This window comes from Camelina sativa, chromosome 3 (assembly GCF_030686135.1).
Source record: "Camelina sativa cultivar CO46 ecotype springtype chromosome 3, ASM3068613v1".
Taxonomy (NCBI): Eukaryota; Viridiplantae; Streptophyta; class Magnoliopsida; order Brassicales; family Brassicaceae; genus Camelina; species Camelina sativa.
This window is the reverse complement of record NC_141882.1, coordinates 12,103,902-12,225,797: the sequence shown is the minus strand read 5'-3', so window position 1 is coordinate 12,225,797 and position 121,896 is coordinate 12,103,902. Positions and strand designations below refer to the sequence as shown.

The window sequence follows — 121,896 nt, the reverse complement described above, 5'->3', positions numbered from 1 at the left end:
AACAAAAAAAAGATGAAAGTCAGGATTGGAACTCCTCACCAAAAAAGATGCATGGGGCACCTAGGTAACAATTAAACTGTGTAACTAAACTAACCAAATGTATTAGATAATTTTTAACAAGTAGCATGGGGCACGTGCCCCACCCCATCACTACATAGATCCGCCCCTGGCTCTATAGAATAACATTGTCATAAAGTAAAATGTAACACACTATTTTGTTAAGCTAAAATTAAGTCTTCGAGCTTGTGATCTCCTGTGCATGTTTGTGAATTTTATTTTGGACAGTCCACTTTGTTAACATTATTTTAGAATGCAAACACTAATTATATTTTCCGTCAGATATCATCGCTTTAATTAATTTTACGTCCTTTTGCCGCCATCGAAGAGCAATCATACATATCTCTGTTTCTATAGATGGTTCTTTACTAATACTGTAATACAACATCACTGCAATACATCGTCATACTGGTTCATACTGTATAATTCATATGAACAACATTACAAACATGTACAACTCTGTAGCTAGACAATGCAACAAGCATTAGGGTTTTCATCACTGAACAACTGTGGAGCGTAGACGTAGTGGACGAAGTAAGGTATGTTTCCATCTTTATCTTTTTGACCCTCAACTTTTACTGTCTCTTTCCACTCCACAACTTGTGTAGTCGTTTTGGTCACTTCTACTTTTACTTCTTCTTTCTTCTTCTCTCCTTCCTTTTTCTTATTCTCCTCTTCTTTCTTCTTCTCTTCTTCCTTCTTCTTCTTCTCCTCTTCTTCTTTCTTCTTCTCTTCCTCGGTCTTTGAGCTTATGATCTCTGCATGTTTGTGAACTTTCTTCTTTATATAAGTTAAAAGTTTTGCGGAGTCTATTGTCCCTTGTACCGTTAGGGTTTGCGCCTTTGTATCCGTTTTTACGGTGTGAATAGCTACCAAATTAAAATAACCAAGTTAGATCCAAGCAAGTAGACTAAACGAATCAATATAGATTTAGGAATTTATGTATATATAATTATATATAAGTTTTTCCTTCATTTGATACTATTTCAAACAATCAAAATAATTTTCTATGGGATCGATGTCTCGATCATACCTTTGTGTTTCAAGAGTTTGTTCTGAAGATCTTTGTCACACTGTGCGCAATGAATGTGTACCTTAACTACTGTTGTATGGATAACTTCCTGTTGATATTTCAAAGTCATAGACATATAAATTGTATGCGATTATGGAAGCAAAATATATACCTTTTTGACTTCGGTGGTCTTCTTCTCTACCACAGAAGTGGTTGTTGTTGTAGTGGTGGTTTTCTTAACCTCGGCCGGTTTGGGAGAGATAAGCTCTACTTTTTTCTTGCTCCATTTCTCGATTTGCTTCTGAATCTTCACGACTTCAATTTTCCCTTTTACTTTGATCTCATTCTTTTCCAGATCAAACTCCACACCATGAACCCCTACAATAATATATTATTGTCAAAATGTAACCACATCATTATCAATCCTCCAAATGATAGTTGCTAAACCCAAATGTAACAATTTCATGGTGTTCCACCTATTTAAAAAAAAAACATTCATTTATGACGCTTGAGATCGACGGCCTGGTTTGCCTCTGGATAATGTTGTATCGACTACTTTAACTTATAACAAAACAAAGAATTACAAAAAAAAAAACATGCAAAAACTCTATAGTTTGGACTGACCAAACTTAAAAAAACCGATTGAAAACATCAGTACAAGATCCATCTCATCTATGAAACAGTGGAAGTACTTTCTATTAAATAGGACAACTTTGTAAACAATTGGGATCATCATTAAGAAAATGAAGCCTAACCTTGGAATCGAAGGAGAGGCTTTTTGATGTCGCACGCACATTTCCGGCAGTGAAGGTGAACCTTGTAAACGGCCGTGATTATTTCCTCGCCTTTTTCTTTCTTCTCTTCTTTTTCTCCCATTTTGTTGTTCTATACTTCTGAATTTGCAGATTCGATTATTATTATTATGTTGTTGCGTTTTGTTTTTTTCCTTTGGTCTGAACAACTGCATGTAGAAAACGCCAAGGCGAATAGAAATTAGAAATTCAACCACGACAAGAAACAGTCTGATAGAAGTTACATATAAACTAACATAATGTCATTTGATCAATGACAAATTGTTTGAGACTATATATATATATATATATATATATATGTTTGGTTTGACTCTAACTCTAAATATTCAAAGACTGTTGAAGTCCATTTACATGGCTACTATTACAAAAACATAGGTGTGGCACATACGGAAAAACATAAAATAGTAATATATATGAATATTGTTTAATTATGAGCCACGAACAGGAGGATTCCAACAAGAGCACAGCAGGGATTCCAACAAGAGCACAGCAGGGAATAGGGATCACTATGATGATCTGTACTCTCTGAAAAAGATGATCACTATAAGTCTATAATGCTTAATATACAATATAGAGAACACAAGAATACTCTCAACTGTCTAGTTTAATTTAATATATGAAAAAAGTCCCTTTGATCGTGCCAACCCTTCGATTACTTGGTTGAATTTCGTAAAAGGTGGTTTACCAGTTCCACTTGTATTTTAGTTCAAAATAGCTAGCTAACAGATACTGTAATAATTATTTGTAAATGATATGTCAATATATATATATATATAGATTTAACAAAAGAGTGACTGACTTATCTTTTGTTTTCGACTTTTCGTCAATTGACTTTGTCTTTTTATATTTTAGAAATAATCAATAACTGTAAAATTCTTGTGTTGGAGAGCCCATGCATCTTTTTTTATTGGAGCTAAGCCCTCACAAAACAAAAGTAACAACAATTGATCGATTCTGCAAAACAAGTGATTATCAAAATTGAAGTTTCAACAAGATTTAAAGAGTCTTCTAATATTAATCAGTAAAATAATTTTTCTTTCCACATCCGTCTTGACAGTTAAAAAAAAAAAGTTATTTAATAGTTAGTAAAATCTTTTTATTTTTATTTTTTATGTTAAAAAATAATCTATATAAAAAAACATTTTATTTAGATTTGATGCTTTTATAAAGTTGTTCTCGGAAGAAAAAAAGTATTAAAAAAAAAATCTCAGAAGTCGCAATACAATAAAGCTTCAACCTTTATGGGAGCTTCACCACGAGTGAACGAAAAGCCAAAAAAGGAACAAGACGAGAAGAAGAAACACGTGTTACTCAGTACTCACGAGGAGAGAGAGGTGGTGGGTGTGTGTGTCCTTAAAGATTGTCAAATAATGATTAGATTAGATTAGATTTTTGCCAACACAGAGTAATCCCATTTCCTCAAATCGGTGGATTTTGATGTTTTTGCTTTGCCGTAGGCTTCCCTCACTTGCACGCACAACAACCTTTCTCTGCAAATCTATGGAGCCTACGGTGACGGCGACTTCCTCTTTCGGTGTTGGGTCTTCTCGACTCGCCGCTTTGGCCCAGCAACTACGCGGCTACAAGCCGCCTCCTTCTTCATCGTTTGACGACGCTGAGGAGACGCAGACAGATCAGGAGACCGCCGGGAAAGTGGTTTCTCAGGTTGGGTTTCAGGAATCTATGATTGCTCCGGTTTCGAAAGACCCTGAGAGTTTTAGACCCAAGAGAGCCGCTGTGTTGATCTGTATCTTCGAAGGAGACGATGGTGATTTGCGTGTCATCCTCACTAAGAGATCTTCCCGGTTGTCTACTCACTCAGGTTTCGCTTTCGTTTTTTTTTTTTTTTTTTTGAGTAAGAATGAGATTTAGAGGGATTTTGATTTCTGTATCAGAGATTTAAAGGTTCAGTCTTTGTATTTTTGGTTATTCAGATTCTTCAAATTGTGTTTTTGGTTTGCAGGAGAAGTATCACTGCCAGGTGGTAAAGCGGATGAGGGTGATAAAGATGATGGGATGACTGCAACCAGAGAGGCTGAGGAAGAGATTGGATTGGACCCTTCCCTTGTTGATGTTGTCACTTCTCTCGAACCATTTCTCTCTAAGGTATTAGGAACATGGTTCCTGATTCTGTTTGTCTTACTTAGTGAGATCATAATTTGGAATTGCCAATGAAAATGGAGGTTATATAGTCTATCTTGCTGATCTGTGGTTGAATTTCAAGGTCATAGTATGAGTTACCTGTGGCTCTATTCAGCTTTGTTTCTTGAACTTTCATGTTAGCTGTGTTGCATCATAGTAGCAGAGATCTGGTTGCTAAAGTGGACGTTCTTGAATGCTTTCTAGTTTATGATCCGGTAGCTAAATAAGTAGGAGTTTTGGTAATACGGAAGAAAAATGCCTTTTTGTTGTCTTTTAGGCTCTAAGGCAAATGATCTCTGCAGTATGTCAAGCTTTCTTTTCCTTTTCTGAAGTGAGAGATGCATAATTCTCCTTTTCTGATTGATATCTTCCTAACATGCGTGTCACTTTCTTACAGCATCTCCTTAGAGTAATTCCTGTGATAGGAATTTTAAGGGACAAAACAAAATTCAAACCGATACCAAATCCTGAGGAAGTGGAAGCTGTTTTTGATGCACCCTTGGAAATGTTTCTCAAGGTTCCTCTTGTTTCTTATCAAGTTACTTAACCTATAGTTGTTTCTTTTCTTCTGAAGCATCATTGCTTGAACATTTTTTGGTCCAGGATGAGAACCGAAGATGTGAAGAGAGAGAGTGGATGGGCGAAAAGTATTTGATCCACTACTTTGACTACAGAACAGGAGATAAGGATTTTATGATATGGGGTTTAACTGCTGGGATTTTGATCAGAGCTGCATCTGTGACTTATCAGCGACCACCTGCTTTTATCGAACAGAGCCCAAAGTTTAAGTATCCTAAATTGGTAGAAAAGCATACTTGTATGCCTAAATGAATATATTTTTTGTTTGATGCTTTCCTAGATCAGTCTTCTTCCACTGGATGATCAACAAGAAGACAATAACATTCCATACAACTGATTCTCTATACCAGTTGTTAGGCATCTCTTGAATGGTTTCCAGAACATCAGAAGATAATTGGAGGGGTTTTAATCTCATCATGATCTAGGTCAGTCTGTAGTCTTGAATATGGCATAATATATTGTAACTTTTGTCTAGGGTTCATTTCTGAGTTCTAACGGGAAGGTCAATTGTGATGCAGAGAACAGCTGGCTGGTTATGATTCTAGGAAAGCATCATCCTCAATCGTCTTAGTTGGAGAACAACTCAGAATCATTTTCCAAGGCTCATTTCCCATTGTAGAATTTGTGCTAAATATATTTGTATCTTGAACAAATTTGAAAGCAAACTTCTCTTGTGAGCCTTATGATTTTTTATTAATCATGTTTATAGTCATCGTTTTAGATTCAAGCATTCCCGCAGCAGTTACGTTGTTATCTCTGGACTAGATTGTCGTGTTTTAGTGGTACATTCAGTTAGGTTTACTTATTGCCTTGTAGCTTAATCCCAGGGAGCATTCTCATATTAAATCCTCTTTTCCTGTGATTGCATGGTTTTGGTTTTTTCTGGTTCTACGGTGGCAGTTTATTCCTTTGCAAATGGCTTCGATTCTGCATGCTTGAAACAAGTCGCACTGTAGACTTGTTCTAAAGGTATGAATCTGCACTGGCTACTCATTCTAAAGGCAAGAACGATCCTTTCCTTATTCTTGCTGCTCATTCATGGAGGATTCGACAATGTACAGCTGTAAGTGTCCTCTATTTGATGGCTTGTGGATAAAAAGTAAAGTTGTTTGTTTATTAAGAAGGATTCTCGAATTACTGATCTATTGACTGTTTGCTTTTAATATAGAAAAATTGTCAGCTGGAATTTTGACCTTCTACTTAGAAAAAGTCAATGGGGCATTCCGAGAATCGAACTCGGGACCTCTCGCACCCAAAGCGAGAATCATACCACTAGACCAAATGCCCTGTTTTTGTTATGTTGTTCAGGTAATGCCTCCTGGTACCATTCTCTATTTTATTTCAGAGGTTTGTTGCTCCGTTTGCTTTTCTTGTAGATTCATAATCAAAATTTTTTCCCTGTTTCCGCAGCTCATTCTTTGTAAATCTGGCTGCTCACAAAACATGATGGTCCCCCTTAAGTGAAGGAGACTGGTCACAAAGATTTATTGATTCGACGTGAAAGAGCGGTAAGTTGTTTTTTTCCTTTGCATTTAGCACTTCTCTTACTGAAATGAAAGGGTAATAAGATCTGCGGTAGAACTAAGACTAAATAAAATAAGCTATTTTCTTCTTGAGTTTTGATCAATCTACTTTAAAAAAGTCAATGGGGGCATTCCGAGAATCGAACTCGGGACCTCTCGCACCCAAAGCGAGAATCATACCACTAGACCAAATGCCCTGTTTCTATAGATTGTTCGGTTAATACCTCCTGTTAGCATTCTCTCTTTTCTTTACATGCTTTTCCAGTAGAAACTGGATCGAAATTTTTTTCTGCTTATGCAGTTCATTCTTGGTAAATGTGGCTGCTTACAATAGTTGATAGTCCTTTCTATATGAAGGTTACTGATGAAACAGCTTTGTATGTGAAAAGCGGTATGTTCTTCTTTTCCTTTGCATTACACACCTTCTAAATTTTCTTACTGATATTAAAGGGTAATATATTGTTCTAACTTCTTACTTGGATCTGACTGCGATAGAACTAGGACTAAGTAAAGATTTGATTATCTGAGCAATTTTCTGCTTGAATTTAGATTATCTACTGTAAAAAAGAGTCAATGGGGGCATTCCTAAGATTAAGATTAAGCGAGAATCATACCACTAGACCAAATGCCCTCTTTTTTATGCAATATGATTCAAACATTTTCTCTGCTCTTCTGTTCTGAAGATTACCGATTGGCTTAGATCCAATCTTTTTAATATCTGATGCTTGAAAATGTTAATGACCATATGAAATTTTATCAGTTGACTTTCTGGTGGATTGTTTGTAAGTTAGTGTTGGTGGAGTTTTAGGTATAGACACATCGTTGACATGATGAATGTGATCTGTGAAATATCCGGGAGCAAATAACAGTTTATATGCAGTAAGTCTGAGCTGGCATTTAGAACATTGGTTTCACAAAAAGTCAATGGGGCATTCCGAGAATCGAACTCGGGACCTCTCGCACCCAAAGCGAGAATCATACCACTAGACCAAATGCCCTGTTGTTTATGCAATCTAGTTCAAATAATTTTTGTGGTCTTGTAGACTTTCTTTTTAGGAAACTGCAGTACAAATTGTAACAATTACGTTATGCTTTTTGATTGTTGCTGGGGAGTTGAGGTCTTTCCACTACCTGTTGAAAGTCATATATTTACTTCAGCACTATCTCTTTTACAATCCGAATATTCTCTAGGAAGACTTGTGCTAATGCCGTAAAAGCATGTTCTTTTGTTGTTGTTTTAGGTTCTAAGCCGATGGTTCTCTACTTTATGTGGAGCCTTGTTTTCTTTTTGTGAAGTGACAGATGCACATTTTTTTCTATTTCTAAGGGAACGTTGTTGTGTGCACTTTACAAGGCAGCATCTCCTGTGAGTAATTCCGTCAAGAGGAATGTAATGGTACGAAGGAGCTTTAAAATCAACACCAAGTGGTGCAGGAGTGGAAATGGGCTTGATGTACCCTTTTGAATGTTTTGTAAGCTTCCACACTTTCTGATATCGAACTTACTTCAGCTATATGTGTTTTATATCCTCTCAAGTATTACTGCTTGGGAAACATATGCAGGATGAGAATCAGAGAAGAGCCGTAAGTTGAAATACCCTTGTGAATGAGGTTTTCCTGAACACGGTTCTCTAGACGACTGACGAGTCTGTTTCTGCCTGAAGAGTAGCAAGAATACGATACACTTCTTACTATTCTCTTTATAATGCTCCACGAATCTCTCTGTTTGTTGGAAGATCATTTCTAGGCGTCTCCTTTTTCTTCATACCTAGATTCATCTTTTACTTGTGAGTATGAGCTTCCTGGTTATGGAACAGACTCTATTGCAAGAAACATCTTCAAGCTTGGCTTTGGATAACAGCTTAGCCCTCCCTTCCAGTGTAGACACTGTGCTGTTCATGTTTATGTACTCACATTAATTTTGAGAGCAAAACTTGTCCTTTTGAGCCTTGACATGTTGTAACAATCTAGTTGATATCACTGTTTTCAAATGTACAGAAATCAGATTATCTCATTTCTTTTAACAGTCGGTTTAGCTTCTACATGGTTTTGGTTGTCATTGGTTGCGTACTTGTGTGCACTCTGCAGCTGAGTCCAAGCAGAATTTTTGGGAATTTTTTTTGTTTATAAATTATAGCATTGAATGAAATGAAAGATTAATAGTACAACTTTGGTTCTCGATCTCGAAAAGAACAGTTTCACTTTCAACAATTATTGGAGAAACGAAAGGACCAAATTTCATCATTAAACAATTACATAATTAAATGTGAGCTGCGTCAAATTGGAAAACTGTGATTGTACAAAGATTGATTCTAAACCTAACTCGTACCTATTCCCTAAACTCACTGAATGCTATAAAACCCTTACAACGTTTTGATTCATGCCAAGTTAATAATAAGCAGTATGTGTCGTGCAAAGTAGTCAAGAGTTGCCTCTAAGATGTTTATTCTCTACCAGAAAAGACCTGTCCAGGATTGTTCACCGGTTGATTCTGATTCGCTATCCAATTCGTCATCATAGCTATCAGTTGGAAGCAGCTTGATTCTGTCAGCATGCTCAACTAACCAATCACTGAATCCTGGAGAAGCTGCAAGTCCCGCCATTGCTTCCCGTGTCGTCTCTTGTGTCAACTCGTCATACTCTCTCTTCGACATCTTCTTCCGGTTAGGCGTCCTGTGGTATGTAGAATAGTACTCCTGATCTTTGATCGGTGTTCTCCAATTAACTGAAGACGGTATGATCATACCATAAGAAGGAGAGCCAGAAGATGAAGGTACAGTCCTACCACTCTTCCACAATCCACCTCCAGGACGACTAAGAAATTCAGCTCTTCCATGAATAGGACGTCTCTCATCACCAGCATCAGCCGAAGCAAGCCAAAGACTTCGAACTACAGTGCTTTTAGCTTTGCTGACAACAACACCGATCAAGCAAGCAGAAACAAAAGCTCCCATCGCCAAAGGTATATCAAGACTGCTCTGTAAAATAAACGTAGCAGCAACAGAACGCATCGCCCATTTCACAAACTGAGCAACACTAGCATCCACACCTCCTCCGTTTTTCGAAACCACAAATCTCCTCACAGTCCAGAATCCAAAAGCAGCTCCAGTAATAACTATCCCAACAAGCACAAGTATAGCTACCGGGTTATACATATCTTCACTCAATCCAAAGTTAACAAGAATCACGTTCACCATCATTGAGAATTGATGTAGAATGAAAGATCCAGCACCAACCACAGATCCATAAAACGCAAGATACATAACATTCTTCCTCCCACTAGGCAACAGCCTCATAACCTGGAAGATAATGATCAAAACTACTAGAAACACACCAACCGCCATTGAACTCGTATAGTAAAAAGGTAGCCAGCTACTAACAACTGGTGCTAACAAGATCACAACGAGTCCAGCCACAAGACAAAAGATCCGCCATTTTTGAAAATCCTCTGTAACGTTGATGGTGACCATTGAACCACCAGACGATTCATATCCACTACCAGTGAATCTCACATCAATGTATTGTTTACCATACGGAGACATTACGGAGCTGCTCCAGATCCCTTTCTGGAGATTTTTCCAATTAGGTTTCTCACAGTGGCACATTCTAAGTGTAGCGTTCCGGTGAACACAAACTTGGATTTTGCTGTGTAGCTTCTCTGGTATTGGAAGCAAGTTTACCCTAATAGTGTTAGCATATTTGCCTAGTTTGGTTCTCGGATAGCCGGAGACTTGGATTCGCTCACACGGAGTAAGGCTAACATCCAAAGTTGGCTTCCCGGGACCAATAATTTTGATCTCCGCCGCGTCTGACGATAAGAGAGAGGCGGTAAGAAGAAGGAGAAAGCCGATTCGATGAAGAAAGGAAGAAGAAGCAGCCATTGTTACCACCACCGTGAAGCTAAGTCGACGAAGCTATTGAGAAGCGTTCTTCTTAGGGTTTATGTACTTTATTTATATTCTAATTTGGTTCCGTTGTTTTGACGCAGCTTCGGTTTAGTTTAACCGGATTGAATTAATTTATTTTGACGCAGTTTCGGTTTAGTTTAACCAGATATATAGCAAAGATTGAGCGTCGTATTCATTTACTCGTCATCCTGTCGATATGCTGAATCACGAGGTACGCTCACCACTTGTTCGACGAAATTACTAAACCAATTTTTTCCCTTCTTGAGTGTGTATCTGAGGTGTGGGATGAATTTGGTATTTGGCATCAGGTTTCGCGGAGTTTGGAGAATCGTTAGAGCGTAAAGCGAGAATCAGTGATGGGCGTGTGATGTGTTTCTTTTACTTAAGTGGGTTACCTATTGCTCTTTCACTGCTTTTGTAGGGTTTTGTTTGCTATGAATGTTATATTTATGTGTGCTGCTTAGTTTTTGCCTCTCCTAGGTTAAAGCTAACGAGGGATTGCTCTGTAGCCTATAATTTTGATCTGGATACTAGACCTTATGCTTAAGACTCAGTTAAAGGCAATTCATAGAATAGAACCTCTGACCTCTCGCATCCAAAACAAGAATTTATACCCTTGACTTGTCTAATTTGCTCTTTTGTTGATGTAATTCGGTTCAAGCGTGCTGTTTAATGTTAGAGAATGAATGAGTTTTTCACTGTCAATTTAAACCAAATACTTGTCTTACTGAAGGGTCTGTGCTGGATTCTGGAAACTCATTGTTGGCTTAAATTCAGTCTATTTGATTTCTGATTCTTGAGCTGTTACTGCAACCTATCAGTTGGTTTTTTCTGGTGGATTGTTTGTGAATCGATGTTTGGTAGAGTTTTTTTAAGGTAATCAACGTTGTTCAAATGATTTATGTGATCTTTGAAAAATCCAGTAGCAAATACGAGTTTATATGCCATAAGTCTGAGCTAGCATTTAGAACATATTTTTTTTATGAAAAGTCAAAGGGGAATTCCTAGAATCAACTTGGGAGTTTGGGACCTTTCTTACCCAAAGGGACAATCAGACACTTGACCGAATGTCCTGTTTCTTATATTGTTTAGTTAATGATTTCCATTTGCATTCTTTTTTTCGTTTCTTTCGTAAAGAGAATTGTTGTTTCCCTTTGCTTTTGTGTTTGATTCTGCTGTTTCTGCAGCTGGTTCTATGTGAATCCGGCAGCTTACAAGATGATGGTCCTCCCTGTATGAAGCTTACTAGGTAAAATTTCTATTGATTGCAAGTGATATCAGTATGCTCTTATATTCCGTTGCACTAAGCACTTAAAAATGAAACTTTATTGGCCTTTCGTTTTTTTTTCCCGCTAAAATGAAAGGGTAATATATGATCCTTAGCGGGAAGAAGATTTGCAAAAAACATCTAGGACTCAAACCCTCTGTTAGACCTCTATTAAAAGAGCCAATGGGGCATTCCGAGAATCGAACTCGGGACCTCTCGCACCCAAAGCGAGAATCATACCACTAGCCCAAATGCCCTGTTGTTTAATATGTTGTTCAGTTAGTACCTCCACGTAGCATTCTATCTTATTTTAGAGATATGTTGCACTTTGCTTTTCCGGTAGATACTTACATCAAAACTCTTTTCTGTTGTCACAGCTCATTCTTTATGATCTGGCAGCTGCAAAACATAATGGTCCTCCGTATGTGAAGATTACTTTTTAAGATTTATTGATTGGACGTGAAAGAGCGGTATTCTTCTTTTCCTTTACATTATGCACTTTATAATTTCATTGCTGAAATATAATACTAGGATCAAGATCTGTGACATAACTAGGACTATATAAAGATCTGATTTTCTAATCAATTCTCCGCTTGAATTTTGACCATCTACTTCAAAAAGTCAATGGGGGCATTCCGAGAATCCAACTCGGGACCTCTTGCACCCAAAGCAAGAATCATACCACTAGACCAAATGCCCTGTTGTTTAATATGTTGTTCAGTAACTGCCTCCTATTAGCATTCTCTCTTTTATCTCCGGTTGATAATTAATCGACATTCTTTTTCTGTTTAGTGCAGATCATTCTTGGTGAATCTAGTTGCTTAAAAAACGTGGTGGTCCTCCCTATATGATGGCTGGTTAAAAAGATTTACTGATTGGACGTGAAAGAGAGGTAAGTTGTCTTTTCCTTTACATTTATCACTTCTCTTGCTGAAATGACAGGGTAATAAGATCTGCGGTAGAACGAAGACTAGATAAACTATGTAATTTTCTTCTTGAATTTCGATCAATCTACTTAAAAAAAGGTCAATGGGGCATTCCGAGAATCGAACTCGGGACCTCTCGCACCCAAAGCGAGAATCATACCACTAGACCAAATGCCCTGTTGTTAATTTAGTACATCGATTCATTGTACTGTTGTTAAACCTGTGAAAAAGAGAACTCATGCTTCACTCTGTTCTTACAGGAATATTATTCTTGGGGCTGACCTTTTGAGTGTTCTATTCGTGATGAAGCTGGCAACATGCAGTAAGTTCACAGTGTTCTTTAATTTATATTTGAATCTGACGTTAGAAGTTTTCTTGTTCATCTGAATCCAAGAAAGAAATTACGTTTTAGATCTAATAGTTGACTTTCAGGGCTTAATAGTAAAGGTGTCTGTAATTCAATATTGATCAAATGTTAGCTGGCATTTAGAACATTTGTTTCACAAAAAGTCAATGGGGCATTCCGAGAATCGACCTCTCGCACCCAAAGCGAGAATCATACCACTAGACCAAATGCCCTCGTGTTTATGTATTTCTGTTTCAAGCATTATATATCTGTGGATCTGTGGTACGAGTGGACACCCTGATGTTAGGATCTGTTTAGATTTGCAGTACCAGATGGAAATATAGTTTCTTCTTATTAATTTCATCAGTTAGTACTTAATACTTAGTCCAGAGGCTTTGTGCTAGATGTTCTCTGCTGAAGTTAACTCTCTATCTAGATTACATTTCTAAATATTTCTCGATAGAAGTTTTTCTCTTATCAGAATCTATTGTAGGATATTCTATTGTAGTTCCTCTGGTTGTAATCTTATGGGAGAAATGGTGGTTCACTCCATCGTATATGCTGTGGCAAAGTACATTTAAGATAGTTTTCAACTAATTTACATTTGGTTCTTGTATCTTATTAAAATGTGTTCTTGTTGAGAAATCTACAAAAATAGCTACACTTTAGATCTAGTTCTCTATGTTCTCTTCAGTGCGTAATAGTAAAGTTCTAGTATCAGGCTACAAGTAGCTGTTTCAGCCAGATAAACGCCTGTGCTTTTGTAGAAATTTTAAAAGGTTTTGAATTCGTTGCTTGGCCAGTTCTTAATTTTCAAATTCCTGCAGAAGTTTTTGTTTTTCATTTGAGATTAGTGTCATACTTGTCTAATTGTTGTCGTTCAGTTTTGGAGAATCTAGTATAAGATTTTTTGTCTAATGTTTTCTGCTTGAATCTGCAGATGGGAGGTGTTTTCTATTTGAAGAGATCAAATTTATTAGATGTTGAAGCCAAACTTTGGTGTTACAGCAGTTCCCTTAGGTTTCAGCAGTTGATCTTGAAACTTGACGATGACGATGGCTCCATTATTAACTACATTTGTTGGCTACAGATGACCCCGGTTAAATATTAAAAACAAAATTTGTAAGCTTGTTTCAAATGGATTTTTCTGCACAATTGGTTAAAGTTCTCTTCATTGACCCCCTCAAATCCCTTCCCAACATAGGTTCAAGTCCTACTTACTCTACGTCTGTTTGATTTTTATTTTAAAAATAAAAACGTAAAACCCTTATCATTTATAGAATTTTTTTAATAACATAAATATTTTGGAACAAATTAAAATTTTATTTAACATTTTGACCCCCTATAAAAAATTTCTAGGTCCGCCATTGATTGGTCCTGAACCACATACTTAAATACCGAAAAGGTCTATTGTGCGGCATTCTTCAGGTCCTTAAATAGTTCGGTATAGAGAGGGAAGAAAGCAAGCATTATTGAGGAACCATACCCAATACTATTTTATAGGTGCCAACTCTAGAGAAGGACAGTTAAAACTTATTTGTTTAAGCTTCTGTAATAGCATAAGATATACACAAAGTAATTAAATGCTTATTACTAGCTAATAAGCCCATTCCTTGGGAAGAAAGACTTGTCTAGAATGAGAGGAGGTGACAGGGCATAGCTTCTTCGTGAGTCGATTCTCTTCTAAGCTACTCACTGGTCTCTCGGGAAGAAACACTCCAGTGCCTCGTGGCTTAACTTTCGCTGCACATGCATCCTTACTTGGCTTGTCCATGGAACCATAGTGGTTCAACGTGTACCACATTCTTGGCTTCCGATTTTGGTAGCTACCTCCTCTATTCCTCTATCAATTATGTAAGACAGGTTGATTCATTATACATCCTTGACATTAAGAATAATAATAATAAATGATGTTATAAGAATGAAGTTATTTAAAAAAAAAAAACCTGTGGCAATGGACCGATACGATCAAGAAAGAGTTCATTGAATATGTTTGAAGGTAAAAGAAACAATCCTTCCTCTATACCAACGACAATATCTCCTTTGCAAGACATATTGGGACGATTTCGAAGAATACTACAAAACTCCCTCCAATGCGTTAGCATATATTTATATATGTTACTTAGCCCAAGATCCCATGGTGCAAATTGGTCATAAAGGTCGGATCATGTTTGGTGAACCTCTCTTGTGGAGTGGTGGTGGTGGTTGCAGTTTATGTACGTATGTGGCTTCTCTCTATGGTTTAGCTCGGCTTAAACCATAAATACCAGATTTGTGTGTAGTTGAGGAGGTGGTTATGTACATTCTTCTAACCCACCACACCAACCCGTTTGTATTATTCCTTTTCATACGACACATTTACCCCATATATAGATTTTGTTAATGGTTGACCTAAAATATTCAAATCAAAATCTATGTATTTATCTTTGCTTTGAAACAGACATGAAGGAAACTGATTAATTATTGACAATCATATTGTTATACGCTTGGCAATATTCATTTCGTCAGCGTAGAGGTGTCCAAATTTTGAATTATTCGGTTTATGTGATATTATTGGTTTTTATTTTTGAATTTTCTTGGTTCGGTTTAGTTAAGGTTGTTTAGATAAGGGAAATTAAAACTAAATCGGTTTACTTGCACTTTAAACAAAACCAGAGTTTTTCGATACGGTTTTAGTTCGATTTAAACCAGTTTAACCGAGATTTTGACAATTCTAGTTCTTCGTACAAACCAAATAGTAGGAGATAAATTCGTGTGTCTTGTGTTTTGGTTACGTTACATGTTAACAAATTGGATTTGATAAAATCTTTTGCATGTCTCGATCCTCTTGTTCGTTATCGCTATGCCTTCACCTTGTCGTTGTTCCGAGAAGATATGAGCGTTTTCATCGGATCTAGTCGTTCGTTATTTTGTTAATATGCTCCTTCATGAGAGACGCCCACCACATGTTCGACGAAAGTCCTGAACCAGTTTTCTTGGCTCACAGCTATGTCATATGTTCCACCTGTTACGGGGGCTGATTGGAGAACCTTACAGCTACCGTAATTCAGCGGCAAAGGGGTAGTAAGTACTTGTCTTTTCATATCATTGTTGTGGCTCATTCTGCTTTATAGTTCCTCTTTTGTTTAGAATGTAAGCTGTTCAGTGGGTTAATACTGGGGTCGAACGTTTATATTTTCTGAATCTTATATACTAAGAGCTTACGTTTACTACTTAGTAGATCATACCACTAGACCAAATCCCCTGCTGTTGGTAAAATATCTGTTAATGCATAATTGTTCTTGAATCTTAAATACCCTTTTCGGATGTTTTCTTTTCATTTCCTGCAGTGACGTTCTATGGTCAATCCGCTATATAGAAAATGTTTTCTTGCTGCACTTATCAGCCAGTGGACGTGAAAGCCAAGGTGCATTACAATTCTCATTCTCTTTGTAGCATTTCAGCTGTTTATACCAAAAGTATTAATCTGTAAATTGTTAGATATTGAAGGGGAGACTCATGCATTAGAACCAGGTTTTGTTCTATGGTAGTTATCAATTGGCATATAAGATAGACATCCAAAAAAGTCAATGGGGGCATTCCGAGAATCGAACTCGGGACCTCTCGCACCCAAAGCGAGAATCATACCACTAGACCAAATGCCCTGTTGTTAATCAATCTAGTTTAAGCATTGAACTCGTCATATTTTGATTTCCTTCTCTTAGTTGACTTGCACTAAATAAATATTTTAGTAGGATGTTCCTAGATCTAATCTATGAAATTCAAATTCTTATGCAATGATGTCGTTTGGATTTTCGTCATAAGTTGATTTCTGGTTTGTGTTGTTCCCTGTATGGAGATACAAGTTGGCGCAATTATTCAAAACTCTTCTGTATGGATAGTCTTTTTGTCGTCCTATTCAATTGGCTTTATGATCTTGTTTGTCTTAACATTTGACTCATTGACTAATTTTGTTAAGAACCTAGAGAATACCACTGGAGTTGTACTCTAGCTTTTTTGGCTTTCTGCTATCTAAAATCCAATTCCTGAATCCCTGAATAATTTCTTTAGCTGAACTGCATTCAAAATGTATCATTCATATCTCAGTTTAATTTTTAATGGAGCCAAAAAATGTCAATGGGGGCATTCCGAGAATCGAACTCGGGACCTCTCGCACCCAAAGCGAGAATCATACCACTAGACCAAATGCCCTGTTGTTAAGCATTTTAGTTGAAACGTTGAGTATTTGGTCTGATTTTGATCCCATTCTCTTAGTTGACTTTTACAAATATATATTTTACTCTTAGTAGAATGTTCTAGATCTAATCTATTAACTTCTAATGAAGTGATCATTTGCAGTTTTGTTTGAATCACTGGTTTGTATTGAAACTCTGTATGGAAAAACTCCAGAAATATATTGGTCCAACTGTTTAAGTTTCTTCCACGAAAAATCATTAGAAGAGTTAGTCATGTGATCTTGTTTGCCTTAAAATATGACTGATCATGTTGCTATATCAAATGCTTAGGTTATTGACTTACTCTGTAGACATTACACCCGTAATATTGCTGAAGTTTTAGTTATATACTCATAGTTGAAAGGCTGAATGTGATCTGTGACTAACGAAAGACCAAATACAAATTTATATGCAAGAATTTAGACTAGAACTTAGAAGATATGGTTTAAAAAAAGGTCAATGGGGGGCATTCCGAGAATCGAACTCGGGACCTCTCGCACCCAAAGCGAGAATCATACCACTAGACCAAATGCCCTGTTGTTAAGAATTTTAGTTGAAACGTTGAAGATTTGGTCAGATTTTGATCCCATTCTCTTAGTTGACTTTTACAAATACAAATTTTAGTCTTAGTAGAATGTTCCTAGATCTTATCTATTAAATTCTATTGAAATGATCAAACGCATTTTTGTTTGTTTGCCTTAAAATTTGACTGATCATGTTGCTATGTCAAATGCTTAGCTATTGACTGACTTTGTAGAAGACATTACGCCAGTAATATTGCTGAAGTTTTAGTTAAAGATAGTTAAAAGGCTGAATGTGATCTGTGGGAAATGAGGGATAAAATAGAAATTTATATGTAAGAATTTAGACTGGAACTTCCAATATATGGTTCCAAAAAGGTCAATGGGGCATTTCGAGAATCGAACTCGGGACCTCTCGCACCCAAAGCGAGAATCATACCACTAGACCAAATGCCCTGTTTTTATAGATTGTTACATGAACACATTTTACTAGCATTCTGTTTTTTCGTTACGAAAATATTTGCTTCCCTTTGCTTTCATTGATTGCTTTTATGCTGTTTCTGCAGCTCAATCTTTGGCACCTTACAAAATGTGTCTGTCATGACTGTATGAATTTCACTGGTTAAAAAGACATAGATTGGACGTAAAACCGCGGTAAGTTCTTTTCCTTTGCATTGTGTAGTTAATTATGAAATCTTTAAGGTATTTTTGTTCTCTTCTTGCTAAACTGGAAGGGTAATATATAGTCTGCAGTTAGGTTAGCTGTGAAAAATTTAGGATTGAATCTTGATCTGCTAAGCAAGCTGGCATTCAGAACAGATGTTTTACAAAAAGTCATGGGTGCGTTTGGAGAATTAAACTCACGACCTCTCGTACCCTAAGCGAGAATCATACCACTAGAGCACTGTTCTTAATTTAATTACATTGAATCATGTTCTTGTTTGATCCTGTGGAAAAGAGATATCATGCTTCACTCTGTTTTTACAGGAAAGTTTGCTTTTGAGGGTCCTGTTCTTGAAGAAGATGCCAACATGCAGTAAGTTTAAACTTTTCTATATCTTTATATTTTAATCTGATACTAGAATTTTCTCTTGTTTAGATAATCGAAGAAAGACATTACGTTTTAGATCTAGTTCAATTAGTTGACTTTCGGGCTTAATAGTGAAGGTGGATTGTCTTTAATTTAATGTTGATGAAATGTTAGCTGGCATTTAGAAAACATTTTACAAAAAGTTAACGGGGCATTTCTATAATTGAACTCGGGGACTTCTCGCACCCTGAGCGAGAATCATACCACTAGACCAAATGCCCTGTTTCTTATGGTTTTCAGGGAAGACATTGTTTTTCCTTACCGTTTCTTAAATAATAGTCCTATTTTGTATCAGTTAACAAACTCTTAAATTTTTCATTTACATTTGTGTTTGACACTTGTCTTGTTGCTATTGTTTGGTTTCGGAGAATTTGGTGTTACAGAGCTAGTATAAGTATTGACACTATCTTGATATGATTTATCATATCTATTACATAAAGAAGAAGAAGAAACATATGATTTGTGGCTGCTGACGTGGAGCAAAACAAATAATGAAGCAAAGACTCCAAACAGAGAGGAGGCTTTGCAGTTGGATCAATAAAAGAGAGGTCTTCTCCATTCGATTCAGTTATGCTTAATCTGAGTTGTAAAACCTCTTGCGATGTGCTTGAGACCCTTGCGATGTGCTTGGGGATGATCAATGTTGATCATCACTTCTTAGATTGAGTATTTGTTCATCCGTTACGTTTCTCTTAGTTTTGTAATCGTTGGGGAAGAGTTAATTGAATATTGATTCAGTATTTGAGTTGGATCCTACGAGATTCTATCATATCTCATGTTTACTAGTTGAAGCTGCAGCAGGGATGTGTTTTCTAGTTGAAGACTAGTTCCTTTACTACTCTCGAAAATCATTACAAGAATACCAGTAGCTGAAGTCGTAGACCGAAAGGCCAGACTACGTGCCCAACTCGTTAATATCTTTCTGTTAAAAATGGTAACAATCTTGTCCTTCGTTTGATGAGATGTTAATTTCATTGTTTAAGAGCAAGTAGTGGCGTTTCTAATATGGTCCTGCTTAAATTTGGTATATCATAAATGCTCAATTGCTGAATGCTGAAAACTCATTGATTATTTGCAGCGACGTCATCGCTCCATTGGGCAACATGGAAGGAAAGGTATGTTACAGTTCTAAAACATTTGATTTGATCATACCAAATTCTTAGTTACTACCTATTTTTGTTAAACGTCCTACAGAATACTCAAATAGAAGTCTATATCTATTGGATATTTTGTTCTTCCTGTTGCCTAACTTTGATATCGAAATGGATTTACTCGAGGAGTTTGGCTTTACTAGTATTTATATCTAGTACTATTAGTTGACTTTGTGGGCTTATAGTGAATATGAATTGTCTGTAAACTAAGATTTTTGTTGAAACATAACACGAAACCACAATCTTGAATTGTTGAATGTTTATCTTATATAGATCAGGATAAAGGAAAATATTGTCAGCTGAAATTTAGCCAATAGGATATATAAGAAAATATTGAAATAACATTTCTAAGATTCTCGAAAGGAAATAGAATATTACGTGGGCGTGATGATGATAATGGCGCGACATTAAAACTAGAAATACGTAAACACCAAAAAAACCTAGAACAAAATAGAAGAATTGAAAAGTATTATAATGTTTGTTTGTATAATTTGATATGTTTTGGATTTTATATACCACACTACTCATCACAGTGGACTAAAGCTTGGGAGATAATAATGATGACAAATCTAATACAGGAAACGAAAAGTCAACCAAGTTGTGATTTGTGAAGTACTGTAGTAGTAGTGGTGGGCTTTATTAACCAAACTTACAATACATAAATAATATGCTAATGGACGTCTCTTTGTTGCTTAGTGGTGACTGGTGACACCATATATGACAATACCTCTCTTTTTCAGTTACATCATCATGGACCTGTGGGTCGATTATACAAGATATCAACTCCTCGTTTGTTTCTGTTTACTTGAGCACTTCATCTAGTTAATACATTCGTATCACAAATGTTCATTTGCTCACAGACTCACAGTGACAGCCATAACCATAAGCTTATGTTAGAAAGGAAACATATATATATATATATATATATATATATATATATATATATCCGTGTACAATTTCTCCAATAGTTGAGAAATGCGTTCGAAATAAATGATACATTCGTTATAGACGACTTTGTAATTTTGAAAGTTTGCTAGCTTTCCATTAGCAAATCAATTTGTGTTCATAATTTTTGAATGTTTCATTGTTGAACTATTGTTGGTGAAGTTTTTTCTTAACAATTGCTAAAAGTATGGGTACAATAATTCTGCTTTCAGGAAACAAATAAAGACACAACGCACGTAACGATGGAGGAACTGGCAGAAATCCCAAACACGCTTTCATAGCTTGGCTCAACTCTCGACATAGGCTTCTTACACGGGATCGGTTGTTACGATGGGGTTTTACGGTTCCATCTATGTGTCCTCTCAGTAACTCTATGGATGAATCTCGGCAACACTTGTTCTTTGATTGCTTTTATGCGAGGGAGGTTTGGCATCACTTCACTGGTAAAGTCCATATCTCTCCTCCTCCTACCTTTGAAGCTGGAGTCAGATGGTTGAAGTATCCATGTAGGGATAGAAACATTACTTGGATTCTTCGACTACTTTACCAAGCCTCAGTGTACTCTATTTGGAAGGAGCGTAATTCACGAATACATTCCTCTCTCTCTTGCCCAGCCTCGGTTTTGATCCAGGAGATCAAAAGCATCATTCGAGCTCACCTCGGTCCCCTAACTCTTAAACAAAGGATCTCCAATCCGGATGACTCTCTCTTGGTTACTTGGTTTCGTTACTTCCTCTAATCTTTCCTTTATTGTATTTTGTTAAGTTTGTAGGTGTTACTCTATGGGAGGCACTGTTTGTATTCTCCCCTATTGAGGTTAATGAAAGGTATGCTTTAAAAAAAAAAAAAATGATTCGTATGTGACGTACTCGAGAAGGAACCTTAAAAGCGTGTGAGTTAGTTTTTACACATTAAATTGAGGCTATTACATTTAATTGGGATGACTGTTACATCCAAATCCTTATATAAATATAGGTTAAATACTTAAATTTTAGAATGCTAATTTAAAGAGAAAAAAAAGGCACATAGGTGAGTCTCCTACCCTAGTAATCCGATAAAACCAAAAAATGTCTTCCGGCAATAACGCCTCCGCTAATCTCGCGGTGGCCATTGCTCTACTTTTCGCCGGCGCCCTATATATCTACTTCTCATCGCGTTCTGTTTCTGATCCTATCTCCGATTTCCAAAACTATGTCGACTCTCTCGTAAGTAAGTTAATTGATTCGTGAAATATAGGTATGTAAGAGTAATTATAGCTAGCAAGATTTGAAATATTAAAGTGATGACAGAGAAGGATAGCGTATCCCGTGGACGAGCTAGAGGCCGTGCTAGACATGGCTGCGACACGAAACAACAAGACGGTGATAATAGCAATGGTGAACAAAGCCTACGTGAAGGAGGTTGGAGGAGGGAGGACGATGCTGGATCTGTTTTTGGAGAGTTTTTGGGAAGGAGAGGGGACTCTGCCGCTACTAGACCATCTAGTGGTGGTGGCAGCGGATCAGACGGCCTACGATCGTTGCCGTTTCAAGAGGCTCCACTGCTATAAGATGGAGACCGAAGGGATAGACTTGGAGGGAGAGAAAGTATACATGTCAAAAGATTTCATTGAGATGATGTGGCGAAGGACTCGCTTGCTCCTAGACGTCCTCAGCCGCGGCTACCATCTTATTTTCACGGTAAAGTGGTCAGTCCCTCAATTTGGAACATATAACAAAACACTGAAGTTGTTACGTTAAAATAGTGTGTACATATGTCAGGATACGGACGTGATGTGGCTAAGGAGCCCTTTGTCCCGGTTAAGCAACAACGAAAGCTTGGATATGCAAATAAGCGTGGACAGTAATAATGGCATGGGAGGACACTTGATCAACACAGGATTCTACCACGTCCGGTCCAACAACAAGACCATCTCCCTCTTCCAGAAATGGTACGACATGAGGCTCGAGTGGACGGACATGAAGGAACAGGACGTCCTTAAGAAGCTCCTCGACTCCGGCTTCTTTGACCAGCTTGGCCTCAACGTTGGCTTCCTCAACACAACCGAATTCAGTGGCTTCTGCCAAGACAGCCCTGACATGGGGGCTGTCACCACAGTCCACGCCAACTGTTGCCGCCACATCTCTGCTAAGGTCTCTGATCTCACTCTTGTTCTTGGTGATTGGAAACGCTACAAAGCCTCCCGTGTCAACAGCAAGTGGAGCCCCCATGTTGAGTGCGGGCGTTCATGGAGTGACGCCCACTATATCCCCAGGCTCTGACCCTTCTTCGTTCATATAGTGAGATTACTATTTGTATACAGAAATCCAGTATCTATTAACTGCATATGTATTTAAGTTAATCATAGCTAGCTAGTGGAGCATTGCATGCTTCTCTTTTGACAAGTAATTACAAAACATCTTATATGTGTGTTACAACAAGATTGTTTTTTGCTCTGCCTTTTATTTATACCACCTAGCTAGCTACTTGATATATAATTCACAAAAGATGAGAGTTCCAATTACAATGCACAAGCACAAGTTGGTGGATAAACCAAATGAGTGAGCTCGAGACCTCGTGCACCCGAAGCGAGAATCATACCATTGCACCAAATGCCCTGTTCTGAAACTTAAATACATGATTTCCTTTGTGTTTTGGGGAAATCAATTGATGTAGGCGGTAAGCGGTTCATTTTCTTCAGCATACAAAACGTATTTATGTATAAGCCAATGTGCGTCGTAGGATATGAAAGAAAGGTACGTTGTGGATCCACTTATTGGTTGAAACTTCAGCACTTGATTTCTGAAAGTGTGGGGGAATTGTTATATGTTAAGATCTAAACTGTTAAATGATTACGAGAAATTAACTAATACTAAAATATTATTATTGTCATTTATTGTTTAATTCAAAGAAATTAAAAAAAACAGTAATTTCGTTATAGATTATATTAATAATTCAATATGTTTAGAAAAATATATTTTGGATAGATAAAAATCTTTGGCAAATCTAAAAAAAATAAAAGGAATTGAAAAGGAGATAAAATTGGAAAAAAAAAAAAATCTCAACTAATTTAATAAAATATGATTGTATATTTGTATGTATCATAATCTAAATATTTTTTTACTAAATTTTAATGGCATATCATGTGTTAGTTCATAGCAACTGAATCTATTAAAAAAAGAGAAATAAAGTGCGTCGTCTAGTCTTAAGGAGAAAACCAAAAAAACACAAAAGCCTAATTAATATAAGACGATTTGTGACGTATTCGTGAAGAAACCTTAAGAACGTTAATTAGGACATTCCGAGAAATACATAATTGTTAAGTTGATTGTAAAGTCACACAATAAATAGATAAATAGGTTTAATTGTTGTGTACAAAATCATCAAGAGAGAGATAGAGGACATAATGACACAACAAAGACGTGAGTCTCCTAATTCCTACTAATCAGATAAACCAAAAACATGCCTCTCTGCAATAACTTCTCCGGTAGTCTCGCCGTTGCCGTCGCTCTCCTCTTTTTCGGCGTTTTATACATCTTCAATCTTCAAAACCATGCCGACAATACTCTGGTAATTGGATTCATAAATATATATTGTAATGTAGACTAAATACATAGGAGGAAGACTTTTATTGAAATATTTTTTTAATTGGTGACAGAGAAGCACTGAGTATCCGGTAGATGAGCTAGAGGCGGCGCTGGTTAGGGCGGCGGCAGGAAACAACAAGACGGTTATCATAACGATGGTGAACAAAGCGTACGTGGAGGATGTCGGGAGAGGCCGGTCGATGCTGGATCTGTTTTTGGATAGCTTTTGGGAAGGAGAAGGGACTCTGCCGCTTTTGGACAACCTGATGGTGGTGGCAGCGGATCAGACTGCCTATGATCGGTACCGTTTCAGGAGGCTTCACTGCTACAAGATTGAGACCGATGGGGTTGACTTAGAGGAAGAGAAACTATTCATGTCAAAGGAATTTATTGAGATGATGTGGCGAAGGACTCGCTTGCTCTTAGACGTTCTTCGCCGTGGTTACCATGTTATTTTCACGGTAAGGTCGTCACCCGATTTTGCAACTTATAATATAAGTACAAACAAAACACTTCAATTTATTGCTCAATAATGTCAGGACACGACATAATGTGGCTGAGGAGTCCCTTGTCTCGGCTAAACGAGAGCTTGGATATGCAAATAAGCGTGGACCGTAATGGCGTGGGGGGACACTTGATCAACACGGGATTCTACCACGTTCGGTCCAAAAACAAGACCATCTCCCTCTTCGAGAAGTGGTACGACATGAGGCTCAACTCCACTGGCATGAAAGAACAAGACGTCCTCCAGAATCTCCTAGACTCCGGCTACTTCGACCAGCTCGGCCTCACCGTTGAATTCCTCAACACCAACGAATTCAGCGGTTTCTGCCAAGAAAGCTCTGACATGAGCGCTGTGACAACCGTCCATGCCAACTGCTGCCGCCACATCCCTGCCAAGGTCTTTGATCTCACTCGTGTGCTTCGTGATTGGAAACTCTACAAAACCTCACATGTCAATAACAAATGGAGCCCCCATGTTAAGTGCTGGCGTTCATGGAATGACTGAATCTGAATGACACCTAACTATATGTTACAATGCTCTGACCCTCTTCGTTTATAATACCTAAACATTTATGTATTATATATAATATGCTTCCAACCTTTGACTTGGACATCACTCTATATCAAATGTCTTAAAACGCTGTCGTTTCTTACCAAACTATCTCTCTCTTCTTTGTCATTATGGAAACAGAGTTTACTGTAATTGACTCGGAAAGTTTCAATCTTTATCACAAATTCAAAGCTTTTTTTATGTAAGCATGAGAATCTTCAGATTCACGTCAGTCTCACGGCGGATTTTTCCGTCGAATCACTACTCCACAATCCCGTCGAAACAAGACGTTACGTCTCTGTCACCGGCAAGATGCATTGCGGCTGCTCTTCAAGAACACATCAATTCTCCGACCTCAAAAGCTGGGAAGAAGATACACGCAGATATTATAAAAACTGGGTTTTTAACAGATTTGAACATATCCATCAAACTACTCATCCTCCACTTAAAATGCGGCTGCGTGACATATGCACGCCAAGTGTTCGACAAAATACCCAAGCCAACTTTATCGGCTTATAACTACTTGATTAGTGGGTACTTAAAGCATGGATTGGCGAAGGAGTTTATTCTACTAGTTAAACAGATGGCATACTCTGGCGAAAAGGCAGATGGGTACACGCTTTCAATGGTTCTAAAGGCATCTAGTAGCTTTGGCTCGAATGTGATGAGACGGATGAGACTGCCGCGTAGCTTATGCAAGTTGGTCCATTCCCGGATTATAAAGTTTGACGTTGAGTTAGATGATGTGTTGATTACTGCACTTGTGGATTCTTATGTGAAGAGTGGGAACCTGGAGTGTGCAAGGATTGTGTTCGAAACTATGAAAGATGAGAATGTTGTTTGCTCTACATCAATGATCTCAGGTTACATGAACCAAGGTTTTGTGGAGGATGCGGTAGAGGTTTTTAATACGACTAAAGTGAAGGATATTGTAGTTTATAATGCTATGGTGGAAGGTTTCAGCAGATAAGCTGAGACTGCTAAGAGTGCAGTTGGCATGTATATTTCTATGCAACGAGCTGGTTTCCATCCGAATATTTCAACTTTTGCTAGTGTGATTGGGGCATGTTCGGTTTTGACATCCCATGAAGTTGGTCAGCAAGTGCACGCTCAAATTATGAAGAGTGGAGTTTATACGCATATCAAAATGGGGAGCTCTTTGTTAGACATGTATGCCAAATGCGGAGGGATTGATGATGCAAGAAGAGCCTTTGACCAGATGCAAGAGAAGAACGTGTTTTCGTGGACTTCGATGATTGATGGATATGGAAAGAATGGAAACCCTGAGGAAGCACTCGAACTCTTCACTAGGATGAAGGAGTTTCGTATAGAACCCAATTATGTAACTTTTCTTGGAGCTCTCTCTGCTTGTTCACATTCTGGTTTAGTCAACAAAGGTTATGAGATATTTGAGAGCATGCAGAGAGATTATTACTTGAAACCGAAGATGGAACACTATGCTTGCATGGTTGATCTCATGGGACGAGCTGGAGAATTGACTAAAGCTTTTGAATTTGTTAGGACGATGCCGGAAAAGCATAATTCAGATGTTTGGGCAGCTCTTCTCAGTTCTTGTAATTTGCATGGTAATGTTGACCTTGCAAGCATAGCTGCGAGTGAGCTTTTCAAACTGAATGCTGACAAAAGACCTGGAGCTTATTTGGCATTATCCAATGTTTACGCTTCTAATGATAGATGGGACAATGTGAGCAAGATCCGAGAGGTGATGAAAGCAAGAAAGATATCTAAAAATATTGGTCGTAGTTGGACTAGAGACGATTGATTGTAGGTACTTGAATAAGAGTCTTGTATTTATCAGGCTTTTGGGTTTGGTCCATTCATAGAAGATTGATTGGAGATGAGACTTTTTGCCTCAAGAGTGTTTTACAAAAGTGATAATTATGAAACATACAGTAAGGCTTCTTTTATTCATGCTCTTCAAATCAAATACACTGGCTCAAAAACATTTGTTCAGTGATGAAACCGCAATTTACACATAGTTGATGATTTTGTGATTGTGTTTCTGCTTTACTGTGCGTACTTAGAGTTCGTTTTTTTGGTGATCAAGACAGAGCAATTTCACCTTTGTGGAACTTGTCCATGGCCTCCTTAAACTCAGGCATTGCAGATTCGCGCAGGTTCACCAAAACCTTAAATCCACTGTCCTTGCTTCCAGCAGCAGCATCAGCAGAATATGGCAAGAAGAAACATGGTTCCATGCTTCCAAGCAACTTGTTTGATAGTGGCAAAACCGTCACAGGTCCTCCCCATCCGAAATCAATCGTGGAATGCCCTAGGTATCTCCAGTCTGTGAATCCAGTCACTCCTGTTTTACATAATCCAAACATGAAAACACGAAAAAGCTTGAACTTTGTTTTGAGTTTTCCTTAGTTTCCAAAACCAAAAAAAGTTCTTGTATGTTCTTTACCTGAACCGGCATTGATTCCATCTTTGTGATGCAGCTCTTGGAAGTCAATAAAGGAGCGTACATATTCATCACTCGCATTGGATTTGCTCTGTTTTATGAGCTCTGCAGTTTTCCAAATTGGTTGCTCTATGAGCTCTCCAGCTTTGATCTGAGCATACATTGGCACACATCCGTTTCCCCAGTAGCCTTTAGGCAAAGGTGGGTTCATCAACCTTCTAATATTTATCGCATACACATACTTCACATTCTCGTCTCCCCTAGTCTTTGCAGCTCTTACCCTGAACAGTTCAAAATTTTCTTGTTTTCAGATCAAACATTTCAAGAACTTTGATTAAAACAAACATTAAAACAATAGTGTTACTTACTTGACACGCCAAATGTAAGCACCTAGAGCTTCAAATGTAGTGAAACTCAAACCCGATTTCTCGAGCAACTGCGCCTTGAACCGGTCCAAAGACTCGTCGGTCACAAAGAAACACTCTCGTTTAACGTCTCCAATGGCTTGTCCGTACGGATCAAAGTCCTTATCCAAGCTCAAGAAGTCACGAACCGGAGCTCCAACCCAAGGCTTCTCCCTTGGACCAAGTAAACGTGCTCTGTCCCAAACCGGTTCAATAGAGATCTTAGTAGCTCCACGAGCTATTTCCGCCATAGCATTGAAGAACAGACTCGCACCTAACCCGTCGCAGATGGCATGGTGAATCGCCGCTCCTAAAACCCAACCACCACACTGAAACATCGTGACCTGAAGTATACAAGGATTAACCATTCCCTCTTCCCGGGTCGGATCCGGTACCAATCTCTCGACGAAACCTGGATCAGGCCCATCCAAATACCCAACGGACTCGAGCGTACAGTTAACAGTAGCGTTGACTATAGGCACGCTTTGACCAGCGGTGCAGTATAGTTCAAAGCGATCATCGGAGGCAGAACGACGGAGAGATCCCGCGAGAGGGTAATAGTGAATGAGAGCTATGGCTAGAGAGGCGGAGACGACGGCGGAGGGGGATTCTCCGGCGACGGTGGAAGAGGAGGAGGAGTAGACGCGGAGGTAACGGAAGCTGACGTGGAGGTTGTTATCGTTATCGAGATGAGAGAGAGAGAGTGTTTGGTCGTTGGGGAGTGGTTGGTGGGAAGGTTGAACGAGGGTTGTTTCGGTAATTTCAAGTGTCGCCATACCTTTGATAATAAAAAAGATTGGTGTCGTGGTGTGTGTGTGGTATGGGTCTTTGCTGGTTCGTTTTGGGGTCCAAATTTATACTTAAGTATCGATTAGAAAAAGGCAAATTCAATGCCTTGAGGACAGCTCATGGTGGTAGGCTTCACCAACTACCAAACAGTCAAGTCCCATGTCCAAATTTTTGGTTACCTACAACAGTTTCAAACATAACAATTTTGAAGTTTCTTACTCATGCCATACTTGTCTTCACTGTTTTTTTGTATGTCTTTTCAGATCATACTTGTCTTGTTGTCTTCACTGTTTTTTTTTTCTCCTCCACAAGATTAGTATTTTTTGTATTTTTGCTTTCGTTAAGGAGATAAAGTTGTGGTTGAAAAAGAGAGTAACTGCATGCAAGAGATATAAAAAAAAGAACAAAAATGTGAACTAGAATGCAGCTTCAATAATTCAATGGGTGAAAAGAATAATTTTAGTCTGATTTTTGGGAATAAAACGATGGCAAGTGAACAAAAAATTCTTGGTAAGAAACAATAAAATAAATTAGAAGTCGAAAAGTAGATATAGTTGGTGGAACTAAAATGGTTATGGTTCATTAGTATAACACAAGATGTATGGTGCCACTAAATTTTTTTTTTATAGTCATTTGACTGGTGCTAATTCCAAAATGTTATACAATAGGAGAAGGTTTTTTTCAACTTTTGCTAAGAAGATAACACTTGGCTTGCTATTTTTATGACATCTGTATTTTCTTTTGTCTGGACCTAATTAACTATAGTTTAGACCCAATTAACTAGAAGTCCATCAAACAAAAAAAAAATCATCAACATTTTCTTCCTCCCTTCTTTAATCAAAAACATATGCGGCCCCCAAGAATCTAGAGTCACCTTGTATCAGCTGTCGTTGGTTTCATCTTGGAACGATACAACATTAAATTAAATTTATAGGTTTGAATTCTTGGGTTTAATTTATATGTTTGAATCTTATATAATTTTCACGGGAACAAGCGGAATCAAATTTAAGTAAGATGGTGGGATGGTATTATTTAAGTAAATTAGTTTCTATTTTTTTTTAAATTTGTTTATATAAAATTAAATTATGAACATAACTACTTAGGTTTGATTTGAAAGAATACCATCATTTTATGCATTGCTTTATATCTACCCACTATTTTCCTCATTTTTTATTTTTGTTTATATTACTTCTAATTTTTAACTTATTATTTTGAAACACTTGTGAATTTATGATCTTTAATATTTGATTTCAATCCGTTCTCTCTCTTAAAGGCTCAAACATTGTATAGAGTTTAATTTTCTAAAAACAACCTATTACCATACAAGCACATCTTCTTTCATACTATTGTGAAAACTAAAACATTTACTTTCTATTCTATCCTCGATTCAATCTCCAATAAACAACAAAACACCGGTAGCAATAGTATCATTGTTCAGATCATCAGTTTTTGGGAAATTCCTAACTTTATAAGAAATATTATCTTACTAAGTCTTAAATATTTTTTCCACAAATGTAAATTATTTTTACATTGTTCATCTTTTGATGATTTATGCAATCATTTTTAAATACTTATAAAAGAAAATAAATAATTTCATGTGTATTTGATTTTAAAATAATTTTAATATATAATTATGTTGGGCGTCAAATTCTTAGAGTAAGAGTTGAAATTAAAGAAACCTTACTATATTATATCATCAAATAATAAAGTAAATTTTTCTTTTGGAAAGCTCCAAAAGATTGTCATTTGATGCTCTCTTCTTTCACAAGTATCATTTTGTTTCTTTTAATTTTTATTGTAACAAATTTAGTCAATTAACAAATAATTTGATGGTTAAATAGTTTAAGGATATAAGATTATAATATTGGGGTTGTATAGGATAATGCCAAGTAATAATTGGCTGTTTAATTTCCACACTTTAATATAAATAATTCACATGACCTTGATATTACATTATTTTATTTCATTTTCAATACATTAAATTCATAAACTAAAGTATAATTTAATATATAATTTCTAAATAACTAAATGAAAATTGAATTGTTTTTTTTTTGATAAACAGATAACTGAATATATTTCTGTTTAAAGAGAGAAGCGAATATATCTTTGCCCGTTCATAGATTTATATTTATAATATATTTAAAAGAATAGACAATTTAGTTATTAATTCACAATAATGTATTTTTATAAACCTGACACGTTTTCTATTAACTTTTCTATTCCATCTCATCAATCCCATACAAGTTTGTACTTACTCCCATTTTTGTAACTTTCATAATATTTATAGTAATGCAATGAATGATTAAGAATAGTATTTTAGAAATATTATATATATAACGAAAATATTAATATGTAATAATTGCATATATATAACTTTCACATAGTTTATGTGACTCCTATAACAATGAAATACTCTTTTTGTTTTGATTTAGTTGTTGTTTTAGGTTTTCAATGAATATGTTTGGTGAATCTTCCTGTTTTATCCTTGCTGTTTAAAATTTTTGACCAATGAAATTTTTATAAAATATATTAATAAAGGGTAAAACAGACAATTTAATAGTTTTTTAGTTTGTGTGAAAAAACCTTAAACGACAAGTAAAAAACCAGAAGAATTATAAATTACATTTACCTATTTGATATAAAGATTAGTGTATTTATTATCTAATTAAATAATAAAATTTTTATATGCTCTTAACTACAATTTCTCTTATAGATAGAAAGATATACATTTTACTAACCCTCATATTTTAAATCTTACATAATGTTTTATTTAATTAATAATTATTCAACTAACAATTTCCAAAATTATAAAAAAAATATCTAAAAACAATGTAAACTAAATGCGTGCTACGCACGGAGTGACTCCTAGTAATTTAAATAAATTTTGGTTAGATTATTATACTCCTATTTTAGAATTATATCGAAATTTTAGTTGGAATGATAATCAAATGTGAGATCTCTTGAAAATTGTAGAGGCTTTGCTTCAAGGTCGCAGAGGGGTTTTATTCGAAAATAGATTATTAGATTTTCACATTCATAAAATACAAGATTTCCATACAACTTGGCAACTCTAAGCCTCAAAACATATTTCCTTATGTGACATATGTCACATACATAATCCACTCAATCATAATGACTTGACACCAAAGTATCTCCTGACTTCGTCACTAATAACAGTTTCTAGTTACAAAAGGTATTTAAAACAAACATCACTGTTAACAAAAAAAAAGAAGAAGCAAATATCACTTTTAACAGCGTACATATATGTTAATGTGTTCCAACAAGCAATTCGATTTGTCTAAAATCACCCGAAAATAAAATAAATGTGAACTTTTCAAGAGAACTGCACCTTTTTCATATATTTTTCGTCTAATTCTTGTAGCACAATTATTTTTTAATTTGGAGTGTTATGAATTTATGATTCTTATTCCTTATTGTTACGTATAACGATCATTAGAATATGCTTCGGTATATTAGTTCATGTTTTATGTTGAAATTAGTATCTGTTTAAGGTTTTATGTTGATATTTACGAATCATTTTTTTTTCTTTCACAAATAGGGGGTAATACTCGAACATATATAATTTCTATTTTGAATAATATCTAATATATTTGATTAATACTTAGTTCCAAATAAAAAATTGACTCCATTAAAAATTAGTGAGCAGATCGGGCCACTTGAGGGAAGAGATTACGGATACTATCGCGTGCGTCAAACATCTCCATGATCATTTCAAAATTGTTTTTTTTTCAGTCATTTTATAATTCGTTAGGTAAGGAATCCGTTTTTATGATTATAAAACTATACTAAAGTAAGGAAGGAATCTTTCGTTATATTATTTTCCACGATATCGAATAATCCAACTTTGTGATGGGAGCGTCCAACTTGTCTGACGTTTCTTTAGTTACTTCATTTTCAACCAATAACCAAATACTACTCTTTCTTGCTGGCATCATAAATGAATCTAATAATTGCCTCATCTCTTGCCATTACTCAATGATGATCTAAAAAAAAAAAGACTATAAAAAATTGAGTGATACAGACGACAAAGACCACGACTCTTCTTCCCCATGGCTTCTTCAGCGAAGAAGCTCATCTCAAGCTTTCTACTTGTCTTATACTCCACTACCATCATTGTCGTTTCATCAGAATCTCGGTGTCGGCAGTTTAAGTCAATCATCAGCTTTGGTGATTCCATTGCCGACACCGGAAATTATCTCCATCTCTCCGACGTCAATCATCTTCCTCAAACCGCCTTTCTTCCTTATGGTGAAAGCTTCTTCCATCCTCCCACCGGCCGTGCCTCTGATGGCCGTCTTATCATCGATTTCATTGGTACCTAATTTTTCCTCTCTTTTAGGCAAAAACCACTTGTGCTCTCATCTGCTTTAGGTCTTTCTTGCGTGAACATCAAGTAATAAACCCTACTTCCTCCAGAGTTTTTTGTAATTTATTCTTACTATTCAAACAGCCGAATTCTTGGGACTACCGTACGTACCGCCTTATTTTGGATCCCAAAACGTGAGCTTCGAACATGGGATCAATTTTGCGGTGTATGGAGCAACCGCATTGGATCGAGCGTTTCTTGTGGGAAAAGGTATTGAGACTGATTTCAGCAATGTGAGTCTAAGTGTTCAGCTTAACACCTTTAAGCAGATTTTGCCTAACCTCTGCGCCTCATCCTCTCGTGGTTAGTAAACTTAGCCTTGTTCACTTCTATATCATTGATGATGAATCGAGCTTGGTTTTAACGGGGTTGATTTCTTTCTCTGTGTTCAGATTGTAGAGAGATGCTTGAAGACTCACTGATACTCATGGGAGAGATTGGAGGAAACGACTATAATTACCCGTTTTTCGAAGGCAAAAGTATCAATGAAATCAAAGAGCTTGTTCCTTTAATCATCAAAGCTATTTCTTCTGCAATTGTGGTAACAAATCTTTACATTTCCCTCCGCCAACACAAAAAGGTGTTTTATGTTTTTTTTTTATAACAAATTAAGAAACAAAACTACAGGATTTGGTCGATTTAGGGGGCAAAACATTTTTGGTACCCGGAGGCTTCCCAGCAGGATGCTCTGCGGCGTATCTGACTCTATTTCAGACCGTGGCAGAACAAGACCATGATCCTTTGACAGGTTGTATCCCATGGCTCAACGAATTTGGAGAGCACCACAACGAACAGCTTAAGACAGAACTCAAACGACTCCAAAAACTCTATCCTCATGTCAACATCATTTACGCCGACTACCACAATTCCTTATACCGGTTTTTTCAAGAACCAGCTAAATACGGTCCGTTCCACTTAAAACTCTGCCACTGACCTTTCACGGTTTGATTCATTAACCGATATTTGTTTCTCTCTTATATTAGGATTTAAGAACCCTTTGGCTGCATGTTGTGGAGTCGGAGGTCAATACAACTTCACTATTGATAAAGAGTGTGGATATGAAGGAGTTGGCTATTGTCAAAATCCTTCTGAGCATGTGAATTGGGATGGTTATCATTTAACCGAAGCCACGTACCAGAAGATGGCTCAGAGTTTACTCAACGGCCCCTATGCAACTCCTGCTTTTGATTGGTCCTGCCTTGACTCTGATTCAGTGGCTAAGGAGTATTCCTTCAGCAGTTAAAATTCAAGAATTTGTTGTAAAAAGAATGTGATGATGATTATTAACAAGAACAGATTGCTTGTACGGCAAGATTTGACTAATGACAAATACTTAAGGTGAGGATCATAAGTGCTTAGTGCTAAATGCTATAAGTGCTAGCTACTACTTTATATATGATGTGGTAAATGTAGACATAATCTCTTTTTCAAAAGAAAAAAAAATGTAGACATAATCTCCATTAATTTAGATCTAACTTATAATATCTATATTTTGTTAATTAGGAAAAATAAAAAACCTAAAAAACTTACGATTTTGATACTCCAGTTTGGACTTTGCCTCCTAGGCTCCTCTGCTCCGATTTTCTCTTTTCCACGACGTCTCTTGTTGTTGTCTTCCCTGCAACCTTCCTTCGAAAGTTCGAAGTCTTTTTCTTTATGCTCTAGTTAACAAGTTGGAGGAAGCAAAGATTACATTATGCATATATGACAATAATCAATTTTATTTAATAGAGAATAAACTCTGGAAATAACAAACAGGGAATCCAATGGAGTCAGCAGTGAAAGCAGCATCATAAGTTTTGGTTTGCGGATCATGTACCACCAGTGTTCGACTATCTTGTCGAGAAAAATACAGCAACTTCTTCTTCTTCTTATTCTTCTTGTCCCCATCCAAAAGTGCTAGTGGCACGACCGGGCATTGAACTTGGAAATCAAACTTGATGAAAGTTTGATCAAGATCTAAGGAATAAATCTTGGCCCATGTCTTGCTCTCAGAGTTGAACGACCATATATCTTGGTTGGGCCAATTCATAGAGGAGACGCACAAGCGGTCGTCGAGGTTGCACATATTGAACTTGTCAGGTTTTGCATTGGCAAAAGGAGTTACAGGGATGACTTGAAAAGCTTCGGTGTGAAGATCCAAAGATATAACTTGGGTTTCTGGGCAGTCGACGGTGAACCAATAAAGCGACCCATCTACATAGGCAGGATCTCGGGAAAAAATCCGGTAAGGTGCAGAGGGAGTGACATACCTCCAGGCATTGGTGGTGAAGTCGAAAACTTCGCATGTAGTAGCAGTACCGTCCTCTAGGGACAACTCGGAGGAGTTGTATAACCAAACGGCCTTGTATCTGCCTGTGAATTTGTCCTTACCGAACCCAAGCTCAAAAAAAATGGTTTTTCCTGTGTCGATTATGAGTTGGTTAAAGCTGGAAAGAGGAAGAACTCGATGCCACCTAGTGGTGGGATTGACCACAAAACCCGAGCGGTCGGGAAAGTAGAGACAAACGAGACCGTCACAGCAACTCTCAGCAACAAAGTAATATGTGTTATCCCAAGGAGTAGGGATCTGGAGCGATGATGATGAACCCACCACCAATGTTCTTAGACATTCGATTTCCGAGATTTGTTCTACGTCCTTCGGTACAGTGAGACCATCCCCGTAAACAAGTACAGGCACCATAAGAACATCAGGATCTCCTGATTGCTGACGATGCTTGTATTGTCTTTCTTGGAATAAAGGGGATTCGATAGTTGATTTCCACTGCTTCGATACAGCCTTGAATCTCATCAGAGATGTCGCTGGAGCTCTCTCGAGGATGAGCTCTACGACATCGTGGTAAAGACATTCCGTTCTCGAACAAAGTTTTTTCGACATAACGTTGTTGCAAAATAATAATTCTCTTCATCGTGCAGAACCCTTATGTATACTAGTTATCTGACCAAAAAAAAAAGAGTTAACTTCACCAAACACTTTTCCCTTTTTTTATTTATTTATTTTTATTTTTTTGAAAAATAATTTTTCGTTTTTTCTTTAATCTAGAAAAATTTCATTCTACGGGTCTCATCAATTTATGAAGGAAAAAAAGGAAAGGATCGTCTTAATCCAATTGAACATATTGTTCCTCTATGAATATCTCCTAACTGAACTAAACTTATTTCTTTAGAAGGTATGTTCATTGGAGTTATTGTGTATCAAAATCGGATGTACAGAACGCAATATTACCGGACTTTTAACACACAAAAAAACGCAATTACCGGTTTAGTGTAACGAACTTTAGCATATAATTTGGGGGATTTATAAGTAAACAGAGGACTGATTATAGAACAAATGCATTCGAGTCAACATTATTTAGACCATTTTAATAAAATAAACAATGGGTTATACACTATCAAAGACAGACAAAGATGGTAATCTACCATGACTATGCGAAAGAAACTAAATGAATTACTGACAAAATAAAATAGAGATAAAATTGTAGCAAGCTATTACAGATCAATAAAAACAGAAAGAACAGGTTTGCACTATGAAGTTCTTGAATATACAGATATGCTCCAAGATTCATGTTGTCGTATTTTTTTATCCCTCTTCAAGTGCCACACATAACTATCATAATAAAAAGATGCATTTTATTGGCACCTAAATATATTTAAGCTACAGTAAAGGAACAACCTAACAGAGGAAATATGCCTTTGCAAGAAACCATCTGTTAACTATTCCAAATATAATAATTTTGTTTCTTCTTCCAATGTAGTATAAATGTATACTAACTAGATTTTAACCCGCGGTATACCACGAGATAATTTTTTATGACTAAAAATTTTAAACTTTAAGTTATATTGTATCTGTTTTTTCTGTTAATATTGTTTGTTTTGTTTAATGTTTAAGATTGTAAAATTTAATTTTGATTATTAATTCACCCATGATACAATTTGTTTTTATATAATCGTAATAAATAAACTTAATTAGATATGTCTAATATTCTAAAATTGATGGTGTTAACAAAAGAATATGATGAAGATTTAACCCGCGTTCAAGTGTGGGATTATTGCTATTTTAAAAATTTATATAAATGTTAAGGTAAACCGTCTAACCTTATAATTCGTTCTGTAATATAACTCCGTTTATGACATTTTTAACATTTATAACCTTTTATTAATTTTAATTATATCAATAATCATATTCTGAAATTTTTGAATTGATGTTAAAATATATTAAAAAATGATAAACCAAGTGAAATATAAAAAAATTATTTTAGATATACTATCACGATATTATATTGAGGTGGAGATAATTTAGGAACATTATATTGAAGTCAAAAAATTTGGATGGATAAGAGGATATTTACCCAATTTACGTACCTTATTTTTGCTTATTTCGTTTTTATTTTTCATTTTAAAAAAAAATATTTTAATGATAATGACATTCGTTGTAAATACCTTTAAATTCCAACCTTTCTTTAAAACAAATGCTGTAAAAATGTTAATATAGATGTACAATACATATATCATTAAACGTGATGACATATCACTTTACCTGAAATCTTTGGAAAATGTAGCAAAATTTAATAGTGGGAACGATACAGATTTTTTTTTTTTGAATTGAATGTAAAATTTTATTCAATCGAAAAACCTTTTGTACAATGAATGCTTCGGTATGTTTGAGTGTGGTTTGAGATAGGGATTAAAAGCTCAGAATTTGTTTTTAAAAAACTAATAGAAGTTATCTCCGAAGAGGTGGAGGAGTAGAGAACCAAAGCTGAAGTCCATCAGCATAGCGTTGGTCTCCCATTGATGCTATCAAACTGAGATGATTTCTGATATTTTTGTCAATGTGCTTGATGGGAAGAGCTTGCGGGTTGGAGGGGTCACCATGCCGACGAGCATTCCGTTCTCGCCACAGATGGTATAAGGTGGATTGAAACAGGCAGCGGAACAGGAAGAGGTGGAGGTGCGGAATTGCCGGACTTGTGAGCAGTGCGATCAATTGATTCCAATCAGCAGAGTAGTTCGTAGCTAGGAGCGGTTGAGCGAGGTTCTTCCACACTCCTGCTGCGAATGAACACGAGAAGAAAAGGTGATTCCTGGATTCTTCTGCATTGCTGCAGAAACTGCAGGTCACGATACAGAAAAATTAAACAATGAAGTTTCAACTTTTTATAAATAGACGAGAGACTAGCCCATTTGTATCCCATGCTGCATGCATGCATAAAACCTGAGTGCTTTTTTTTTTTTTTGGTACAAATCTTAACTGCATTTTAGCCATCTAGTCTTTTTTTTTTTTTTTTTTTTTTTTGTTCAAAAGCCAATCTAGTCTAAACTGGACGTTTCTGAAGTTACTGTTGAACACTCACTAGCCAATCATTAAAACTGACCGTTTTCCACAATTTATACTTTCGTGTTGGATAATACACAAAATCCAATAACTTATTCCTCAAACTCTGCATTAATTAGTGGTGGAAAAATATTATAAACAAATTCTGTAACAGAACGACGATACTTTCCCCATGGCTTCGCTCATCTCATGCTTTCTACTTATCTTTTACTCCACCTCCACCATTGTTGTCTCATCAAAGTCTCGGTGTGGGCGTTATAAATCGATAATCAGCTTCGGCGATTCCATTGCCGACACCGGAAATCATCTCCGTCTCTCCGACGTCAAAAATCTTCCTCCAGTCGCATTTCTTCCGTATGGCAAAAGCTTCTTCCATCCTCCCTCTGGGCGTGTCTCCGATGGCCGTCTCATCATCGACTTCATCGGTACCCTTATTTTCTTCTTTGTCTATCAATACTTTTACCATTTTTTATCATCTGCTTTAGTTCTTTCTTTCTTGAACAGCAAGTTAGATACCTTACGTACTTGTTTCTAAGTTTCTATAATATTGTCTTCGTATTTGGTCAGCTGAATTCTTGGGACTACCATACGTACTGCCTTACTTCAGATCCCAAAACGTGAGCTTCAATCAAGGGATCGATTTTACGGTGTATGGAGCAATTGCCTTGGATCGTGAATTTCTTGTGAAACAAGGAATTAAATCTGATTTCACCAATATTAGTCTAACTGTTCAGCTTAACACCTTCAAGCAGGTCGTACCTAAACTCTGCGCCTTTTCAACTCATGGCAAACTTAGCCTTGTTCTCTTCCAAATCTATGATCCATTGAGCTCGCTTCTATCATTTTTTTTCTTCCGGTGGCTTAGTTTTCAAAGTGATGCTTGGAGACTCGCTTATACTCATGGGAGAGATTGGAGGGAACGATTATAATTATCCATTCTTTGGAAGAAAAAAGTATCAATGAAATCAAAAAGCTTGTTCCTCTAGTTACCAAAGTTATTTCTTCTGCAATTGTGGTAACAAATATTTACATATGTCCAATGCCCTCCACCTTAAAAGCAGAGCCGGCGCTGAACTTTCTAGGGCTACAAGCCAAAAAAAACAAAACACACTAAATGCAGCTTCTAGGGTTTGAACCTGAGTAGTGGTGCCAATAACATGACAACTAAACCATTGGCCTAAGGAAAACATTCATAGAAAACGGCCGAAATTTTCGTTTTATTACGCATGGCCGCAAGCCATTGCTTGGCTTGCTTGGCCTCTTGGCCGGCTCTGCTTCAAAGTATAACAAATTTAACAAATTTAATACCAAAAACTACAGGATTTGATCGATCTAGGGGAAAAAACTTTTCTGTTGCCCGGAAACTTCCCAGTAGGATGTTCCACGGCGTATCTTACTCTATTTCAAACCGCTAAAATAGAACACGACCCTTTCACAGGTTGTATCCCGTGGCTCAATAAATTTGAAGAGCACCACAACGAACAGCTCAAGACAGAACTCAAACGACTCCAGAATTTATATTTACATGTCAACATAATTTACGCCGACTACTACAACTCCTTAAACCGTTTTTTCCAAGAACCAGCTAAATGCGGTTTGTTCACCTAAAAAATTATGTGATTGACTATCTCATTCCTCAAAAAAAAAAAAAAGTTTCATTCCTTAATTGACATCTTGTTTTGGTATTTTTTTTCATTAGGGTTTAGGAACCGACCTTTGGCTGCTTGTTGTGGAGTCGAAGGTCAATATAACTTCACTATCGATGAAGAATGTGGACATAGCTATTGTCAAAATCCTTCTGAATATATGAATTGGGACGGTTATCATTTAACCGAAGCCACGCACCAGACGATGGCTCAAGGTATACTCAATAGTCCCTATGCAAATCCTGCTTTCAACTGGTCCTGCTTTGGCACTAAATTAGTGAATAAAGAGGGTTCTTCAGCAGTAAAAATTCAAGTTCTGTGAAAAGGGTATAATCTATGTTGTAATAGTGATGAGAATAACAGGTACCTCATGGCAAGGTTTTGACATAATATATTATTGACTTATATATGATTCTACTTGATGATGATAGATGCAAACAAGAGATAATCTCTAATAAATGATAAGGTCTAAAATGGAGAAGAATTGACACAAGGAAAATTATGTGTGACTGAAATGTGTGATGCAAGATTGCTCAAGGTTTGGAGGGAGAAGTTTGAAGATAAGAATTAATTGCCTTCAAGAAGAGTACTTGTGTCAATTCTTCTCCAAGATCAAATTGTGAAAGATGCATCGTTTTTAACTTTTAAGACATTCATCGTTTAGAGAAAAAAAATCAAATCTACAAAATACTTATACCATCTTTTCCAATATAATTTTTCTGTTAGATATTAAATTAGTAATTGAGTATTTAGATGATTAGGTAAGATACATGATTGTCTCCAGCTCTTTTTTAAAGCAGACATTACAAGTCCAACATTATGAGACAAGTCGAAGATATAGGGTTGCCGAGAAAAATTATAAGAAAACATTTTGATTTTTTTTAGAGCATCATTACTCGACTAACGGCTGAAAGTTTCTCAAAAAAACAATTTTTTCTAATAATTTTTTAATTTCTGATCTATTGAATAAATGACACATATCTTGTTTGGTCTGACAATCTTTTCTCAAGTGACTCTGGAAAGAAACGTTTCCGAGAAAGCATCTCCCAATAATGATGGTCTTAGTGATTGTATATATTTTTAGGTTTTACTAATCTTTCTTCTAAATAAAACTCATTTGAATTACTCGTCTAGAAATGTCAAAATGGTACCATAGCGCCAACCTTACCGAAGCAAACATCATAAATCTAACATTATACTATATATTAAAAACTTGTTTCTGTATATGTTAAAAACATGTTTTTTTTATAAAATGACATTTTCTAATACCATGTGTACTAGAACTAATCAATCTAAAAAAAATCTGAAGTTAAGAAAAATTAATTGATGTCAAACTAACCTAACTACAAAGAAATATATTTACCGTTATCTTGTCTTCTTCATTCTCTTTTTGTTATATCAGTCTTTATTATTAGATCTCTTGTAGTTCTCAGTAAACAAAAGAGAACGAAGAAGAGGAAAGGGCGGCAAGGGTTTATAAAATTATTTATTAGTTCATAATGACTTAATGTCATTTGTAATCCATAAGAAATATTACAAAATTACTGCATAAAAGCTTCCAAGCATATATATGAATGGATTGAAAACATATTTTTAGTTTTACTAAAAGAGAGATTATAGTACATAGTATTGATACATCCTGTTCTTAATTATATCATATTCTAAATTATTAAATTTTACAAATAAATATAAAATAAGAATTTTATGTTAAAGTTTACTTCAAATTATTTCATTATGAATATGAAATAGAAATTCGATTAATTTGAAGAAATTTTTAAGAAATTTTCAATAACTTTATAAGACTTTAAAAAGAAATGTTCAGTAACTTTATACGACTTTTTAAAGCATTTCTAAGAATTTTGGGTTCTTATTCAGTTTTGATTCTCGGTTTGATTGAATTTTAATTACTGGATTTCTTTTATGTTCAGTTTATTTTCCAAGTTAAGCAAAAATGATTTTTAAAGTTGTATATTAAATCTTTTAATGGGCTGCTAACAGGTTGATTCTAATATGGACTGCATGTATATAGATGGTTTACATTATATTTTTTATAAAACGCCAAATTTGCGTATAGGCTAGTTTTTGTTTGTGTCTAAAGAATCTCTTACAATGTAGTAATAATAATAATTAAAAAAATCTATATAAATCAGTGCTCTACCTTTTTTCTGTAGGATACACCTTTCTAAAAAGAAAAGAAAAAAAGTTCATACATTTGTAGATTTCTTATCACATAAAAATAAAAGCAAGGGAAAGTAAATAGCTTCATGTGATGTCAAAACTCAAAATTATGAAAAAGGAAAAAAAAATCTGATTATCTTGTCTCTATACCTTTCCATGTTTGACAAAATCTCTAAAAAGTGTAACGGTTGCAAAAAAAAAAAACAGACAGTTAAAGCCTGTAAACAATATTAGTCGTGTCAGTTGAAGAGTCGTGTCAGTTCAAGATATATTACCTTGAATAACATTAGTTTTTGGAGGAAAATACAAAAGAGTCTTTTCTAATTTAAGTAAAAAGCATTGATTATAAAGTGACAACTCAGTGTCGATTCCCAGCTTTTTTTTTCCATCTTGGGATTGTCTTTAGTCTAAAAATGACATATCTACATAAATAAATAAATTATGTCATAGATTTTTTCTGGAAAATAAAACCAATTTGTTGAGATTTGCATTAATAATAATCAAAGTATTCAGTAATTTTTTTTCACGTTAAATTGGTACAAAATATTGTATAAACTTATTTAATAGTAAAATATTAGTAAAACGTAATAATTAACAGTTGATATATTGTTTTTTAATTAATAACTTTTATAAGTTACAGTGTTATCTTGAAATTCACATATAATTTCATAATTAACAACATCAGATAACGACAATATAGCTAAATTTAATTATGTATTATCATTACTTAAAAATGTTAACTAATTTTCATTAGTTCAGTAATTGGCGGCGTGAAAATATAGTTATATTTAGTATATTCATTATCATTATTTAAAAATGTAAATTAATTTTCACTAGTTTTGTAATTTGCGGCACCGCCACAAAAAATTTCATTAACTTTAAACAGTATGTTTACTTAAATTTTAGTGAACTAAATCGTGTTTAAGTTACTAAATTATAAATTTTGTAAAATAAGTAAAAAAAAAAGAAATTCTGAACTATATCTACTAATATTGAGGGTAAATTAGTGGAGTTCTGAATAATGAAAAAAAAAAAAAACTTTGTAACTTTTTAATTTATTCACTGCAAATACTTTTAAAAGTAAAAAATTATAAAAAAGCTGGCAAAACAAAAAGAAACAAACACAGTTCAACATGTGTCGTTATGATGATAAAGTAGCTAAGAGCTTCCTCACTGGACATTGGGTATATATATGCCTATATGGTAGGCTTCTCAATATCACCCATACAAACTCCCCCAGTTTCCATATCGCTTATTTTTTTTTTACTCAAGCTCTCTAGTAAGTATCTCTCACTTTTTTTTTTTGCAGTTTAGCTCTATTGCAATTCAGATCCTACATCTTGCAAACCCTATTTTAAAGAAATTTTTTGTTTCTTGAGTCATCAGCATATAGATTTATTTAGTTTGATATTTCGTTATTCATATATCAAGATGAAAGTGCTCAGGAAAGTTATCAGTATTGTCAATTTGATGGATGCACTAAAAGCTAGAAGCATTTTTCTTGTATACTGATATTTTAGAGGCCTCAAGCAGTTCTTTTTTTTTCAAAACTAAGACCAAATTTAAGAAAACAATATTTTTAAGGGAAGAAATATTTTTCAAAAGAAAAAATGGTTTTTTTCAAAGGCAAAAGATAGATTTCTCCAAGGGGAAAAGAAATACCATTTTCAAATAAAATAGTTATATGAGCCACAAGCTAGGCTCTTATTTAACCAGCTTCCGACCAAGGCTGATTCTGTTTGATCAAAGATGATTCTGCTTGTGTATATGTGATATTTATTTTCTATACACTTATTTAATTCTTCTGCACACACACGATTACTTTATTGTTTAATATCTAATAGTTTTTGATAATCCTTGATCTCACCTGTATCAAAAAGCTTCATAGCTTTTGGTTCAAAACTCTCAAGAAACCATTATCGACTAACCGTTTCTACCACTTTATCTCTTTTATGTTGGCATTGGGAAGTGCCCTTTATTGTTGTATTTTAAACTCTTTGTAGGGTAAATGTAAAAATTTGGTTTGGGTTGGATCGTGTATAGATTTTTTTCCAAAATCTCTAAAATCTTGATTAAATCGAAAATTCTGGGTTTGGATTCAGTCTAATTTTTTTGTTCTGTTCAGTTCAGATTTTTGATTAGATTTTTTTGCACAAGCCTAAACTAGAGGTTGACAAGTTAATTTTCTTATAATATCAATTAAAATTAAGATGGTCCAGTAATTTTTTTGTTCTGTTCAGTTCAGATTTTTGATTAGATTTTTTTGCACAAGCCTAAAGTAGAGGTTGACAAGTTTATTTTTATTTTTGTGTGTGTGGTTAAATACAATATGGTTCAGTTTGATTTTCTTCTCCTCAATTCATACTCGAATCTGATATTTGAATACATATAAGTAGGATGATATTGATCGGTATACAAAAAATGATTCCTCATGTTAAAATTTATATGGGACGAACTGTTGTACTTGTCTAGCTAGTTTAGTCAAAGGGAAGCCACTAATTCAATTCATGATTACCTTGTACGGATCGATCTTCCAGTTAAACAAGTCAGTATGCTCGATGATCAAAGTTTGCCATTTAGTCCTTCGTGGTTCCCCCCGTCGCCAGAACCATTTCCTCAATCAATGGTAAACCTTTTTATTATTATTGTCGTGCTTCAAGTTTTATATTAAACTCTATTGTGATATGTCTATATTGATGAATAAACTTAAGTGTTGCCTTTGTGAAATATAAAGGAGCTTAGGCAAGACCCTACAATGGTAGAAAGTGAGAACATGGACGAAATATTTGCTGGATTATTCTCTGTTCCAGCAATAAGCGAGGCTACTCCCACAACGGTTAGTTATACATTTCATGTACATATATTTTTTTCTTCCAGTTATCAGTTATTTTAATTAGTCTTTTTTCTCTTAATTAATATACAATTCATTATGAGGCATACATAAAACTTTATGCTATCACTAAACTATCAATATGGTTTAGTAACTGATTTCGTTTTTATTTCGCCTAAGCAGCAGCAACAACCACCATTATCCAATTCACATGGATATGTACAACAATCTGATGAACAAGGTTTATTAAATCCAAACACACTGAATTCTTTTCATGAACCTGTTGTTTCTACAATGGTAAATTACAAATTTCATTTTTTTGTTTAATACGAATGTATATTTAATTAGACTGTATGCTAAGAAACTAATCAATTATAATATATAATTATGTTCGTTTTCATTTTGCCTACGCAGCAACAACACCAACAACCATTATCCAATTCAAATGGATATTTACAACAATCAGATGAAGACGATTTATTACAGAACATGCTGAATTCTTTTCAGGAACCAGGTGGTTCTGCAATGGTACGTTAGATTTCCTTTTTTTGTTTGTCACTTTTAATTAGTTTTCGATGAATTAGGCAGATAAGATCATTACTGTATGCCATCAAACTAACCATCATTGGTTATATATTGATAATTTCTCGGAAGCAGCAACAACAACAATTGGTTTGCCATTCAAATGTGTATGTACAAGGAAACTTACCAAACATACAATCAGATCAGCAATACTTGTCCAACCAAAACATCATTATGAATTCATTTCAAGATCCAAATATTTCTACAATGGTAAACAAACCTTATTTTTATTTCAAATTTTATTGATCATTGCTACTTTAATGAAGTATCTGATTAATATATTTTTCATGAGCCAGATAAATATTGTTCAACAAACCGAAGAAGGAAACAATGGATATGCACATCAGCAGCCATTGATTGATTCTTTTGAGTTACCAAATCATCTTCAAGATCAGTTTCTATCACCACCTGTGTATGTAACAAATTAGTTACAAATACATTAATTTTGAATATACATATAACATTGATCTAATGTTTCTAATGTCTTTTTTTTTTAATGAAATACAGACCAGAAAATTACCCGTCGTATCCGGCGTACCAACATGGTCCGATTGGTTCGCATTTCAACATGTACGAGCAGCAACCAACTCCGAGAGCTTTAACAAACAGAGAAGACGAACCCTTTCCCCCAAGGATGGTTTCAGATTTGGCTACGTAAGATCATCTTTTTCGTAAATACTATTTACTACTTAATCAAATTGTGACTCCTCTTACAAAGTAAAATTAAGAACTGGTACTCCTTCCTATTATATATATGATTATATAAGATTACAATTATATGTTTAGTTATTAAATTGTTTTCGTTAACGCAGAACTCATCCCCTACAAAATCAAAATATTAACACCATTAGTCGACCACAAATGCCACCGAGCTCTACCAGGTATATATTATACTAAGTTTAATCTCTGTTATATTCTTTTAAATACAATCATTCTCCCGATATGAATTTCTCTTATATATTTGTTTCACCAAATAGTTACAGTTATATAGATAAGTTAATTTGGAGTTAATGCAGGACATATTCTCAACAAAATCAAATTTCTGTGATTCCTCCTCAACCTCGAATGTCATCGAGCTCGACTAGGTAAAGATATTGTTTTAAGTTTAATTTCTCTTAAATACAGTTATAATTTTTATATATATCTTTGTTAAATTACTTTGATTAATTTGAAAAAAAATTAAAGAAATTTTCAATAACTTTATAAGATTTTTAAAAGAAAATTTCAATAACTTTATAAGACTTTTAAAAGAAAATTTCAATAACTTTATAAGACTTTTTAAAGCATTTCTAGGAATTTTGGGTTCTTATTCAGTTTTTATTCTGGTTTGGTTGAATTTTAATTACTGGGTTTCTTTGATGTTCAGTCTATTTTCCAAGTTAAGCTAAATTTTTAAAGTTGTATATTAAATCTTTTAAAGGGCTGCTAACGGGTTAATGGTTTACATTATATAATTATAATTATATATTCAAAAAATATAATGATAATTTATATATATATATATATATATATATCTTTATTAAATTATTTTGGTTAATATGCAGGAATTATTTTCAACAAAATCAAATTTCTATGGTTCCTCCTCAACCTGGAATACCGTCCAACTCGACTAGGTATATATATTGTTTTATGTTTGATCTCTTTTAAATTTTATATTTCTGTGTCAAATAATTTGTCTTGCGTAGGACATGTCCTCTACAAAATCAAAATTCTATGTGGCCTCCTCCATCACAAGTGCCTTTGAGCTCTACTTGGTATTTTAAAAAAAATAGTTTATTCTAAGTTCACTCTCTTATAAGTTACAAATATATATATATATATATATATAATAGTTACAATTATATAGTCATGTATTTCTTTGTTTAAAATATTTGGATTAATGCAGGATTCCTCAACAATATCAAATTCCTATGGGTCCTCCTCAACAAAATCAAATTCCTATGCGTCCTCCTCAATCTCAAATGCGGTCAAGGTCTACTACTACTAGGTATATAAATATATATTATTCTAAGTTCAATCTTTTATATATATATCAACCTCAAATGTCGTCGAATTTTACCAAATATATATCTTTCTCCATTATTTTATTATAAGTTTAATATCTCTCTTTCCTATATAGAATTTTCTTTATCTATATATATCTGTTGAATTATTTGGGTTAATGCAGGACTCATCTTTTACAAAATCAAATTTCTGTGACCTCTCCTCAACTTCAAATACCATCGATTTCTACCAGGTATTAAGTCCAAACTTATTAGTCGGTCACAAAATTCAGTACAAGAGATATTTTCTTATGTGGCAAATTTATTTTTGAACTCATTTGTTTTTTTGGACAAAATAACTTTCATTCATTTAAATTCATTTAAATCCTCAAAAGAGGGTAATTTATACAAATTAGAGCTAAGATAATACAAGGAAAATAAAGATAAAGGCTCAAAAGAGGGAAGTTCATTCAAATTTTTAAACTCATTTAGTTTTCTCATTTCTTTAGGCATCATGGCAACGCGCAAGAGTTGGTAGATCAGCCTTTTCCGAGCTTTAGACCCCCTCAACAAGAGACTTCTACACAAATACGTCCATGCACAAACTCATAGACTACTCCTTTACAGGTACCATATATTTCATTCGATGATGAATGAACTACGTGATTATCTTTTTTCTTAAAAGTAATTTCAGTAAGAAAACTAACATTTCTTAAATATTAACTAAAAATGTTATATAAGGTCCCACATCAATGACAAAGTTTTTTTTTCAACGTCTTTGATTATTTACTTTCACTTGATTAGTTTATTGAAGGCCACATCAAAAGATCATTCTACAACAATATTTAGTTTAAAAAAAAAAATCAAAATTAGAAATATATTTTAAAGAACATTTATACACACACATATGTATATCTAGATATGTATACAAAATTAGAACTTTTATCAAAATAAAAAGTATTATTGATGATACAGACAAGTGCTATTGTGGGGCGTCGAAGAAGAAATGATCAAAATCAATTTGTGCAGGGAGAATCATCATCGCCTGCCCAAAGAAAGGTAGTTTATAAATATTTGTTACTCTCCAAAATAAACAGAATTGATGAGAAAAATACATTTCAATAATGCAGAGGATCGTCTTGCCAAGAAGCAATGTTGATTCAAATGCAGTCGATCATCCCAGTGAACATAGGTTTATACTTTCCCATCTATTTTTTCATTTCATCTTTTTCCATTTATTTTCGTAAAGTCGTTTATATTTTCATAGGACTCTCGATATGAAATTATCCCTCTACTCATCAATATTAATATCATTTTTATGAACATCATAATTATGTTTGTATTGTTTCGGATCCAACAAAAGTATGACAGATTTGTCCCAAAACACAAAACTACATCAAGCTTACTTTAATTACATGATTACTACTTACAAATTTTCCATATATAACTTTTTAATGGTACTTTGCATATATATAATTAAATTCATATTATTATATTTATTTCACAGTATTTTATCATTGACTACAAAAGAGACTTATGAACATTACTAATAAATATGTTTTACCTTTTTATTTCAGGATACAAAATTCATTATATGATCCAACATATGAAAGCCTTGGTTTAGCTATCGATCCTATTTTGAGAAAATTCCATTTTCAACGATGAGAAAACGCTAGAAAATTCATTTATTTAGCTTTTCTAATTTATTCATTAGATTACAATCTTTATGTTAATCTTTCTGTGTTTATGAATTCTATTGATGATTAAGAACTATTTACATTGATGATGAATCAAATTTTATTGTAATCATTAATCTTTTCTTGTTTTCTCTTATTAATCTATACACTAGTGACTTCGGAAGAAAACAATTGGCTCTTTATAAGATCCCAATCACTAGTGTATAGACTAATAAGAGAGAGAGCGAGAGAAAATAAAACAAGAACGGAAAAATGATTCCTATACACTAGTAATTTTGGAAGAAAACAATTGGTTTATAGTAAATGTTTCTTTTTGTGGGTGTCAAAATCCTTTTAAATGTTCTCAAAAATTACTCTGCTTTTTTTTTTTTTTTTTTTTTTTGTCAAAAAAAAAAAAGAAGATATTACTCACATCCAAATTTGTTTTTTAATGTAAAATTTACAAAGTGAGGATTCGAACCTTCAACCACAGCTACAATTATTATTTCCCCGAACCAACTCACCCAAACTTAACATCGTACCGATACTCCTTAAACAATTAAACTCATGGCCCCTAGACGGCTAGACTCTAGACCTCAAACCTGATCACGAATTGGAGGGAATGATTATAATTTCCCATTCTTCCAAGGCAAACCTGTTGAGGAGGTCGAAAGGCTGGTTCCGCTGGTAATCAGCACTATTTCTTCTGCAATCATGGTAAACAATTTTAACCGGATTCTTGATTTGCTAGTCTCGACAAAAGATCAAAACATATTTGTTTCTACTGATCAGTTTTTCATAATTTATAATGTTTGGTGCTCTTATTTTTCTTCTTTTTTCTATCAATACTTTTTAGGCAAAACCGACTGTTATCGCCTGCTTTCTTGCTTGAACAGCAAGTTAGATACCCTACGCTCCTAAGTTTTTATAATGTTGTCTTCGTACGGTCAGCTGAATTCTTGGGACTACCGTACGTACCGCCTTACTTCAGATCCCAAAACGTGAGCTAAAATCAAGGGATCAATTTCGCGGTGTATGGAGAAACCGTCTTGGATCGTGAATTTCTTGTGAAACAAGGAATTAAATATGATTTCACCAATATTAGACTAACTGTTCAGCTTTACACCTTCAAGCAGGTCTTACCTAAACTCTGCGCCTCCTTATACCGACTACTACAACTCCTTATACCGTTTTTTTCCAAGAACCAGCTAAATAGGGTTTGTTCCCCTAAAAAATTATGTCTTTGACTATCAAAGTTTCATTCCTTGATTCACATCTTGTTTTGGTCTTTTTGTATTATGGTTTAGAACCGACCTTTGGCTGCTTGCTGTAGAGTCGGGAGTCAATACAACTTCACTAATGGTAAAGAGTGTGGAGACAAAAGAGTTAGCTACTGTCAGATTCCTTCTGAGTATGTGAATAATTGGGATGGTTATCATTTAACCGAAGCCACATAGCGGAAGATGTCTCAAAGTTTACTCAACGGTCCCTATACAAGTCCTGCTTTCGACTGGTCCTGTCTAGGCTCTGTTTAAATGAATAAAGATGATGAGTTAGTTTACTTGCTCCAGCATTTGCAATAAAGAAGTAAGAAATCATCTGGAAGAGTTGCAGAGAACTGGAAGCGTTATTGACGAAGAAATGGGTAGTCCAATATTGTAGTGGAGACAGTTTCCTAATAATCAAACGTTTACAAAACTATATGATATTTAGCCTGTGCATAGAGATAGAGGCATATTCATTATGAAGTTTATATAATAAACAAAAGTTTCTGTATTAAATCCCGTGTCTTTGTCTAGAGTATTACAGTTATCTAAAGAACATAGGAGAAATAGAATAAATCTACAGACTACAGCCTAATTTTCTAAAAGGGATCTTGGAGGTTCGCCCATCTCGCCATGATGTGTGTATCCCATGCATGGCATTTAGGTGTCTTTTAAGTTTTAACTCTTTAGACTTGGCATTTAAGTGCCATTTAGTCCATATCTAATTGTGGACGTTTTTGAAGTTACTTCATTTGCAACAAATAACCTATTTGAGAAAGAAAAAAAAAAAGAAAGAGAGACACCATTTTCCCAAATTTACTATTTTCTTGTTGGAATTGCAAATGGGTCCACCGTCCACGGAATCCACCACTGAACATGCTGATCCCATGCTCTCTCTCCGTTATTTAGTACTCCACCACCGTTACTCTTACTTCATCAAAATCTCGATGTCGGCGTTACAAATCGATCATCAGCTTCGATGACTCCAGCGTCGACACCGGAAATTATCTCCATCTCTCTGACGTGGAGCATCTTCCTCAAGCCGCCTTTCTTCCTTATGGCAAAAGCTTCTTCCATCCTCCCTCCGGCCATCGGAGTCTCATCATCGACTTTATCGGTACCTAATTTTCTTTCTCTTCCTTACATTTAGGCGAAACCACTGCTTTCCTCTACTTTAGGTCGTTCTTGCTTGAGCAACAAGTTATAAACCCTACTTCTGCTTGAGGTTTTGTAATGTCGTTGTACTATTTGGACAGCCGAATTCTGGGACTACACTACGTACCGCCTCACTTCGGAACCCAAAATGTGAGCTTCGATCAAGGGATCAATTTTGCGGATGGTGGGTTTCTTGTGGAAAAAGGAATTAAATCTGATTTCACCAATGTAAATCTAATTAAGTGTTCAGCTTAACATCTTCAAGTAGATTTTATCTAACCTATGCACCTCGTCTTCTCATGGTTAGTAGAAAATTGGCCTTGTTCTCCTCAATATCTATGATGTTGCAATCGAGCTCCCTTGGAGCGGTCTTTTTCTTTTGGGGTTTAGATTGCAAAGAGATTCTTGGAGACTCGCTGATACTTATGGGAGAGATTGGAGTGAACGACTATAGTTACCCACTTTTCGTATCAATGAAATCAAAGAGCTTGTTCCTCTAGTCATCAAAGCTACTTCTTCTGCCATTGTGGTAACATATGTTTACCTGATCCCCTCACGATAAAGTCCTACGTGTGTGTTTAATATTAACAACTTCAGCAACCAAACTACAGGGGTTGATCGACATGAAGGGGAAAAACATTTTTGGTCCTCGGAAACTTCCCAATCGGATGTTATGCGGCGTATCTTACTCTATTTCAGACCGCATCAGAAGACCACGACCCTCTCACAGGTTTTCTATCATGGCTCAACGAATTTGGAGAGCACCACAACGAACAGCTTAAGAGAGAACTCAAAAGACTCCAAGAATATATTATACCCTCATCATGTCAACATCCTATACGCATATTACTACAACTCTTTGTACCGGTGATACCAAGAACCAGTCAAATATGGTCCGTGCCTTTCTATTGTTTTTTTTCTTTTGTCTTTGACCGTCAGTTTGATCTTCTAACCAATGTTTTATATGGTCCATTTTAGGGTTCAAGAACTTACCTTTGGCTGCTTGTTGTGGAGTCGGAGGTCAATATAACTTCACTATTGATGAAGAATGTGGACACAGAGGAGTTAGCTATTGTCAGAACCCTTCTGAATATGTGAATTGGGACGGTTATCATTTAACCGAAGCCACACACCTGACGATGGCTCAAGGTATACTCAATGGTCCCTATGCAAATCCTGCTTTCAACTGGTCCTGCTTTGGCACTAAATTAGTGGATAAAGAGTGTTCTTAAGCAGTTAAAATTCAAGTTTTGTGAAAAAGGGTATAACCTATGTTGTAATAGTGATGATAAGAACATGTCCTCATGGCAAGGTTTCGACATAATATGTTATTGACTTATGATTCTACTTGGTGATGATAGATGCAAACAAACGATAATCTCTAATAATGATAAGGTCTATAGAATGTCAGGAAAATTAGGTTTTAGATTGCTCAAGGTTAGGAGGGAGAAGTTTGACTTTTAAGACATTCATCGTTTAGAGAAAAAAAATCAAATCTAAAAAATATGTATACCATTTTTTCCAATATAAAATTTATGTTAGATATTAAATTATTAATTGAGTATTTAGATGATTTTCTCCAGCTCTTTTTTAAAGCATACATTACAAGTCCAACATATGAGACAAGTCGAAGATATAGGGTTGATGAAACTATCTAGGGTTGCCGAGAATGCAACCTCTATATCTCCTAAACTTCATATTATAAGAAAACATTTTGATTTTTCTTAGTGATTGTATATAGTTTTCGTTTTTACTTATCTTTCTTCTAAATAAAACTCATTTCAATTACTCGTCTAGAAATGTCAACATGGTACTAGAGTGCCAACCTTACTGAAGCAAACATCATAAATCTAACATTATATATATTAAAAACTTGTTTCTGTTTTTTTTTTTTTTTTTTTTTCTGTGTGTGTGTGCATGTCTGAACTTGTTTATCTCATAATGTGACTTGTGATGTTCGCTTCAATACTCTTCGGTTGCAATATATCCGGTTTCACTGGCTTGGTTAGAAACTCCGATCCATCATAGATTTTCTTTTAGTTTGTGTATCTACTCTTCCCCTAATGATCGGTCATACTGAATGCATTAATTATAGCGAGAAGCTGTTATTTTAATATTTTGGCCAAATCAATTTTGTGGTCTAGTCTAAAGACATTTAACGTTAAATAAAAATTTGCGATTACCATATACAGTTTGAGGTAGTTAAGTAGTTTCTTGTATAATTAACTTATCTGAGATTGTCAGGCATATATACCATTATAATTAACTTTAGACTATTCAGATTTTTTTTATAAAATGACATTTTCTAATATCATGTGTACTAGAACTAATCAATCTAAAAAAAATCTGAAGTTAAGAAAAATTAATTGATGTCAAACTAACCTAACTACAAATAAATATATTTACCGTTATCTTCTCTTTTTCATTCTCTTTTTGTTATATCAGTCTTTGTTATTAGATCTCTTGTAGTTCTCAGTAAACAAAAGAGAACGAAGAAGAGGAAAGGGCGGCAAGGGTTTATTTTAAATCAATGTGTACTAGTTGGAAACTAATTTATAAAATTATTAATTAGTTCATAATGACTTAATGTCATTTGTAATTCATACGAATTATTACAAAATTACTGCATAGAAGCTTCCAAGCATATATATGAATGGATTGAAAACATATGTTTTGTTTTACTAAATGATACATCCTGTTCTTATATCATATTCTAAATTTATACATGAACTAAATATAAAATATAATATATCAATATAGATTATAGTTCATAGTAAATATAAAATAAGTATTTTATATTAAATTTACTTCAAATTATTTCATTATGAATATGAAATAGAAAATTGATTAGTTTTAAGAATATCTTAAGAACTTTTCAATAACTTTATAAGAATTTTTCAAGAAAATTTCAATAACTTTATAAGTCTTTTTAAAGAATTTTTCAATAATTTTAAATTTTTTTTTTAAGGATTTTGTGTTCTTATTCAGTTTTGATTCTGGTTTGGTTGAATTTTACTGGGTTTCTTTTCCGTTCAGTTTCTTTTCCAAGTTAAGCTCAAAGGATTTCTAAAGTTGTATATTAAATCTTTTAATGGGCTGCTACCGGGATTTCTCTTAAAAGATTTTAGTAGTATGAACTGCATATAGAGACGATGGTTTACATTATTTTTCTATGAAACGCCAAATTTGCATATGGACTAGTTTTTGTTTGTGTCTAAAGAATTACTTACAACGTAACGTAGTAATAATAATAATAATAAAAATCTACATAAAAATAATAATAAAAATCTACATAAATAAGTGTTCTACCTTTTTTTCTAGGATAAATCTTTCTAAAAAGAAAAGAAAAAAAGTTCATACATTTGTAGATTTCTTATCCAAGTACAGCTCAACAAAATTATATCCCAGAAAAATAGAAGAAAGGGAAAGAAAATAGCTTTAAGAGATGTCCAAATTATGAAAAAGGAAAAAACAAATCTGAATATCTTGTCTCTATACCTTTCCATGTTTGACAAAATCTCTAAAAAGTGTAACGGTTGCAAAAAATATAAAAACAGACAGTTAAAAACCTGCAATATTAGTCGTGTCAGTTGAAAGGAATCATCATAAGCAACGAACAGTGATAGATTTGGGTAGAATCCATTGATCTATACACTCACGGTCAAGCAACCTGCAGAAGAAAGAGAGTGGAGATAAATCATGAATCATCATCTCCTGCCCAAAAAAGGTAGTGTATAAATATTTGTTACTCTCCAAAATAAACAGAATTGATGAGAAAAATACATTTCTATCATGCAGAGGATCGTCTTGCAAGTAAGCAATGTTGATTCAAATGCAGCCAATCCTCCCGGTGAACATAGGTTTATACTTTCCCATCTATTTTTTTTCATTTTATCTTTTTCCATCTATTTTTATAAAGTCGTTTATATTTTCACAGGACTCTCGATATAAAATTATATCTCTACTCATCAATATTAATATCATTCTTATGAACATCATAATTATGTTTATATTGTTTCTTATCCAACAAAAGTATGACAGATTTGTCCCTAAACACAAAACTAAATCAACCTTACTTTAATTACATGATTACTACTTACAAATTTTCCATATATAACTTTTAATGGTATTTTCCTTATATATAATTAACTTTATCATTGACTACAAAAGAGACTTATGAACATTACTAATAAATATGTTTTACCTTTTTATTTCAGGATACAAAATTCATTATATGATCCAACATATGAAAGCCTTGTTTTAGCTATCGATCCTATCTTGAGAAAATTCCATTTTCAAAGATGAGAAAACGCTAGAAAATTCTTATATTTAGCTTTTCTAATTTTTGAATGTAAACAGCTTAAATAATATGTTCTTGAGATAAATAAAATATGAAATAAAATAAAAACTCGCGTTCGTCCTAGCCACCATCTCTCTGGCACAACCACTGAGGCACCTTAATCCGGCGGCGCCGAGACAGATCGACGTCGTTGGGTCTTTGTCTTTTCATATCTGCTGCCCTCTTGCTCTCTCGTGTCTGTTTAGTTCTTGTTTCAGCTTCATTGGAGACCCTTTGAGATTCCAGATCTCACCTCCGACCATGCTCCAGCTTCAACCCCCTTCCTCTCCTCTGCATATGGTGTCTCTCATCGGTGAGCCTGCTCCATCGAGATGCTTGTCATATGTTACTGCCTCTGAGAGCCATGATTACCCCACTAGCTTTGGTTTCTGTCTCTCTTACCGTCTCAGGAATCTCGGGAAGCCATTATTCTCATCCCTCACTAAGGCAATTTACTGTGAAGCTAGGATTTTATCCAGTGAACTTAGCTTCTATCGTCTATTCAAACCGAGGCCACCGACTGTTTCCGCCGAAATTTCACTCACCAGAGATGCTCCCTGCTTGCAAACATCTTTGTTAACTTCGGACAGCCACCTCAGCCAGTTCTCATCTCGACAATCGGTTATGAAACTAGAATTTTCCCTAGTGGACCTAGTTACCAATGACGACTCCTGCCACGGCCAATGCATGTTCCCACTGATCTCTCACTCATCGGAGAATCCCTCTGCACCGCAGATTTCTCCTTCAGTCTCGGTCGGCCGACAATCTGACCACCCTTAGCGGCGTTCTCTTGGAAACCTAAGGTTTCCCCTAGTGGACCTAGGCCCCAAGACAGGCCCATTAGCACAAAAACGAGCTAACCCCATCTATCAAAATAGCAAGTCCAGGCCCTTTACTTCATCGTCCATGGATTATCGTTGTCAAATCCTATTTTGTTTTCCTTTGCTCATTGGCTGAAGACTCCATTGGAGAAAGGTAACGATAGTGCTGTTTTAATTATCCATATCTCTTACACGGAACCTGGCCTTAGCTTTTCTTAGGGATTTGAGATTTGGTTATCAAAGCATACAGATATATGGTTTTCGCTCCTTAAATTGCTCTAGCAAAAGTGGGACCTTTGATCTTGAACACCTTCTGTTCATTGACGGCTACCAACTAAGCTACCTACCTGATGATTCCAAGCATTGCCTCCCAACCATCTCCATCACATGGATCCCGTACCAAACAGTCCTTATTGTGACTTTGCGAAGTGATCCAACCTTTATGCTTTGGGTTTCAAAGCAACCCCTAACCTACTACATCAAAAGAGTCTCCAGTTTCTCTGTCATCCTATTACTGTGGGATCCTTGATGCATTGATGCATTGATAATCTTGTTAATGTCACAATGTCATATATATGATCTTGACCATTCAACTGTACCTTGAAGCTCTCGAGGATGGTCTCTCAATGTACCATGATCTCACATGTACGGTGTACCATTAGGCTCCCAAGCCAATGGCTCATAGCTCTCTTGGAATCTATAATTGATGTATTCTTTTTATCACTCCTTTTATCAGCTTTTGGCTTTGGGGAATGCCCTTTTTATAATGTTTCAGTCTTTGCCTCTTGCCTTTTCTCTTTACTTGTAATGGCTACCTGATTGAATGAAGGCACAAGGTTTTGACAAAAAAAAAAAAAAAGTGGAATAGGTGGTTTGTACAAACTAAATGTTGATAAGCCATGTGGATCAAAACAGCCCATGAGGAGTTAGAAATTGTCAAGTGCCTTCGATTATATATTTGATATGGGACGGTATTCATTTCACTGAGGCAGCAAATCGATGGATCGCCTAAGAACCTGCTTAATTGACCGCTTGCGGCTCTTGATATTGACTGGTCCTGCATTTCCTCTTACACGCTCGTTAGCTGTTTTACGGACAAAGGTCCATATCCCTCAAAAGAGATTTAAAAAGGTGCCTTGGATGTTATATCTCGAAAGAGATCTCGGATTAGAATTAAGGATAAAATATACAAATTTTCAAAAATGGAACACTTCGTGTGTGGTACAGATAACAAAGTAGAGATGTTGAAATGGGCTTGAAGTTTCATAGTTCCTTGCGACAACATTAATTGTTTCGATTTGGTTTGAATATCCATAAATATATAGATTCGAATAAAAATATTATAATAGAATAAATATTATAATGTTTTGAAAATTTATAGAATTATTACTTTGGAAATAACTTTATTTTATATATATATATATATCTTATTATATAAAGTTGGGTTTTATATATATCTTATTATATAAAGTTGGGTTTTGAAAGTTAGTCATTAACAGGATTATCACACGTATCAAGTATATTGATGAGATGTTGACATGTGTCAAACAAATTATTATTTTTAAAAAACAGCTAATTAAGATAAAAACATTAAATCTACATAAAATTTACATCATTATATCTAAAAAAAATTCCTAAATCAAAAAGGAAAATTGAGAAAATTAATATATTTTCTATTGTATGCTAATTATATTATATATGTTTTCTCAATTAGATTTTGACATGAAAAAACCAAAAAATAATTCATTCAACATATATATTATTATTAATCAAGAAATAGTGAACAACAAAATTGAAAAGAATAACATAAGTAATGTCAAAATAATTATTATTTTTGAAACGTAATAGGAACACCTAATTAAGAAAATAACATTATATCTACATTAAATTTACATGTTTACATCAAAAGCTTTAATCTTTGATTTTTTTTTCTGATACAATTTTGTTGATCTATTGTGAATCTTTTATTCGTGCATGTTCTTCAATGGAAGCTATTAGATGCAATGAAATGAAATCAAAGTATATAAAGCCCGCTAAACTAATCGAGGATGGAGACACTGATGGAGGTTCCAAAAGTGATTGTATAATTAGTAGCGTTATAAGTTTCAAAGATTAGTCGGTGGTTGATGTATTTGGTCAAAATCTAGAGTTTTCTCTTCTGGATAATGTCAATGATTCTGGTACTGAAACAAGAGCTGCTTGATCGAGTAATTGAGAAGCAATTTTGAAATTTGGAAGTTGGAACGGTAAACCGTTTTAAAATTGGTTTTAAACCTGATTTATGTGGCTTTCTATTGAATTTGGTTCATAAACCGTTTAAATTAAGGTATATAGAGAAATATATGAGAACTTTTGATTCAGGTAGAAATAATTGAGAACTTACTGTTTGAGAATATTTGAGATAAGGTCATAGTTATAAGTAGTTTTGGTACAATGCGATAAATAAGGCATCGATCCTTAACGTGATTATGACATATGTCATATTTTGGATTCTTTATAAAGTTTCTATTTTGTATATATGAATTATCTATGAATTTATATATACCATCATGATTATAATATTAAAGTTTTTATTTCTATTATGTTATATTAACTTTTTTTTATTTCTCAACTTTGATTGGGTTAGTCATAAAATCATCGTAATCAAGTAGATAATTTCACCAGTTGAACATCTAAAATATCTTTGGAGTAAAAAAAATTCATGGTTAAAGAAATTATGTCACAAAACAATTTTAGTAATTATAAGAACTATAATTATGCCAAGCAACATAAAATTTGTTTAATTTGGTTAAAAGACATTTTATAGGGGGTGATAAAGAGCATACTTTAACAATAAATAATTTAGAGTTTAAGAGCATATTTTTAATGGTGAAACATACAGTAAAATTGTAAGTGGTTACTAAATTATATGTTGCTTTGATGAATTCTTTGCATATAAAATATTTTGTATTAAGTTGTGAAACATTTTTGAAATTTGAAAATAATAATATTTGTAATGATGATTATTTGGCAAAAGTTTTGGTGGAGTATAATTTAGCTTTAGATTATTGTAATAAATGGTATAATATATTAAAAATATAAAAATAAAAATAAGTGAACGAAGATAAATACAAATATGATTTTTTCTAACTTAACTAAATTATTTATATATTTACTTCAAGAAATAAAATTTCTTTTTATATCTTTTAAAAATTATTTAGGGTTTAGAATTTATTTTCTTCGATAATTTTAATATCCACATATCGTATGGCCCTTATCTAGTGAATATATAAAATATATATAATAAATGTCAATGATTAATTTTAATATAAAAAATCTAGATCCAGATATCCGGGTATTGAACCACGTTATTCACGTCACATACCAAAGTATCAAGTTTTTGTGGTTAGAAAGTAGATTGCATTATTTATGAGACAACAAGAACGTGTGTAGTCATTATCAGTTATCACTTAATCGGTCCATACCCTCCATTGGCTCTTTCCAAAACATGATTTGTAAAATAAAATAAAAACCACTCCGGACCTCGTGACCTTCTTTTTATCTACTCTTTTTGTCACAGTCACTATCGTGAGCTCGGAGACGCTGTGCCGGGATTTCGAGTCGATCATCAGCTTCGGCGATTCGATTGCCGACACCGGAAACTTGGTCGCTCTCTCTGACCATAACCATCTTCCCGGGCCAGCGTTTCCGCCGTACGGAGAAACCTTCTTCCACCACCCAACCGGCCGTTTCTGCGACGGCCGCATCATCATAGACTTCATCGGTACTTCTCTTTCTACATAACTCGAGATGTAAGTGCGTGTCTAGGCATGTGATAGTCTCTGAAAAGAATCCAAAATAATTAAATCATGATAATTGTGTTTGAAGTTCTGTGAGAAGAAACCAAAAGAGTTATGAGTTAACTATTGTACATCCTCTGTTTTGTTTATTTTTTTCGATTCAATTTTTATAAAAATCTGAAAACTTCAAGTTATCAGTGTTCTGTTTCACAGCTGGATTTTTTTGGGTTCTTATGTAATGTTTTTTTTAGTCTTTATGTTTCTTGACCTTCAAGTTATCACTGTGAGACCTTAAGTGGTTTTCTAATTTGTTTTCTTAATATTGTACAGCTGAATTTTTGGGGCTTCCTTATGTGCCTCCTTACTTTGGATCTAAAAATGGAAACTTTGAGAAAGGAGTTAATTTTGCTATAGCCTCAGCAACGGCATTGGAAAGTTCTATTTTCGAGGAGAGAGGGTTTCATATTCCTTACAGCAACATCAGTTTAGGAGTTCAGCTAAAGAGTTTCAAGGAGAGTTTACCAAATCTATGTGGTTCGCCGTTAGGTAGTCGGAAAAGATAACTTTTGGAGTGATTATTTTGTATTATATTTTCGTTGACTGATGAGATCACTTGTATATGTTTTTGTTTTTTTAAGATTGTAAAGATATGATTGGAAAGCTTTGATTCTCATGGGAGAAATTGGAGGGAATGATTATAATTTCCCATTCTTCCAAGGCAAACCTGTTGAGGAAGTCGAAGAGCTGGTTCCGCTAGTAATCAACACTATTTCTTCTGCAATCACGGTAAACAATTTAAACCAGATTCTTTATTTGCTAGTCTGGATAGGGAGCAAAATATATATGTTTCTACCGATCAGTTTGTCAGAATCTATAATGTGTTTGGTGCTTTGGGGCGAAATATTGATTCCAGGAGTTGATTGGTATGGGGGGAAGAACCTTTCTAGTTCCGGGAGAGTTCCCTATCGGATGCTCAGTGATCTATTTGACATTATATCAGACATCAAACAAGGATGATCCATTAACAGGATGTTTAAAATGGTTGAATAAGTTTGGAGAATACCACGACGAGCAGCTTCAGGCAGAACTCAACAGACTCAAGAAGCTCAACCCTCATGTCAATATCATATACGCTGACTACTACAACGCTCTGTTGCGTCTTTTCCAAGAACCAACTAAATTCGGTTAGGCTTTTTTTTATTCTTCCACTGAATCTAAACAAAGTCACTGATTTTTTATTGACTGAGTTTTTAATCAATGATACTGTCAGGGTTCGGAAACAGACCTTTCCCCGCTTGTTGTGGTATAGGAGGAGCGTACAACTTCAGCCTCAATAGAAATTGTGGGAGTGTCGGAGTAGAATCGTGTGATGACCCTTCAAAGTATGTGGGCTGGGACGGTGTTCATATGACTGAGGCTGCATACAAATTGATAGCTGACGGAATACTCCAGGGACCGTATGCGATTCCTCCTTTCAATTGGTCTTGCCTCAGCTCTGAGACTAACAAGAAATCATTAGACACAGATTATTCTTTAATGAACGTTGATACAACCTTGTCTAAAACTTTGAGACAAGAGTGATAATGAGAATAAGATATATCTACTTAATTGCTTGTTCTGGATCTTGCATTGTAATTGTATATATAGATTGTGTTGTTGGTTGAGAGAGAGTGGTTCAAATGTTACTAGCTAAATCATGTGTATCTTTAGAGAGATGTTGGTCACTTATCCAGATTAGAAATTAGCCAGGCTTGCAATTAGCCAGTCTGGGATTACAGCAAAGTCTAATCATCCCACTGTAAAAAAGTGTCAATGAGTTTTAATTGTTTAAACACAAAACAAAAATCATAGGAACGGAACTATAAAAGTGGTCATCTAATGTATACAATAATGGACGTAACCAAAATCTCAAATCTCCATATATACACTATACCCCATAATTTCCATTGGCTTTAATTGATTGACACTAATTAAAAAAAAAAACATTATTGTGACTACTAGCTAGTGTTGATTTTGTTTAAGTCAAAGTTCAAAAAGAATTAGTAATGATATCAATTTTTAATCATTAGTGTTAAATCACATTATTTAGTTTTCACTTATTATTTAAGTAATTCGGATTTGTATTGTTTGTTTTCCAACATGTTAAAGGCGACACTATACATATCTCTTTACATGTGGACATGATCAAAAATTTGTAAAAAAACCCGTAGTTAAGCTGCAAATTACTCACAAATTAAATAATTTTTTTTACTCACTAATAACTTGCAAATTAAAAATAAAATAAAGAAAGATGACAAAGACTCTACAAATAGATATTCGTGGTCCAGTTGTGTAACACAACTTCTCCAAATAAACTGAGAAGTCGTGTTTCCCTGGTTCCAGTAAAGCTTAGGAGGGCGCCCATTCGGAAGACTTGCTCACTAGCTGGGTTATGGTCCATGGAAAATATATAAATCTTACCCCCTGCCTTACTTAGAAACTATTTACAAGAATCTGCAAATAGATGTTTCATGAGGATGGCTAAAAGTCAAAAGTACACGTTACACGTTTAAAACATAATATTTCTATGCCATATAAACGTAATTTTCCTAACCCCACCACTGTTTATAAGACAACAATAAAGTAAATTCCCTAGCCCCACCATGATTTATATAACGACACAAGAAACGCTTATTGAGTCATTGACCAAATGTGTCCATCCCAATTTGGTTTATACCCTGTTTAAAAAATCTCCACCTAACATCGATAATCACCCCCTAAAATCGTTAAATCTATTCTTTTCACTTCGATTAATGACTAATCTTCGCTTAACATAGATTATCTAGTTATATCTGTCTAATTTGATTATAAACCATGATTTTCCGCTTATTTTATGTATATCAGTTATTTTTTGAGCCAATGAATTATTTTTTTTGTTATTTAAAATTTTAAATTAAGAGTTTGTGATGTTTTACAATAACTAATGTACAAACTTATAAATAAAATTATTAAAATTTTATTTTAAAATAATGTTTTTATATATTTACTGTAATTTTAAAGATAATACTATAATTTTATATTTTATTTGATGTTTTCTTTTAACATAAATATAATTATACACATATTTAATATTATACATTTCTGTTTTAACTCTAAAACTAGTCCCAATTTCTCGTTAGGCGCTAGGCCCACTCTGACGCCCGACTAGCGATATTCTAAAACATGGGGTTTATACAAAACTTTCTGAAATTGTTTGATCTGGTGGTTAAGAATTTAAAAGTTTATATATCATTATTGGAGTTTAATTGTTAGAGAATGTACTTACTGAATACTGGTGTTAAACTAATTGGAAATCTCAGACTTTTGCAAACAATATATAGACTGTTAGTGTAAGCTAAGTATTACAAGGAAAGTTACACGTTTTAGAATTGCCTATATTAAATAAAATAAAATAAAAAATAAAAGAAGAGGAATTTTTTCTTTAAGGATATATTTTCGCCACAATATTCTAAACATGAATGGACATAAATGGAAAAGTTAAAACAGTAGTGGTCAGTTGAATACATGTGGTGGTTAAAACAGTAGTGGTCAGTTGAATACATGTGGTGGTGGGTCGAACTGAAAGAGAGGAAACGACAAGAGATGATGAGAGACAGTGATGACAATACGAAAATCTTGGATATATTGGAATTAAAAAAACAACCCATACTTTATATAGTTTTCTTTATATTGTAATTAACTATTTATGTATATATAAAACTAATCTGTAAATATTATATACATAATACATGTAGATGATAAGTATAAAGCACATAACGAATCATTGAGTGCAACAAGTACGAGATCAACAAGATACTATTACCTACTGAACCCAATAATTGACCTTTTTTTATCATTATTAACGTCTCCTCTGTTTCTTTTTTGACAAATTCAATCACAAACCTTAGCAATGGCGTCTCCTGATTCTCCTCTCTTGATGAAGCTCCTCATATTCATCTGTTTATCTGCTTTTACTGTCACTAACGTGAGCTCGGAAACACAGTGCCGTGAATTCAAATCGATCATCAGTTTCGGAGATTCGATCGCAGACACTGGAAACTTGCTCGGCCTCTCAGGTCCTAACGAACTTCCTCACGTGGCGTTTCCACCGTATGGAGAGACCTTCTTCCACCGTCCCACTGGTCGTTTCTCAAACGGTCGCCTCATTATAGACTTCATCGGTATGTTTTATTGTGTCCTTTTTGACATTACTTAAGGTGTGTGAGTAAGTGTGTAGGAAGGTGAAAACCAAAAGAGTTATTAATTTTCTACACACGTTTCTTGATGCTCTTGCTTGAGTAACAAGCCTAATTATTGTATGAAACCTAAAAATCATCTAGATACAGAACCACTAAGCTTGGCTATTGGTTCCTCAGTTTACAGCTCTCTTATGCTCTTTTCTTTTGTTCTGTTCACAGCTGAATTCTTGGGTTTACCGCTTGTGCCTCCTTTTTATGGATCTCAAAATGCAAACTTTGAGAAGGGTGTTAACTTCGCGGTTGCGGGAGCAACAGCACTGGAACGCTCTTTACTTGAAGAGAGAGGAATTCATTTTCCTTACACCAATATTAGTCTAGGCGTTCAGCTTAGTAGCTTCAAAGCGAGTTTGCCCAAACTATGTGGCTCTCCTTCAGGTTAGGAAGATCAACTCTTTTAAATTCCTGTATTTCGTGTTTCCTGTTTTACCAGCTTTGTTTTAGACCTTGAGAGTCACAATAGTAACACCAACAACAACAAAAAAAGAGAAAAAAAACATTCGTTCTGTTTTGGCTTATGCTTGGCACGTAATAACATTCGACTAATGCAATGAATCAAGCTCATTTGTAAAATAATTGCTTGCTTTGTAATTTTGTTTTAGACTGCAGAGATATGATAGAAAACGCTTTGATTCTCATGGGAGAAATTGGAGGGAATGATTATAATTACGCATTCTTCGTGAACAAAAGCATTGAAGAGATCAAGGAGTTGATACCCCTGGTTATCACTACTATCTCTTCTGCAATCACGGTAAACATTTCTCTTTTAGAATATCTCTTCAGATTCTTGGAACAACGACTGACTGAATATTTGATAGCATAGGAGTTGATCGGTATGGGGGGGAGAACATTTCTGGTGCCCGGAGATTTCCCACTCGGATGCTCAGCAACCTATTTAACATTATATCAAACATCAAACGTGGAAGCATATGATCCTTGGACAGGATGTTTGACATGGCTGAACAAGTTTGGAGAAAACCACGACGAGCAGCTTCAAGCAGAACTCAAGAAACTCCAGAAGTTGTACCCTCATGTCAACATCATATACGCTGACTACTACAAGGCATTGTTGCGCATTTACCAAGAACCAGAAAAATTTGGTTAGCTTTCTTGATCGTTTTACTGAACCTACTCAAACAAGTACGTTGGTCAATTTGCTAACCGAGTCAATTATGCAATCAGGATTCATGAACAGACCCTTGTCCGCTTGTTGCGGCGTAGGAGGACCTTACAACTTCACTTCATTTTGGCAATGTGGGACTGATGTAGTTGAAGGTTGTAATTATCCTTCAAAGTATGTGGCTTGGGACGGTGTTCATATGACTGAGGCTGCGTACAGCTTGATTGCTGAGGGTATACTTAAGGGAGCCTATGCAGTTCCTCCTTTCAATTGGTCTTGCCTCAGTTCGGAAATTAAGGACAATGGACCATCTGACACAAATAATTATTTGATAAACAATTGATATAGGTTGGTCATAAAAATTGAGAGAAGGATATTGATAAATGATAATACCATGTATGATTTTGCAACCAGAAAATTATAAACTTTTGTAGTCTCCCTTAGTCCAAAAGTAGCTTTTAATAAACCTCATTTAATAAATTTATAATTGTAAATCTCTTTCTCTTTCAACGAAGTCGGGAACGGTTTGTTTTCACTAGGACACCATCTACTTGTTTACTCTGATTAGTGATTACTAACTTTGAGCACCTATTTCAATTCATCTCACGTTCCATTCTTTTACTCCAAAGATTAGTCAGTCACACACTCTCTCTCTCTCTCTATTCAAATGATTACCATCCAAAAAATGAACTAAATATTGTAATCGTTACATTTATTATAACATTCAATATCAACAACTAATTGAAGTCATGATGGTGTAATGGTTGAAACATTAATTTATGGTACAGTTTCAATCATTAGTCATTATTATTGTTATTCTTAGTGGCAATGATATCTGGTTTGATAACGATTAGAGATTCTTTGGTTATATCAAAAAGAGTAAGAAAACATTTAATTGGTCTTGCTACCTCAGCTCCGAGACTAGCTAAGAACAAGAAATCATTAGACAGAGATTATTCATTGATGAAATTTTCTACAACCTGGTCTAAAACTTTGAGCCAAGAGTGATAATGAGAAAAAATATACATGTACTTAACTGCTTGTACTGGATCTTTGCATGGTATTGTGTTGTTTAAGGGAGAGTGGTTCAAATGTTACTACCTAAATCATGTAGTATCTTTAGAGAGATGACTAGGCTTGCAATTAGCCCGTCTACATAATGGTTCTATGCATGGTCAATTATGCAGATTAGAAATGACCAGACTTGCAATTAGCCAGTCTAGGTTTAAAGCAAAGCATGTCCAATCCTCCCACTGTTTGTAAAAAAAAAAAAAGTGTCAAAGTGTCAAAGAGTAAACCCAAAAAAACCATAGGTCCAGCTAATATGAGATCATTGGATTCAAATTAATTAGGTTCATCATAAGAAAAGAAAAATCTAAGCTAAAAAAGTTTGGTAGCTAATAGCTATAAAAGACATGTTGTTTAAATAGACATAACAATTTGTCAAAGACACAACTATTAATTAGAATGAAAAGTTTGATTAAAAAATAGTAAACAAAATATGGTGAAAAAAAAAACAAAAAAAAAATGAACAATTGGAGCTTTCTAAAAGAACACAAGTTACACAACCATAAGAGGTATTTTTTTAATTATTAAAAATATAATACAAAATTACAAGAAGTTACAAGAAAAAGATGGCAAGACTTTTTTCACATTGTTATTATTGTATACATTTAAAATGAAGATACATTCATTATTTTCATTCCAAAATTTAATTTACTCTACGAAACAAAATAAAAAATATTAATGAAACTATAATTGTTTATACAAAAAGGGGGAAGGGTATAACATTTCTTTCAAAGTGGCTTCAAAGTCGCAACCACTACATCAAATATGAACAAATAGACAAACACGGCAAGAGAAACCTTTTCTAGTCTCTCTATACCTAACAATTCCATTATTTTGTCTCCGAACGTATAGAAAAGAGAAGGAGAGGGCAACCTTCGAGCCTCTCACGTACATGACGCATGGCATGTTCAGGATCGCCTCTGTTGATGAAGCTCGTGAGCTTCGTTATATTAGCTTTCTTAGTCGCTAATTTGAACTCGCAAACGCAATGCAAAAACTTCAGATCGATCATTAGTTTCGGAGATTCGATTGCTGATACCGGAAACTTGCTCAGTCTCGCGGATCCTAGCGACCTTCCTGGTTCTGCGTTTCCGCCGTACGGAAAATCCTTTCTCAACCACCCAACGGGCCGTTTCTCCGACGGCCGCCTCATCATTGATTTCATCGGTACGTTTATTTACATTAAGGTGTGAGTGAGTGTTTACGAAGATGAAAACCAAAATATCTATTTATTACTCTGGATGATCTTGCTTGTACAGCAAGTCTGATATTGTATAAAACCTAAAATCATCTAAATACTGCCATCAAGTGTGGTTAAGCCTCCTTATTGGTTTCTCAACTTACAGCTCTCTCATGGTTCTTTTTTGTTCTATGGTTCTGTTTGCAGCTGAATTCTTGGGTTTACCGCTTGTCCCTCCTTTTTATAGATCTCAACATGCAAGTTTTGAGAAAGGAGTTAATTTCGCAGTGGCTGGAGCAACGGCACTGGAACCTTCCTTTCTTGAGAGGAGAGGAATTCATTCTTCTACCACCAACTTCAGTTTAGGTGTTCAGCTTAGGAGCTTCAAGGAGAGTTTGCCTTGCTTATGTGCATCTCCTTCAGGTGTGAAACTATCGACTCTTTGTTTTTTGTATTTGCTGTTTCATGTTTTATGTTACTAGAATATGAATCAAAACATGTTTTCCTTAAGGTCATACATTACAATAGAGTAATTATTATGTATTTGCAAAGACTAAAGCCGTAAGTTGTAATGCTTGATGTTTTCGTTTTATTTTGTTTTTAGATTGTCGAGATATGATTGAAAATGCTCTAATTCTCATGGGAGAGATTGGAGGAAATGATTATAATTTCGCACTCTTCCAACGCAAAGCCATTGAGGAAGTGAAAGAGCTTGTCCCGCTTGTGATCGCTACTATTTCTTCTGCAATAACGGTATAGACATTCTTGATCACCCTGTTCCGGAAACAGAGTAAAACATATTTGTATCTGCACTGAATTAGTTTGTTAATATAATTTTTTACATGTTACTTCTTAATGTTGAATCCAGGAGTTGGTCCGTATGGGAGGAAGAACATTCCTAGTTCCTGGAAATTTCCCGCTCGGATGCTCAGCAGCCTATTTGACATTATATCAAACATCAAACAAGGAAGAGTATGATCCTCTAACGGGATGTTTGACATGGCTGAACGATTTTGGAAAATACCATAGTGAGCAACTTCAGACAGAACTCAACAGACTCAAGAACTTGAACCCTAATGTAAACATCATATATGCTGATTATTACAACGCTTTGTTGCGCCTTTACCAAGAACCAACCAAATTCGGTTAGCCTTTTCAATTCTTCCACTGAATCAACACAACCAAGTCACTGATTAGATTCACTAACCGAGTTTATAATTCAATCAGGGTTTATAAAAAGACCCTTGCCCGCTTGTTGCGGTTTAGGAGGGTTGTACAACTTCAACTTTACCAGAAAATGTGGGAGTCTAGGAGTTGAATCATGTATTGATCCTTCAGAGTTTGTGAATTGGGATGGCATTCATATGACTGAGGCTGCATACAGGTGGATATCTGAGGGCTTACTCAATGGACCTTATGCGATTCCTCCATTCAATTGGTCTTGCCTTAACTCCAAGATTAAGAACAAGAAGTCATTAGATACTCTTGACTTATTGTGAATAGGTGATACACGCTTGTCTGAAAGTTTGAGAGACGAGAGAATGAGAAACATATATGTTCTTAATTAAGTGCTCTTCTTAGATCATGTATTAATGTATTATTTTATAGCTAAATCATGTTATATTTTTAGAGAGATGGAAAGTGAAATTATTGGGGTATTCTATGTTCACATTTCTCAACCATTGCCGAGTGTAACGTGGCTGCAGCAGTAAGGTGATGTGGCACTTGTGAAACTGACGTGCCGTGTTTATAGAAGTTTTTTGTTCTTGCTGTGGGCACTCTCACAAGCCCCAAAATATTTTATTTTATAAGCAGAACGATATGATATATACTGCATCCAATAATTGATCCTCTTTATCATTATTAAATTCTCCTCTTTAGCTATTTTGACAAATTAATTTACCAAAGGGACGGAGACCAACCTCCGGACCTCTACCAATGGCGTCTCCTGATTATCCTCCCTTGATGAAGCTCATCATCTTCTTCTTTTTATCTACTTTTATTGTCACTTACGTGAGCTCGGAGACACAGTGCCGGGAATTCAAATCGATCATCAGCTTCGGAGATTCCATTGCCGACACTGGAAACTTGCTTGGCCTCTCAGATCCTAACGAACTTCCTCACGTGGCGTTTCCACCGTATGGAGAGACCTTCTTTCACCATCCCACTGGTCGTTTCTCAAACGGTCGCCTCATTATAGACTTCCTCGGTATGTTTTATTGTGTCCTTTGACTTTACTTAAGATGTGTAAGCAAGTGTGTAGGAGTATGTTAAACCAAAAGAGCTATTAATTTTCTTCATACGTTTTCTTGATGTACTTGCTTGAGTAGCAAGTTTGATTATTGTATAAAACCTAAAACTCATCTAGATACAGAGTACAGACAGAACCAGTAAGTTTGGTTATTTGTTCCTCAACTTACAGCTCTATCAATGCTATTTTCTTTGGTTCTTCTCTCAGCTGAATTCTTGGGTTTACCGCTTGTGCCTCCTTTTTATGGATCTCAACATGCAAACTTTGAGAAGGGTGTTAACTTCGCCGTAGGAGGAGCAACAGCACTGGAACGTTCTTTTCTTGAAGAGAGAGGAATTCATTTTCCTTACACCAACGTTAGTCTAGGCGTTCAGCTTAGTAGCTTCAAAGAGAGTTTGCCAAAACTATGTGGCGCTCCTTCAGGTTGGGAATCAACTCCTTTTGATTTCTGTATTTGGTGTTTCCTGTTTTATATATATGATTAGAAAAAACAAATCTGATATCTTAGTCGTCCCAACGTAAATCAGAATTTGTACTCATCAACTTTGGTTTAGACAAAGAAAAAAACAAAATCAACGTAAATCAGAAATTTGTCGCAATAGTAAAAACAAAGAAGAGAAAAAAAAACATTCGCTCTGTTTTGGTTTATGCTTAGAGATCCTACCTGGTCTGTGGAGGTTCAACTCCATGATGTAATGAATCAAGCTGATGACTTGTAGAACAATGGCTTACAATTTAAACTTGTTTTAGACTGCAGAGATATGATAGAAAATGCTTTGATTCTCATGAGAGAAATTGGAGGGAATGACTATAATTACGCATTCTTTGTGAACAAAAGCACTGAAGAGACCAAAGAGCTGGTTCCACTAGTTATCAGAACTATTTCTTCCGCAATCACGGTAAATATTTCTCTTATTTCTGATTATCTCATTAAATTCTTGATCTGCTTCTTAGGAACAATGACTGACTGAATATTTGATAACATAGGAGTTGATTAGTATGGGGGGAAGAACATTTCTGGTGCCGGGAGGTTTTCCAACCGGATGCTCAGTGGTCTATTTGACATTATATCAAAAATCAAACCTGGAAGAATATGATCCTTTGACAGGATGTTTGACATGGCTGAACAAGTTTGGGAAAAACCATGGCGAGCAGCTTCGAGTGGAACTCAACAGACTCCAGAAGTTGTACCCTCATGTCAACATCATATATGCTGACTACTACAACGCTCTCTTGCGCATTTATCAAGATCCAGCCAAATTCGGTTAGCCTTCTTGATCCTTTTACTGAACCTTTGCAAACAAGTACATTGGTCAATTTGATAACCGAGTTATTTATGCAATCAGGATTCATGGACAGACCCTTGTCCGCTTGCTGCGGCGTGGGAGGACCTCACAACTTTACCGCAGGTAATAAATGTGGGACTGTTGTAGTTGAAAGTTGTGATGATCCTTCAAAATATGTGGCTTGGGATGGTGTTCATCTGACTGAGGCCGCGTACAGATTGATAGCTGAGGGTATACTAAAGGGACCCTATGCGGTTCCTCCTTTCGATTGGTTTTGCCTCAGCTCGGAAATTAAGGACAATCGAAAACTGACACAGCACAATTATTTGATGAACAACTTATATAAGTTGGTCACAAATTTGAGATAAGAATACTTATAATACCATGTATGTTCTTTGGTGCTTGTCTTGAATCGTGTCCATGAATTTGTATTTGACAACTTGTAATATTGCTGTGTTAGATAAACTAGCAGTCTGTTCGTTTGCTAAACGCTGCTGCAGCGGCAGATTGAAACGACGTGTCAAGCGGAGTAGCAGCAATGTTAAACGACACCGTGAGTTTGAATATTACAGATCCTAATGAGTCGCCGATGACATGTGTTGAGTCGCGACGGCATCGCATCGATCGCTGAAAAATATCAGCGGCATATCAATCTTATCAGCGTTTAGATCAAATGAGTACTTCATGCTCTTGCTTGAGTAGCAAGTTTGATTATATAAAACCTAAAATAATATAGATACAAAACCACTAAGTGTGGATCTCAAAATGCAAACACGTTTTCTTTGATTCTGTTCACAGCAGAATTCTTGAAGAGAGAGGAATTGACTTTCCTTACACCAGCGTGTAGCTTCAAAGAGATTTTGCCTAACTTATGTGGCTCTCCTTCAGGTTGGGAAGATCAACTCTTTTTCCTAGTTTATATGGTTAGAAAAAAACAGAATTGATACTCAGCTCAATGAGGAGTTTAGAATAGTAAAAAAAGAGACCTTACCTGGCTCGTAGACGTTCAACTCCAAGATGCAATGAATCAAGCTCACTTGTAGAACAATGGCTTAGATTGTAAACTTGTTTTAGACTGCTCCGATATGATGGAAAATGCTTTGATTCTAACGGGAGAAATTGGAGTGAATGACCATTTTTACCTATTCTTCGTTGGCAAAAGCATTGAAGAGATCAAGAGCTGTCAAAATTCGGTTTTCCTATAATTTCTTTGAGAATTTGTCTTAGTGTTAAGACAAGTTTGGTTATGTTTATTTTGGCTTTGTTTTGTCATCTCTGTATTGACTTTTTGATGTTAATAAAAAACTCGAGTTCACAAAAAAAGAAGTCGTTCTTTGTATTTTCTGATTTAAAATAAATCAAAAGTTAATTAGCTTTTAGAATTTGAGAATATTTTTTTGTGCTTTGACGAGTCCCGGAGAAGTTGATCCGGAGCTTTCGCAATGGCGTCTCCTCTCTTAATGAAGCTCCTCATACTTATCTGTTTAGCTGCTTTTATTGCTACTAACGTGAGCTCGGAAACACAGTGCCGGGAATTCAAATCGATCATCAGTTTCGGAGATTCCATTGCCGACACTGGAAACTTGCTTGGCCTCTCAGATCCTAACAATCTCCCTCACTTTGCGTTTCCACCGTATGGAGAGACCTTCTTCCACCATCCCACCGGTCGTTTCTCAAACGGCCGTGTCATTATCGATTTCATCGGTACAGTTTATTCTGCCCGTTGACTTTATTTAAGGGGTGATTAAGTGTGTATTGTGTATAGGAAGATGAAACCAGAAGAGTTATTAATTTTCTTCAACCCTTTCTTTTTGTTTTACGTTTTCTTGATGCTCTTGCTTGAGTAATAAGTTTGATTGTATAAAACCTAAAAATCATCTAGATACAGAACCATTAAGTTCATCTAAATGCGGAACCATTAGGTTCGTCTAGATACAGAACCATTAAGTTTAGGTTATTGGTTCCTCAACTTAAAGCTCCCTCATGCTCTTTTCTATGGTTCTATACGTTCACAGCTGAATTCTTGGATTTACCGCTTGTGCCTCCTTTTTATGGATCTCAAAATGCAAACTTTGAGAAAGGAGTTAACTTTGCGGTAGCGGGAGCAACAGCACTGGAACGCTCTTTTCTTGAAGCGAGAGGAATTCATTTTCCTTACACCAACATTAGTCTAGGCGTTCAGCTTAGTAGCTTCAAAGCGAGTTTGACTAAACTATGTGGCTCTCCTTCAGGTTAGGAAGCTCAACTCTTTTTAATTCCTGTATTTGGTGTTTCCTGTTTTATCAGCTTTGTTTTAGACCTTGAGACAAAACAAAAAAAGAAAAGAGAAAAAAACATTCGTTTTGTTTTGGCTTATGCTTAGTACGTAATAACATTTGACTGATGAAATGAATCAAGCTCATTTGTAAACTAATTGCTTGCTTTGTAATTTTGTTTTAGACTGCAAAGATATGATAGAAAACGCTTTGATTCTCATGGGAGAAATTGGAGGGAATGATTATAATTACGCATTCTTCGTGAAGAAAAGCATTGAAGAGATCAAGGCGTTGATACCCCTAGTTATCACTACTATCTCTTCTGCAATCACGGTAAACATTTCTCTTTTAGAATATCTCTTCGGATTCTTGGAACAACAATTGACTGAATATTTGATAGCACAGGAGTTGATCGATATGGGGGGCAGAACATTTCTGGTGCCCGGAGATTTCCCACTCGGATGCTCAGCAATCTATTTGACATCTTATCAAACATCAAACATGGAAGCATATGATCCTTTGACAGGATGTTTGACATGGCTGAACAAGTTTGGAGAAAACCACAACAAGCAGCTTCAAGCAGAACTCAACAGACTCCTGAAGTTGTACCCTCATGTCAACATCATATATGCTGACTACTACAACGCGTTGTTGCGTATTTACCAAGAACCATCCAAATTCGGTTAGCCTTCTTGATCTTTGTACTGAATCTCCACAACAAGTACATTGGTCAATTTGCTAACCGAGTTATCTATGCAATCAAGATTCATGAACAGACCCTTGTCCGCTTGCTGTGGCGTAGGAGGACCTTATAATTTTACCTCATTTTGGCAATGTGGGGCTGATGTAGTTGAAGGTTGCAGTGATCCTTCAAAGTATGTGACTTGGGACGGTGTTCATATGACTGAGGCTGCGTACAGCTTGATTTCTGAAGGTATACTAAAGGGACCCTATGCGGTTCCTCCTTTCGATTGGTCTTGCCTCAGCTCGGAAATTAAGGACAATGGACCGTCTGAAAAAAGAATCGTTTGATGAACAATGGACCGTCTGATATAAGTTGGTCAAAATTTTGAGAGAAGGATACTGACAATACCATCTATGTTCTTCAGTGCTTATCTTGGATCATGTTCATGCATTTGTATTCATTTGACAATTTGTATTGTTGTTATATTAGATAAACTAGGATATATACCGCGGAATGATACTTCTTCCGCTTTAGATGATCATTACCGTATCATAAAATAATGAAACTACGTGGCTTGCAATTAGCCAGACTGGCCTTACAGCAAAGGCTAATCCTTCCACTGTAAAAAAGTGTCGTTGAGTTTAAACACAAACAAGACCATAGAACCGGAACTATATAATGTGACCAAAAGTGAACATCGACATATACTTGCAAAAGCCAGTTAAGACTTGCTCACTTGTTGGTTATGATCCATGGACATACATATATGAATCTTATCCCGTACTTAGAAATTATTTAGAAGAATCTGCAAACATATATTTTGTGGAGGATGGCTAAAAGTCACAAGTAGGTTTTGAACGCAATACAAATGCAAAGATTTCTAATTCATAGAAAGTAAATTTCCTAGCCCCACCAGGATTTATAAGAAAACAAAAACGCTTATCGAGTCATGACCAATATGTCCTTTCCAACCAATTAGGTTCTGTACTTTCTCCTAAACAAAACATTTTTTAAAATTATCGATCATAATAAAATGTGGAAATTGTTTGATCTAGTGGTCATGAATTTAAAGACTTATAATTTACAGATGTGTTGCACATAGAGCCGTCATTTATGGCATCGACTGTTAAGAGTAAAATTGTCCATCGTTGGTCTATCATAAAGTGAAAATTGTTAACAGGAAATCCAAATATTACGAGGAAAGTGGCACGTTCTAGACTTGTTTATCAATAATTATTTTGTAAAAGAACCAAAAAACTGTTTATCAAAAAATATTTGTTTTTCTTTTAAACAAAAGAGAATATCAAAAAGGAAAGGAATAGGATTTATCACATTCACTTTTACCAGCGTGCTTTTTGTTTCTTTGCAAGGAATATTTTCGTCACGAGAATGCCATAAGTTTATGGTAAAAAAAATTTTAAAAAGGACCAACAAGGAATGGTAATTTTGGGAAGTTTCACTTATGTATGACTAACATAAACAATATGAAGCGAAAGTGATGAAAGAGAGGGAACGGTAAGAGATAAGACACTGATGAGCTGAGTGATGATGTCAAAACCAAAAAAAAACAACCATTACTGTAGTTGAATTTATTTACTACGTTAAGAAAAAGTAAATTAATATTAGTAACTATGTATAAGAAATACTGTAGTGTACTATTTTTATTTTTATTTTGTTTTTCTTATCAAGCTTATCGAAAAAAACATCCGCAATCGTTTTAGCACCAACCAAACGTCGGCCACGGATGCTTATGCTCACGGAAAATAGCTACAGAGGAGAATTTAAACTATTTGACAATAACATACCTCTCGCAAGTCGCAATGGCGTCTCTCGATTCTCCTCTCTTGATGAAACTCATCTTCTTCTTTTTATCTACTTTTGTTGTCACTTACGTGAGCTCTGAAACAAAGTGCCGGGAATTCAAATCGATCATCAGTTTCGGAGATTCAGTTGCCGACACTGGAAACTTTCTTGGCCTCTCAGATCGTAACAATCTCCCTCACTTTGCGTTTCCACCGTATGGAGAGACCTTTTTCCACCATGCCACAGGTCGTTTCTCAAACGGCCGTCTCATTATCGATTTCATCGGTACGTTTAATTATTGTGTCCTTTGACTTTACTAAAGGTGTGAGTAAGTGTGTAGGAAAGTAAAACAAAAGAGTTCTCGATGCTCTTGCTTGAGTAGCAAGTTTGATTATATAAAACCTAAAATAATCTAGATACAAAACCACTAAGTGTTGTTAAGCCCCCTTATTGGTGTTCATACTCTTACAGCTCTCTCATTATCTTTTCTATGGTTCTGTTCACAGCTGAATTCTTGAGTTTACCACTTGTGCCTCCATTTTATGGATCTCAAAATGCAAACTTTGAGAAGGGTGTTAATTTTGCGGTAGCGGGAGCAACAGCACTGGAACATTCTTTTCTTGAAGAGAGAGGAATTGACTTTTTTAACACCAACGTTAGTCTAGCCGTCCAGCTTAGTAGCTTCAAAGCGAGTTTGCCTAACTTTTGTGGCTCTCCTTCAGGTTGGGAAGATTAACTCTTTTTAATTTTTGTACTTCATGTTTTATATAGTTAGAAATCTTAAATCTGGATTTCTTACGCTTCCATTGCAAAGCAGAATTGATACTCAGCTCTGTGAGAGTTAATGATAGTAAGAAAAAAAAGAGAAAAAAAAAACAAAATCATTCGTTCTGTTTCGGGTTATGCTTAGAGATCCTACCTGCCCTGTAAAGGTTCAACTCCAAGATGCAATGAATCAAGCTCATTTGTAGAACAATGGCTTACATTGTAAACTTGTTTTAGACTGCACAGATATGATGGAAAATGCTTTAATTCTCATGGGAGAAATTGGACTGAATGACTATTTTTACCTATTCTTTGTGGGGAAAAGCCTTCAAGAGGTCAAGGAGTTGATACCCCTGGTTATTACGACTATCTCTTCTGCGATCACGGTAAACATTTCTCTTTTTGAATATTTAATCAAATTTTTGGAACAACGACTGACTGAATATTTGATAGCGCAGGAGTTAATCAGTATGGGTGGGAAAACATTTCTGGTGCCTGGACAGTTCCCTATGGGATGCTTAGTAGCCTATTTGACATTATATCAAACATCAAACATAGAAGAATATGATCCTCTCACAGGATGTTTGACATGGCTGAACAAGTTTGGAGAAAACCACGACGCGCAGCTTCGAGCAGAACTCAACAGAATCCAAAAATTGTACCCTCATGTGAACATCATATATGTTGACTACTACAACGCGTTGTTGCGCTTTTATCAAGAACCAGCCAAATTCGGTTAGCCTTCTGGATCCTTTTACTGAACCTACACAAACAAGTACATTGGTCAATTTGCTAACAGATTTAATTATGCAAATAGGATTCATGGACAGACCCTTGCCTGCTTGTTGCGGCGTAGGAGGACCTTACAACTATACTTCAGTTACGCAATGTGGGACTGATGTAGTTGAAGGTTGTAGTGATCCTTCAAAGTATGTTGCTTGGGACGGTGTTCATATGACTGAGGCTGCGTACAGATTGATGTCTGAGGGTATACTTAAGGGACCCTATGCAGTTCCTCTTTTTGATTGGTCTTGCCTCAGTTCGGAAATTAAGGACAAGGGATCATCTAACACAAAGAATTATTTGATGAACAATTGATAGAAGTTGGTCATAAAAATTGAGAGAAGGATATTGATAATACCATGTATGGTTGGTTTTTCAACCAGAAAAATTCTTAACTTATGTAGTCTCCCCAAGTCCAAAAGTAGCTTTTTAGTAAACCTTGTTTACTCTGATTACTCACTTTTACCTCCTAGTGTGTTTTAATTCATCTCACGTTCCTCTCTTTTACTCAAATGATTAACAGTCACACCCTTAATTCCCATACTTAATTAAACCCAATATATGTACTAAATTAATGTTGCAAGTGTAAATTAATCGGTACATTTATCATAACATTCAATATCAACAACTAACTAAAGTCATGTAGTTGAAAGATTCATGGTACAATTTAAATTTAATCATTGGTCATTATTATTGTCACTTTAGGCAAGGGTATCTGGTTTGATAACGATTCGAGATTCATTGGTAATATCAAGAAGAGTAAGAAAACTTTAAATATGAACAACAACTAGGCCACCCATACTCCCCATTCGTCGTGTCGTGCCCATCCCCCTTCTGTGTCTAATAATTGGTTTTGTATCTTTTCTTGAAAACTTCAAAAAAGAAAGATTTCGAATTCGTAGGGACGACGGAGATCTCTTCTCGCATGGCTCCTCTGTTGACGAAGCTCGTGACCAGCTTCCTTTTGTCTACTCTTTTTTTCACTATGGTAAACTCGGAACCAGAGTGCCGGAACTTGAGATCGATCATAAGTTTCGGTGATTCGATTGCCGATACTGGAAACTTGCTCAGCCTCTCCGATCCTAACGATCATCCTCAGGTCGCGCTTCCACCGTACGGAGAAACTTTTTTCCACCATCCCACCGGACGTTTCTCAAACGGCCGCCTCATCATCGATTTCATTGGTACGTGTCTTCTTGACTTTCTATGAAAAAACTAAGAGGGGCACGTGTGTCCTATACTAATTTTATAAACTTTGTCTAATAGTACCTTGCTAATTTTATAAACTTAGATGGTATGCTAATTTTTTTCTTTATCTATTTTCCTACATGTTTTTTTTTTCCCTAATATTGCATGGTTGCATTTTCTTTACTTGAAAAAAAATATTTATCAAATAATATGAAATAACTTTATCTCCCTTACTTGTAGACTAAATTTAAATCTTCATATATAGATTAAAAAAAATCTGAAGTATAGTAATTTATACAAGTTTCAGTTTTTTAAATAATCTCTTGACTTTAAATTTATGTGATATTTTTATATATGTAAATGTTAAACTTTCAGTTATTATTGAAAATGTAACTGTGTACAGTGTACTATTGTAATACATAAATTTTAAAAAATAAATAGTATTTAATTTTAGCATGAATATAGTATTATAATTTTTTTATAATTTAATATTACGAACCATATTTAAAATGTGGCCCAGTTAAATGATATCTCTGGATCCGCCATGCTTTGTTTGAGGAGGAATGAGTGAGTGAGTGAGTGTGTGCAAAGGTGAAATTGAAATCTTAGTTGAAAAGCTCAGATACTTTCTTGAAAAATTACATCCAAAAAAAAAAAGTTCCGAGCAATTTGGAGCATGTATTATTGTGGATTGCATGACACGATTGAGTCAAGGACTTGTAATTGTGTTTGGTTTCACCATCTTGAAAACACACTCATGGTTTGTAATGTACTAGCACTTACAAATTACGTAGTTTGTTGTTGTATATTTCTGATGTTTGGTTCTCCCCTGTTTTGTCTTGTGTGTCACTCTTACTTTAACTTCTTTTTCTGGATGCTCTTGCTTGAGCAGCAAGTTCCATTGTATAAATACAAAACCTGAGATCATCTATATACTAAAATTGGTTCCTCAACTTACAATCTATCTTTGGTTCTGTTCACAGCTGAATTCTTAGGTTTACCGCTCGTGCCTCCATTTTATGGATCTCAAAATGCAAACTTTGAGAAAGGAGTTAATTTCGCGGTAGGTGGAGCAGCAGCACTGGAACGTTCCTTTCTTGAGGAGAGGGGAATTCACTTTCCTTACACCAATGTCAGCTTAGGTGTTCAGCTTAGTAGCTTCAAGGAGAGTTTGCCTAAGTTATGTGGCTCTCCTTCAGGTTGGGAAGATCAACTCTTTTTAACCTCTAAGACACAGTGAATTAATCAAGCTATCACTTGCATGTAGAATAAATGACTTACATTGTAATCTTGTTTTGGACTGCAGAGATATGATAGAAAATGCTTTAATTCTCATGGGAGAAATTGGAGGGAATGACTATAATTACGCATACTTCGTGGAAAAAAGCATTCAAGAGGTCAAAGAGCTGGTTCCACTAGTTATCAGAACTATTCTTCCGCAATCACGGTAAACATTTCTCTTTCTAAATATATATACCTAATCAAATTCTTGATCTTCTTGAATATGTCTTCAAATTTTTGGAACAATGACTGACTGAATGTTCGATAGCGCAGGAGTTAATCGGTATGGGAGGGAAAACATTTCTAGTTCCCGGAGAATTCCCTATGGGATGCTCAGTGGTCTATTTGACAATATATCACAGACAACAAACATGGAAGAATACGATCCTTTAACAGGATGTTTGAAATGGCTGAATAAGTTTGGAGAATATCACAACGAGCAGCTTCAAGTAGAACTCAAAAGACTTCAGATGTTCTTCTACTGAACCTACACGTACATTTATTCAATTTTGTTAACAGAGTTAACTATCCAATCAGGGTTCATAAACAGACCCTTGTCCGCTTGCTGCGGTTTTGGAGGACCGTACAACTATACGGTGGGTAGGAAATGCGGGATTGATGTAGTTGAAGGTTGTAGTGATCCTTCAAAGTATGTGGCTTGGGATGGTGTTCATTTGACTGAGGCTGCGTACAGCTTGATTGCTGAGGGTATACTAAGCGGACCTTACACAATTCCTCCTTTCGATTGGTCTTGCCTCAGCTCTAGAAAAATTAAGAACAATGGAGGATCATCTGACACAAGAGAAATTCTTTGAGGAACAACTGATCTAAGTTGGTCAAATAATTGAGAGAAGGATACTGATAAAACCATGTACTTGTCTTGGATTATGTATTGTATTCAAACAAATATATGGTTAATTAAAGTATGCAACTATTTGTTAAAAAACTATTTAGAAAATATACCTTTAGTTAAATTGGTATTACTAAATAACAAAAGAAGTATAAGAAACCATGAAACATAAGTGTGAAAGTTTTATTTATCTTATTTGATTATAAAAACAGCTTTTTTTAATTACTTAATTGAGAAACAAAAAGCAGCTGTTTTTGGGATAGCTTCATATTATTTCATTACATTTAAAAAAAAGAAAAATATAATCCATTAAGATAAAACCAAAACAAAACAAAGTACCCATCAAAAACTAAAAAAATCTACACCACAAATCAAAAACGAAAATAATCCAAAATCCATAAACCATTTTAAAAACAAGCATTCATGGCCTCATGCTTTACCTACGAAACCATAAGTGATATGGTAAAAAAAAAAAATCAGCTTTATAATACCATCGTTTTTATTACCATCTAAAGCATATAATTTTAATTTGGATAGATTTTTTAAATTTCAAAAAAAAAAAAAAAAAGAGATATTTTATCGTTGAACGTTACTTTCTGAATTTACGAGTAGACAGCGAGACACAGTCCCTTTTAGCCTCAAAGTTAATATCCCAAGCAGTGCCTCATTGCTGAACTACACATTGCTCTGCTTTTGCCTGGCTTCTTCCTTCTCTAGTCTTCTTCTTCTTCTTCGATGGAGCCTCCATATTTTTATCTGTTCAAGAAACTCACTAGGACCTTCTTCCTAATCACTTTGCTAACCACATTTGTAAGCTCATTAGAAGTAAAGCAGTGTCGGAAGTTCAAATCGATCATCAGCTTCGGAGATTCCATTACCGACACTGGAAACTTGCTCGGTCTCTCCGACGCTGACAATCTTCCTCACTCCGCATTTCCACCGTACGGTGAAACCTTCTTCCACTTTCCCACCGGTCGTTACTCCAATGGTCGCCTCATCATCGACTTCATCAGTAATTTTTTCTCTCTACTTGAGTCTTGAAACAGTCTTTTTAGATTTAAGTATGAAACCTTTTTTAAGTGATTCTCCAATATTTACAGCTGAGTATTTGGGGCTTCCTTATCTGCCTCCTTTCTACGGATCTCAAAATGCAAGCTTTGAGAAAGGGGTTAATTTCGCTGTAGCGGGTGCAACCGCATTGGAACAATCAGTTCTTGAGAACAGAGGAATTTATTATGATTACACCAATGTTAGTTTAGGAGTTCAGTTTAAGAGCTTTAAGGAGAGTTTACCAAATATATGTGGTTCACCTGCAGGTAATAGAATACATATTTTATTCTGTGTATTAATTTTTAAAAAAATGTCGAATTTGATTTGTTTCTTATGCATCATATAGCATTAATCCAGTTCCCGGTAAGAGTGATGAACGATTGGGAGAAGCAATGATACAAACTCACTTGTAATGATTTTTTTTTGTTCTTATAGATTGCAAAGAAATGATTGGAAATGCTTTGCTTATCGTTGGAGAGATTGGAGGGAACGATTATAACTACGGGTTTTTGGTTGGTAAAACCGTCGAGGAGCTAAAAGAGATGGTTCCGTTAGTGATCAGTTCTATTTCTTCTGTGATTACGGTACCATTCTTTCTCCTTGTTAATAATAATCTCTGCATAAATCAGTTAAGATTGAATCTTGAATGCGTATAATTAGTAACAATATATATATATATATATATATATATATATAGGAGTTGGTCAATATGGGAGGCAAAACCATCATGGTGCCTGCGGACTTCCCAATAGGATGCTGGACAGCGTTTTTAACACAGTATCAGATATCAAACAAGGAAGTTTACGATCCTTTAACCGGATGTTTGAAGTGGCTAAACGAGTTTATAGAATACCACAACAAGGAGCTTCAAGAAGAAATCAACAGAATACAGAATCTATACCCTCATGTTACAATCCTATACGCTGATTACTACAATGCCTTGTTACGTATTTTCCAAGAACCGGCCAAATTCGGTTATACCCTTTAACTCTTTTGAATCTATATACCTACCCTTTTTTTTTTTTGTCCTTTGGTTAAACTAAAAGTTCTCAAACCGATTCTTGTTTATGAACAGGGTTCACGAGCGGGCGACCCTTGTCAGCTTGTTGTGGAACAGGAGGACCATACAACTTCAATAGTATGAGCTGGTGTGGGACTAAAAAAGTGGATAGTTGTACTGATCCTTCAAAGTATGTGCATTGGGACGGTTTTCATTTGACGGAGTCTGCATACCGATGGATCGCGATGGGCTTCCTCAAGGGTCCTTACACAATTCCTGCTTACGACTGGTCTTGCCCCGGTTTTGAAATCAACAACGGACCAGCAGCAGATATACAGTTTTCTTTTAGCAGTAGGTGATGAGAGTTTAAGAGCTGTTCTCATCAAAAACCTTATTGAAATAGAAACAAATTTGCTTAAAGAAAGTTTGTGTATAACGGGCCACAGGCCCATATTATGTTTACAAACTCCGGTTTAATGATTTAATCGACGAGTAAGGCAAATAATCACCGGTTAACAATTAAACCGGGTTTCATTATAAATAGTCTCTCTCCTTCAGAGACATCTTCTTCTTCTTCTTCTTCTTCTTCTCCACCACGACGATGGAGGACTGCAACAATGTCTCTACTCTTTAATTGCATCGCTTAAAGCAAAAGCCCGTTCCTTTCTCTACTTCTAAAACCCTAATTCAAGCGTTACCTAAAGTCTAGCGAGTTTGAGTTTTGTTAATTCGAAATCCGAAACCTAAAAGTCTCAAATTCGTCTGGGAATTTCAGAGACTGGTCAAAAATTCTCTTTTTCAAGTGTAATCGTCTTCGTCTCCTCTTTAATTCGACATGGAGAGCGAGAGCGAGAGCGAGAACAACGAGAGAAGTGAACATAGAGCAACCACTTCATTGGTACCCAGAGGAGGACCCATTTATCTGCCAAACATGGTTGGAAACATTTCTACAGTCCCTGAGTTCCGTTCTTCTTTTCTCAACCTACTCGAGGATTTGGATACTCATTTATCTCCCTCATCATCTTCTCAGCGATTTGATGTCTCGTAAGTATTCATTTGGCTCCTTGGTTTCAATGAGAAAAACAATACATAAAAGATAGATGTAACTGGGAGTATTTTGTTGCAGAACTGATGATCTCAAGATTTATACAGATGAGGAACTCACTGAGATGGCTATGAAGGAAGCCTTTCCTGTATGTTTCCTAATCATCCTTTATTAAAATTTGTATTCTTCTTCTTTTTGCTGTCTTTGGAGTTTGAGTGACAAGTTTGGGTCTTGATGTTATCGCAGGAAGATGAAAACCTTTCCCAAAAGGAGCTCGAACTATCTTTAAACGCCTCTCATCAGTATGTATCATTTCCAGACTATTTCTATTTTTCAAAATATAATGCTCTGTCTTGTGTGACTCTTGGTGAAAAAAAGGCAATTGGCAAGTAGCCTTTCTATTAGTCTGTGTGTTTTGAGAGACAAAGTTAGGTTGACTTATATACAATTGTAGAATGATAACAAACTGGTACCTCTCCTTTCTCTCCTGCAGTGCAAAAAGGAAGAGGACTGTAAAGAATACTGGGGTAAAGAAGAGGACAGAAAAAAAGACTGATGTAAGTTTATGTAACATGGTTTTTGGTATGGCTGGCTATTAGTTTCTTTCCATATCTATATATGTGTTTAGTATCACTTAATACCAAATTTACATGGATTTTACTAGTGTACTGGTTTTGGTTCAGCAAGGAATGATGGTTGTACTGGTTTCAAGCTTATGGTTTAATTGCATTTCTTTTTCTGATTGAGATGGTCATTTTTTTGGTTTCAGGAAGCTTATCTTGCCAAAGTCGAGCAGCTTGCGAAAATCAAACAAAAGCAGGAGGAGGATAAGGCAGCTGTGATGCTGCACTGCTTCAGGTCTGTGATCTACTATTGGATAGTCTCTGGTTTGCTGATGTAACCTTGTATGCTTTATGCTTATGTTTCTTTGATTTTTTACTTTTGTTCAGCAAAAATTGTGAAACTGGTAAAGATGTAGCTGCACCTCCAGACGGTTATGAGCAGATGCAATCTCTTAAGTTCATATATAACAATTACACGGCAAGTTATTCCCCCCCCCCCCCACTGCAATTTGTTTAGTGTTGACTATGGCTATGCTAGTCCAAACATCTTTTTAACTCATCATGCCTCCTGCTAAATATTATCTTCGTGCTATGTTAAACAGAAAGTGAAGCCATCAGACATCCAGGGACAAGTTGATACGCTATTTCCTGAAGTTATTTTGTGTGTTGAGATTTATAACAGTCGTAAGGTTAAGGTACTGCATTGTTCTGTTAAAACCCTTTGATGCACTCTGCATATTTTTTTGGAGAAATCAAAGTCTGAATTACATTTGACTGAATTGTGCTAACTACTACAATATCTGTGTAAATGTTTTGTTCAGACCCAAGAAATTTTGGTTCTAGGACGTCAAATGTTGACTGAATTGAAAGACAAGATTCACTGTCTTACAGACCATGTGATGAAAAAGGCTGGAAAGTATAACCCCTCTGGATACTTTCTCATAGAAGTAAGAATTCATCTGTTCATTTTTCTTATCTTTTGATGACTAAATAAGTTTAATTTCTTCTTCTCTAATTTAATCAGTTGCTTTTGGCTTGTCTAGGATGTCTTTCACAATGATTTAAGGAATCCATCGGTCACAGATTTCAGCTATCCTATATTAGATTGGATATGGAACTCGAAAGATGAAGCTCTTAAAAAATGGGAATGCATTCTAACCGGCGAATTACATAAAAAGCAGAAAGCGGTTCTAGGTGAATCGAAATCCATGGATGTACCTCGTTTCAGAACTGTAGACATGAAGAGTACACGCTTCTGTGACTTAAGATTCAGAGTCGGAGCTAGTTATCTCTACTGTCATCAGGTAAAATCCCTTTTCTGTTTCCTTTAATTCTCATCCTAATGAAAAACATTTCGCATAGCACAAGATATTTTACTGATTTAACCGAGAACAGGGAGAATGCAAGCACATGATAGTGATACGGGACATGAGACTGAGTCATCCAGAGGATGTTCAGAGCAGAACAGCTTACCCGATAATATTTCGATCGAAGCCCAAGTTTCAGAAATGCGGAGTTTGCAAGATAAATAGAGCTTCAAAGGTTGCAGTGGATAACAAGTGGGCACATGAGAATCCTTGTTATTTCTGTGATGTTTGTCTTGCACTCTTACACTCAGAGGAAGGCTCTCTTGGATGTGACTTCCCAGTGTATGATTATGTGCATGAGTGAATACAAATTTTGTTGCTTAATCCTTAAATAGGAAGATAGTTGTAATTGCAATTTTTGTTGATGAACCAAAGGGGAATTTATAACAACTGAAACCGAATTATCTGACTTATATATGTGTAAAACAAAAATTGTCAAACCGAAATGTGTATGTTTAGCCAAAAACTCTCTTTCGTTTCTAAGCGGTAGAATTTTAGAAATGTTTATGTTTAGCCTAATTTTAAAAAACAAAAAGTAGAGGAGATTCCTTAAATTTCTGTTTCTTCTCGCTGTCTTCCCAAATTCATAACTCAAATTGGTATCTTCTCCAATTTAGAAAACGTTAAAAACAAGAGAAAATAAAACTAATCTTTTTAGAACCAAAAGAAATAAGAAAACGCATTTTGGGATTTCTCTCATTGTCATCCCAAGTTCTTGGAATAGCAAAATACTTTTTCATTATTAGATATTATCGTCTCAACTAAGAACAACCTCATAAAAGACAGAGGTTAACCTTCGGATAGAAGATGGGAGCATATAGAGCAGAAGACGATTACGATTACCTCTTCAAGGTGGTCTTAACTGGAGATTCCGGCGTCGGTAAATCTAACTTGTTATCTCGTTTCACCAGAAATGATTTCAGCCACGACTCACGTGCGACCATCGGTGTTGAATTCGCCACACGTAGCATCCAATGCGATGATAAGATTGTCAAGGCTCAAATCTGGGATACTGCTGGCCAAGAAAGGTATCTATCTATCTACTCTTTAACATTACTCTAAACTTTGTTCACGTTTCTGTATGATGACCAAAATCAAATTTAAAAATTAGGTACCGAGCCATCACGAGCGCATACTACAGAGGAGCCGTTGGTGCATTGCTTGTTTACGACGTGACACGTCATGTGACATTCGAGAACGTTGAGAGATGGCTAAAGGAGCTAAGGGACCACACGGATGCAAACATTGTGATCATGCTCGTTGGTAACAAAGCTGATCTTCGTCACCTTCGAGCCATCTCAACAGAAGAAGCAAAGGCATTTGCAGAGAGAGAGAATACATTTTTCATGGAGACTTCCGCACTTGAAGCTGTGAATGTTGATAACGCTTTCACCGAAGTTCTCACTCAGATTTACAGAGTCGTTAGCAAAAAGGCTCTTGAAGCTGGAGATGATCCAACCACTGCTTTGCCTAAAGGACAGATGATTAACGTCGGAAGCCGTGATGATATCTCAGCCGTTAAAAAACCTGGTTGCTGCTCTGCATAGACAAAGCTTACTTCTCTCTTCTTCTTTTTTTTTCTTTTCTTTCTTGTACTTTTTGTATCATTCAAAAGCAACATTATTATTAATTTCCTGCAAATTTGTATACATTCTTGGAATTATCAAACAAACAAAGCTCACACTAAAGTTTTCTTCTGTTTTGTTAAAACTCTACTATCTCTTGCCTTATGCTCTCTCTACTTCGCACGATAAACGATCGATGTTCTTCGTAATGTATGATGAAGATGTGCCATTGTTGATGCCCCATCACGCCTCTCATCCTGCTTTCCACAACCTGAAAATAGAGGTCAAAACAGCCTCATCAGTTTCTTTCACTGGACTTGAGTGTTACAAGTCTAAAAATTGTGCTTGGAAACGTTTCTTTCAATTGCGTGCGTGGTAATGACACAAAACCTAAAAGGAGAAGAACAATTGCAGTATCTTGAGTATACCACAAACTCAGGATTTATCCAGAATACTTAATACTTATGAAATCCAATTGCAGAAACCTCATCAACGAGTTAAGAAGACGAACATGGAACTACCCTAACAAGAGCACATAGTAATGGATTCTACAGATGTGAGTAGCAAAAGAACCTAATCCTTTGATCCTGTAGTCAAAGTATAATCTATGAGGCATGTCATTACAATACAATTAGATTAGTCTGAGATAAGTTCGTTCAAACCTAAGAATCGAGATATTCAAAATTGAAGAAGATGAATCTCACCAGTAAAAAACGCAGACACAGAATCATTCATTTGTCTTCATCGCGTCCAGGAGGAGGTGGCTTAGAACTCGATTGAAGAGAAGGAAGAGGATTAGAGCCCTTGATGATCCAACCGAGTCCAAAGAAGAGTCCTCCGGCGAGAATCGCGGTTCCCCAAGCGTGAGAGTACCATTTGCTATACTGCCGAATCGCGAACTTCCACTGCTCCCTTAGCGTCGCCTGATCCGGATTCACCGACTCCGGTGGGTTATAATACGGAATTCTTTTACCAGAACCCGATCCGATCTCCGGCGTCGGTTTCTTCCCCGCCGACGATGAGGTAGTGTTGTTCTCCTCCGCCATTGTCGTCGATTAAGATTCTTTGTTTCGTTGAAATGTAACTTTAAACTCTATCGACACTGACACGTGTCAAATAATGTGACGTGGCACTTTCGCATATGCAAAAACGATACCGTTTTAGTTGTTTCGTCTACCTCAAACCTCCCCCTTGGGGTTTTAGGGATTTCTATCTGTTCGTCAATGGCTTCTACTGCTTCTTCTTCTCTTCTCTTTCCCTCTAGAAATTTCAAATCTGTTCCATTTTGGAGAAGAAGTTTCGTGTCTTTTATCCGTTTTGCTAAGAATCCTTCTGCGGAGGAGGACATTCTCCGTTTCGTGGCGGAATCCGATGGGAAGGCGCTTCCATGTGTGCGGACTTACGAGAACAATTCAGCTCGGCTCAGTCTCGTTGCTACAGTAGCTTTTGATCAGGCTTTGACTGCGTCTGCTGCTGACGGTGGTGAAGCTGCCGATGATAATCTTCGCGAGAATGTCCCTGTTATGGTGGTCGAGACTGTTTTCCCCGGAGGATCTGACCCTAAGGCTACTGTGTCTACCAGATTGGTCAGTTTCTGGTTGCATTTGATTCACATTGATTCTATATTACAGCAATTTGAGTTTTGACATTTAAAGGTAACATTTTTCTTTTTTTGGAACAGTTCTTGCCTACTAAGAAAGTTAAAGAGCGAGCTAAAAAGCTGCGGCGGTCTCTTTCCGAGGATCTTTCTAGTGGGGATTTGTCCAAGAACATACTTGCTATGACTTTTAGGCAAGTTGTTTTGAGACAACTGTGGAACTTTCAGCTTGTGTTATTTGGACCTGGAGCTGAAAGACAAATGGGAGATTTCGAAAACCCTCGAGAGGTTTAAATTCGTTTTGATGTGATGTTTCTAGAGTCTGCAAGTGGAAAAATTAGTACTGATAGGTTCAGTTGTCTTATTCATTTCCGTTTCAGCAGGTTTCTACATCCTTCACCCTTAGCTCATCCGATGAACGGGCTATATCTGTTATTGCAGAAGTTATATGCATCTTCGCTCTTCAAAGCACTGAGAAGAGTTTCCTTGATGATTATCTGGAAAAAGTTAAGTTTCCCTTTTTGAAGTGGTTCTCTAAACACAGGAGGATTGCGTCAAGAGACAGCTCAGTTGTCCTTCATAAGGTATTTGATGATGAGCAGAATACCAACCACTTGCTTGAGTATTACCAGTCAAGGGAGGAGAAATTCAAACTTGCAGACACTAGGCAAAGAAGTCGGTGGTGGAACATGTCTGCCAATTCGAAATCGGAAAAAATTGGTGGCCCTGGATTTAGTACTTGGGCAAGTGAGTATTTACCTGCATATCGACTAGAGATTGATACTACAATACTTGCGGACCTAAAGCTCGAGGGTTGGAGAAAGTCCAGCGAGAATAAGTGGGAGGTTCTTCTAACACATTCCCAAATGGTATAAGACCTTTTCTCTTTCTCTATGTAGCCTACCCATCTAGGCTTTTGTTCTTGATGCTAGGAATGGCAGTGTGGCTTCCCCTTTATATATGCATCTCCCTTAGTTTGAAAGGACATTCCACATTTCTAGGTTATCATTTTCGGTTAGTCTTAGTCATTCTTGGTTATATATACGATAATATGGAGCCATGATATTGTCTTAGACTGTGTAGAATTTATCACAAGTGTAGTCATCCTTTATATCCTATACACACAACAAGGAGATGCTGATAAAATTTTGTGGCACTCAAAGCTAGCAGGATGAAAGATATTGTCAATCATTCAGTTTGGTGCAAGAAAAGTTCTTATATTGCTGCATTTTACGTACTCTATGGTGACTAAGGTGTTTGTTTCCACGCACGGTATTTTCATGATATCCCCTACACTCCTAAGCACTTGTATAAAACTCTTTAGGTTGGATTGGCTGAAGCATTGGATATTTACTTTGAAGATGTATACTCACTGCCCCAAAAACAGCTACCGTGTGATGTTTCTGGAAATTATGCAAACTTACCCAATGAAAAGGTATTGACTATTGGACGGATATGTCGCCAATTTCTAAGCGTTGAATCTTTGGTATCTGATTATTTGTATGTAGTCAGAGCCAATTGACAGCCCTTGATAAATCACTTGCTCTATTCAATCAGTGTGCTTCATTTCGGTTTCCTGCTGAACTATGTTTCAGTCTGCTCAATGAATTCATGTTTGCTATTAGAGTTTGCTGCATTATGTTGGAGAAATGTTGTGATGTAAGAAGAATGGCTTAATGACTTAGTGTTGGTAGCTTTTCCAGTGAAACTTCTGATAACTTTTTTTGGTTTGCTTAATCTCTATTGACAGAGAGGACTGTCTTTGTTGAAAATCCTATCTGTCACTGTGGCCAGTGGAATTCTTCTTCTTGCTGTTAGTGCTGCGGCTCAGTTCTGTTTTCCTCAGAAAGGCGAGAGAAAGTATCCTGGAAAAAGCGAAGATATCATATTGTCCGAGAGTGAGTTGTTATCTCATCAATCTTCAGATTCCTCTAAGGTATGGATTTCAAAAACACTTGTTCATATAGATGTGTAGGCTAGCGAATGCATGTAGGACATAAATAGCTTTTCAGAACAGCTCTAGTTCATTTGATTATATCAATAAAGTACTGGTTAGCCAATTTTTTATTGTAAACCTTGAAGTCAACCATCCAAATAATATATCAAGCAAAGACAATGCAAGGTCTATATATTTCATGTTATTGGTTTATGGTTCCTGTGGGAGTATGGACTCCCTACTGAGATTAATGATAACCACGAATTATTATTATCAGTCTTTAGTTTCATTGTCTTCGAAAACTAAAGTTTGAAACTTTAAATGAGTAGTTGGATTCATTCTGCGGATTGCTCGTCAACAAGCTCAAGGATGCTTACAGCTGGGTGGGGGAGATAACCCTAGAAAGCAGCATAGGTGCCTGGATTGGAGAAGTACCTGATTATTTGAAAGAAACCAGCAGAGCTAAGTCTGTTGAAGATCACATCGTTACAAGCTCTTCTCTTCTCGAAAAACTCAATGAAGATGCCAAGGCATCTGCCCAAGATATCGCTACTTACCAGGTAATTCCAGTGAATTGTGATGAGTGTAATTCTTTTAAGTGGACTACTACTTCATCGTTGTTGATTTCCTTGTCTAATGGAAGCAGGTAGTGTTATCACCTGAAGGTAAAATTATAGGGTTCCAACCAACAAGCCGGGTTGCTGTGAACCACTGGGCTGCTAATCCTTTAGCTAAAGAACTTTATGGAGGAAAAAAACTGTCGCCTGGTAAGTCCATGATTCTTCTTTCGATTTCCTTAAGTTCAGTGCCATTCTTATCCTTCTAAGTTTATTAGATTATGACGAGGATGTGTTCATTCTTTCTGTTGCAGGGCTGATTGAGCCTGGTCTGAAGAGTCGCCCTCCCACAGATGTAGTTGTGCTGGAATTGTTAATGTCTGTAAATTCAGATCGTCCTTTTGCATTGGTTAGACCATTATTACCACAATAACCATAGCCTTAAGTTCCTGTCTCTTTAGATGAGTTTTTACAATATCTGTAGTATATGATTTATTGTTTATAACATTTTGGCGTCTATGGAATACAAATGCCTTGAGCTTATTATTCAGAAGATGCTGAAGATTTTGAGCTCTTTGGAAAAGAAAAGAATCAACAAACCCACACTAAAGGATAAACTAGGAGCAAGATTGGTGATCTCATTGAACAAAGGTCCTGATTTGTATTAAGAACAATAACGATAACCGTTCCAACCTTCGGGTTACATAATTTGTCATCTGCATTATATCACAGAAGAGAGTCGAAAATGCATCAAAATATATAAACCGGAATGTTAGTAAATATGCCTTCACCTCCACAGACTGAATCTTTAGAAAAAAAGCAGTCCCCAACATCACATTTACTTTTCCTGCTTTTGGTTAGAACAAAGCTCTCAAACTCCAGGACGGTCTTCTGCATCCCCTTCTTGTTGTTATATATACATAATCTCCATGAATAGAGAGAATTATAATATAAAGAAACAAATTATAACGAGTCCATTACTTTTCCCTACGACATGTAGATAGCTTCTGTTTGCTCCTGCCTAATTAAATGGTAAGCAAACAGCTTTTCAAACCTGATTTTTTATTCATTTCTCAGGCGATATAATAGTCGCTTAGATTTCCGACCAGATAGTTAAACTCTTCACCTACTCCATAGTCAGTGGCCTGCTCTACTGTGTTCTGAACATTCACGGTAGCAACTTTAGTGTTCACTTTTGGTCTTCCTTTGATGCAACGTTTGTTGTTGTTGTTGGTGTTGGTGGTGGTAGTCATATTGTTGTTTTCTGGAGGGAACTCAGCTGTGAGTCTTCCCATCTGCTTCTGCAAATCTGCCACCGAGTCATTTGAAACTTTGCCCTTTGAATTCTTCTTCCCATCAACGAGCTTGAGCTCGAGCCTGTACAAGGCACAAGCATCGCACTTGTTGATCTCGTATTCGTAAAGGTGCCATTCAAAATGGTGCAGAGGCTGTGGATCCATGTAGTAAGATCTCTTCAGCCCCCCAAACTCGACCATGATCTGTTTACGTGACTCATGCCAACCGCGACCATTGTAATCTGGTAAAGATCTTTGCTTTCTGTTCCCGCTCTCAAAGGCCCTCCTTGGTTTGTCAAAGAATAGCCACTCCCTTAGTGTCTCACTCTCTAGAACCGTGAGATCAAAGAGCTCTACAGCCACAACAGAAATTCAAGATTTGAGCATGACAGACACAAGAATGGTGATCAATTAAGATATATGTGAATTCCAAGAGAGCAAAGCCTACCTGGAGCATTCCATGGAGATTTCGCAGTTGCAGCTCCTTCACATTCGGGAATACCGACATCTTTCCCTCCAGCTTTTGCGCTAAGAGCAGCAAAAAGAAGACCGTCTTTCAAACCAATGCCTCCGGGACGCACAACAGGATTCATACCTGGTGGCCCTTCATTGAAAGCCAATGCAGCATGGAAGCTACTGCAGTAATCCTGGAACCAATCGAATCCTTGAGCCGGCCTAGGACAATCCCAAAGAGCACATTTTGGACCCAAGAACGCAGAAGGTGGAGGACAGATGGTAGGCATAAAAGTAGAGATATGTAGAGGACCCTCAACACCGTAACTGGGACAATCGTTGAAACCACCATTGAAGTTTGGCTCAAACTCTTGCTGCAGATCAAACTGATTATATTCCAGATTAGCAGTTCCACCAAAGTTGTTGTTGCCAACTACTAAAGGCGGATCTTTGCAATGATCAGCCAACGGAAATCCGTGTTCTGACTTCCCCTGAACAAAAGTGTATCCCTGTCAAGATATGGTCGCTGTATTAAAACACAATAATGGACTCCACACGCACAACTAAACCACCATTAAAAAGAGTTGGTTTTAAAAGAATAACTGACCCTTTGGAAGACAGCAGATTTTCCAGCTTCAAGATTCTGATCAGCAGGCTCAGGCTTGGGAGCAGCTAATTTGCTGGTAGCATCATCTTCCTCATCACAGAGCTGAAGCAGCCGACAAATGTCTGATGAGAAAGACCCCAGAGTAGCACCCTGCTTTAAGGAAAACAAACCCATGTTACTTCACATAAGACCCCAAAACCAAAGCATGCAAGAGACAGAAAACAATCAAACAAAGAAAGCAAATTTGTGGAAAAGAATCAAGAAAGCATACTTGTTGCAAGGAAGAAGCAGGAGAAGGTTCGTTGAGCTCAGATTTCCACTCACGAAGCATCTGATTCACTTGCTCCTCAAGGAGAGAGACATCAGTACCCCTAGACTCTTTCCTAGCGGATTGAAGATCCAAAAGCATGCCTTGCAAATCATCAACACGGTTCTTAGCCTTATCTTTAAACAGCTTGTGAGAAGCAGATCTGCAATTAGTCTTAGTTCTCTTCCCCGTCATAAGAATCTCTCCACTCCACTCAGTCTCACCCACCAACAAAAAATACAAAAAACCTTCCTTACACAAGATTCTGTCAAAAACACAATCAAAACATTTCACATCAGTTCAAACATGATCGATCACTCTACACATACATATGCTTAAACAAAACGAAATTACAGCAAACGATTCATTCAAAAGAGACGAAACACACACAAAAATCAAAAAGGGAGTAATTAATGATCACAAAAGCTATACACAGAATCTTAAGAGGATAATAGAAGAAGAAATCAATCATGCACAGAGGAGTCTTTAAAAAGAGAGAGATTGAAACAGATCGAAGTATATGTGAGAAGCTTTAAAGAGGAACCCAGGAAGAAACCTTTACTACTGTAGCAGCTGCAGCAAAGAACACAACCACAAAGAGAGAGAGCGGAGGAGAAACGTTGGTGGATTCTCTTCTTCCTTCTTCTCTCTCTCTCACCCCTTCAACTCCAACTTTTCTTTCTTTTTTCCCTTTTTTATCAGCTAAATTAATTCCAACCCTAATTTATAACAATAAATAAATATGTATATGTACTTGGAAAAATAAAGAAAATGTATTCTAATTATCTTTTTTTTTTTAAATTAATTTTTGGGTGAGAGTTTTTTTTGCAATTATTGGATTATTGTATTTATTGTGGATTCTTCTCTTTTTTTTTTTTTTCATGTTTTCTCTTTAATTTCATGCATGTCTAAATCTAAATATTAAATTTATATAATGAGCACATGAATCTCATTTTTGTTATTTTGTTTTCTTACAAAAAAAAAATTATAGTGAGGTGAGTTTTTGTGCTCCAATCTCATTGCCTTAGAAAATTGGTGTTTTTCTTCAACTCTATGAGCTCCAAACACTTATTCTGTAAATTTGCTTCTTTTTTTTTTTGTTTCTGTAATAACTATTTTGATAACTATTATTTGATGAAATTCAAATACTCTTTAGTTGAATTAGGACGATGAAGTTTTTTTCTTCAGGTTATGTATTATATTGGGATTGGGGAGCCGAAACTTTTTTTTTAATCGGAGTTTTTGGATCATGATCCACTATATATATATATATATAATAACCACGCTGATTATAAAACCTATAAATTGATCTAAACCAAAACAAGATTAATAATGTTACAAAATTACATACAATTTCCATGTAATTCGAGAGGAAGAATAATATTTTGTTGATAGACTTGACATAGACTTTATGATAGTACTATCTAGGATATAACGACGACAAAGACTTTTGATTCAATGGCTAAACAGTGATTTTCTTATGGTGGTTAGTATCTAGGACATAATGTCTACCAAGTGTTTTGAGAAGATTTGAATACTGAAAAAAAAATGTAACGTATTTTCATCAAAACGTCAATTAGAGATATATAACTGTAATATTGATTGCCTTTGACTAATGACTATTGGTCATTTCATATTTAGAACTAGCCTAAAATTACTAGACAATAATTCAGCGATGAACTGGCAACTTGATTTCATGTTTTATGACTCTATTTCATACTAATTATTTTAAGATATTCGTCAATATCATTATTAATAACACGACATCTTTGATAACAGTTACTTATAGCTTATGTTTGCATAATGTGTGTGTGTGTATGTACGTGTGTCTAAAATCAAATATCAAACAACAATCTTCGTTCGCAAACGTTCAAATATAGTACGTAGAGAGACCTATTACTAATCATGATTTGTACCGTTAAAAAAATTTCTTGTTAATGAGATGTTTTGTACCTAATGTAAGATTTGACAAGTACTTTGCATTACTTTCGTTTTCGAAAGAAAAGAAGAAACAAACAAAGGAATCTATTAGGGTAAAAGAATCACAAAACCAAGAATTTGGACAAGTGTCGTCGTGAATACTCATTGATTATTATCAATTTCTTTATAATTAAGAGAAAAGAGGTGTAAAAGGAGGAGGTATATTGAGCAAATGGCAAGGAAGGAATAACACAAGCTTTTTTCCACTATGTTTTCAATATTCCTATTTTGTGATGCTCATTAGTTTTCATCATACCATACCACACCCATCTCTACTTTTTAATTTCATCAATTAATGGTCATATATATTCATCGTGATCTCTATGTTTTGCTATTATTCTCATTTTCAAGTTTTACAATCCTTGTCGTATGAACAAAAATTCAAATCCATCTTGTTAGCTAATAATATCTCCCTAATTTAATACACAATATTTACTAAATTTATTTTTATATATTCTGATGATCACAATTGAACCATGTGTTAGACATCCATATTTCCAACATTTTCTTTGAGTGATGTAAATAACATTGGTATGCATCATATCCCTTGGTTGGTAAAGTGGATTTTGGTCCACCACTTCACTTTCAACTTAGATCCGGACTAAGTTATTGACAGTTTGCAAAAAAAATATTTTATAGTTGGGTTGATTTGCCTAATCTAAATTTTCATTAAATACGGTTTCCAGCTGAACCAGCCTTTGATGAAATACATTTTTTTAATAATGTATGTTCAGCATAATAGATTATATCGTATGTGTAAAACGTCCACCTCAAATACAAAAGAAGGACGAGGGCGGTTCCACTAGATGATGCTTTAACGTCGAACCCATTGTTCTAAGGGTAGAAGAAAGCATGTGCCCCCTTCGAAAAGAAAAAAAAAAGTAGGGTTTCAAAGAACAAAATGATGTTCACCAATAGCAATATGTCACATTAATCTCCCGAATAAATTATCCATGAAATAGCGGCGTTAACATCAACATTTTCATATAGATATCACTAGAACAATCAAACCAATTTGACAAATCCAAGTTTTCGTTGTGGATATATACTATACAATTTTCAAAGAACGTGGATGATATGTCTATTACATCATTACAAGTCGCATGCGTTTTAAAAAAAAATGATGTCTTGTTTTGTTTTTCTTTTCTTCTTTTTGATCGTTGTCATAAGAACAAAAACTGAGATGCTTTTAAGGAATTCTATGCATTTGTCCAAATGATTTTTTTCCACCAATTATTCCCTTTCTCTACCACCAAAAGAGATTCTCACTTTTTATTTTATTTCTATTCTATTTCATTCTAGTCGTAAGCTAAATATTAAAAATATCCGAAACATTTATGTGGAATAAAAAACATAACAACATATCTATAAGCATAGGTTCTTTTCGTTTAATTTCTCCTTTAAAATGAAATCGTTTAGGAACAAATGCATTATTACTCGTTTAGAAAAGAAAAACTGATCACCTTTTACCATGAAACCCAAATTAGCTGTCGCTATAGTTTTGACCTTATTATATATACTAGTATAATAAACGATTATGTATGATGTAGGTAGAAGGAGGAAAATCTCATTTTGCATCTGTCAAGGTCGCTTTCATTATGAATTCGTCATTATCCAACATTGCCTCAAATGTAGCAATTGGTCTTAAAAGACAAAAACGTGCACCAAAACCTCAACATCAAAACTTTTTTTTTATTTGTCACCCTAATTTGATTGTTAGAGAAAGCAGATTGTTCTTGATGATGATGACGATGCATGTATATGTATCTATAATGGTCGATTTATAAGAATGTGGAGGAGAGAATCAATCACTCCCCTATCTCTTGTGAAAAAGAATCACGGCAGTATTGTCAACTTTGGTTACAGTCTGGGAGATCGATCAATACGATGATGATTTCAATTGGGTTTTGCTGCCGTCCCGCTACTTGTAGTACTGGGCTGTGGTTTTAACTGGAAAACACCGCTCAGTCCGCGTGCTTTAGCAAGTTGTTCAAGCTCCTCTAGCTTGCTCTTGAGATCCGCGACTTGCTTTTCCAGTGCTTCATCTTTCAATCTTAACTCCTGTAAAACCACGAGATTCAAAGCATCTTAAACTAATCAATAATCTAACCTCAACATTGTTATTTCTCCGAACAAACATACAAGTTAGCTGTCTCTTAACTAGTGAAATCTTATTAATTATTTAGCTACCGCACATTTCAAGTCACTGGGAGCAAACAGTGAAACGACTATTCATAATTGTTTTCGTCTATGGCAAAGCTTCTTTAAATAAGACAGAAGTCGCAAAAGCTTTAAGGAATGAGAACCAATTCTACAGGCTGCAACTTTTAGGAAGTCTTGAGTTAGGCATCTGAAAACACTACGACCAATTCCTTAAATCATCTATTTACGCGAGTTGTATATTGAAAGTTCTTCCCGAGCTTGTCGATAGATACTAATTTGATCCATGTAAATATGCAACCCACTCTCATTTGAAGTACTAACTAACAGCATATATACCAACTATTAATCCTGAACAGCAAATGGAAAATTGAAGCAAAAATCATCCTCCAAAAAAGTGTTCATGTGCACCTCTAGTTCTTGCTTACGTGCTTCCTCTTTTCTTGCTTCTGACCGCGAACTTCTCTGCACCTCAAAAACAACAACGGCTCCACCTACCTGCTCATACAATGTTTTAGTTCTACAGAACAACTGAGAATTGTATAGACGAATGACCCTCAAGATATCTGAGTTTGACACCATCTCCCACTTAAACCAAACCCCACCAACTATATATGGAAGAAACTAAGAAACCCTTACATAACTTATTAGCATAGGTTTGTAGTATCAGATTAACAAGAGCAAGATACTATAGATCTGATGGTACATTTCCCTTTAATCTTAGTACACTGTATAGAATATACAAAAGTTTTTATGTCCGAAGAAAAGTTGGATACTAACTAATGCACATACACCTAGAGAAAGACGAAACCACAATACTGTCTGATTGTAAGGCATCAACAAGCAACTGATGGAGTAAGTTAAAAATCCTTTCTCAGTCATTCCATGAAAAGAGTTCTATCACATAAGCTGTATAGTTTATTCCCCTTCCCAAAATATCTTAACCAGGTAAAGGATCCAGTTCCTCAGGCCACAATAATCCTTTTTCACATAAACCTTTATCAATTGATGAAAATGCAACTAACCATTGATGAGCTAGAAACAGATCAATGGAGGTAAATCCAAATTCAATGCTCATCTACAAGTCCCTGCACAAAGAATGGTGAGTAAAAGAGTTGTTACCCCAAAGAGGAAGAGCTCTCCAATGAGATCAACAGCAGCTTGAACAGCCTTTTCCTCGTCCAAGGGACGAATCTCTACATCAGTGGCATGACCATATATCCTTCTTTGCATTTGCGTCGTGATTCGATGATTCCTCTGTTCACATATTTTCCAACAACACATCAAATCTCCAAATCCACAAAACTTGTTCAAACGAATGCTTCAACAACTATTAACCTAACAAATCATATATCCCGGAGGTTCCAAATACTTAGGAGACATCATCAGAATCGAAACGGAAGAAGAAAAAACGTAATTATAAAATCGAGATCAAGAAACGAAACGATTCTAGAATCAGAAGCGAGTTAGAATCAGAGGGATTCTAAGAAAATCACCTGAGCGAAGTTGATGATAGATTGACGAAACTTGGGATGAACCTTAGCTTGATGCTTGAGCTGACTAGCCAAGGGTTTACTTATGGTTTTAACCAAGAGTGTGCCCAGTTTCATCAACGGCAACACCATTTTTTTTTTTAATTTCCGAAAAAACCTCGAGAAAAGCTTAGGAGAATCTCAGTTGACTCGAGCAGAGGGGATGCAAAGGGATCTAGAACTAAGCTGGGGTGAGCATAGAAGGATCATAAGAGCATAGAAATCGCCATTGTGATCAATCAGAGGTTTTTTCGAATTTTGTTAGATCGGATTGATGATGAAGAAGAAGAAACTGGAAGGAAGGAAGAAGCTGAGTCTTTTTTTTTGTTTGGGTCGTCTTTTTACAACTTTAATTAATTTGTGAAATGGACCCCTCTCTTTCGTTTTTCTTCTTTCGCATGTTCTATTTGTTGAATTAACTATTAAGACCCAATTTTGACGGAAACAAAAACGTGATCCGTTTTGTGTACAGTAGTAGTGTATGTGATAACTGATAACAAATGTTTATTTTAGCTCATCTTTTATTTTTACAAATTTGCTGAGTTGTGTAGTATTTTTATTTAACTCATAGAATCCAATAGCCTTTGTGTTGTATTATTATATGTAAAGAGACACTATTAATAAAGTTTGGAAGCAACCAAACCAAAACACTCGTATGTGATCATCTAGGGGTGTAAACTTGTGCTTGACCATACGAGTATGAATCCATACCACAGAAGAAATATTCAGAGATTGGGAACTTGTAGTCCCTTTGATGCCCTCAGAACAAGTTAGAACTGAATCAAAGGGTTCCTCCTTTCAACGGCAGGCCTAGTGTCCAGATCTAGGGACCAAAACGGGAAAGGAAAAGGAGAACTACTGAATCATCCCCACGATTAATGCACACACGCATACATATACGCTAATAACTTAACCCTTCCTTGTATTCAAAAACACACACGACACCAAAACAAATTCACAACAGTTCAAATGCACAAGATATACATATATCTATATATATATATATATATATATCTGATCAACATCTTTTTGGACCTCCAGTCCGGAGCCTCTTAGAACGATGCTCAACATCTTTATCACTCCAAAAAGAACCCTGGAGAGTCAAGCATCCCGAATGCGCATTGATGACTCTTCTAATGATAGCTTTGCGTTCAACATGGTCACCAATCTCATGATCAGCAAGCGGTGGGGACTTGGCCAAGCCCTTAAAAGTAATGTAGACATGTGCCCTTCTGGCATTGAGTCTCTCATCCGGGGGATTCTGATCTTCTTCCTCAGTTTCTATCACTACTTCAGAATCTGAAGCTTGGGCAGACCACTCTGCAATATCTGCAAGCCATATCAACAGTTTTGGTGGTCACTGCCGATATGACACAACATTATTAATCAGCAAGTGAGATTTGATTTTATAGTACTCTCTTGATCACTTGTATTTAAAGCAAAAAAAAAAAATGCACCAAAATTATACTCCATTCATATTAAGAAATAGTTACTTTAAAAAAATTAAATCAATTATAAACAAGACTGCATAATATAAAATATATAATTAATTTAAAAGTTGTATAAAAAGTTGGAAACATCCTATTAGTCACCTTCATCTTGATTTTGAACTACTACTTTTTTAGGTCTAGCAATAGAAACGGCCACATCCAAACTGAGATACTCCATTTCATCTAACTTTAACCTGAAAGGTTTGCTGGAATGGAGGGATAGCTGCTGGATCGTGTGCAAGAAGAGTAAAATAGTAGGAAGACGCAAGGCTCATTGTCGTGATGAATTTCTGCACGGCATCGAGCTTGAAGTTTGTCCCCTGACAGAGATCAGATGAATTAAAAGAGAGAATTTAAATTCTTGGATGTGGTATAACACAGGACATGTCGATGAAGCACCAAATATATATATATATATATATATATAGAGAGAGAGAGAGAGAGAATAGTTATTGAATAATGAATATTACCTGCAAAATATTGTAACGATGAAGGCCCAACAAAGCATAACGCTCGAGCAAGAGCTCATAAATTCTTGTTTTTCTTTTATTTCTAGAGGAGAAATTGTTTGAGCAACGCAAATAGAACACCAGTGGACATGCTCTTAATACCTTCGGGTCCACGGTGGTAGGAAACCATTCCCTTAACTGGTATTGGACCTCGATACTCATCGATATCAAAATCCTAATTAAAGAAGACCCCCATCATCAATCAGCAATGTAATTAATCATAGTTAGCCTAGCCTAAAAGCGATATATATATATATATATATATAACCCTAGATCTAACAAAATACACACTAATCAGTTTAGGTAGCAATCCCATAAACAAACAACATCACTATAACCTATAATTTAGGGCCACGAATATAATTTAATTGTGAAAAAGAGCAACAAAATTAAAAAAAAATCATATGGAAGATGAAAGAATTTTACATCGGATTCCGCCGCTACACGCCAGTAATCCCTCACATGACGAGAATATTCCTCCGGCGTAATACTGTACTCCTCACACACAGTCATTTTCTTTATTAAAAAATCGGGATTTTTGCCCTTTATGGTATTTTTTTGTAATTCTTTTTCAATGTGCCATATTGTTGAAAACTTTTTTAATCTACCATAATGATTAAATATGGCAGTATAAGTTTTATTAGATTGTCCTCCTAATTACGTTAGTTCGACGGCGGCACGAGAGGAAGGGACAGGCGCGTGATGAGAAGCTTCGCGAGCTGAAAAGGGCGCATGACATCACGCAGTTCCCGGAACGTGGTTAAGAATACGTAGACAACATATAAATCCGTGATTTTGCTATTGTGGACAAATATAAATATAGACAGAAATGTAAAATTGGTGGACTTTAAGTAATCTTATTTGAAATTGTCAACTAAACATATAAATTCCTCTTTTTCCTATTGTATCATCTACATTATATCTTGTCTATAAATCCCTCTTTTTCCTACTGTATCATCTACAATGTAGACAAGATACATGAAGAAGAAGAGAGGAACATAGTAATCAACCTGAGTTGACTTTTCTCTCTTGAGTTGACTTTTCTCTCCCAAAACACGATCCTCGTCTTTTTCCAACCACCTGCGCCGATCTCGGCGTAGGCCCTCACCGCCCCTCATGGGCAAAAGTAAACACAAAAAGAAAACCCCTAGCGGTATCCCCACTGGATCCGCCCGTTCTGGATCTTCTCAATTGCAATCCTCTTCATCCGCCCCGCCTGAATCTCCAAACTCAGCTGGGGAAACTTCCATCTGTTCACCGTTAATTGACTTGCTTGACATCAACAATGAGTCAGCCAAGGATAAGAAAATTGGTTCATGCGAATCCATCAAACTGGTGGATAAAGTTGCGGCAATCGAAATCCCTAGATCCCCAAAATCAAGAAACGAAGCTATAGTGACCAACATTTTGGTAACTGTACCTCCGACTGCAAATCTGGGTATAGTTGTTGAGCAACATGTCATCGCCTCGGATTCGACCAAGGCAGTTCCAGCTCCCGGAGCTCCCCGCATTAGTGAAGACCAACCCTGGAAGGCTTTGGTTGCTGGTAACTCGATTCAGCTAGAAAAGAAAGGTACCCCTTACACTCTTGAATCTGGTGAAGCGTGTGTTACTATCCCTAATTCGGTCATTGAAAAGAATAAGAAGGCATGGGATAGCTTCATATTAGGACAGTTCTACGAAGAACCCCCTGCTCGAGGGGCAGTTCATGCTATAGTAAATGGGATCTGGAGCAAACAGCGTCGAGACATTACAGTCTCAAAAATGGAAGGACACTCGTTCCTGTTTAGGGTCCCTTGCCCGAATGCGCGGAGGAGAATACTCAGTCAAAGTCTCTGGCAGGTGGACGGACAGACAATTTTCGTAGCCAAGTGGTCCCCAGATACCACCCCAAAGAAGCCTGAACTGACCCTGGTTCCGGTTTGGCTTGAGTTTCATGGAGTTCCTCTTGAATACTTCAACAGAGAAGGGCTCGAACACATTGCAGGCCTAGTTGGACATCCGGTCTGTCTTCACCCGCACACAGAAAAGCTAACTAACATAGAAGTAGCTAAAGTCTACACGGTCATCGACCCACGCAAGCCTCTGCCAGAAGCTGTTAATGCAAGGTTCGAATCCGGACAGATCAAACGAATCCAAGTATCTAGCCCATGGCTGCCATCACTATGCAGTCATTGCAAAAGAGTAGGTCACACTGTATCCCGCTGTAAAAGTGCCCCACCCCTGTGTACCCTATGCGGCTCGGTCAAGCATACTACGGTGACCTGTCCTAGAGTAAAGAAAGACAAACAAGCTGGTAAGGCACCCATTCAGAGTCAGCTGCCTATTGTCGAAGTAAATGCAGTTTCTTCTGCTGCAAACAAAGACAAAGCCATATCTGGGACCTCAATACCTCCATCGACTCACGTACTAAACAAGCCAGGACAAAATGAGGCTCTTGCTGGCGTAACAAGTAACAGGAAGGTGCATTATAGTAAGGAGACCAACTATCTTCCTCAGGAAATTGCAAAGGACTCCCAGTTGAACCTTGATGAAGGTAAACTCTGTGTCGACTTAACTGCAAACCTGTTCTCTCATCTATCACCAAGTGCGAATTTGGCCAGAGAAGAGGGGGAAGTTTCAGAAAATGATTCCATTTCCGGGGATGATGACAATCCTGATGAGGACTCTGGCCGTTTCCTCAAGGTCATATCCAAGCGGCTGAAGAAGAAGAAGGATTCTCGAGTAAGGGCTGGAGGCCCTTTAAACCTCTAATTCAATATCCCTTATATGGATATTTTTTGTCGTAATGTAAGAGGTCTAAACGACCCTGTAAAGCGGAGAAGCCTTAAAAAATGGATAAAGGTACATAAACCTCTTTTTGGTGGTGTAATAGAAACTCATGTAAGACCGGAGAAGACGCAACGTGTCTGTTCTACTGTGGCTCCGGGTTGGTTTTTTGCGGATAATAATGAGTACTCAGACCTTGGGAAGATCTGGGTAATCTGGCATCCTACGGTAAAGGTGACAATTTTGTCTAAATCCCTTTAGATGATAGTCTGTTTGGTGCAGTTGCCTTTTGTGCAGAGGGAGATAGTGGTATCTCTTGTATATGCGTCATCGAGCAGTAGTGAAGAGAGGAAGCTTTTGTGGTCAGAAATTCAAACACTTGCCTCCTCACCTGAGCTTCTGAACAAACCTTGGACTGTTCTTGGGGACTTCAATCAAGTCCTGCATCCCCACGAACATTCAAATCCACTCTTCAATACTTACACCAGAGCAATGCGAGAAATGAGTCAAGCACTGATCAACTCATACCTCTCTGACCTCCCATTTTGTGGTAACACATACACATGGTCAAACATGCAAGAATCCGGTGCGATCACGAAGAAGTTGGACAGAATCTTGGTAAACGACGAATGGATGTCTGCTTTTCCGCAATCACTTGGAGTTTTTGGTGAACCAGGCTTCTCTGATCACAGCCCCTGTTGTCTCTTTCTGGATATCAACAAGCCGAAGATCAACCTGCCTTTCGAATTCCTGACCATGCTGAATCAACACCCTGATTTTGCACCTCTTATCAAGACGTGGTGGACAACACTAAACTTTGATTGCTCAAGAATGTTGAAATTCTCGAAGATGCTGAAGGAACTAAAGGCAGTCATAAGTGAATTCAGGAAAAATAACTACACAGAGTTGGAAAAGAAAGTGCTTCACGCTTATGAAGATCTTCTTGCCTGTCAGCAAATCCTTCTAAGTGATCCTTCTGACCAAACAATGCAAAGAGAAAAACAAGCACATCAAACTTGGTGTCTACTGGCAAAAGCAGAGGAGATTTTTTTAAGACAGAAATCAAGGATTTGTTGGCTTGAGAGGGCGACAAGAATTCAAAGTTTTTTCACAGGGTGGTGTTATCTAGACAAGCTCAGAATCAAATCCTCTTTCTCACTGACGAAACTGATCGTATTGTCGACACGAAGGTTGGTATCCAGAGCTTAGCTGTCGAGTTTTTTCAGAATACCCTAGGATCAAGTTCAAATGCAACGCCCTTGTCTGTTGAGGAGCTCCAGCTGCTTCTCCCTCAGAGATGCTCTATTGAGGCATTACAAGTCCTATCTGCTCCCGTTTCACCAGAGGAGATCAAAGCAGTGGTTTTCTCCCTTCCGAAAAACAAGGCTCCTGGACCAGATGGTAACTCTGTAGAATTTTTCACGGCTAACTGGGAAGTTGTTGGATCTGCTCTAATCTCTGCAGTCTTGGAATGCTTCAACTCTGGATGTATCCTCAAGCAATGGAACTCTACCATTCTCACTCTCATCCCGAAGTCGCAAAATGCATCACGGATGACAGACTTCAGACCAATTGCCTGCTGTAATACGATATACAAAGTAGTGTCAAAGTTGCTGGCTAACAGGTTAAAGACGGTATTGTCTGAGCTCATAGCCAACACCCAGTCCGCTTTCATCCCGGGTCGTCTCTTGGTAGAAAATGTACTCTTAGCTACGGAACTGGTCCAAGGGTATAATCAGAAAAATATTTCTCCAAGGGGAATGCTTAAAGTAGACCTCAAAAAGGCCTTCGACTCCGTTCACTGGGATTTCATTATCGCTACTCTGAAGGCACTGAACTTTCCTGAACATTTTGTCAGACTCATCACTGAATGCATCACGACTCCTCGTTTCTCAGTCTCTGTAAATGGTGAATCCTGTGGTTTCTTTAAGGGTGCAAAAGGGCTTCGACAAGGTGATGCCATATCTCCTTACCTGTTTACTCTGGCTATGGAGGTTTTCACGCAAATCCTGAACAGTTCATACAGCATAGGACTCATTGGTCATCATCCCAACGCTGAAAACCCTCAAGTAACCCACCTGGCCTTCGCAGATGACATCTTGATTTTCTTTGATGGTCAAAAGGACTCTTTGGATAACATCACGAGGGCACTTCAAGGTTTCGCTGATATCTCTGGACTCTCTATGAATAAGTCGAAGACTGATCTTTTCGTTGCAGGAGTGAACCAAACTGAAACCTCTAGGATGGCTTCCCTTGGTTTCAGCTTCGGCTCACTTCCTATCAGATATCTGGGCTTGCCACTTATGCACAGGAAGCTGCGTGTTGCAGACTATGGGCCTCTGATTGACAAGATTACTTTGAGATTCACAAGTTGGTCCGCCAGGGCACTATCATATGCGGGGAGAAAGGAGCTGATCTCAACTGTTATCTATGGCACGATAAATTTCTGGGCCTCTGCGTTTATTTTACCAAAAGCCTGCATCAGACAAGTTGAGAGCTTATGCGCTAGATTTCTTTGGTTTGGGGATATTACAAAGAAACCTCACGCAAAAGTAGCCTGGAAATTGATATGTTTACCTAAGGAGGAAGGAGGTCTGGGTCTTCGTTGCTTCTCAATGTGGAATAAAGTCCTCTGTCTCAAATTGATTTGGAGGCTTTTCTCTGCAGATGACTGATACACAGAGTTTTAAACCCTATTTTCCTACTGCAAGTGCACAGCAAAGAAGTAGTACTTAGGGGTCGAATCCCACGAAGACCAAGTTTTACTCTATGGTTCTATTGGTTCAATTTCAAGCTAAGACAATTCAAAGTTGGGTTTGTTTGGTAACAGTAACGCGATTAAAACGGTATAAAAAGGCAATAAACAAAACACTAGATCAGGGGGTAATCCTAGGGAATTTCAGAGATAGCAACCAAACAACTATTCAGGGCATAGATTAAGTACCAATCTAGAACTCAAACATAAATATAAACTGATCCACTGTCGTGGCATCAATAACTCTATCTGATCGATTATATACGGAAACGCGGAGCACATGCTCAGACATCCGGAGCACATGCTCGGCGGTCCATAAACCCTAAACTGTCGTTTGAGCCCAGAATCGCAGACAAGCATTAAAGAACAGGAATGATAAGTTCACAAATCACCTACACATCTACTTTCGCAGGTCTAGGATAATTTGCCCACTAATGTCTTTTCTAGCAACCTATTACACTTTTGATGAATAGATAAACCTAGAATCATAGATTGGGTGATCAAATCAACCTAAGCATTAAGTCTAACAATAGTGAAGACAATCGATTATATAAAGCCCTATTTGTGTTTTGTTGCTAACCCATGAAACCCCTTTGAAACCCCTAATCTAGCAAAGAAATTTACTCAGACATAGAGAAATGAATAGCCAACATAGATGAGAAATTCAATAGCATCAAAATAAAAAGGGTTCAGAGATTGCTTCACAAAGTAGCCGCTCCTCTTCCTCTCACAAAAACGTCGCTCAAAACCAAAAGAAAAGAGTATATTTTCTCTCCTAAAAACCCTAGGTTAAATAGCATACAAGTAGAGAAAAATAAGGAAAGAATCCAAATCAAATCTCCCTATTAAAAATCGATCTCCTCCCTCTTTCTCTTTACAAGGATCGCCTAAAATAAGGGGAATTAGGCAGGGAATCGGCGCCTAGATGCTTGCCACGTGTTGTCATGAAACCGTAGAGTTGGGAGCATGTGCTCGGAAATCGGGAGCATGTGCTCCTGGGTCTAAAATCAGCTTTTCTGCTCCAATTCAACTCCTTTCTGCTCCGATTGCTCCTGCTGTTCCAATCCTTGCTTTTAGCTTCCTAGCCTCATATTATAACCTGAAAAGGACTCAAACAACTACAAAACTATCAAATAAACGGAGTCAAAGTGAGTCAAAACCGTAACATATCAATGACTCGCTCTGGGCAAAATGGCTAGGGAATAATAAGATCAAAGATGGAGTTTTTTGGCTGATAGATGAAAAGAAACAGACATCTTGGACGTGGAAAACACTTCTGCAGCTGCGTCCCCTTGCAAGTCGTTTCTTACGATCTGAGGTGGGAAATGGGAAACGGGTAAGCTTTTGGCATGATTGGTGGACGCCTTTTGGACCGCTCATCAACTTCCTGGGGCCAACGGGACCAAGTCAAACTGGCATCCCTCTACACTATTCTGTAGCCATGGCATGCTCCCAGAGGTCATGGAGGCTAAGACCAGCCCGATCGCCACAAGCAGAGCAACTGCACATTCAATTAACAACAGTGCAGCTTCCAGCTTCCACAAACGAACCGGACTCATTCCTCTGGCAAACTGAAGGTGAACGCTCAAACAAACTCAATATTCAGAAAACCTGGGAGGCTCTCCGTTACAGACAAGGGTCTGTACCGTGGTCAAAGCAAGTTTGGTACAAAGGCGCTATCCCAAGACATGCATTTTTTCTGTAGATCACTCATCTAAACCGGCTCCCAACGAGATCTAGATTGGCTACCTGGGGAATGCAGATCGATACATCTTGTTGCATATGCGGGCTCTATCCTGAAACTAGGGATCATCTATTCCTCCACTGTGACTATAGTGAGGTATTATGGGCTGAGGTTACAAAACGGCTAGGCTATAGACCTTTTGTGTTTCAAACTTGGGAAGCTCTTTCGGCCTAGATGGATTGTTCAGACGCTAGTTCTACTCAAACGCTAAGGAGGATAGTTTCACAGGCTGTTATTTACACCTTGTGGAATGAAAGGAATAACCGGCTGCACAATAACAACTTCACACCATCACATGTGCAATTCAAGGTTCTGGATAGACAAGTCAGAGACGCCATTCTTACACCTATAGCGAGTAATATTTGCACTCGTGTATTCTTCAGTTAGCCCTTGTTTTTCTAATTTTTTTGGCAAGGCCTAATATGTATAACAATTATTGTAGTATCCTACAATCCTTTTCTTCAATGAAAATTCACAAATTTTCAAAAAAAAAAAGATACAGTAAGAAATCAAACATATCAACCCAAAACTGCAACTCAATTAGAAACAAAATACATTTTTGATTTCTTACTGTATCATGCATGATGCTAACCTAAGCAACTTTGGGCTGTGTTTGCGCAGTATGAGACTGACATGATTAAATTTTGGGTTGTTGTCACAGTGGTCTTCCTGCGAAGGACCGTGTTCGCATTCAGGAGTCATTTTGTTCCAACAAGATTAGAGTGGTGAGAAAACAAGTTCACTGATTTCCATACGCTTTGTGTCCAATTTACACATCCTAACTACCACTGACAGTTAAGCAGATGTCAGTATTCAAATATGTTTTTATGTTATGGAAGGTTGTTGCAACTGTGGCATTCGGCATGGGACTTGACGAGGGAGATGTTGGAGCTGTAAGTCTAATGCAAACCCTCAGCATACTTGTGCATATCTTCAACCACTCGCATCTTGTATTATAGTATACATGCTTCTAAAGTCTCTGAGTCTGCTTTAGGTAATCCACTTCAGCGTGCCAGGCAGTATGAAGTGGAATAATGCATGGAGTTGGAAGTCTAGCCTTTCCAAATTCAGTCTGGGCCAAGACTCAATTCTGGCATAGTCGTCATCATCTAAACCAAGCCATTTAAGTGATTGTTTGATGATGTCATGGTAAATGTGGTTTTATTGAAATATGGCTTTCGCAGGGGAAGGTAAGGTATATGAGCTTAGACTTCCGTGTGATAAATGGAAGCGGCACAAACAAAACTGTTTACTTTTGTTGACAGAAATGCAGATTTAGCTACATAGAAAGTATTATCAAGTGGGACATGATCATCTACGCAGCTACTTGACAAATAATTAAGGGAGTCATAGTGAATCCCAGGTAGGGTCTCATATTCTTCAGCCCAGTTCGGATGAGAATGATATAGATAGCAATTCTAACTTCTAAGACAAAGATGTAACATGAGAGAACTAGAGGCTTTGAGTAGTAATGACTGGACTAGAAATATTAATACTAGAAAATTAACCCTTGCTTTGTCTGGGACAAAAGCTGTATTGTAGTAGAAATATTTTCATTTCCTTGTGTGTACCCTAACTTTAGATTCATTGACATATTTGATATCGTGAAATTGTGTCATATGAAAATGGAGAGAATTTTGATAATCAATAAGAAAACATGAAGGTTAATCTTTGTATTTAAAGAAAGATGTGATAGAATAGAATTTGTACATAGTAGCTGCAGTCATAGACTCTCATAAATTTGACATGAAGTAAGAGGTATTTATAAAACTTAGTGTCATTTTTTTTTTGAAAGATAGTGGGCGGGAAAAGAAAAAAAAATCGTTTTCATAAAGAATGTTCTGAATTTCACTGTGGATCTGGCAGGTTATGCAGACCTCTAGTTGACGATGTTGGGTGCTTGATCTTGAGATTTATTAGTATATTAATAAGGTCAAAACTACAGCGACAACTAATTTGGGTTTCATCGTAAAAGGTGATCTAAATTTTCTTTTCTAAAAGAGTAAGTAATAATGTATTTGTTCTTGAACGATTTCATTTTAGGAGGATAAAGAAAACGAAAAGAACCTATGCTATAGATAATGTTGTTATGTTTATTCCACATAAACTATAAAAAAAAAACTGTTACCACAGATGTCGTGTTATTAATAATGTTGTTGACATAAACTATAAATTCTACAAAACTCACAAATTCTTTTGCTTTCCGATCTTAAGAATAAACAAACACTTTTTTTTTTTCTTGAAGAATGAAGATGAACACAGAGAAGCACATGAAGATGACCAAGAAATGGCAACACAGAGATCGATTGCTAGCTCTAACCGCTGCAGGGGAGGGATGTTTTATGGTTTACACGGCTAACAAAACTCTCTTTGCTTCTCCACTAAGTTAGTTTACCTACGCATTCAACTCTTTTTCCAAGAGCTCTTGAACACCTCTGAGGAAGAGTTCTCTAGCTTCACTGTTTCAGGCAAGTGCAATGTGCTAAGAAGGAAAAGAAAAGCCATGAAGAGGTGAGTAGTGCCAACGAGCATAATAAAAGCTCAAACAAGGTTAAAATCTGAGGGTAAAAAGGATGTTTACAGATTTGATTTGAAGCTGGTTATCGGTAAGTATATTCTGAAACGAAGTACAGGATTTCATAACAGAGTTGCAGGTTTCTTAATTGGTAAGGGTTGCAGGTAGCTCAAGTGTTTCAGTGAATTCTCTAAAGAAGAAAGTGAAAGATAAAAGTGCATGTGTTGCAGGAATGGTCACAAGGCTAAGAGGAAAAGATATGCAAACTAAATGCAGGGAATTCAAATTAAATTGCATTTGGAAAACAACAAATAAGGAGGTTCAAGCTGTTGTGTTTGCATATCATGAGGAGAGTACGTAAGTATATCTACTCAGGGTAAGTCACTTGACACTTGCAGGTCAGCCAAGTCAAGGGAATGATCTTCAAGGAACAGGAGATGATAAAGAAGTGAAAAAGCTCTGGTTTTGGTGGAGGTTGCGCGTACAAGTAAATGTTCTGGCTTGCAGGTTGTAAGAACAGAATGAGGAAGTATACCAGGATTCTAAAACTGTGATGTGTAAGCTGCTTTTTAAGGACGTGTCTCTCATGTATATCACAATTATTTGTGAGCTGAGACACGGTTTAAAGGTTGCTGGTGCTGGTAAAGAAAAGCTGGTGGTGAGTTCTGTTTGTACACAGAGGATTTTCTTCTTTACAAACTGAATTTCTATGGACGGGTAAAAGAGAGATAATGACCAAAATTGACAATACATGTTCCTCTTCTTGAAATAGTTATATTAAATACTTAGAAGTTGTCTGGTAAAAGAGAGAGTAGTAGCCTCCAACATAAGCAAAAGATAGATTCCAAAGTGTGTGTTTTAGAAAAGTATTATTATATTAAGAGGAAGACAAGGAGGGCCAAGCTAATTAAATCCTCACTACTACTACTCTTCGTTTGACATCTCTTCTGCACTAAGTTTGTGTGACGTGAAGCCGATTTGGTTTGACATTTCTCGGGACAGCGAACATGTTCTCCCCCACCTCGAATTCATCTAGTTATGATCACTTTCTCCACCAAGAGGTGCTTTCACCTTCTCAGAAATCTGCAGGGGCTTGTCCTTTGAATTCCCAGAACCTGCGAGTATACCGGGTTAAAACGATTTGCATGCACCAGAAGGAGCTACAAATTCAATAAGAAATACAAGGATAAGCAATATATATATATAGAGAGAGAGAGAGGTAACATTGACATGTACCAATTCAAAAGTATTTACCTTGATGGTGCTCTTTTTGGTCAGACATTTTTTTGTTTTTTTGGTTTTAATGTGAAAAAAAGGGAAAGAAAGGGTTGAACCATTTGCAGCAGCAGGAGCAACAACAAAATACCTACTACTACCAGAAGACAGATAAGGCTGGGTATTACCTTTACGCCGTTTAGAAACAGGAACATACTCTACATATGAGTCGTCGTCTTCCATGTACTCCTCTTCTTTTGCTTCCTCACCATCCTCATCCTCTTCCTCATTTATATCCATATCTATGGCTACAAAATTGGTGAGAAGATGAAATGAGAGAAGCCTTGAACAATCCCTTTATGTCCACTATCTACACCCACCGGGATATACAAAGTATCTAGGGAGACGTAAATGTAGTCATCTTCACTGATTCCATCTCCATTGCTATCTTTGCATACAACCACAAGCTCCCCATCAATTATGTCAAGGACAGACATAATTACAAAGTGATATCCGAGGAAGGTAGGTTTACGACACCGTATTTCGGCAGGACCATGATATGCAAACTTTCCTCCTTCACCCATTCCTGAGTAAAGAATTAAGTCCGCCCATATCTGTTGCCATTGGAGCTCATGCAAAGCTTCTTCTAGTGTGTTGAGTCTTCGAGCATTTTTGAAAGTTCTCTTGCGCATGATGGAAGGATCCTCATGATCAGCACTCGAAGGTTGTGGTTGGTGCAGTCACACTCCTTTTGCAATTCTCTGGAAACTCCATGTCTTTGAATATGGCATAAAGCTCTCTACAGTATATCCATAACAATGATGCAGGTTGTTAAGCCGATTAAAAAACTCATCTTTCTTTCTGGGGTCGCAAGTCAAACACATACCAAGCGCAGAACGGCCGAGAATCCTCCTTTTCCCAATTATGAAGTTTTCTAACTCCACGGAATTTGGGTAGAAGGATTCAATGTGCACTTGAACGATTCAATGTGCACTTGAAGATATTAAAACATACACATCAATTATAAAAGAAATATAAAAAAAAAACAAAAAACAGAAATTATAATAAGTGAGACAAAGAAATCACGTCTAAATTGTTTAAAACTGGGAATCTCTAATAATAATAATTTGAAAAACTTTATTTTGAACAGTCGATATATGACTATATATATATACCATTTGAGGAAATCTGTATCAACATTCAAGAAATACAAACAAAAGTTGTACAAAAAAAACTCACAAGTGAGAGAAATATGCCGTGACACACACATTGAGAGAAATATACTTAACAAGAAACCCTTGATAATGTCATTTTCGATAATTTTTTTTATAAATACAATATTATCGATTAAGAATCCTTATGCTATGTAATTTAGGACCATAATAGATTATTTTCATGGTGTAGTCATTCCTAAATATGTAATGAATGTAATGAAGTAAGTCAGCTTTTGCAACACAGGTTTTTTTCATGTTTGTTAAATAGACTAGATTCACTCTACAAAATGAATTTGTTTAATTTATTTATATGTGTCTCGCTCTTAATACTTACATCTGCGATCTATCACTTGAACAAATCAAAAGTTCCAAATATAGAGAAATCCAATCAGTGGCTTGCCACTCTTCAAAGCATCATATGACAGCAAATTTATGTTTTGAAATAGGATTAGGTTTAATAATTAAACGAGAATATGTATCAATTTAGATTTATAAAGAAGGATTAGAGTTTAAATTTTACAATTAAAAGAGATCATATATCGGTTTGAGTTTATAAATAAGAATTAAAATTTAGATTTTATAATATTAAACGAGTTTATATATCGGTTTAGGTTTACAATGAAGGATTAGGGTTTGGATTTTATAAATAAGGATTAGGGTTTACAACTAAATGTGATCATGAGTCTGTTGGGTTCCGCTAAATTAATATTTTTTTAGTGATTTTTGTTTGTATATTTTATTTATTTAATTTTTAAATTTATTTAAATATAATATGACAGAATAGTTTCATTGGTTATAACAAAATGGATGAAAGTATTGCTCATAAAATTAACTAAATTTGAAGAGATTTATGTATGAGTTTGTCCTGTTTTGTGAGACATATCAAACAAATTATTTTAATCGGCAAAATAATCGAGATGCTCTTGTTATGTATTTAGGTTCATCTTTTATGATAGTTATCCTGAAATTGCGGAAGAAATGAATTTGTATTTTATATGCCAAAAGAGAAAACTTGGAGTTGGTTACTCACTTACTCTTACTCTATAACGCATAAACATTTCTTTCAAGTTCCTGATTATCAAATTAGAGGTTTATTATGTATTCAGGACTTGGAAGTTGAAACTATACGTGTGTTATTGCGATCCCACAGCTAAAGAATTAGATTTTCAATCACAAAACCCACAGTTCCAAATATGATTGGTGATCGGATAACAGAAGAAAAACCAGAGAACTTTATGTAAATATGTTCCTATTTGTTTCACCACACACATAATAACAATGTAAACATCAAAATACCATCTCTAAGATTCTGTGGTAGCACTGTTTTAGGTCAAGAAGACGAGAACAAAAAGGATGATGAACAAGACAAGCAAGAAACATATCATCATCATCTGCCCTTTCGCTCCAGCTTTCTTCATTACCATTCCCACTTTTTTCTGTCCCAAAACCATTTTCATTCATTCACATTTTTTATCAAAACAATAAAAAAAAAAAAAAACATTCTCATTGTTTCACTTTCCACTTTCTTAAGGCTTACTTCAATCAATACAGCAACAAGACATTCAAGGTTTACCTGAACAAACTCAAGCCGGTTCTTTGTACTGTCCATCTCCGTATCCAATTCATCTATTATTCTCTCCTGGAACACCCATTAACAAAACACTTGATGTTCCTGATCTCTACTGATATTACTATTGTTAAATAAAATCCCATACATATTACTAACCTGTGCTACAAGTTCATCGTGTATAGTGAGCCCCACTCCTCCAATTCTCTGTACACTTTTACTGAGCTCATCCAATTCTTCATCTTGTTGCCTGAAGCGACAAAAATGATGTCAGGTTATAAAACTACTCTGTTTGAACAAACCTATGCTACAAACTAGTCTTCAAACACTGTAATTTCATAAGCAAATAAAAGACTGCAAAAATATGTAGAAAAACTGAAAGAGCTATACTTGATCAACAACATCTGCCTATCAGATTCTGACTGTACAAAACCGTCATCATCTCTCCCTCCATACTGATCGTATCTATTTGCTTCATTCGCGTTTGGCATTCTCATTAGTTCTCTGCGCACTTCACTTGCATGACCAGCTCCAGAACTAACCTTTCCAGCTAAAACACCAGACTTCACATTCCGCACCTATAAAATGTATCGTAATTTCATGCACAAGTCAACAAACAACAAATTTATCCTACTCTATAAAGCAGTATTCATTACAAAACTTAGAGACAAACCTGTGTCCTAGCATTACTAGTCCATCTCCTCCGTTTTTCAAGCTCAGCTTCATCAATGCCATACCACGAAGGATCTTTTGCTGCAACTGTAATCGCTTTTTCCAGCTCATCTACCTTCCTATCAGTAAAGACAGCTTCAATATCCATGAAAGGACTCTAAATTTGAACAGCACACCTACTTATTCTATTGGAATTTTGATCATGTGGGTTAACTGAGTATTGACATTCCATTCTAACAGATCAGCTAGTGTTCAGCATCCATCATCTCATTAACACAAAATAACAGAATCCATAGAAACACACACACAAAAACTGGGATTAATAGGATAGTGACTAGATACGAGTACCTGCCACTCAATGCTTCCACAAGTAGCAACAAGCTCCTTCGCCACATGCGCTTGGTCACCCATGTCGGGTGAGATACGCTCCCATTTGTGGAATGTAGATTGCAACTTATCAATCTAACAACGCATCCATGACCAAAAACCAAAAACATCAATCACTATCCTTAAAATCTAACAAAAATAACACCTCTGGCAATTCCAAACAACTTACAGAATCCTGAATCTCTTCTTTAACAATATAAAACGGATCTTGCGCTGAAGACATCCTGACACAACTGTGCTACCCTATACACCAAAATAACACAGCTGAGATTACTCAATACAATGAAGTTCATATTCTCAACAATGAATAACACAAACATTAACATAGAAAGTTCTAAGATTGCTCAATTAGGATTCCTAAATCACAATGATCAACTCGGTGAAACTATTAGATCCAGACAATTCCGATTAAATCCTGGCTAATCTAGATTGAAACTTCCTACAGTATGACGGGTTACAGCATTATCAATCTCTATACTTAAGATCGACACAAACCTTAGAAAAAAAATTATTGCGTTTAGAAAAGATAACGATAAGAGGATCAAAGGGAAAGCAAAAATTGATGTACGATGAAACTTGAAGAAGCTTATATTTACCTAGGAAGGATTAATCGAAACGCCGCGACGCGACGGAGATCGAGGAAGAAGAAGAAGAAGAAACGACGGTGAAGCAAAAAAAGGTCCGGCGTGAGACTCGTCTCTCTTACGTAGCAAAACGCATCACCTGTGGTTGGCTTTGAGTGATTCGCTGGAGGAGGAGGATCGCTGAAAAGCTTCGATTTGGGCTTATTGGTGAAGCTTATAAAGCCCATTAACAAACCATAGAGCCCTTTTATTTTAAAAGAAACTAATTCGTTTTTGTAAGATTACGATATAAAGATAATCCGTTATTATTTAATTGACGCAAAATTATACATGTAGAAATTTGATCATAAAATATGTTCATTATAATTTTGTAATACTGTATTAATTTTTGTGGGTGAAAAAATGATACACCGATGACATGCATGATGCATGTACGCACTAACGCACACACACTATTTTTTTAACGTTTTAGGACGATGATGATTGATGAATATGTTAAACTTCCATTTCAGGATTTGGTGGAAGGATGCAAATTGGAAAAGGCTATTGAAAAGGTTAGTTAAAAGGGTGACGACTGACGAGACTTTAAGTCCTTAATAAAGAGACACGAGACAAATAAGAAGTATAATATACCAAACTATTAATGAAGGAAGAAAAGAGTGCATGAAGTTGAAGAAGAAAATGACGTCAGTATTCCATTTAAAACAACCAATAATGCTAAGTTGGTGCTAACGTTTTTTATATACCGACTTTTTTCCACCGTCCATCGTACGATCGTCGATGGTTCTTTGTTGGCATCTTCTCATTTTTAAGACTCCACTACGCCGAAACTACCGACTTAATTAGTTTGACAGTAATTATTAATACCAAACTTGGGTCAGTGTAGAAGAGACAAGAGACACGTAATTTTTAACGAGGTTCAGCAAATGCTTACGTCTTTAAACTTTGTTGAAAATAGTTCTTGAACACAATTACAGTTAGTGTTCAATATTGGACTTACACACACCTAAGATCTTCTCTTAGCTTGTTCCCAATCTATTTCCAACCCACTAAGAGATCCATAAGATCAACAACTATGATCTACATCCACTACTCTCACTTAGAAACAAAACCCTCACCCTTTTTCCCAAAAAATGCCAAAAGGCTTACAAGGTATTTTTCTCTTCTTTTTACGTTCTAGAGGACTAACTTTCTAAGTCGTATACCTTCTATATTTAAGGAATTTCGTGCCTCCCTCAAGGCTAACAACTTTTCTAAAATCAAGAGGAAATATTCCATTTAAATTTATTCGTTGTTAAACGAATATTTCCTAATCCCATTAAATCTTCTAAATATCTTCAACCTTCTTTTTTCTTTGTGCTTCACCTTCAAGTAATATCCCAAAACGTGCCTTAAGTATATCATCATAAATCTTCAAAACCAAGACATACATACAAAATCAACAGGCATTTGATGCACTTATATCGGACAGAGGCTTGTGCATACATCAGATGCTTGTGCCGAGACAGAAGCTTGTGCAGACATATTTTGTACCGCTTCCTGAACTTCATCTTCAACTTGAGCTTGCCCAAATACACTTACATTCTCCCCCTTTTTTTACTGAGTTTTATAACTCAAACACAACACTTTATGATTCTTAAAAGTCCATAACACAACCTCTTGAAGACTCCCCCATAATCAAACAACATCTTGGAAACTCCCTTATAATCAAGAATCATATTCTTCTAACACCATTTCCCCCTGCTTGAGTGGTAAAACTCATTAAAAAAAAATTTTAGAGCTCAAGTCTACGTTGACAAAGCATCTTGAAATATCAACCATTAGTACAAGACTTTGAACAGTCGTCAAACAGAAAGTTGTTTTTCTTCTTATTATCTGGCCTGTGAGACGACATCCTTTGGCTTAACATCTCGTTCTCCAACGTTGTTTCCATTGACCTGAATCTTGGAATTTCACATGCACATGTCTTAGATGTCGTTTCTCGCGTTGAACACCTCTCTAATGCGTTGAGTAGCCACTATCAGAATACAAATGTTTGTCCCTTGATGCTTGCTTTGTGTAGTCTTCAGGAAAATATAAATCATGCTTTTTGATCCAAACTTGATTAAATCTTTGACCCTCTTTGTAATATTTCTTCCTTCTCATGACTTCTGTTACCCTCTTCAAGAACTTGTAGCACTGAGCTTTGATATGACCAGGTTTCCTACAATACCAGCAATCAATCACTCTTCTCTTAATGTTGTTGTGTACAGACGCTTGTCAAGATTTCAGCCGGTTATCACCTGTCTCATTGTTGAAAAAAACATTTCGGACCTTTGATATAGCGACTTGAATTTCCAGATTTTGAAGCAAAAGTTGGTCCTTTAACAAACTGAGTAGCTGAATCACCTCCATGGTAACCCAAACCCCATTTGACATTACATGTTCTACCAGTTGTCAGAATCTTGTCAAGATCCTTTGTTCCTCTGCTCAACATCTTGATGTTTCGTAATTGATCTTCTAAACGTTTTTCTAAATCCGAAGACTTTAATTTCTCCATAGCTAGATCTTCTTCCATATTTGAAATTTTGCTAACGAAGTCATTCTTCTCTGTGACAAGCCTCTAATTTTCTGTTTTCCTCTATGTCAGATCTTTCCTCAGAGTGTTGATCTGATCACTCAGCGATAACTTAAGTTCTTCTTCGGCTGGCTCAGAGTTCTGATCCGCACAACAAGATGTTCCGGAACCTGTCTTAGTGTACGCAACAGTTTGAGAATCTCTCTGAACACTGTCTAAGCTAGCGTATGTTCCATCATCAGACTTCAATTCCAACTTGTCGTCAACAAGTCTGATTGAGCCACAAAGAGCAACAACCTTAGACTTGTTTGTTGGAAGCTTTTGTGTGTTCTTCTTCATTTTTGGCGAATGCAGACTATTGATCCATTTCTTCCTCACTGAAGGCCAATCTGATTTAAAATGACCAAAGCCCTGACAACCATGACACTGAACCTTATTCTTTTTATGTTATCCTATAATCTTCAAAAATTTTCGTCCTTTATGCACCACAAGACTCTCAAGTTCTTCTGTTTTACGAGGCTTTGTGTTATCTTCACTATCACAGTCTGAGCAAACATCAATCCCTTGTGTTTTCTTACCTACATCAGATGATAAGTATTGCAACTCATAGCTTAGCAATTTACTAGCTACCTCCTCAAAAGACATATTGTCTATATTTAGAGCAACATCCATCGCAATTTTCACATGATGATATCTATGAGCAAAACCCCTCCATAATTTCTTGACCAACTTCTTGTTTTTGTAATTTTTTCCAAGAGCTCTAGCTTCATTTCCAATAGCATATATTCTACCACTAAAAGCAGTAATGTTCTCAAACTCATACATCCTAAGGTTCTCAAACTCAGAAATAAGAATATCTAACCTTGTGCGTTTCACACTTGTTGTACCTTCAAAGATAGTTTGAAGAGTCTCCCAAGCCACTTTAGTAGATGTACAACCTTGAATCAATGAGAACTGATCCCTGCGAACGCCACCAAATATGGCTGAAAGTGCCAGAGAATTCTATCTGGACAAAGCTTTGTCAGATTTTGACCACTCTGTGTTGGGTTTTGTAACAACCACCTGATTTCCGTCAGAATCAACAGCAACCTGTTTCGGCAACTCCCATCCAAGTTCAACTGCTTTCCATGCATCTTCATGAATTCCTTTAATTCTATGCATCATCAACACCTTTCACACCCCATAATAATTTGGATCTAACGCCAATAAGTATTTTGCCATGAATAACATCGATTGTGCCTCCATGTTTTTCTTCCCAAGATCTTCACCCGTTTGTTGAGTCAGACTCTGCATAGATGCCCGCTTTGATGCACATAATTTTTAACGAGGTTCAGCAAATGCCTATGTCCTCAAACTTTGTTGGAAATACTTCTTGAACACAATTATAGCTAGTGCTCAATATTGGACTTA

At 36.1% G+C, this 121,896-nt stretch overlaps 26 protein-coding genes, 2 long non-coding RNA genes and 5 pseudogenes across 71 annotated transcripts; 24 read left to right on the top strand and 9 right to left on the bottom strand.

Moving 5' to 3' along the window:
* Positions 1–405: 405 nt before the first annotated feature.
* On the bottom strand, positions 406–2,136 carry LOC104776933 (heavy metal-associated isoprenylated plant protein 4-like). Of its 2 annotated transcripts, none has more exons than XM_010501115.3 (4): positions 1,825–2,136; positions 1,242–1,447; positions 1,091–1,178; positions 406–926 (listed from the first exon to the last, which is right to left on the bottom strand). In XM_010501115.3, the coding sequence occupies exons 1-4, from the start codon at positions 1,943–1,945 to the stop codon at positions 523–525; spliced, it is 819 nt and encodes a 272-aa protein (XP_010499417.1). In that variant the 5' UTR covers positions 1,946–2,136; the 3' UTR covers positions 406–522. The 2 variants fall into 2 exon arrangements, with proteins under 2 accessions (XP_010499417.1, XP_010499418.1); XM_010501116.3 differs by having other exon boundaries at positions 1,091–1,130; positions 1,825–2,125.
* A 917-nt stretch (positions 2,137–3,053) lies between these two features.
* LOC104776932 (nudix hydrolase 15, mitochondrial) lies at positions 3,054–8,166 on the top strand. 22 transcript variants are annotated; one of them, XM_087508912.1, is made up of 12 exons: positions 3,054–3,218; positions 3,339–3,703; positions 3,845–3,987; positions 4,421–4,540; positions 4,627–5,027; positions 5,121–5,384; positions 5,503–5,665; positions 5,771–5,910; positions 6,013–6,110; positions 6,427–6,516; positions 7,367–7,597; positions 7,688–8,166. In XM_087508912.1, exons 2-5 carry the CDS (start codon positions 3,382–3,384, stop codon positions 4,852–4,854), a joined length of 813 nt encoding a protein of 270 aa, XP_087365038.1. In that variant the 5' UTR covers positions 3,054–3,218; positions 3,339–3,381; the 3' UTR covers positions 4,855–5,027; positions 5,121–5,384; positions 5,503–5,665; positions 5,771–5,910; positions 6,013–6,110; positions 6,427–6,516; positions 7,367–7,597; positions 7,688–8,166. The 22 variants fall into 22 exon arrangements, with proteins under 22 accessions (XP_087365038.1, XP_087365033.1, XP_087365034.1 ...); XM_087508907.1 differs by having other exon boundaries at positions 5,121–5,665; positions 7,453–7,597; XM_087508908.1 differs by having other exon boundaries at positions 5,121–5,665.
* Positions 8,167–8,338: 172 nt separating this feature from the next.
* On the bottom strand, positions 8,339–10,069 carry LOC104776931 (uncharacterized). The gene has a single exon (XM_010501104.3). The coding sequence runs from the start codon at positions 10,003–10,005 to the stop codon at positions 8,575–8,577; it is 1,431 nt and encodes a 476-aa protein (XP_010499406.1). The 5' UTR covers positions 10,006–10,069; the 3' UTR covers positions 8,339–8,574.
* Positions 10,070–10,106: 37 nt separating this feature from the next.
* LOC147946830 (uncharacterized) lies at positions 10,107–13,759 on the top strand. 4 transcript variants are annotated; one of them, XR_015595505.1, is made up of 8 exons: positions 10,107–10,243; positions 10,341–10,418; positions 10,766–10,908; positions 11,220–11,281; positions 11,677–11,769; positions 12,097–12,191; positions 12,486–12,547; positions 13,512–13,759. It is a non-coding gene; the product is annotated as an uncharacterized LOC147946830 (long non-coding RNA). The 4 variants fall into 4 exon arrangements; XR_015595506.1 differs by having other exon boundaries at positions 12,092–12,191; XR_015595503.1 differs by lacking the exon at positions 10,766–10,908 and having other exon boundaries at positions 12,092–12,191.
* A 281-nt stretch (positions 13,760–14,040) lies between these two features.
* LOC104776928 (uncharacterized) lies at positions 14,041–14,662 on the bottom strand. The gene is made up of 2 exons (XM_010501103.3): positions 14,518–14,662; positions 14,041–14,414 (listed from the first exon to the last, which is right to left on the bottom strand). Exons 1-2 carry the CDS (start codon positions 14,623–14,625, stop codon positions 14,169–14,171), a joined length of 354 nt encoding a protein of 117 aa, XP_010499405.2. The 5' UTR covers positions 14,626–14,662; the 3' UTR covers positions 14,041–14,168.
* Positions 14,663–15,018: 356 nt separating this feature from the next.
* LOC104776927 (uncharacterized) lies at positions 15,019–21,345 on the top strand. The gene is made up of 7 exons (XR_766186.3): positions 15,019–15,634; positions 15,901–15,977; positions 17,873–17,960; positions 18,294–18,342; positions 18,765–19,330; positions 19,475–19,511; positions 20,705–21,345. It is a non-coding gene; the product is annotated as an uncharacterized LOC104776927 (long non-coding RNA).
* A 141-nt stretch (positions 21,346–21,486) lies between these two features.
* LOC104776926 (uncharacterized protein At1g28695-like) lies at positions 21,487–22,912 on the top strand. The gene is made up of 3 exons (XM_010501102.2): positions 21,487–21,697; positions 21,782–22,171; positions 22,253–22,912. The coding sequence occupies exons 1-3, from the start codon at positions 21,560–21,562 to the stop codon at positions 22,751–22,753; spliced, it is 1,029 nt and encodes a 342-aa protein (XP_010499404.1). The 5' UTR covers positions 21,487–21,559; the 3' UTR covers positions 22,754–22,912.
* Positions 22,913–23,826: 914 nt separating this feature from the next.
* Positions 23,827–25,277, top strand: LOC104776925 (uncharacterized protein At1g28695-like). 2 transcript variants are annotated; one of them, XM_010501099.2, is made up of 3 exons: positions 23,827–24,041; positions 24,130–24,519; positions 24,598–25,277. In XM_010501099.2, exons 1-3 carry the CDS (start codon positions 23,934–23,936, stop codon positions 24,607–24,609), a joined length of 510 nt encoding a protein of 169 aa, XP_010499401.2. In that variant the 5' UTR covers positions 23,827–23,933; the 3' UTR covers positions 24,610–25,277. The 2 variants fall into 2 exon arrangements, with proteins under 2 accessions (XP_010499401.2, XP_087365023.1); XM_087508897.1 differs by having other exon boundaries at positions 23,828–24,041; positions 24,130–24,524; positions 24,602–25,173.
* Positions 25,277–27,064, top strand: LOC104776923 (pentatricopeptide repeat-containing protein At1g28690, mitochondrial pseudogene; annotated as a pseudogene). The gene has a single exon (XR_015595502.1). The product of XR_015595502.1 is annotated as a pentatricopeptide repeat-containing protein At1g28690, mitochondrial pseudogene (transcript).
* LOC104757214 (inactive tetrahydroanabasine acetyltransferase pauper allele-like) lies at positions 27,022–28,951 on the bottom strand. The gene is made up of 3 exons (XM_010479942.3): positions 27,906–28,951; positions 27,541–27,818; positions 27,022–27,438 (listed from the first exon to the last, which is right to left on the bottom strand). The coding sequence occupies exons 1-3, from the start codon at positions 28,715–28,717 to the stop codon at positions 27,176–27,178; spliced, it is 1,353 nt and encodes a 450-aa protein (XP_010478244.2). The 5' UTR covers positions 28,718–28,951; the 3' UTR covers positions 27,022–27,175.
* A 3,608-nt stretch (positions 28,952–32,559) lies between these two features.
* LOC104776922 (GDSL esterase/lipase At1g28670) lies at positions 32,560–34,468 on the top strand. Its single transcript, XM_010501095.3, has 5 exons — positions 32,560–33,065; positions 33,202–33,420; positions 33,510–33,658; positions 33,745–34,021; positions 34,101–34,468. Exons 1-5 carry the CDS (start codon positions 32,801–32,803, stop codon positions 34,358–34,360), a joined length of 1,170 nt encoding a protein of 389 aa, XP_010499397.1. The 5' UTR covers positions 32,560–32,800; the 3' UTR covers positions 34,361–34,468.
* A 369-nt stretch (positions 34,469–34,837) lies between these two features.
* Positions 34,838–35,995, bottom strand: LOC104778930 (F-box/LRR-repeat/kelch-repeat protein At1g09650 pseudogene; annotated as a pseudogene).
* Positions 35,996–38,624: 2,629 nt separating this feature from the next.
* LOC104778929 (GDSL esterase/lipase At1g28650-like) lies at positions 38,625–40,420 on the top strand (annotated as a pseudogene).
* A 3,537-nt stretch (positions 40,421–43,957) lies between these two features.
* On the top strand, positions 43,958–49,321 carry LOC104778928 (uncharacterized). 2 transcript variants are annotated; one of them, XR_015595500.1, is made up of 17 exons: positions 43,959–44,902; positions 45,011–45,112; positions 45,290–45,403; positions 45,521–45,634; positions 45,764–45,898; positions 45,985–46,100; positions 46,196–46,342; positions 46,501–46,569; positions 46,705–46,773; positions 47,233–47,301; positions 47,374–47,442; positions 47,574–47,675; positions 47,856–47,924; positions 48,180–48,297; positions 48,646–48,729; positions 48,801–48,862; positions 49,248–49,321. XR_015595500.1 is itself a non-coding variant. In XM_087508896.1 (15 exons), exons 1-14 carry the CDS (start codon positions 44,828–44,830, stop codon positions 48,280–48,282), a joined length of 1,353 nt encoding a protein of 450 aa, XP_087365022.1. In that variant the 5' UTR covers positions 43,958–44,827; the 3' UTR covers positions 48,283–48,297; positions 48,646–48,793. The 2 variants fall into 2 exon arrangements, 1 of the variants encoding a protein (XP_087365022.1); XM_087508896.1 differs by lacking the exons at positions 48,801–48,862; positions 49,248–49,321 and having other exon boundaries at positions 43,958–44,902; positions 48,646–48,793.
* Positions 49,322–51,515: 2,194 nt separating this feature from the next.
* Positions 51,516–53,087, top strand: LOC109130505 (GDSL esterase/lipase At1g28640-like; annotated as a pseudogene). Its single transcript, XR_015595501.1, has 3 exons — positions 51,516–52,295; positions 52,378–52,659; positions 52,745–53,087. The product of XR_015595501.1 is annotated as a GDSL esterase/lipase At1g28640-like (transcript).
* A 7,337-nt stretch (positions 53,088–60,424) lies between these two features.
* LOC104778926 (GDSL esterase/lipase At1g28600) lies at positions 60,425–62,399 on the top strand (the record flags this gene model as incomplete). Its single annotated transcript, XM_019243714.2, is given in 6 exon segments — positions 60,425–60,689; positions 61,036–61,251; positions 61,344–61,358; positions 61,361–61,491; positions 61,619–61,889; positions 61,976–62,399. Coding segments are annotated over 6 exon segments (1,209 nt in total), but the record flags the coding sequence as incomplete, so codon positions are not given.
* Positions 62,400–64,465: 2,066 nt separating this feature from the next.
* On the top strand, positions 64,466–66,579 carry LOC104776920 (GDSL esterase/lipase At1g28580). 2 transcript variants are annotated; one of them, XR_015595499.1, is made up of 5 exons: positions 64,466–64,904; positions 65,142–65,357; positions 65,582–65,730; positions 65,798–66,079; positions 66,162–66,579. XR_015595499.1 is itself a non-coding variant. In XM_010501094.3 (5 exons), exons 1-5 carry the CDS (start codon positions 64,634–64,636, stop codon positions 66,440–66,442), a joined length of 1,194 nt encoding a protein of 397 aa, XP_010499396.1. In that variant the 5' UTR covers positions 64,466–64,633; the 3' UTR covers positions 66,443–66,579. The 2 variants fall into 2 exon arrangements, 1 of the variants encoding a protein (XP_010499396.1); XM_010501094.3 differs by having other exon boundaries at positions 65,803–66,079.
* A 1,221-nt stretch (positions 66,580–67,800) lies between these two features.
* On the top strand, positions 67,801–70,005 carry LOC104778925 (GDSL esterase/lipase At1g28590). Its single transcript, XM_019243712.2, has 5 exons — positions 67,801–68,334; positions 68,555–68,770; positions 68,952–69,100; positions 69,216–69,492; positions 69,575–70,005. The coding sequence occupies exons 1-5, from the start codon at positions 68,067–68,069 to the stop codon at positions 69,844–69,846; spliced, it is 1,182 nt and encodes a 393-aa protein (XP_019099257.2). The 5' UTR covers positions 67,801–68,066; the 3' UTR covers positions 69,847–70,005.
* Positions 70,006–70,119: 114 nt separating this feature from the next.
* Positions 70,120–72,373, top strand: LOC109125022 (GDSL esterase/lipase At1g28580). Of its 2 annotated transcripts, XM_019243709.2 has the most exons (6): positions 70,176–70,556; positions 70,806–71,021; positions 71,349–71,497; positions 71,586–71,862; positions 71,945–72,270; positions 72,345–72,373. In XM_019243709.2, exons 1-5 carry the CDS (start codon positions 70,286–70,288, stop codon positions 72,250–72,252), a joined length of 1,221 nt encoding a protein of 406 aa, XP_019099254.2. In that variant the 5' UTR covers positions 70,176–70,285; the 3' UTR covers positions 72,253–72,270; positions 72,345–72,373. The 2 variants fall into 2 exon arrangements, with proteins under 2 accessions (XP_019099253.2, XP_019099254.2); XM_019243708.2 differs by having other exon boundaries at positions 70,120–70,556; positions 71,945–72,373.
* Positions 72,374–73,255: 882 nt separating this feature from the next.
* Positions 73,256–75,365, top strand: LOC109132262 (GDSL esterase/lipase At1g28580-like). Its single transcript, XM_087508895.1, has 4 exons — positions 73,256–73,588; positions 73,900–74,115; positions 74,324–74,472; positions 74,545–75,365. The coding sequence occupies exons 1-4, from the start codon at positions 73,327–73,329 to the stop codon at positions 74,824–74,826; spliced, it is 909 nt and encodes a 302-aa protein (XP_087365021.1). The 5' UTR covers positions 73,256–73,326; the 3' UTR covers positions 74,827–75,365.
* A 1,128-nt stretch (positions 75,366–76,493) lies between these two features.
* LOC104778924 (GDSL esterase/lipase At1g28580-like) lies at positions 76,494–78,612 on the top strand. 3 transcript variants are annotated; one of them, XM_019243711.2, is made up of 5 exons: positions 76,494–76,912; positions 77,134–77,349; positions 77,639–77,778; positions 77,851–78,127; positions 78,210–78,612. In XM_019243711.2, exons 1-5 carry the CDS (start codon positions 76,645–76,647, stop codon positions 78,488–78,490), a joined length of 1,182 nt encoding a protein of 393 aa, XP_019099256.2. In that variant the 5' UTR covers positions 76,494–76,644; the 3' UTR covers positions 78,491–78,612. The 3 variants fall into 3 exon arrangements, with proteins under 3 accessions (XP_019099256.2, XP_019099255.2, XP_087365020.1); XM_019243710.2 differs by having other exon boundaries at positions 77,630–77,778; XM_087508894.1 differs by having other exon boundaries at positions 77,630–78,127.
* A 140-nt stretch (positions 78,613–78,752) lies between these two features.
* On the top strand, positions 78,753–80,802 carry LOC109125105 (GDSL esterase/lipase At1g28570-like). The gene is made up of 3 exons (XM_019243706.2): positions 78,753–79,359; positions 80,347–80,562; positions 80,670–80,802. The coding sequence occupies exons 1-3, from the start codon at positions 79,101–79,103 to the stop codon at positions 80,675–80,677; spliced, it is 483 nt and encodes a 160-aa protein (XP_019099251.1). The 5' UTR covers positions 78,753–79,100; the 3' UTR covers positions 80,678–80,802.
* On the top strand, positions 80,698–81,459 carry LOC147946829 (GDSL esterase/lipase At1g28580 pseudogene; annotated as a pseudogene).
* Positions 81,460–81,932: 473 nt separating this feature from the next.
* On the top strand, positions 81,933–84,085 carry LOC104778923 (GDSL esterase/lipase At1g28610). The gene is made up of 5 exons (XM_019243705.2): positions 81,933–82,506; positions 82,595–82,810; positions 82,980–83,128; positions 83,242–83,518; positions 83,620–84,085. Exons 1-5 carry the CDS (start codon positions 82,230–82,232, stop codon positions 83,901–83,903), a joined length of 1,203 nt encoding a protein of 400 aa, XP_019099250.2. The 5' UTR covers positions 81,933–82,229; the 3' UTR covers positions 83,904–84,085.
* Positions 84,086–84,093: 8 nt separating this feature from the next.
* LOC104776919 (snRNA-activating protein complex subunit) lies at positions 84,094–86,985 on the top strand. Of its 2 annotated transcripts, none has more exons than XM_010501092.3 (10): positions 84,094–84,588; positions 84,671–84,737; positions 84,836–84,891; positions 85,083–85,146; positions 85,359–85,447; positions 85,540–85,630; positions 85,755–85,847; positions 85,974–86,099; positions 86,196–86,456; positions 86,548–86,985. In XM_010501092.3, the coding sequence occupies exons 1-10, from the start codon at positions 84,380–84,382 to the stop codon at positions 86,821–86,823; spliced, it is 1,332 nt and encodes a 443-aa protein (XP_010499394.1). In that variant the 5' UTR covers positions 84,094–84,379; the 3' UTR covers positions 86,824–86,985. The 2 variants fall into 2 exon arrangements, with proteins under 2 accessions (XP_010499394.1, XP_010499395.1); XM_010501093.2 differs by having other exon boundaries at positions 84,112–84,588; positions 84,697–84,737.
* A 144-nt stretch (positions 86,986–87,129) lies between these two features.
* Positions 87,130–88,207, top strand: LOC104776918 (ras-related protein RABA1i). The gene is made up of 2 exons (XM_010501091.2): positions 87,130–87,547; positions 87,631–88,207. The coding sequence occupies exons 1-2, from the start codon at positions 87,327–87,329 to the stop codon at positions 88,064–88,066; spliced, it is 657 nt and encodes a 218-aa protein (XP_010499393.1). The 5' UTR covers positions 87,130–87,326; the 3' UTR covers positions 88,067–88,207.
* LOC104776917 (uncharacterized) lies at positions 88,127–89,151 on the bottom strand. Its single transcript, XM_010501090.3, has 2 exons — positions 88,789–89,151; positions 88,127–88,355 (listed from the first exon to the last, which is right to left on the bottom strand). The coding sequence occupies exon 1, from the start codon at positions 89,128–89,130 to the stop codon at positions 88,816–88,818; it is 315 nt and encodes a 104-aa protein (XP_010499392.1). The 5' UTR covers positions 89,131–89,151; the 3' UTR covers positions 88,127–88,355; positions 88,789–88,815.
* A 102-nt stretch (positions 89,152–89,253) lies between these two features.
* On the top strand, positions 89,254–92,727 carry LOC104776914 (uncharacterized). Of its 2 annotated transcripts, none has more exons than XM_087508889.1 (8): positions 89,254–89,670; positions 89,766–89,969; positions 90,065–90,550; positions 91,006–91,116; positions 91,432–91,617; positions 91,947–92,177; positions 92,264–92,384; positions 92,489–92,727. In XM_087508889.1, exons 1-8 carry the CDS (start codon positions 89,308–89,310, stop codon positions 92,605–92,607), a joined length of 1,821 nt encoding a protein of 606 aa, XP_087365015.1. In that variant the 5' UTR covers positions 89,254–89,307; the 3' UTR covers positions 92,608–92,727. The 2 variants fall into 2 exon arrangements, with proteins under 2 accessions (XP_087365015.1, XP_087365014.1); XM_087508888.1 differs by having other exon boundaries at positions 89,260–89,670; positions 90,062–90,550.
* Positions 92,728–92,815: 88 nt separating this feature from the next.
* Positions 92,816–95,873, bottom strand: LOC104776916 (transcription factor VOZ1). 8 transcript variants are annotated; one of them, XM_010501087.3, is made up of 5 exons: positions 95,393–95,873; positions 94,801–95,101; positions 94,530–94,679; positions 93,918–94,431; positions 92,816–93,822 (listed from the first exon to the last, which is right to left on the bottom strand). In XM_010501087.3, the coding sequence occupies exons 2-5, from the start codon at positions 95,029–95,031 to the stop codon at positions 93,248–93,250; spliced, it is 1,470 nt and encodes a 489-aa protein (XP_010499389.2). In that variant the 5' UTR covers positions 95,032–95,101; positions 95,393–95,873; the 3' UTR covers positions 92,816–93,247. The 8 variants fall into 8 exon arrangements, with proteins under 8 accessions (XP_010499389.2, XP_010499390.2, XP_010499391.2 ...); XM_010501088.3 differs by having other exon boundaries at positions 93,918–94,413; positions 94,530–94,682; positions 95,393–95,736; XM_010501089.3 differs by having other exon boundaries at positions 93,918–94,413; positions 95,393–95,730.
* Positions 95,874–98,386: 2,513 nt separating this feature from the next.
* LOC104776913 (OPA3-like protein) lies at positions 98,387–101,024 on the bottom strand. The gene is made up of 4 exons (XM_010501079.2): positions 100,473–101,024; positions 100,099–100,233; positions 99,388–99,474; positions 98,387–98,877 (listed from the first exon to the last, which is right to left on the bottom strand). Exons 1-4 carry the CDS (start codon positions 100,599–100,601, stop codon positions 98,713–98,715), a joined length of 516 nt encoding a protein of 171 aa, XP_010499381.1. The 5' UTR covers positions 100,602–101,024; the 3' UTR covers positions 98,387–98,712.
* A 2,599-nt stretch (positions 101,025–103,623) lies between these two features.
* LOC147946828 (uncharacterized) lies at positions 103,624–105,261 on the top strand. Its single transcript, XM_087507270.1, has one exon. The coding sequence runs from the start codon at positions 103,624–103,626 to the stop codon at positions 105,259–105,261; it is 1,638 nt and encodes a 545-aa protein (XP_087363396.1).
* A 4,211-nt stretch (positions 105,262–109,472) lies between these two features.
* Positions 109,473–110,162, top strand: LOC147946827 (uncharacterized). The gene is made up of 3 exons (XM_087507269.1): positions 109,473–109,691; positions 109,794–109,871; positions 109,950–110,162. Exons 1-3 carry the CDS (start codon positions 109,473–109,475, stop codon positions 110,160–110,162), a joined length of 510 nt encoding a protein of 169 aa, XP_087363395.1.
* Positions 110,163–115,928: 5,766 nt separating this feature from the next.
* LOC104776912 (syntaxin-61) lies at positions 115,929–118,495 on the bottom strand. Of its 2 annotated transcripts, none has more exons than XM_010501077.2 (8): positions 117,942–118,495; positions 117,515–117,588; positions 117,307–117,420; positions 116,960–117,073; positions 116,677–116,864; positions 116,446–116,536; positions 116,293–116,358; positions 115,929–116,155 (listed from the first exon to the last, which is right to left on the bottom strand). In XM_010501077.2, exons 2-8 carry the CDS (start codon positions 117,566–117,568, stop codon positions 116,045–116,047), a joined length of 738 nt encoding a protein of 245 aa, XP_010499379.1. In that variant the 5' UTR covers positions 117,569–117,588; positions 117,942–118,495; the 3' UTR covers positions 115,929–116,044. The 2 variants fall into 2 exon arrangements, with proteins under 2 accessions (XP_010499379.1, XP_087365013.1); XM_087508887.1 differs by having other exon boundaries at positions 118,052–118,071.
* Positions 118,496–121,896: the final 3,401 nt, after the last annotated feature.

What these genes read in the sequence shown, in the direction of transcription:
- LOC104776920 (XM_010501094.3), top strand. Translation starts at nt 64,634, where the DNA reads ATGGCGTCTCCTGATTCTCCTCTCTTGATGAAGCTCCTCATATTCATC. An exon ending in CCTCATTATAGACTTCATCG is followed by an intron (nt 64,905 to 65,141) that starts GTATGTTTTATT and finishes TTCTGTTCACAG; the next exon opens with CTGAATTCTTGGGTTTACCG. An exon ending in CCAAGAACCAGAAAAATTTG is followed by an intron (nt 66,080 to 66,161) that starts GTTAGCTTTCTT and finishes TTATGCAATCAG; the next exon opens with GATTCATGAACAGACCCTTG.
- LOC104776914 (XM_087508888.1), top strand. Translation starts at nt 89,308, where the DNA reads ATGGCTTCTACTGCTTCTTCTTCTCTTCTCTTTCCCTCTAGAAATTTC. An exon ending in CTACTGTGTCTACCAGATTG is followed by an intron (nt 89,671 to 89,765) that starts GTCAGTTTCTGG and finishes TTTTTGGAACAG; the next exon opens with TTCTTGCCTACTAAGAAAGT. An exon ending in TTCTAACACATTCCCAAATG is followed by an intron (nt 90,551 to 91,005) that starts GTATAAGACCTT and finishes AAAACTCTTTAG; the next exon opens with GTTGGATTGGCTGAAGCATT.
- LOC104776922 (XM_010501095.3), top strand. Translation starts at nt 32,801, where the DNA reads ATGGCTTCTTCAGCGAAGAAGCTCATCTCAAGCTTTCTACTTGTCTTA. An exon ending in CTGCGCCTCATCCTCTCGTG is followed by an intron (nt 33,421 to 33,509) that starts GTTAGTAAACTT and finishes CTCTGTGTTCAG; the next exon opens with ATTGTAGAGAGATGCTTGAA. An exon ending in CTATTTCTTCTGCAATTGTG is followed by an intron (nt 33,659 to 33,744) that starts GTAACAAATCTT and finishes ACAAAACTACAG; the next exon opens with GATTTGGTCGATTTAGGGGG.
- LOC109125105 (XM_019243706.2), top strand. Translation starts at nt 79,101, where the DNA reads ATGGCTCCTCTGTTGACGAAGCTCGTGACCAGCTTCCTTTTGTCTACT. An exon ending in CCTCATCATCGATTTCATTG is followed by an intron (nt 79,360 to 80,346) that starts GTACGTGTCTTC and finishes TTCTGTTCACAG; the next exon opens with CTGAATTCTTAGGTTTACCG.
- LOC104776918 (XM_010501091.2), top strand. Translation starts at nt 87,327, where the DNA reads ATGGGAGCATATAGAGCAGAAGACGATTACGATTACCTCTTCAAGGTG. An exon ending in GATACTGCTGGCCAAGAAAG is followed by an intron (nt 87,548 to 87,630) that starts GTATCTATCTAT and finishes TTTAAAAATTAG; the next exon opens with GTACCGAGCCATCACGAGCG.
- LOC104776917 (XM_010501090.3), bottom strand. Translation starts at nt 89,130, where the DNA reads ATGGCGGAGGAGAACAACACTACCTCATCGTCGGCGGGGAAGAAACCG.
- LOC104776913 (XM_010501079.2), bottom strand. Translation starts at nt 100,601, where the DNA reads ATGGTGTTGCCGTTGATGAAACTGGGCACACTCTTGGTTAAAACCATA. An exon ending in GAGAGCTCTTCCTCTTTGGG is followed by an intron (nt 99,475 to 100,098) that starts GTAACAACTCTT and finishes TTGTATGAGCAG; the next exon opens with GTAGGTGGAGCCGTTGTTGT. An exon ending in CACGTAAGCAAGAACTAGAG is followed by an intron (nt 98,878 to 99,387) that starts GTGCACATGAAC and finishes GTGGTTTTACAG; the next exon opens with GAGTTAAGATTGAAAGATGA.
- LOC104778923 (XM_019243705.2), top strand. Translation starts at nt 82,230, where the DNA reads ATGGAGCCTCCATATTTTTATCTGTTCAAGAAACTCACTAGGACCTTC. An exon ending in TATATGTGGTTCACCTGCAG is followed by an intron (nt 82,811 to 82,979) that starts GTAATAGAATAC and finishes TTGTTCTTATAG; the next exon opens with ATTGCAAAGAAATGATTGGA. An exon ending in CTATTTCTTCTGTGATTACG is followed by an intron (nt 83,129 to 83,241) that starts GTACCATTCTTT and finishes ATATATATATAG; the next exon opens with GAGTTGGTCAATATGGGAGG.
- LOC104776925 (XM_087508897.1), top strand. Translation starts at nt 23,934, where the DNA reads ATGCCTCTCTGCAATAACTTCTCCGGTAGTCTCGCCGTTGCCGTCGCT. An exon ending in ACCATGCCGACAATACTCTG is followed by an intron (nt 24,042 to 24,129) that starts GTAATTGGATTC and finishes AATTGGTGACAG; the next exon opens with AGAAGCACTGAGTATCCGGT. An exon ending in CATGTTATTTTCACGGTAAG is followed by an intron (nt 24,525 to 24,601) that starts GTCGTCACCCGA and finishes AATGTCAGGACA; the next exon opens with CGACATAATGTGGCTGAGGA.
- LOC104778925 (XM_019243712.2), top strand. Translation starts at nt 68,067, where the DNA reads ATGGCATGTTCAGGATCGCCTCTGTTGATGAAGCTCGTGAGCTTCGTT. An exon ending in CTTATGTGCATCTCCTTCAG is followed by an intron (nt 68,771 to 68,951) that starts GTGTGAAACTAT and finishes TTTTGTTTTTAG; the next exon opens with ATTGTCGAGATATGATTGAA. An exon ending in CTATTTCTTCTGCAATAACG is followed by an intron (nt 69,101 to 69,215) that starts GTATAGACATTC and finishes TGTTGAATCCAG; the next exon opens with GAGTTGGTCCGTATGGGAGG.
- LOC104776912 (XM_010501077.2), bottom strand. Translation starts at nt 117,568, where the DNA reads ATGTCTTCAGCGCAAGATCCGTTTTATATTGTTAAAGAAGAGATTCAG. An exon ending in GTGGAAGCATTGAGTGGCAG is followed by an intron (nt 117,074 to 117,306) that starts GTACTCGTATCT and finishes ACTGATAGGAAG; the next exon opens with GTAGATGAGCTGGAAAAAGC. An exon ending in AGGCAGATGTTGTTGATCAA is followed by an intron (nt 116,537 to 116,676) that starts GTATAGCTCTTT and finishes TTGTCGCTTCAG; the next exon opens with GCAACAAGATGAAGAATTGG.
- LOC104776933 (XM_010501115.3), bottom strand. Translation starts at nt 1,945, where the DNA reads ATGGGAGAAAAAGAAGAGAAGAAAGAAAAAGGCGAGGAAATAATCACG. An exon ending in GCCTCTCCTTCGATTCCAAG is followed by an intron (nt 1,448 to 1,824) that starts GTTAGGCTTCAT and finishes ATATTATTGTAG; the next exon opens with GGGTTCATGGTGTGGAGTTT. An exon ending in CAAACTCTTGAAACACAAAG is followed by an intron (nt 927 to 1,090) that starts GTATGATCGAGA and finishes TTAATTTGGTAG; the next exon opens with CTATTCACACCGTAAAAACG.
- LOC104776931 (XM_010501104.3), bottom strand. Translation starts at nt 10,005, where the DNA reads ATGGCTGCTTCTTCTTCCTTTCTTCATCGAATCGGCTTTCTCCTTCTT.
- LOC104776932 (XM_087508906.1), top strand. Translation starts at nt 3,319, where the DNA reads ATGTTTTTGCTTTGCCGTAGGCTTCCCTCACTTGCACGCACAACAACC. An exon ending in CCGGTTGTCTACTCACTCAG is followed by an intron (nt 3,704 to 3,844) that starts GTTTCGCTTTCG and finishes TTTGGTTTGCAG; the next exon opens with GAGAAGTATCACTGCCAGGT. An exon ending in CCTTGGAAATGTTTCTCAAG is followed by an intron (nt 4,541 to 4,626) that starts GTTCCTCTTGTT and finishes TTTTTGGTCCAG; the next exon opens with GATGAGAACCGAAGATGTGA.
- LOC104776928 (XM_010501103.3), bottom strand. Translation starts at nt 14,625, where the DNA reads ATGTCTTGCAAAGGAGATATTGTCGTTGGTATAGAGGAAGGATTGTTT. An exon ending in GTATCGGTCCATTGCCACAG is followed by an intron (nt 14,415 to 14,517) that starts GTTTTTTTTTTT and finishes CATAATTGATAG; the next exon opens with AGGAATAGAGGAGGTAGCTA.
- LOC147946827 (XM_087507269.1), top strand. Translation starts at nt 109,473, where the DNA reads ATGGCATGCTCCCAGAGGTCATGGAGGCTAAGACCAGCCCGATCGCCA. An exon ending in CTGTACCGTGGTCAAAGCAA is followed by an intron (nt 109,692 to 109,793) that starts GTTTGGTACAAA and finishes TGGGGAATGCAG; the next exon opens with ATCGATACATCTTGTTGCAT. An exon ending in TCCACTGTGACTATAGTGAG is followed by an intron (nt 109,872 to 109,949) that starts GTATTATGGGCT and finishes CTTTCGGCCTAG; the next exon opens with ATGGATTGTTCAGACGCTAG.
- LOC147946828 (XM_087507270.1), top strand. Translation starts at nt 103,624, where the DNA reads ATGGGCAAAAGTAAACACAAAAAGAAAACCCCTAGCGGTATCCCCACT.
- LOC109132262 (XM_087508895.1), top strand. Translation starts at nt 73,327, where the DNA reads ATGGCGTCTCCTCTCTTAATGAAGCTCCTCATACTTATCTGTTTAGCT. An exon ending in ACTATGTGGCTCTCCTTCAG is followed by an intron (nt 74,116 to 74,323) that starts GTTAGGAAGCTC and finishes ATTTTGTTTTAG; the next exon opens with ACTGCAAAGATATGATAGAA. An exon ending in CTATCTCTTCTGCAATCACG is followed by an intron (nt 74,473 to 74,544) that starts GTAAACATTTCT and finishes TTGATAGCACAG; the next exon opens with GAGTTGATCGATATGGGGGG.
- LOC109125022 (XM_019243708.2), top strand. Translation starts at nt 70,286, where the DNA reads ATGGCGTCTCCTGATTATCCTCCCTTGATGAAGCTCATCATCTTCTTC. An exon ending in CCTCATTATAGACTTCCTCG is followed by an intron (nt 70,557 to 70,805) that starts GTATGTTTTATT and finishes TTCTTCTCTCAG; the next exon opens with CTGAATTCTTGGGTTTACCG. An exon ending in TCAAGATCCAGCCAAATTCG is followed by an intron (nt 71,863 to 71,944) that starts GTTAGCCTTCTT and finishes TTATGCAATCAG; the next exon opens with GATTCATGGACAGACCCTTG.
- LOC104778924 (XM_087508894.1), top strand. Translation starts at nt 76,645, where the DNA reads ATGGCGTCTCTCGATTCTCCTCTCTTGATGAAACTCATCTTCTTCTTT. An exon ending in TCTCATTATCGATTTCATCG is followed by an intron (nt 76,913 to 77,133) that starts GTACGTTTAATT and finishes TTCTGTTCACAG; the next exon opens with CTGAATTCTTGAGTTTACCA. An exon ending in CTTTTGTGGCTCTCCTTCAG is followed by an intron (nt 77,350 to 77,629) that starts GTTGGGAAGATT and finishes AACTTGTTTTAG; the next exon opens with ACTGCACAGATATGATGGAA.
- LOC104776916 (XM_010501084.3), bottom strand. Translation starts at nt 95,031, where the DNA reads ATGACGGGGAAGAGAACTAAGACTAATTGCAGATCTGCTTCTCACAAG. An exon ending in AATCTGCTGTCTTCCAAAGG is followed by an intron (nt 94,432 to 94,529) that starts GTCAGTTATTCT and finishes ATATCTTGACAG; the next exon opens with GGATACACTTTTGTTCAGGG. An exon ending in ATCTCCATGGAATGCTCCAG is followed by an intron (nt 93,823 to 93,917) that starts GTAGGCTTTGCT and finishes TTGTGGCTGTAG; the next exon opens with AGCTCTTTGATCTCACGGTT.
- LOC104778928 (XM_087508896.1), top strand. Translation starts at nt 44,828, where the DNA reads ATGCTCGATGATCAAAGTTTGCCATTTAGTCCTTCGTGGTTCCCCCCG. An exon ending in ATGCCACCGAGCTCTACCAG is followed by an intron (nt 46,570 to 46,704) that starts GTATATATTATA and finishes GAGTTAATGCAG; the next exon opens with GACATATTCTCAACAAAATC. An exon ending in ATGTCATCGAGCTCGACTAG is followed by an intron (nt 46,774 to 47,232) that starts GTAAAGATATTG and finishes GTTAATATGCAG; the next exon opens with GAATTATTTTCAACAAAATC.
- LOC104776926 (XM_010501102.2), top strand. Translation starts at nt 21,560, where the DNA reads ATGTCTTCCGGCAATAACGCCTCCGCTAATCTCGCGGTGGCCATTGCT. An exon ending in AAAACTATGTCGACTCTCTC is followed by an intron (nt 21,698 to 21,781) that starts GTAAGTAAGTTA and finishes AAGTGATGACAG; the next exon opens with AGAAGGATAGCGTATCCCGT. An exon ending in GCTACCATCTTATTTTCACG is followed by an intron (nt 22,172 to 22,252) that starts GTAAAGTGGTCA and finishes TACATATGTCAG; the next exon opens with GATACGGACGTGATGTGGCT.
- LOC104776919 (XM_010501092.3), top strand. Translation starts at nt 84,380, where the DNA reads ATGGAGAGCGAGAGCGAGAGCGAGAACAACGAGAGAAGTGAACATAGA. An exon ending in CTATGAAGGAAGCCTTTCCT is followed by an intron (nt 84,738 to 84,835) that starts GTATGTTTCCTA and finishes ATGTTATCGCAG; the next exon opens with GAAGATGAAAACCTTTCCCA. An exon ending in GTGATGCTGCACTGCTTCAG is followed by an intron (nt 85,448 to 85,539) that starts GTCTGTGATCTA and finishes ACTTTTGTTCAG; the next exon opens with CAAAAATTGTGAAACTGGTA.
- LOC104757214 (XM_010479942.3), bottom strand. Translation starts at nt 28,717, where the DNA reads ATGGCGACACTTGAAATTACCGAAACAACCCTCGTTCAACCTTCCCAC. An exon ending in GCTTACATTTGGCGTGTCAA is followed by an intron (nt 27,819 to 27,905) that starts GTAAGTAACACT and finishes TGAACTGTTCAG; the next exon opens with GGTAAGAGCTGCAAAGACTA. An exon ending in TGGAATCAATGCCGGTTCAG is followed by an intron (nt 27,439 to 27,540) that starts GTAAAGAACATA and finishes TATGTAAAACAG; the next exon opens with GAGTGACTGGATTCACAGAC.